The 124,704-nt window shown below is 41.9% G+C and overlaps 1 protein-coding gene and 1 pseudogene across 2 annotated transcripts; both read right to left on the reverse strand.

Annotated features, from left to right (window-relative positions):
* Nucleotides 1–30,115: 30,115 nt before the first annotated feature.
* LOC309642274 (uncharacterized protein) lies at nucleotides 30,116–121,571 on the reverse strand (the record flags this gene model as incomplete). Its single annotated transcript, XM_082423531.1, has 4 exons — nucleotides 30,116–31,848; nucleotides 87,757–87,886; nucleotides 120,994–121,378; nucleotides 121,539–121,571. 4 exons carry the CDS (start codon nucleotides 121,569–121,571, stop codon nucleotides 31,614–31,616), a joined length of 783 nt encoding a protein of 260 aa, XP_082279657.1. The 3' UTR covers nucleotides 30,116–31,613.
* Nucleotides 69,883–77,171, reverse strand: LOC309642552 (eukaryotic translation initiation factor 5 pseudogene; annotated as a pseudogene). The gene has a single exon. The product of its transcript is annotated as a eukaryotic translation initiation factor 5 pseudogene (transcript).
* Nucleotides 121,572–124,704: the final 3,133 nt, after the last annotated feature.

Below are 124,704 nucleotides of genomic sequence, written 5' to 3' on the forward strand. Positions count from 1 at the left end.
TTTAAGCCAAGAGCGTCCCACGCCAAACCAGTTTTCTAAGAGGTCATCAGGGTTTGGGAATGGGTCACTTAAGGCAGAAATCTGATTTTTCATATGGTTCATTAAACATGTTGTGTTAGAGGATTCATCAGGTATGAAAACACAGCATTCAGTTTGAATTATGGCATAGGTGCCTCCCTGAGACGCTGTAAGGATGTCAAGAGCCGTGCAGTTTTGTAACACTGCTTTTCTCATCATAGAGACCTCAGAATTCAGTAGGCTAATAGACTGGTTACTGTCATTGAGTACTGTAAGAGACAACGATCTTATAAAATAGGATATAAGTAATGCAGCTAGTAATATTGACAAAGTCATAGTGCAGCAGGGAGACACAATCATAAACAATTTGGAAACAAAGAACAAATTAAAACAATGCTTAGTATAACTAGTTGTAATCCAGTTGCAATAAACCATCAAGTCCATAGGAGAGCCAGCTGGAAAAGCCAAATTCTGGCAGGATCAGGTAGAGCGAAAAAGATAAATGTTTTATCTTTGTTTACAAGGGTGTACTTTATCAACTCGTAGGTCATAGCATAAGAGAAAAGGTTTTTCTGAAAAACCAAGATTAAAGCTAGTATATTTCCCAGTGTCATAAAGTTATAAATCATATTCATCAGTTCATTCAGTCCCATGTAACTGATTCCTGTTGATCTGGATGAAGTAATCAGGTTTTCCATCATTTGTTACATACTTCAGTGGTATTAGCTAAAGGCCATCAGAAACTTATGTCTGTTAAAAAAAAGTTCTTTTTATGAGTCTTCTTGAAAATCTTCATTCTGTAAAAGCATCAGGACAAAACTTAAAATAACATGGTTAAAGATTTGAGTACAATGCAATTAGTAGGAAACTTGGATATTTCCGTGACATATAACATTTTAGAATAATTAGAATTATGACTGATAACATTGTATCAGGGCATATCAGATGTTAGGAATTCCATATAAATTTTGGAGTATCTATATTAATGACATTTATCCATACACTGTAAGCTAAGGTTCGTCTCCAGTCACTTGACAATGTTTCTGAAGCAATTAAACATACCAAATAAACTTAGTTTAACATTCCTCTCTAAAGGTTCTGAAGAACCTTAGGGGCAGGACAGGAATAAAGATGCAGACGTAGAGAATGGACTTGAGGACACGTGGAGGGGGAAGGGTAAGCTGGGACGAAGTGAGAGACTGGCATGGACTTATGTATACTACCAAATGTAAAATAGCTAGTGGGAGGCAGCCACATAGCACAGGGAGATCAGCGGTGCTTTGTGCTTTGTGACCACCTAGAGGGGTGGGATAGGGAGGGTGGGAGGGAGACGCAAGAGGGAGGAGATATGGGGATATATGTATATATATAGCTGATTCACTTTGTTATAAAGCAGAAACTAACACACCATTGTAAAGCAATTATACTCCAATAAAGATTTAAAAAAAAATAAAAATTCCTCTCTAAGATGTCTCAGAGATGTTCCTTCAAAGCATCCCAGAGTCAGCTGGAGGCTAAAAAAGAGCTTTAGTTGGATTTTAATATTTGGGAAGTTTGTTAAAAATATCAAAAAGGTTTTAAAACACAACAGGTCGGGGCTTCCCTGGTGGCGCAGTGGTTGAGAATCTGCCTGCCAGTGCGGGGGACACGGGTTCGAGCCCTGGCCTGGGAAGATCCCACATGCCCCGGAGCAGCTGGGCCCGTGAGCCACAATTACTGAGCCTGCGCGTCTGGAGCCTGTGTTCCGCAACAAGAGAGGCCACGATAGTGAGAGGCCCGCGCACCGCGATGAAGAGTGGCCCCCGCTTGCCACAAGTAGAGAAAGCCGTCGCACAGAAACAAAGACCCAACACAGCCAAAAATAAATAAATAAATAAATATTAAAAATCAAAAACAAAAAAACAAAAAAAACACAACAGGTCATTGTGAAACAATACTTATTCATTTAACCAAAGTCACAAAAAGATTAGTTAAGGGCATAGAAGCTCACACGATCTGTTAACAAAAAGGGGCACTCTAAGAAACCTTGTTCAAATTCCAGTCTTGTACCAGTTTAGTTAACAAAATCTATTTACTTAGTTAACTTCAATCTAAATTTAGTTAATCCTGACCATGCATAAAACTTTTTTTCCTCAGGGTTTCTTTTCCACAGCCTTTCGTTATCTGTATTCATATCAGCCTGTCCGTTATTTTTTCTGTCCAAATAAACCAACCAGCCCTAAGATATACTTTCTTCCTTTTCCCTCAATAAAATTTAATTCCATTCCTCATATCTTCTTTACTGGAAACACACATTCTACTTTCCTACTGTACACTGAAATATTTCTGTATTATTCCTATCAGTTTTTTTAAAATTTTATTTATTTAATTATTTTATTTTATTTTTGGCTGCATTGGGTCTTCGTTGCTGCACGCAAGCTTTCTCTAATGGCGAGCGGGGGCTACTCTTGTTGCAGTGCGCAGGCTTCTCATTGCGGTGGCTTCTCTTGTTGTGGAGCACGGGCTCTAGGCACGCGGGCTCCGTAGTTGTGGCACGTGGGCTCAGTAGTTGTGGCACGTGGGCTCAGTAGTTGTGGCTTGCGGGCTCTAGAGCGCAGGCGCAGTAGTTGTGGCGCATGGGCTTAGCTGCTCCGCGGCATGTGGGATCTTCCTGGAGCAGGGCTCGAACCCGTGTCCCCTGCATTGGCAGGCGGATTCTTAACCACTGTGCCACCAGGGAAGCCCTCCTATCAGTTTTAATTACATGTTTAAATTAGAATCCTCAACTCTTAAAAACCTTAATTTCTAGTGAAAGTTAAGAAGTAAGCAGTTATGAACTGTCTTTTACATTAGCATTCTGTAGATTGGTGAGCTTAAATACCAGTGATAATTTCTAAAAACATTTGTTTTCTTATAGAGGACATCTCAGGGTGACAGCAAACATTTTCATTAATAGTCCTAAATACCTTTAGTTTCTCTTAGTAATTGATGTCTCAGTATCTTTTTTTTTTTTTTTTTTGGAAATTAGCTATTCAGTGAACTTCCATAACTTAAATTAGCACAACTCTGTAACTTTAAGTTATCAAATATCTGAAGGGATAATTTTAAGTAGACATTTCTAAAATATATTTTTAAAGAGTTTACCCCAAAGCTTTTATTTACATTTAAAGTGTTATCAAACTATTTTTCTTGAAACAGATATAAGGTCTTATTTGAGTTCTATTAAACGTGGGTACAATAAAGTATTACGCTTAATGTTGATGACTCTAACGGCATGTCTATATTAATTAGATCCACAAACAAACTTTAATACCAGATATCAACTTAATATTGAATATTTCCCGGTTCACATGAACCTGAAAGTCATTTTGGCCGGTTTCTTTATTTGTAAGCGCTTTTTAAAAAATTAAATAGAGCTCTTTATTTATAAGTTCAATTTTGATAATACTTTCCAGAGGTAGAGATAATCTCATATGTATAATGTGGACACAGACATAAACAGGCAAAACTAGAGGTCTCATGGCTTCACTTAAAAGAAAAAAAACTTAGTTATGAATTAGGTATTACAATATAAACTTACTGGTTTACAAAGGACAGTTGGAATACATTAAAGTTGCTTGCTTATATGACTAAGGCTTTACTATTTGTAAAGTTTGGCTGAAGGAGCATTCCCAGTGGTTTGAATTTTATAACTGCCACTTTGTCATTTTTTTTTTTTTCCTTTATTTCAGGTCTTGTCTGCGTGAGCTAATTAGGCTCAGTCTCAGGTCCTTGTGGCCTGTATTTACATTTCTGGTTTGTAGAGATTTGCAAGAGAAAGACAGTTGCTTTTAGTTTCCCAAAGAACAGGTCTGTCACCTAAATGATACTAAAAGATTTTATCAGTGACAAGATTTCTAATTAAACTGAAAATTATTTTACGAGTTCTATGTTCTAGAACTTTAATTTATCATGCCTTCAAAGGTTTGTATAAGGCATTCAGCAAAGACCGTCTTTCTGAGTTTACAGGTTAAACCCAGAGCAAAATCACTACTTTTATTTTTCTTAGCCCTTGAATGTTAGTTCCCAGTTTTACCTACTTGTATGGTTCAGGTAACCCTGTTGGTGTCTCTTAGTATGTTCAATTAATATTTCCTGAGGGGCAGATTTATATGCGTTGTCTTATTATGCCATGTAGGGGAAGTATTTCCCAGTGAAACATGACTATTCCACAATATAATTAAACAAAAGAGATGTAGCCATCTTATATAAAGCCCATTTAAATATACCAATTTTATATACTTTCATCTCAATTCCATCAACTTTATACCTTTAACTTTACTTTTCATTAAGAGCCATTCAACAAGCTTACAGGAGGAGTTCTAGAAGTTTTAATTTTTGTTCCCTGTCCATTTAATCTTTTTTTATGTAAAAGGCTTCTGGGATCCCCAGGGTGAGGTTGAGGCAAGAACTTAGACTCTTTGGCCTAACTGTTGTCCCAAGTAATTGCTGGTGAGGTATCTCAGTGTAAAAAAAAATTTTTTTAGGCCGTTAAATATATTTTAAAGCTGAGGTAAAGAGAACAGACATGTTTGGCTTTTAATGTTGGGGACCAGTAGGGGGTCCCTTTTGGCCCATTTAACCTCAGGTAGTGTAATGTCGAAAACCTTGTATTTAAATCACATCAGTGTCCATTTTATTTATCCCATTTTAAATAACCATCTAAACATTTCTTTATTCATTTGAGATAATTCCTTTAAAATTTCTACCTTGTTGGAAATAGTATCTAGACTTTCCTTATAGGATTTTTACTGTTAACATTAATTATTCTGATGATTCTGTTAGCATCTGTGAGACCCATTGAGGGAAGGCAAAGACCACAAACGAAGCTTCCCACACCAGTTTTTCTTACTTGTTTTAAACTAAAGAAGTTCTTAGGTAATCATTAGATATATTTCTTTTTTCCACCTTTAATGTGATTTTTGTTTTTATAGGTACCAATAAAACAGCTGTTTATAATGAGAGCACTCTAGATTGACCAATTTGTTAGTTTCTCCAATTTTAAAAGGATCCATCATTTGGCCATTAATAAAGTATATGTATTTATAGTGATTCAAACCATTAAGACGCAAGAGGCTTCCCCATAAGAGAGTAGGGGAGGATGTAACCTAAGTAAAATCCAGAAAGTTTACTCTCAAAAACAGTATGGCAGAGGTCAAGTTTTCAAAACACAGACATACAGGGAAAGTCCTAGGAAGATCAGGTAGAAGAACATTTACATCTCAAAGACACGGGAAGAGAAATGCAGGTTTTCCCCTAGAAGGCCTTTGTTTAAAGTCAGAATTCTGAAAAGATATTTTTAACCAGCCAGCTTTTTAACCTTAATTTAACTTAACTGCGTATGCAATAAAAGAGCCTCCTCATTTTTAGGGTGTGATTTCCTTTAACTTCCAATTAAGTAAATATTGATTGATATAGAGGCTCATAGGTCTGGATGGTTAACTCAAATTTCTTAGCAAATCCCAATGGATCCCGACTCAGATTGGAAAATTCCTTAGCCAAGGCTCTAAGTTCTGCCAAGGTCCAGGGTGTATACGTAAGCACCCAGGATGGTTCACCCCTCCCTGTAATAGGTTTCTCCTATGGGACCACTGCATGGTACAAGGACTCTGCATCCACCACTCCCATAAGTTTCTCAGTCGACTGAGAAAGCCGTAACCAGCCGGGAGGAGTCTTGTCCCTTTTTTTCAGAGCAGCTCTCTCATGTAATATCTTTACTTTTACCCTGACAAATTCTATTAAGGCAGCCACTGAGGAAAAGCATCAGATCAGCCTCTTACCTAACCACTCAGCCAAGACCACTCAGTCTCCTACAACTGAGCAAACCCTGGTATCTTTCAACCAGGTTCCCCCCCCACCGCCCCGCCCCGGTATCTTTCAACTGGGCGGGGGCAGGTACCTGCTATACACCACCAAATAAAACTCAGATTCATCAACCAACACGGGAGATCCAAGAGCCAGGAGAGACTTACCCAAATTTGTCTGGACTCTCTGAAGAGGCAGATGGGCACAAGGGGCCGCTACTGGTACCAAGGCTCCGTTTCCTCTTAGAGTTCAGGCGAAGGAGAGAAGTCCACTCTGGGTCCCTTATTCGTGGTCGCCATAACTCTCGACTTAAAAAAAATGCACACCATGAGAGTTGGGAGTTAAGTTTTATTTGGGGCAAAATGAGGACTGCAGCCCAGCAGACAGCGTTTCAGTGAACTCTGAGAAACTGCTCCGAGGAGGCAAGGAGGGGAGCCAGGTTATATAGAAGTTTTATAACAAAGGGCAGGTAGTCAGAACGTCAAAAGATTATTGTTAACTAAAGAAAACCAGGTATCTCAAGGAATTTAGCGCTTTGTCTATGACATCATCCTTTGTTTACTAATACGGCAGGAAATATTCCATTTATAAATATTCCATTACATTTATAAATATTCCATTTATCAGTGGACACAGAAAGGCTTTTGTGCCCAGGAGCCCCAGAGGGTCCTGCTCGGTATCATAAGGTCCCAGAGAGATTTTGGAAATAGAAAGGGAACAAGTATAAACATGGAAGACCCAGAAGGTCAAGGATAAGACGTCCTCCATCCTTTTTTTCCCCTTTTTTCCACTCTCCCTCCTTCTTCCTTCTACCCCTTTGTCCGTCTTTCCATCCATCTTTCTTTCCATCCTTTCTTCCATTCTTCTATTCTTCTCTCCTCCTCCTTTTCTCCCTCCATCCTTCCCTCTTTTTCTTTCCCCTCCTCACTTTCTTCCCTTTATCATTTCCTCTAATTTTTCCTCCCTCCCTCCCTTCCTTCCATTCAACAGACATGTTTAGGTGTCTTCTGGATGCTGTTGGTACTTAGTTTGCACAGAATTTTGTTGCCCTTTCTGTCAGGACAGGTCCACCCTTGTGCTACCAGGGAACACTTTAGTACTGTGTTACCTTCCCCTCCTCTTTCTTTCCTTTATCAATTAGCATATATGGAACAGCTGCCTTAGAGAAAGAAGCTAAAATGATCATGGAGTTCTCTTTCAGGAAGGAAGGTTAAAGTCAAGTTTAGAAATCGAGGTATGAGTACGTGAAAACCTGAATAATAGTGGGATACTTACATGATGTCACAAAACAAGGATGTGAGATGCCAGAAGACAGCATGAGCATTATTGTTAGAGTGAAAGGAGACACCGGCTGAGTTTAGAGAATGGAGCAGTTATTGTGGGGTGGATGGGTTTGGGAAAGCCTTATAGAGAAGGAGCGTAAACTGGGGTTCCAAATAGGATTTTCATATTTGGAAAAGAGGGAAAATTTCAGTCCAGGAAAGGGGAATGACGTGGGTAAAAGCTCAGCAGTTTTGGTCTTTTTTGTTGTTGTTGTTGTTTGTCGCCTACATTTTCCAAGGGCAAGTTCCAGTCCAGGGAACCTCTTTCTTTCCCAGGGCTCCTTTGCCGCCACTTCCTCTTCAGTTCTGTGTCTTTCCCCACATTTTAAATTCACCTGTTGATGGGCTCAGGGGAAGCACCCCGTTTCTCTCAGTCCCTGCCTTGATCAGCAGACTGGTCACTTTTTGCTGCACATAAAGAGCTTCTTGGAGGGGACATCTAAACTGAAGAGAGGGTGTTGAAATATTATTCCCAGCTTGGTGGTTGAAATTCCAACTGTAATTTTTATCAGCTCTGGGTGAGCCGGAGCATGGTCTGACATGCTGGAGATCTCAGAGGGCCTGAAGTCAAGGATTTCAGTTGGAATTCCTGGCGTGGCTGGCCCAGTGTGATTGAGTCTAATCCAGGGAATGCTCATTTTTCTTGCACACTGTATGTACATTTAACAGTTGTTCTTGGATGTTTTCATAGTAGATGTGTGTTATATGCTGAAGCCAATCCATATTATTTGGTTCTGACATCCTCAATCCATGAAGGAATGGTTGATTTTCAGATGCCTGCAGAACCTTGATCCTAGCCAGGTGTCTGGGTCTTTCCTGGCAGTGACTTGAGTGAAATCTGACCGATATACTGTGGTGACAGCCAGGCTGTGGAAGTTGAAGATTCTAAGTTTATTCCCTCTGAGGCTGGCATTTCTCTGCGATTGTTCCATTGTATCCGTTCCAAGGCTAGAGAGATATAAGGTGGCCAGGATCCCCCTAGGCTTGTGGCCTCTTGATATTTGCCCTTAAGTAAAAGAAAAAATCCCTCTACCAAATACTTGCTGGTTGCTCAGAATAAAAATTTTCTCATGGGTACATTACAATTGATTATTAAAAAGTTCACATTCAGGCATCCTATATGTTGTTTGTGTGTGTGTGTGTGTGTGTGTTTGTAGGCAGAACAAGGAATTCCTTTTCCTTCCAAGGATAGTGTAGTGATTCTCAGGGTCTATTTGATCTTTCCTTCCCTTCCTTCATCAGGTGAAATCTGGTTAAAAAGGTTACCTTGGAGCAGAAAGGAAGGGGAAAGATGGTCCTGGTGGTAAAGCCTCACTGAAAGCTGTCCTAGAATGATATTCTAGGACAAAAAGACAGTTTTGAAAGTTTTAATTCAACTCTACATGTTATTAAAAAAAGGGAAACCTAGGTCCAGAGATGTCAAGTGATTTGGGCCAAAGTGATGCAGCAGCTTAAAGATAAACCAGGATCTGAGTACAGGTTCTCTGACTCTTGGAAATAATTACATGTACAGAATCTTTGCACCCTGTTATCAAAGTATGTTAGACAAAGAAAGCAATGATAAGTAAATTAAATGTTTGATCAGCAGAATAAATGAAACAGCTTTGTTCCACACTTCATTGGGAGTGATTTAACAGAATTTTTAAGAAAAATTTTAAAAGTGGAGGATAAAATATATTTCAAGAGTACAGAGGTCTTTTACAAAGATATATAGGGTCTGATTGAAAAATATTCTCATAAAAAAAGCGATCAGACTTAATTGCCCACGACATTCTCATAACATGATATAAGGACTTTGGAGTGTAGAATGCTGAGCTAATTAAAAGCTATCCAATTGCTCAAAAACTATTAAATAGCTGTTTTGTGAAAGAAGAAGCCAAGTACACAGTATAGCAAAAGACAGTAGAAGTGCAGTGTTCCCCATATACTATGGGATGCAATCAAAACTGTAATTGGACTACATTTCCTACTCCCAAACGCCAGTGTTAGAGAAGAAAAATAGAGATTAAAATAGCTTCTGAATCAAAAACATTTTAAGAAACAAAGAAAGAAAAAGGAAAGAAAAATCAAACTAATCTCGGTATTGAGAAAGGAAAAACCAAGTGGTCTAATGAACAAAGCTATCATGTCTAGCCCCAGCTTGATAGTGCCTCTTCCCTCTCCTCCTTGTCAGCTGCCCCTCGTCTTCACCTCAATCACTGAGCAATTAGGAAGGCCTGGCCCCTGCATTCCCAGAGTCAGGATCTTGAGGAGATTGGGAGGTGGGGGGATGGGGGCTGCCCTGGGGCTATCTTCTGTACCCTGGCCCCTTAGGGAAGGCTCTGGGAGGGTCAGAGAGAGCACTGATCCCAGCTGTAGGCACATCTCCAGCGCCTCCCAGCTCAGGCAGTTGAAGAAAGGCCTTTAAGAGCTGCAGGCGCGCCTTCTTGCAGCTCCTCCAGTAGCAGCCGCCCTCTCAGAGCCGGGCTCGGGTGCAGAGCCCTCAAGACAGTCCTGTGTTCCCCACCCAGGAGAATGCGCAGAGTGAGCTCACTGGCAATCGTGCACAGTTTGGCTTAGCTTCAACCCAGACCTCCTCCTTTGTTCCCCATCTCTCCAAGTCACTACTGTCATCCACCCCAAAAGCTTACTGATCACCTGTATTGGTTGCATTATTAGAAGCAGTATAGATAGAAGTTAAGAGCACTGTCTCTGGAGCTGGGATCCCTGGGTCCAAATCTGGACTCCACACTTGTAGCTGCATGATTTGGGCCAAGTTACTCAACCTCTTTATCCCCAGTTCTATTATCTGTCGATATGGGATAATAGTGATAAAGGGTCCCAAGGCATGAGTTGTGAGGTTGTTAAATGAGAAGGGCCTTAAAGCACTTTGGTAGTGCCTGGCACAGAATAATTGCTCCTTAAATGTTAGCAATGATTATTACTTTAAGCTATAGGTACACAGGGAAAGGGTGTCATACCGTCCCTGCCCTGGAGGGATTATGCTGTAATCTGGGAAGCTGAACATTCTTCAGTCATGAAGAAGGAAGTTGGTCTTGTGTCTTGTGCATCCAGCAAAGGATCAGTTGTTATGTCTGAGGATGGACCGCCATCCCTCCCCGCACCGTCTAGCATGGATGGGACAGAGGCTTCTTGTTTCCCAACAGGAGCTAAGCCCTCCAGTCATGTTAGTTTTTTCCATATCTCAGACTTCTGAGAAGTCCTGAGTTTCATTCACTCTTTTTCAAAAAAAAAAAAAAAAAAAAGAAAGCAAGCTCCTGGTTACACAGGCATAACTACATGTAATTGCCTGAAGAAATATTAATAGAATACACATGCATTCTTAAATATGCTACTGTTCTCGAGGCCACCTTTTTGGTTGTGTCCCTTTGGAAATGCAGTCTGGGAAAATGCAGAGGAGAGGCCAGTCTGATTTGTGGAATTTTATATGAGTTTATCAAGCTCATAATGCCCAGACACACGCATCTCATAGAATGAAGCTTCCGTGCTCTGGGTAAGTCCCTCCTCTTACTGTGTGGTGCCAGTCTTTTCAGTTTAATCCTCTTCCAAACTCAGTGACGCTCAAGGGTAGGACGGGAGGAAGGATTTCGCACCGTTGCCATCTTGGCTACGAACTTCTGTTTATCCAGGAGCATCACCTCTTGGTGGCTTTCACAGCTCATGTCAGTGAGCTGGGGCTCAGGTTCTGCCCACTTCATGCCTAACACCACCTCGAGCAGAGGTTGGCAAACTGTGGCCAAGGAACCCAATCTAGCCTGCCACCGGTCTTTATAAATAAAGCTTTATTGGGACACAGCCACACCCATGAATTGATATATTGCCTACAGCTGCTTTTGTGTTACGAAGGCAGAGTTGAGTAGTATTAATATACATGGCCCCTGTCTTCCAGGCATATGACACTAGGACTGCCTGGGAGGAAGACTTCAGGTTGTGTGGTCAGAAGGAGAGAGTGTCAAGGAGAAGTGATATTTTTTTAAATAAAAATCAGAAAGTCAGTGTATTAATGGATGTACATGAGAAATGGAAGCATGGGTGGTCTTGGAGCTGTGGTAACCCAAAGCCTCCATCCCCTCCACAAGGGCAGTCCTCTCCCCAAAGATGGGAAAGTCCTGGTCAACCAACATTTCTAAAGCACCTACTATGTGCCTATCACAGGGTTCCGTGCTTTATATGTTTCACCTCCCCCCTGCTGAAAGGGTACCACGACAACAGGACAATGGGGGAAGATTAAAGGGGCTAAAAATTCCACCCAGAGGGGCTCTAACTTCACAGAAAATCCCATGTGCTAATAATTAAACCTCTTAAATCACAGCTGAGAATACTTTTGCCACTAATGGAGTACTTATGTGAAAATAACTATAGTACATTGTGTTTATTCTTTTTTTGAATTTTTAAATTTTATGTTTTTATACAGCAGGTTCTTATTAGTCATCCATTTTATACACATCAGTTTATACATGTCAATCCCAATCTCCCATCACACCACCACCACCACCACCACCACCACCACCACCACCACCACCACCACCCACTGCTGCTTTCCCCCCTTGGTGTCCATACGTTTGTTCTCTATATCTGTGTCTCAATTTCTGCCCTGCAAACCGGTTCATCCGTACCATTTTTCTAGGTTCCACATATATGCGTTAATATGCGATATTTGTTTTTCTCTTCCTGACTTACTTCACTCTGTATGACAGTCTCTAGATTCATTCACGTCTCTACAAATGACCCAATTTTGTTCCTTTTTATGGCTGAGTAATATTCCATTGTATATATGTACCACATCTTCTTTATGCATTCATCTGTCGATGGACATTTAGGTTGCTTCCGTGACCTGGCTATTGTAAATAGTGCTGCAATGAACATTAGAGTGCATGTGTCTTTTTGAATTACGGTTTTCTCTGGGTATGTGCCCAGTAGTGGGATTGCTGGGTCATATGGTAATTCTAGTTTTAGTTTTTTAAGGAACCTCCATACTGTTCTCCATAGTGGCTGTTATCAGTTTACATTCCCACCAACAGTGCATGAGGGTTCCCTTTTCTCCACACCCTCTCCAGCATTTGTTGTTTGTAGATTTTCTGATGATGCCCATTCTCACTGGTGTGAGGTGATACCTCATTGTGGTTTTGATTTGCATTTCTCTAATAATTAATGATGTTGAGCATCTTTTCATGTGCTTCGTGGCCATATGTATGTCTGCTTTGGAGAAATGTCTATTTAGGTCTTCTGCCCATTTTTGGATTGGGGTGTTTGTTTCTTTAATATTGAGCTGAATGAGCTGTTTATATATTTTGGAGATTAATCCTTTGTCCGTTGATTTGTTTGCAAATATTTTCTCCCATTCTGAGGGTTGTCTTTTCCTCTTGTTTATGGTTTCCTTTGCTTTGCAAAGGCTTTTAAGTTTCATTAGGTCCCATTTGTTTATTTTTGTTTTTATTTCCATTACTCTAGGAGGTGGATCAAAAAAGATCTTGCTGTGATTTATGTCAAAGAGTGTTCTTCCTATGTTTTCCTCTAAGAGTTTTATAGTGTCCAGTCTTACATTTAGGTCTCTAATCCATTTTGAGTTTATTTTTGTGTATGGTGTTAGGGAGTGTTCTAATTTCATTCTTTTACATGTAGCTGTCCAGTTTTCCCAGCACCACTTATTGAAGAGACTGTCTTTTCTCCATTGTATATCCTTGCCTCCTTTGTCATAGATTAGTTGACCGTAGGTGCGTGGGTTTATCTCTGGGCTTTCTATCCTGTTCCATTGATCTATATTTCTGTTTTTGTGCCAGTACCATGTTGTCTTGATTACTCTAGCTTTGTAGTATAGTTTGAAGTCAGGGAATCTGATTCCTCCAGCTCCGTTTTTTCCCCTCAAGACCGCTTTGGCTATTCGGGGTCTTTTGTGTCTCTATACAAATTTTAAGATTTTTTGTTCTAGTTCAGTAAAAAATGCCATTGGTAATTTGATAGGGATTGCATTGAATGTTGTAGATTGCTTTGGGTAGTATAGTCATTTTCACAGTATTGATTCTTCCAATTCAAGAACATGGTATATCTCTCCATCTGGTGGTATCATCTTTAACTTCTTTCATCAGTGTCTTATAGTTTTCTGCATACAGGTCTTTTGTCTCCCTTGGTAGGTTTATTCCTAGGTATTTTATTCTTTTTGTTGCAATGGTAAATGGGAGTGTTTCCTTAATTTCTCTTTCAGATATATCATCATTAGTGTATAGGAATGCAAGAGATTTCTGTGCATTAATTTTGTATCCTGCAACCTTACCATATTCACTGATTAGCTATAGTAGTTTTCTGGTGGCATCTTTAGGATTCTGTATGTATAGTATCATGTCATCTGCAAACAGTGACAGTTTTACTTCTTCTTTTTCAGTTTGTATTCCTTTTATTTCTTTTTCTTCTCTGATTGCCATGGCTAGGACTTTCAAAACTATGTTGAATAATAGTGGTGAGAGTGGACCTCCTTGCCTTGTTCCTGATCTTAGAGGAAATGCTTTCAGTTTTTCACCATTGAGAATGATGTTTGCTGTGGGTTTGTCGTATATGGCCTTTATTATGTTGAGGTAGGTTCCGTCTCTGCCCACTTTCTGGAGAGTTTTTATCATAAATGGGTGTTGAATTTTGTCAAAAGCTTTTTCTGCATCTATTGAGATGATCGTATGGTTTTTATTCTTCAATTTGTTAATACGGTGTATCACATTGATTGATTTGTGTATATTGAAGAATCCTTGCATCCCTGGGATAAATCCCACTTGATCATGGTGTATGATCCTTTTAATGTGTTGTTGGATTCTGTTTGCTAGTATTTTGTTGAGGGTTTTGCATCTGTATTCACCAGTGATATTGGTCTGTAATTTTCTTTTTTTATAGCATCTTTGTCTGGTTTTGGTATCAGGGTGCTGGTGGCCTCATAGAATGAGTTTGGGAGTGTTCCTTCCTCTGCAATTTTTGGGGAAGAGTTTGAGAAGGATGGGTGTTAGCTCTTCTCTAAATGTTTGATAGAATTCACCTGTGAAGCCATCCGATCCTGGACTTTTGTTTGTTGGAAGATTTTAGATCACAGTTTCAATTTCATTACTTGTGATTGGTCTGTTCATATTTTCTATTTCTTCCTGGTTCAGTCTTGGAAGGTTATATACCTTTCTAAGAATTTGTCCATTTCTTCCAGGTTGTCCATTTTATTGGCATAGAGTTGTTTGTAGTAGTCCCTTAGGATGCTTTGTATTTCTGCAGTGTCTGTTATAACGTCTCCTTTTTCATTTCTAATATTATTGATTTGAGTCCTCTCCCTCTTGATGAGTCTGGCTAATCGTTTATCAAAATTTTGTTTATCTTCTCAAAGAAGCAGCTTTTAGTTTTATTCATCTTTGCTATTGTTTTCTGTGTTTCTATTTCATTTATTTCTGCTCTGATCTTTATTATTTCTTTCCTTCTGCTAACTTTGGGTTTTGTTCTTCTTTCTCTATTTCCTTTAGGTGCAAGGTTAGATTGTTTATTTGAGATATTTCTTGTTTCTTGAGGTAGGCTTGTATAGCTATAAACTTCCCTCTTAGAACTGCTTTTGCTGCATTCCATAGGTGTTGGATTGTCGTGTTTTCATTGTCATTTGTCTCTAGGTATCTTGTGATTTCCTCTGATTTCTCCAGTGATCTCTTGGTTATTTAGTAACGTATTGTTTAGTCTCCACGTGCTTGTGTATTTTACGTTTTTTTCCCCTGTAATTGATTTCTAATCTCATAGAGTTGTGGTCAGAAAAGATGCTTGATATGATTTCAGTTTTCTTAAATTTACTGAGGTTTGATTTGTGACCCAAGATGTGACCTATCCTGGAGAATGTTCCATGCACACTTGAGAAAAAAGTGTAATCTGCTGTTTTTGGATGGAATGTCCTATAAATATCAATTAAATCTATCTGGTCTGTTGTGTCATTTAAAGCTTGTGTTTCCTTATTAATTTTCTGTTCGGATGATCTGTCCATTGGTGTAAGTGAGGTGTTAAAGTCCCCCACTTTTATTGTGTTACTGTAGATTTTCTCTTTTATAGCTGTTAGCTGCCGCAGACCGGCTGCAGAAAGCTAGAAGTTCCTGGCGGTGAGGGGTAAGGAACTGAAAAGCACCAGTATGGGGTCAGAAGGGCCAAGACAACTGATGGTTGCAAGGCAAGTTTATTCAATGAGCATGAATGTATATATAGGTTTAGTATGGAAGGAATACTAGACAACAAATCAGTCAACCTTGTATTTCCACATAATTCTGTCGCCACTATCTATGCGCCACTATCTATTCGCCACTATCTATGCGTCAGCATGCCTTATGGGCCATTCTTTGGAGATACAGACTTCCCCCTCACGGCAGCACATCCTTCTTCTGGGGAACAACCAGGAGCTCTTAGATTCAGAGCAGGCACCTGGAACGAAACTGGCCGCAAGCCATTTTCCTTTTTTACGCTCAATACCACAGCGTCAGGAGTGCATACCAAGAAAGAGACAAGCAGTTCTCCGGAAAGCAGAAAGCTGAATAAGCTTACAGCTTGGGGGCCACCACATTTCCCCCTTTTTTATTATTTTTTAAAGCTTGATAATGTAGTTTTAAGCTATGAACATCCTGACGCAAGACAGCGAAGCGCCCCGTTACAAATCTAACAACACAAGGTAATAAACCGATCATCAATAAAAGTAGTACACCAATTGATATCAGGCCTGAGAGCCCTCCATGAATCCATTGTATCGGATTTAGCCCTTGTAGTTGATCTAATAATCCTTGAATCAAATTCTGGGTTCCATCTTCGTCCAGGTGGGCCTCTTGAATAGCTTGTATTTCGGCATTTAACTTTTGAATATCAAGGCTAATGTGTCCATCAGTCCATACACTTAATATATGCATTTTTACTTTTTCCCAATCCCATTGTGAATCATTATATAAATGTTGAGTTACACAAATCCAGGTATATTTGGCATGACAAATCAAACGCATTTTTAATTTTAAAGCCATAACTTGATCCCCTATTCCTATTAGAACATTTTTTAATTCATCTACTTCCGTTTTTAGTTGGGTATCAATATGACTTTGTAGAGCTAATGCTACACTAGTATTTTTAGATAACTGATTAACATAATGAGCCTGGTGAATAGTTTGTGAAAGAGCAATCCCAGCAGTGGCCGCAGTAGCAGTTAAAGCTGCTAAGGCTAGGATTGCACATATTAGATCACCTATAAATCTCTTTGGTCGTTTTTAATGCTTCAGTCAATTCCAGCCAGGCTTGCATGCCAGTGTTATGATACCATGGTTCAGACAAATTAACAGGTAACATTATATAAGAAGGTTGCTTCATAATCATAACAGATGTAGATCCTTTAACGGGCAAAACACAACTACTAAAGATACAATTAACACAAGTAATATTATAACCTATAGGATTCATAGTGTTTTCTACAATTAAATCTCCAATCAATAAAGCATAAGGAGGAGCGACGCAAGTAATCACCGGTCTATAAGAAAAGGATAAGGCAAGTTTCCAGAATTTCCATTGCTTGTAAAAAACAAGGCTGTTATTATTAACGGGGACAGAAGAAACTAGTATGGTGCCATTATCATAATCTAAAGTACACCAGACAGAGGCTTTAGTCCATGTATCATTACAAACAGGAAAATCAAACTGCGGGAATTCAGAAGCCATAAAAGCAGGAAATTGTAGTCCTGTGACAGTCTTTACGACCGTAATTTGATGTCCAGCTAATAACGTCCCTTGATTACCTATGGTAGTTTCAATACACAAATAATGTCCAGTATCTTCAATCCTCAAGCGATATATGCATAGAGAATGATCCAACGAAGTATTAGAAGCAAGCTTAGTTACTCTAGCATTCATGTGAATGGGAACGTTATCCTTATACCAAAATACAAAGGTGGATAAATCTTCTCGTCTAGAAACAGTCAAGTAATTTGATTTCGATCTCCCCTCGCCTCCCTGACAAGTTGTCTCCTACTCCGTCGCCGCATTCTTCTCGTCAGCCGGGGGAACCGGTTGGGGTGTGCTGTGGTCGATTGCGAGAGCCTCAGGCGACGCATTCTTCGAGTCAGGGTGTTTATTGGTGATGGCATGATAATGTCGAACCAAGCGCTCCGGGAGCCACCGAGGAGAGTCTGCCTCCCTAGGGAAAACACAAACATGGCCTCGGCCCCATACTAAAACAGGGTCTGGTCCATGCCAAAGGTTAGTCATGGGATCTTTCCATTTAACAAGCGCTTTTTCAGGAGGGGTTCCAGAAAGACCTGTAAACAATCGTTCATAAGGCGTGTGACTAAATGCATCTAAAGTTAAAAAATTTAAAATAAATAAAGCATGATTAAGCATAATCTGAGGAGATCTATCATATTCCCCCTTTTTTATTTTTTGTAATGTAATTTTTAATTGTTGGTTGGCACGTTCTACAATACCTTGACCCTGAGGATTGTAGGGAATGCCTGTTTTATGTGAAATATGGAAAGTTGCACAAAAATTGGCAAAAGCTTTACTCGTATATCCTGGAGCATTATCTGTTTTTAAAGCTTTAGGAATTCCCATAGATGCAAAACAATGAAATAAATGAGTAATTACATATTTAGTAGATTCCCCAGCCAAAGGCGTAGTACATATAAAATTAGAGTAAGTATCAATAGTTACATGAACAAATTGTAATTTACCAAAAAAGGGAATATGAGTAACATCCATTTGCCAAAGATGATGAGGGAGTAAACCCCGAGGATTGACTCCAAATTGTGGAACAGGAAGGTGGGGTAAACATTTAGAGCAGGACTTAACAATATATTGGGCTGTTTCTCTAGAAATAGAGAATTGTTTTTGAAGCATAGCAGCAGATTGATGATGTAAATTATGTGATTGAGTAGCAAGATCCTGAGGTTGAGATAAACTTAAGGCTATAATCTTTGTATTTTCGTCAGCCAATTGATTTCCCAAAGACAGTGGGCCAGGGAGACCTGAATGGGCTCGAATATGTAATATGGCTACAGGAAAGTCATGCTGACGAATAATCTTTTGTAGTTGAAAGAAAGTCTGAAACAATTGAGAATCAACAGTATTGCCAATTATAGCAGTTTCTATGTTACGCAAAATAGTAACCAAATAATGGCTATCCGTATAGAGATTAAAAGAACAATGTGAAAAGATTTGAAAAGCCAAGGAAATCGCATGTAATTCAACTCGTTGGGCAGAGGTATGATCTGTTTGTTCTTTATGAAGTAAGTCATCAGAAATAACCACAGCGATGCCATTGGCAGAACCATCAGTAAAAACATTTGGGGCATTGAGAATAGGAGTTGAACAGATAGTTTTAGGAAAAATAAATAGATGTTGAGTAGCAAAATGAAGGAGCTTATTAGAAGGATAATGATTATCAATAATTCCTGAATATCCAGCAAAAGCAAGAGCTCAAAAATCAGAGACAAATAATAGCCAAGAATATTGATAAGTAGTATAAGGTATAATAATAGAATTTGGTTCATATCCTACCAACTGAATATTTCTTCTACGACCCAATTGAACAAGGGTTGCTATTAACTCATAATAAGGTGTAATGACTTTATTAGGCGTATTTTTCATATGAATCCATTCAAGAATTCCTGTTTCTTGCCATAATAAGGCGGTAGGGGTATGTGACGTAGCACAGATTATTAATAGTATAGGTAAAGAAGGCTCAATTCTAGTTAGCTGAGCAGATTGTATTGCTTTGTTTACAAGCTTGAGTGCTTGTTGAGCTTCAGAAGTTAAAATACGAGGGGAAGAAGGATCAGGACTTCCCTTTAGGATATTAAAAAGAGGCTGTAACTGACCCGTAGTTAATTTTAAAGAAGGTCGCAGCCAATTAATATCTCCTAATAACTTTTGAAAATCATTTAAAGTTTTAAGAACGTCAGTCCGTATCTCTATCTTCTGAGGTATAATATTATAATTTGTGATATACTTACCAAGATATGAGAAAGGTGGGTTCATCTGTACTTTGTCAGCAGCAATGACTAGTCCTGATCGTGACAAATGACTTTGAAGGGAATTATAAGCCTTAAGTAAAATATGTTTATCAGAATAAGCAAGTAATAAGTCATCCATATAATGAATAAAATATATCTGAGGGAACTGTTTACGAACAGGGGCAATAACTTGAGCTACAAACTGTTGACATAAAGTAGGACTATTAGCCATACCCTGAGGCAGCATTTTCCATTGATAACGTTGCATAGGTTCTATAAAATTTAAAGAGGGTAAGCTAAAAGCAAATCGCAACTTATCAGCCGGAAATAGAGGAATAGTAAAAAAGCAATCCTTAAGATCAATAATAATAATCATATAATTTTTAGGTATGGCTGCAGGAGAAGGCAAACCTGGTTGCAGAGCTCCCATAATTACCATAGTCTGATTAACAGCACGTAAATCATGCAATAAACGATATTTTCCCGATTTTTTCTTTATAACAAATATAGGAGTATTCCAAGGGCTATTAGACTTTTCTAGTCTGCCCAAAGCAAGCTGTTCATTAATTATATTATGGGCCGCCATTAATTTCTCCTTAGAAAGGGGCCATTGGTCCACCCAGACAGGATTATCAGAAATCCAAGTTATAGGGTCAGCATGTGGTGGAGGAGAATCCAAGGCCCCTAGAAAAAACCCAAGCCTGTTGTATCCCGTTTATTATCAGTCTGTAAGGGTAATTTATTTTCCTGTTGATTTTTTCCCAAACCATTCCTAGGATCATACCCTTGATTTAACAATATATTAGTTACAGTAGGGTTGGGACTAAGCAATAGGATTCCCATTTGTTGTAATATATCTCTTCCCCAAAGGTTAACTGGCAATCCGGGCAATACGTAGGGTTTGAATATTCCTTGATTACCTTCAGCATCCTGCCAGTGTAGGTATTGCGAACTTTGTTGTGGAGAATTAGATTGGCCAATACCTTGCAACTGTGTAATGGTTTGGTGCACGGGCCAATTTTTTGGCCAATGTATAAACGAAATAACAGAAACATCAGCACCAGTCTCTAATAACCCAGAAAAAGGCCTTCCATTTATTTTTAATACCAATTGTGGTCTTTCCCTACCAATTTGTTGAATCCAGTAAACTGCATCAGAGGAACCGAAAGCCCCAGTTCCTCTTTTGTTATGTTGTAAAATTTTTCCTTCTGGTATGTATGGAATTAATAGAAGCTGAGCTATTCGCATACGGGGCGTGATAAGAAAAGATCCTTTTGATGTTTGAACCATAACCTTTAATTCCCCTTCATAATCAGCATCAATCACCCCAGGAATAATAGTTAAGCCTTTCATAGACATACTACTTCTTCCAAGGATTATACCAACCGTTCCCTGGGGTAAAGGCCCAAAAGTTCCCGTAGGAAGGGCTTGGGGTCCCATATCCGAGGTTAATAAGAATTGGGTGGAGGCACAGAGGTCCAGTCCTGCACTATTTGGCGTGGCCCTTTGAAGGGAGGAGATTCCATTCCCTGAGGAACAAAGGTCTGAGCTGGAGGCGGTGGAGCAGGGTGTGGGGGGATTATTGACATTGCTCCAATTGTTTGATGGGGCCGGAGCAGGCCCCTCCGGAAGTTTCCCGACAAGGGAGTTCCATCTTTATGAGTCACTGATCGACATTCTTTAGCCCAATGCCGTCCTCTTTGGCATCGGGGACAAATTGTGGGAGGAGGAGATTTACCTTGAGGCACAGAATTTACGACAGGCATATTAGGAGTATCAACAGTACAATTTTTTGCAAAATGACCTGGCTTCCCACATTTAAAACAGTTTTTACTTTTAGCATTTGGCCCAAATCCTGCCTTAGTTAGGGCTGCAGCTATAGCTGCTCCCTGTAAGTAAGATGATCCAATATCAGAACAAACTCGAATATAATCCTCTAAATTTCCTTTCCTTTTCCATGGACGTATAGCTGCTTGACAAATATTATTAGCATTTTCGAAAGCCAATTGTTTGACGATAATTGCTCCAGAAGGACCATCAGAAATAATTCTATTAACAGCCTGTAATAATCTAGCCACAAAATCAGCATAAGGTTCATCTGCCCCTTGCCTTATTTTAGCAAGGTCTTCAGTCCTAGTGGAGGCAGGTAAATGTTTCCATGCATGTAGAGCTATATGATTGATCTGAGCATAAGCCACAAAAGGGAAAGCTAATTGATCCTGTAATAACTGATGTTGTCCTTCCCCAATCAACATCTCATAATTTACTAGCACATTATGTGCAGTATTTCTTTCAGCTTGTTCAGCAGCCTTTTCATAATATTCTGATTTCCAAAGTAAATAGTCGCCACCAGTGAGACAAGCACGAGCAATAGATTTCCAGTCTGCTGGAGGCAATGCTTCTGTTGCAATAGTATCCAACATAGTAATAGTGAAAGGGGCTATAGGCCCATATTGTGCACAGGCTGCTTTTAAATCTTTCAAAACCTTAAAGGAGAGAGGCTGATATTCCCAATTATTTTGTTGTGGATTTTGAGGATTGGGTCGTTCCACCACCGGGCAGCAGAATAAAGGATCCTCCCCTCTATTAAGAGCTCCCCGTACTGCTTGTTGTAAAGGACTAAGCTTAGGAGGGATAGGGACAGAGACGTGTAATTGCTGTAACCGCGGAAGAATATTTTCGTCAGGATATTTTTCAGCCTCATATTTGGCTTCTTCACCCGCTAAATCAAAAGAAAAGTCATCATCATCAAGTGAATTAACACTCTTTATCCTCGGTGGCAACGGAGGAGCAGTAGCTACTGCAGCAATATGTTCTACAGATTTAGCTGTTAATTTTGGAACTGAATCATAAATTGGATTAAAACAATCTCTTATTAAATTCCACAAGCTAAAAATGGAAACTGAAACAGAAGATGGTCCATGAGCTTCATGATATTTAGATAATTCATCTCCTACACGAGTCCAAATTGCTAAGTCCACTGATCCTCCTTCAGGGAACCAAGGACAAGCATCATATACTAATTGCAAAACTTCCAGAAGTTGTGAGGTAGTTACCTTAGTTCCACGGGCTTTTAACATTGAAAGCAAAACCTGAGCAAATAAATCACGCTCCTTAGAGCCCTTTTGTCCCATATTATTTTACTTCTGACTCTTTCTCGAGTTACCGTCCTAAAAACGAAATTATTTCTTGTGGCCACACTATCTCACTCGAGAGTTCTACTTACCTGAAATCTTCCGAAATGCCTCACGCACTCAGGTCCCTGTTCGGGCGCCACTTGCCGCAGACCGGCTGCAGAAAGCTAGAAGTTCCTGGCGGTGAGGGGTAAGGAACTGAAAAGCACCAGTATGGGGTCAGAAGGGCCAAGACAACTGATGGTTGCAAGGCAAGTTTATTCAATGAGCATGAATGTATATATAGGTTTAGTATGGAAGGAATACTAGACAACAAATCAGTCAACCTTGTATTTCCACATAATTCTGTCGCCACTATCTATGCGCCACTATCTATGCGTCAGCATGCCTTATGGGCCATTCTTTGGAGATACAGACTTCCTCCTCAGGGCAGCACGTCCTTCTTCTGGGGAACAACCAGGAGCTCTTAGATTCAGAGCAGGCACCTGGAACGAAACTGGCCGCAAGCCATTTTCCTTTTTTACGCTCAATACCACAGCGTCAGGAGTGCATACCAAGAAAGAGACAAGCAGTTCTCCGGAAAGCAGAAAGCTGAATAAGCTTACAGCTTGGGGGCCACCACAGTTAGCAGTTGCCTTATGTATTGAGGTGCTCCTATGTTGGGTGCATATGTATTTATAATTGTTATATTTTCCTCTTGGATTGATCCCTTGATCATTATGTGTAGTGTCCTTCCTTGTCTGTTGTAACGTTCTTTATTTTCAAGTCTATTTTATCTGATATGAGTATTGCTACTCCAGCTTTCTTTTGATTTCCATTTGCATGGAATATCTTTTTCCATCCCCTCACTTTCAGTCTGAATGTGTCCCTAGGTCTGAAGTTGGTCTCTTATGGACAGCATATATATGGGTCTTGTTTTTGTATCCATTCAGCAAGCCTGTGTCTTTTGGTTGGGGCATTTAATCCATTCACGTTTAAGGTAATTATTGATATGTATGTTCCTATTACCATTTTCTTAATTGTTTTGGGTTTGTTTTTGTAGGTCCTTTTCTTCTCTTCTGTTTCCCACTTAGAGAAGTTCCTCTAGCATTTGTTGTAGAGCTGGTTTGGTGGTGCTGAATTCTCTTAGCTTTTGCTTGTCTGTAAAGCTTTTGATTTCTTCATCAAATCTAAATGAGATCCTTGCCAGGTAGAGTAATCTTAGTTGTAGGTTCTTCCCTTTCATCACTTTAAGTGTATCATGCCACTCCCTTCTGGCTTGTAGAGTTTCTGCTGAGAAATCAGCTGTTAACCTTATGGGAGTTCCCTTGTATGTTATTTGTTGTTTTTCCCTTGCTGCTTTCAATAATTTTTCTTTGTCTTTAATTTTTGCCAATTTGATTACTGTGTGTCTCGGCGTGTTTCTCCTTGGGTTTATCCTGTATGGGACTCGCTGCGCTTCCTGGACTTGGGTGGCTATTCCTTTCCCATGTTATGGGAGTTTTCGACTATAATCTCTTCAAATATTTTCTCTGGCCCTTTCTCTCTCTCTTCTCCTTCTGGGACCCCTGTAATGTGAATGTTGTTGCGTTTAATGTTGTCCCAGAGGTCTCTTAGGCTGTTTTCATTTCTTTTCATTCTTTTTTCTTTAGTCTGTTCCACAGCAGAGAATTCCACCATTCTGTCTTCCAGGTCACTTATCCGTTCTTCTGCCTCAGTTATTCTGCTATTGATTCCTTCTAGTGTAGTTTTCATTTCAGTTATTGTATTGGTCATTTCTGTTTGTTTGTTCTTTAATTCTTCTAGGTCTTTGTTAATCATTTCTTGTATCTTCTCAATCTTTGCCTCCATTTTTATTCCGAGGTCCTGGATCATCTTCACTATCATTATTCTGAATTCTTTTTCTGGAAGGTTGCCTATCTCCACTTCATTTAGTTGTTTTTCTGGGGTTTTTTCTTGTTCCTTCATCTGGTATATAGCCCTCTGCCTTTTCATCTTGTCTATCTTTCTGTGAATATGGTTTTTGTTCCACAGGCTGCAGGATTGTAGTTCTTCTTGCTTTTGCTGTCTGCCCTCTGGTGGATGAGGCTGTATAAGAGGCTTTATGGGAGGCTCTGGTGGTGGGTAGAGCTGACTGTTGCTGTGGAGGTCAGAGCTCAGTAAAACTTTAATCCACTTGACCATTGATGGGTGGGGCTGGGTTCCCTCCCTGTTGGTTGTTTTGCCTGAGGCAACCCAACACTGGAGCCTACCTGGGCTCTTTGGTGGGGCTAATGAGAGACTCTGGGAGGGCTCACGCCAAGGAGTACTTCCCAGAACTTCTGCTGCCAGCGTCCTTGTCCCCACAGTGAAACAGAGCCACCCCCCACCTCTGCAGGAGACCTTCCAACACTAGCAGGTAGGTCTGATTCAGTCTCCCCCAGGGTCACTGCTCCTTCCCCTGGGTCCCGATGCGCACACTATTTTGTGTGCGCCCTCCAAGAGTGGGGTCTCTATTTCCCCCAGTCCTGTTGAAGTCCTGCAATCAATTATTCCCACTAGGCTTCAAAGTCTGATTCTCTATGAATTCCTCCTCCCATTGCCGGACCCCCAGGTTGGGAAGCCTGACGTGGGGCTCAGAACCTTCACTCCAGTGGGTGGACTTCTGTGGTATAAGTGTTCACCATTCTGTGAGTCACCCACCCACCAGTTATGGGATTTGATTTTACTCTGATTGCACCCCTCCTACCGTTTCATTGTGTCTTCTCCTTTGTCTTTGGATGTGGGGTATCTTTTCTGGTGAGTTCCAGTGTCTTCCTGTCGATGATTGTCCACCAGCTAGTTGTGATTCTGGTGTTCTCGCCAGAGGGAGTGAGAGCAAGTCCTTCTACTCCGCCATCTTCGAGAGTGTTTTCTTAATTTCACTTTCAGATTTTTCATCATTAGTGTATAGGAATACAAGAGATTTCTGTGCATTAATTTTGTATCCTGCTACTTTACCAGATTCATTGATTACCTCTAGTAGTTTTCTGGTAGCATCTTTAGGATTCTCTATGTGTAGTATCATGTCATCTGCAAATAGTGACAGCTTTACTTCTTCTTTTCTGATGTGGATTCCTTTTATTTCATTTTCTTCTCTGATTGCTGTGGTTTTTAAAGTAATATATAAGTTGAACTAAAATTCCTTTCTGGACAACCAGCTGTCACCAGGCTTGTTAGGCTTGTAACCTCTACTCACACTCTTCTCACTAGTTTGCCATTTAGATGAGTTTGTACTTGTAAACTGTTCATAAGTAGCTTATCTGGTTTCAGGGTATTCAACTTAAGTTCTCTTTCTCAAAGTTTTCTAGTTAAATCATTATTCAAAAGGTAAAAGGGGTAGTAAGTGTTTTTGGTACTTTTCATGCATCTTTCATCATTCCCTAATGGTACTTTATCTATAGCACCAGATTTAGATTTCTATCTTCTATACATTAGATGCTGACTGAATGTTGTATTTAATTTACTTGTGCCAGTTGAATTTGGTGGGAAGTTTGGGCTACTTTTAGTACAGACTGTTCATGCTGTATGAAGTATCCTGGGTGTAAAGTACGTGCTTTTCTTTAAGCTACACTTTGATTCATCCAAGCACACTTTCCAGTCTGCTCACCTCATCACAACTTACCTCCTCTTTTCGGTTTGGTACTTGTTAATAGGTTATGAAAAGTTATCTATATTTAAGGAGAGTGATAGGCAATGTGCCCCTGCTTCATGGCCTGATTCAATTAAGCACTCGTACTCATTTACTACGAAATCCTCCTCTGATTTTTTAATTTCATGAGAACTTTCGTATAAATTGTTTTATGTTCTTGAGGTAGCAAATGGAGCCCGCTTGTTCCCCTCCCATAGGTTACCCTTTGACCTGACATTGTTATGTCTGATAATTGTGCTTAGAGTTGTTCTTTACCAGGGTCTCCTGAGGGGAGCGGTATATATGGCTGGTGAGGTTTGACAGAGTTTATCGCTGATACGACAGGCTCCTCTGGAGGGTGTGAAGCAACACCAAGTTCTTGGACATTCAGGCTGATGCTAGTAGTATTCCGGTGAATGATTCTATTGTTACAATTATTTGGATTTAGGGCCAAGCATAGTGGGACATCTAAACCTAGTGTAGATCTCAGCTGCCATGTAATCAGAAGTATTAAAGTCACTTTCACAGCTTTGTTTTATTTTAGCTGTGGCTTGTTACAGCTTAGCTAGAACTTAACTTTATTTGGGGGTAATCTTTAACATCCTTTACACTGGGTTTCTGTTAATGTGAGTTAATCTTATGACCAAGGTGGCTGATATGAAATTTACCAACCCTAATTAGTTCATATAACTTACTCAAGCTTCCTTTTATGGCTTAATGTTTATCAAACATTTCCCCTGGGGGAGAAATTAAGCAAGGCATTGTGAGCTATGCCTGCTCCTTTTAATTCTTTATGATTTAGAGGGCATTCTTAATGGGATGCAGATACTTGCATGTATAATTTCAGTTAAAAATTAGTAGGCTATGTGTTTATAAAGTTGCCAAAATCAACTAGACATTTACAGAGGCTCACTTCAACTACTACTTATGTGTGATATATTGGTAATTCATTTTCGCAATTTGGGTTGTGCTTAAATGAGTATTGAAATATTAAATATTTTTTCTTTTGGGGATTATTAAAATGTACTTCACTTTTTATTTTCTTTGAGGTACATGGCAGATCTAGGGGGATATCTTTCTATATAAGCCTTCTGTAAGTAGTTGATTGGTATTATTACGAGGCTAGTTTGTAGTTATACTAACTTTGGATTGGTGAAGTAAGGGCAGGCTGTTGGTTAGATGAGTTACCTGACTCTTACGTAGTTATGTGCTTTGCCTTGTTTGGGGGGGTTCGGCAGGGCCACGATGGCCTACAAAACATGCGATTTAGTGTTAGGTAGGAGGGTTTGATTAAGGAAGCTGTTTACCTGATAAACACGTGCATAGGTATGTATGTGTGTAAATGCTCTATGCCTGGTGATCGTCGACTCAGGAACACGTTATGGTTGATTATGTTGGTAAATAATATTCCACTTAAGCTCAGCTGCAAGTTCCTTGGCTGTATTCAGTCCTCTCTGATGGCCATAGCTGAGTCACAACATCCCACAAAATTAAAAAATACCAAATGCATGACACCAGTTATGTGTGAGCATAGGCTGCTTGGATAGTCCATCGAGGTGTCTTATTGAAGGGGAAAGAGTGGGCAATTTTAGGTGAGATGGCCCTGAAGTAAGAACCAGCTGCCTAATATAGTTCCCTTATAGAGAATCCCCATAGTTCGTGGCCCAGAACGAGGAGAGAGGCACTTTTGTGGGCGGGTTGATGGTTCATCGAGGCTTTCTGGTTATCGGTTATGATAAGCATGTTGACGGGAAATGGTCGGAAATAATGTGGTATGTACAATTAATAAACATATGTCCTGTATAAAATCAATCACTCCAATTACCCCTGTGACTATTTCGTAGGGACTGGAATCTAATATGGATTGAACTGTAATATCAATCGACTGATGTACGTGCTTCTACACATGGAGTAGATAATTAATACATGATTATATGAGCATGTATAATGACAAAGCATAGGTATTCTACTTATATATGTAGAAGGGCATGTAATGCACAAAGTCCATAGTAATGTCAGTTTTCATGATGTCATATTTTAATACTTAACGTAGTACTTAACAATAGTGTTCATGTCCAATAAGCAAATTGTTCAGGGAATTCTTTAAGTAGAATTTCAGCTTTGGGAGCTGAAGGTGGAGGTGGAGCTTCTTCCTTGAGTCTCAGGGAGATATGTTGTTCTTTTCCGATTTACAAAACCAGGGTAATAAATACACTGCAAAGACTTTTCCTTTTAGGAGATTATTTTCAATAATGCTTGTTATTGGTATAAGGACAAAAATGAAAAGAAAGTATAGAATTGATGCTAGTTCGGGTTTGTGCAGCCAAAAAAGGAAACCGAAGCTGAGACCGACGCAGCCCAAATTTTATTCTGTGGCCAAGGAGTGGAGAAGCGAGACCTTAGTTCACAGATCAACTTCTCTCCCACAGGGTAAGAGGGATTCGATTGCAAAGAGTGAAGACTAAAGGGAGGAGGAGTGAGGCTAATGACGGGGAGAGAGATGAATTAGTCTACTGGGGAAGGGGCAGGGTTTTCCTGGAAATGGGGTGCCACCCCCTTTTTATCCTTTTTTGGTCCGCATCTTCCAGTCATGGCCACCAGTACGTGTGTCATCCAGTAGCTGATGTGGTAAAATCAGCCTGTGATGGGACTGAGGGTCTCTTGGAGGACAGATTCGTTGCCACCTTGGTTCCAGCTGGTTCTGTTTTTTCTTTTTTTTTTTTTTTGTCTCTTTGTATAGCTTCCTCCTTTTGTCTCCAGATCCTGTGACTTAAAGATACGTGTTTATTCCTGTTCAAGGGGAGGTGGTTGCTGGGTTTTGGGTGAAGACCTGGCACAGCTCTGGCAGCAAAATCCCTCCTTTCCTTGTTACTGTTCTCATGCTTGAGGGGCGCTGAAGGTCAAAGTTCTGCCTTCTGAAGCCACTTCTCGCTGAATATGGGTGCAGTTTTTCCCTGGATTAGAGGAGCAGAACTGTTCCTAAGTAGCCTAAAATATGTCTGCTGGTCACCAGGCTGCAGTCCCAGTTGCTCGTACCCTTGTGTTAGTATCATCTGAAGTTTGATGGCTTCAATCCATTCACTAACGAAGTTGACAAGGCAGTTAAGGAGGCAAGGCCCCAAGATGAGCAGGAGGAGAACAGCAGTCAGTGGGCGGAGAGGTGGAAGAGACCAGGTTAAACTGGGAGCCTCTGTTTGACCATATTCCAGATGGAGCTTGGATCTGGACCTTGTGTGTTATATCTATGCAGCCTTTGAGCTTGCTCATATATCTTTTTAATGTTTATCTCAATCTGACCAGAGTTATTGCCAAAACTGCAGCAGGTTTTCTTCTTAACTGCACATACCGCCCCTTGCTCAGCCAGGAGATAGTCAAGGGATAGCCTATTTTCGAGAACGACATCTGCTAGTGAGTCCAGGTACTTACGGAGTCCTTGTAAGGAATCCCCCCCGATATTTAGACAAGTCATCAAGGGCCTGATACTGAAAGCTTGGCCTCTGTGCACCGGTGCCGGATCTAATTTCGGAGACAGAGTTTAGGGTGAAATAAAAAAGAATAGCTTCATTGCTTTGCCAGGCATAGGGGGACACATCGGGCTCCTGCCCCGAAAAACTGTGTGTCCCTCAACCCGGGGGGATTTGATGACGAGTTTTATAACAACAGTTCAAGGGGATGTGGGTACCTGGGTAGAGACCTGGCCTCAGTCCTGGAGCTTCAGGGGCGATGTGGAGACCAGGGTAGAGACCCAGGCTGGCCTCAGTACTGGGAAGCTCTGTGCTTCTGTCTGAATGCCAGTGCTCAGATGTCTGGGGTCTGGAGCTGAGGTGGGCTTGTCTGGGTAACAGTGCTCCGCTCCGAGCGTGGTTACCTGGCCCTCCCAGGGTCAGTGCTGTCGTGGGGGCCTTAGTCCTTACCCCTCTGAGGTTCACCTTCAATGGGGCTGGTGGAGACTCCTCAGGTGGGCTACCTGGTAATTATTCCAATTCACCAGCACGCAGAGGGCGAGGAGGGAGGCAGGTGTACCTGGTGAGTTGATTGCTGGGCACGTGGATCTGGGCTTAAGGCTGATGGGCAGCAGGTGAGGTTGCTACTGTGCTCGCCTTCCGGTCGGCCATCCCCACTCAGCAGAGTCCGGTCGTGCCGCTCCTCTTTCAGCCCTGCTGCTGCGTGAGTTTTCTCCACACCTCGGTGAGCAAGGAAAGGGCCGAGCCTGCCAGAACCAAGGTACTGTGTTCAACTTTGGCCTGAAAGCTTTAAGAACAATTAAAATAACACAGAACCAAAGTGAAACAGGAAGGGACTGACTCTTCTGGGACAAGTGCCAGGAGTGGAGGTGGAACCTACACTGCTTTCTACAGTCCTAGGAGGTCCCAGGGACCCGGCTTGTCCACACGTTGGGAGCCCACGCAGCACAGCCACGGTGTCCTGACCAAGGTGGATGTGTGACCCCAGGTACAGGATCTGGGGAGGTGGGGTCCCCCTGGTGAGTGTGGACGTGTGACCCCAGGTGCAGGGTCTGGGGATTGTGTGGTCTCACCCCATCTGCATGGGTCAGGATCACATGTAGGGGGAGACCCCATATCTGCTTTTTGCCTGCAGTGTGTCTTGTCCCTTCTGAGATTTCCAGCATCTGAATAGAGCCATGATTAACCTGTGGTGCCTTTTCTTCTCTTAATCTTGTCATGATTATATGAGGACAGGCACCTTGGAACAAGCTGCTGCTCCGTGTTCTGCTGATTGATCAGTAACCCTTGGTGGCATATTATTAATTCACAACATGTCATATATCAGATCTAATTTATAGGGGTCACCACTCTCTGGGTTCCGCGGGTCAGAGCTCAGGTAGCATAGACTAGCCCCCCTAAGAATGGTCCCTCACAAGCCACGGGATGGTACCTTGATGGCCCCTGAGATGGGGGAGGGTGCTTGGGCCTCGCACATTTGTGACAAACAGGAGTCGAACTGGAATCTCAATGAACAAGACATCATTTCAAAATTCATCATCTTTTAAGTGAACTAACAATATGTCACATACCCTTTACCATCATTACCATTTTAGGTGCATGTTTCCGAGGCATCAAGTACATTCACCTTGTCGTGGAGCCATCACACCATCCCTAGAACTTTTCATCTCGTAAAACCAAAATTTCACAACCTTGAAAGTCTCACTACCCACCCCCTCCTGCGGCCCTGGCACCGACGTCCATTCTGCCATGAGTTGTTGACTCCAGGCCCCCCATGTGAGTGGAATCCTGCAGTGTTTGCTGAGGGGTCAGTTTAGAAAAGCTGACTTTCATTCTGAAGGTCTGTCTCTTTGCATCTGAAGAACTTGCATTTAGGTAGAAGCTGTAGGAGGGAAAGCGTGTCCAGGGTGCAGATGAGCCAGGACCTGACCAGACACTTTTGAGACCCTCTGGTCCCGTCTCTTGGGCTGTGCCTCATCTGCATCATCGTGGTCCCTGCTGCTGCCCCTGGGAAGCTGGTGTCTGAGTGAGGTTCCTCTGGTGCCCCTGCTGCCCTCCCCTCTTCCTGCCAGTTGGGGAGGGAGATGGTTGCCGAGTGGTCGTTCCTCCTGAGGCAGGAAGGAGCTTACAGGGCAGACCCTCAGAGTGTGGGGTGTGATCCCAAGAGCACGGGCCCCTCATAGGACACAGTGTCGGGGTGGCGACAAGTGCTCAGGTTGCCTCATCACTAACATGGACTGTTCCCAAGATCCTGCTCAGGAGGGCGTGGTGGTTGGCCTGGGAACCCAGCGGCCCTGTTCCTGTCCTGGAGCTCGGAGAGCAGGTCCACCATGGGCTCCGGATTCACCCCGGGTCTCAGCCGTCTCCTCTGTCCTGTCTTTGAAAGCAGGAAAACGACTTCTACTGATCATCGTCCATAACATAGGCCTGGTCCTGTCGATATTAGGCTTCTTTAACTTAGACGTCCTGGGATAGCAGGTGTTCTTAGGCCTAAAGAAGGAACAGCTCGTGAGTGTAAAAACATTTTCAGATGAAAGTAATATTTGATGACTATCTCTATACTACTTTGCTGTTGACTTCTCTCAGTCATAATTCTCCTGGTTTTAGACCTGATGTGGGGATTATAGGGGAGTCAGAATTTAAATCTTCATAATCTGTGTATTTGTAGCTTCAGTATCATTGATGATCCATAGTTTCTGTGGTTAGGGACGTTATTGATTTCATGTAAAGGATTCACTTTGATGATAGGGCAATTCAGATTAGAATGATGGCTGTAAATTGTTCAAATGTCTCTCTACTTGTGCATCTAGTGTATGCGTCTGAGTCAGTCTAGTTGTCAGTATTAGTGAAATAATATAGAGGACTAGAGAACTTACCCAAAAATATTTATTAATGTGATCATGAAAATGTAAAAGTTTTTCCATAATTGGTGCTGTTGCATCTTGAGAACCTAGATGAAATGGATATGCCTTAGTGATATACAGGATTTTTGCCTATGATTTAACTTTGACAGTTATGTAATTTTTGTTTTTACTGTTATCTCATTTATTGAGAAAGACATAATGATTATGCTGTTGGCTTGACACCGGTTGAAAAGGATTTGATTTCTTCCTTATTTTAAATTAACATAGGTAGGGTCTTCAAACGTAGGATGTGGTGGAGGGCATCCGTGTAACCATTATAGGTTAGTAGTAGTAGTTTCCACTACTGAGACTTCTCGTTTCGATGCAAATCCTTCTCAAATTATGACAATTATTAGCATTACTGCTGATGAGATGAATGAGCCTATAGACGAAATGTTTCATGTTGTATGTGCATCAGGGTAGTCAGAGCAATGCAGCGATATCCCTGAAAGGCCAGGAAAGTGCTGCGCGAAGAAAGTCATATTTACTACTACAGAGATAGTTGTGAAGGGAGTTTTTGCTCATGTTGAGTTAAGTGTATAACCTGAGTACAGTGGAAATCAGTGTAGGAAGCCTCCTGTAATAGTGAAGACTGCTCCCACTGACATTACATAATGGAATGTGCTACTACATGGTCTGTATCATGGAGGACAGTGTCCTGGGGTGAATTAGCTAAGATGATTCCTGTCAAACCACCTACTGTAAGGAGAAAAATAAAGCCTAAAGCTCATAATATAGTGGGAGATCATGTAATATGACCTCCGTGAAGAGTTGCTAATCAGCTAAATACTTTTACTCCTGCAGGAATAGAAATAATTTTGGTGGCTGATGTGAAGTATGCTCAGGGGTCAACATCTTTCCCCATGGTAAACATCTGATGGGCCCACAAGATAAATCCTAAAAAGCCAATGGACATGATTCATGGTATTCCCATATATCTGAAAGGCTCTTTTTGTCCTAAGTAGTATGTAATGATATGTGAGATCATTCCAAACCCTGGTAGGCTACGAATGGAGACTTCTGGGTGACCAAAGAATCAAAATAGGTGTTGATACAGGATTGGGTCTCCTCCTGCAGAGTCAAAGAAAGTAGTGTTTAGGTTTGTATCTGTTAACAGTATGGTAATTTAGGCTGCTAGGACTGAGAGTGACGATTATAGTAATATGGCTATAGTTGGGGCAGATCAAACAAATAATGGTGTTTGGTATGGGGATGTGTCTGCTGGTTTTATATTAAAGACTATAGTAATAAATTTAATAGCACTAAGTATTGAAGAGACACTTGCTAAATGTTAGGAGAAAATGGTTAGGTCGACAGAGGCTCCTGTGTGGGCCTGATTGATGGCTAGAGCTGAATATACGGTTCCACCAGTACCAGCACCAGCTTCTAATATTGATGATATGAGTAGGAGTAAGAATGATGGGGGAAGTAACTAAAAGTTTATATTATTTATTTGGGGGAATGCTATATCAGGTGCCCCAGTTATTAGTGGGACAAATCAGTTTCTGAACCATGCAATCATAACGGGTACACCTCTAAAGAACATTATTACCAATGCAGGGGCTGTTATGACGAGGCTACAGATTTGCTCATCTCCAAGTAGTGCTCCAGGTTAGCATAGCTCAGCATGGACTAATAGACTGAAGGTGCTGCCTACTATTCCAGCTCAAGAAACAAACTGTAAATATAAGGTGCCAATAACTTTGTGATTTGTTGAAAATAATCATCAGTTTATGAACAGAGGTAAAATGACTGAGCTAGCATTAGATTGTAAATCTAAAGAAAGAGATTGAGCCCTTTTTTTGCCAAACCCTGTGGTGAATCAACAAATTGAATTACAAATTGAAAGAAGCAGCTTCAATCCTGCTGGTGCTTTTCCCGCCTTTTTTTTTCTTAAAGGCTGGAGAAGTAGATTGAAGCCAGTTGACTAGGGTATTTACCTGTTAACTAAAATTTCCTGGGGTGTAAGCCCATCAATCTAGTAAGAATTTAGCTTAATTAAAATGTTTTATTTGCATTTAATTGATGTAGGATTGAGTCTTGCTTCCTTATTTTCAGGAATTAAGTAAATTGCACTTGCTTAGGGTTTTGAAAGCTCTTGGTCTACACTAATCTATATTCCTAGTCCAGCACTGATAAGAGTGGGTGTTAAGGGTAGTAACAGTGTAGATATTATGATTAGTAAGGATAGGAAGGTTATTTGTTTTTTTTAATGTTATTGAAGTATAGTTGATTTACAATGTTCTGTACAGCAAAGTGACTCAGTTATAGATATATATATCTATATATTCTTTTTCATATTCTTTTCCATGACGCTTTATCCCAGGATATTGAATACAGTTCCCTGTGCTATACAGTAGGACCTTGTTGTTTATCCATCCTCTCTATATATTAGCTTTCATCTGCTAATTCCAAACTCCCAATCCATCCCTCCCACGCCCACCCCCTTGTCAACCACAAGTCTGTTCTCTATGTCTGTCTGTTTCTGTTTAGTAGGTATGTTCATTTATGTCGTATTTTAGAGTCCACATATAAGTGATATCATATGGTATTTGTCTTTCTCTTTCTGACTTTGCTTAGTATGATAATCTCTAGGTCTATCCATGTTGCTGCAAGTGGCATTATTTCATTCTTTTCATGGCTGAGTAATATCCCATTGTGTATATATACCACAGCTCCTTTATCTATTCATCTGTCAAAGGACATTTAGGTTGTTTCCATGTCTTGGCTATTGTAAATAGAGCTGCTATGAACCTAGGGGTGCATGTATCTTTTTGAAATATAGTTTTGTCTGGGTACATGCCCAGATGGGGGATTGCTGGGTCATATGGCAACTCTATTTTTAGTCTTTTGAGGAAACTCCATACTATTTTCCATAAGGGCTGCACCAAGAAGGTTATTTGTTTTGTATATTCTAATTGTTTTATTTTTATGTTGTTTATTGAAGGGAATATAGTTAGTGATGTGGAGTATGTTAGCTGCAAGTAGAAATATATGCTGAGGACTGCTCTGATGGCTATTAGTGTGGTAGAATGATGTTCTCATTTTTGTGATCTCTTGGATAATTATTCATTTGGGTAAAAACCCTGATAGTGGTGGGAGACCTCCTAATGGTGAGGACCAGTATTGTGATGGGAGGTGTTTTATTTCATGTGTGTGATAATGATCCTGTTGTACATAAGCTGGGCATAAATAGTAAGAAGACAGAAAGTGTTATTGTGATATAAATTAGCATGCTTAGGATTGTTATGATTAGATTATACATTATAATAGCTGTTATTCATCCCATATGGGCAATTGACAAGGAGGCTATAATTTTTCCTAGGTGATTATGGTTAAGTCTGCCTCAGCCTCCAATTATGATTCATAATATAGCTATGATTAATAGTTTGTTTAGGTTGATGGATGGTGAGATTTGGTATAAAACTGAGAAGGGTGCACGTTTGTTCTGTTAATAGCATTGGGCTTCCTGTTCATGGAGTGACTTGTGTTACTTCAGGGACTGAGATGTGAAATGGGGAAAGACCTAATTTTATGACAAGGGCTATTGTTATGATGGTAGATGCTGTTGGATTAAAGATGTTTGTAATTCATTGTGTTCATTGACCAGAGTATATTAGATTAACAGTATAGCCATTACAAGTAGTATTGATTTGGTAGATTGTTTTAGAAAATATTTGTTGGATGCTTCTATAGTTTATGGGTTAATGTTTTTATTAGAATGGGGATAACATTAACCAGTGTGAGCTTGTTACAATTATGGTTCCTGATATAATTGTCAGTAGAATGATAATAAAAACAATATGGTTTATTAGTCCAGGAAGGATATAAAACAACATTTTGGGGGTATGGGCCTAATATCTTACTTTTGGTCCTTACTGTAGCATGTGGTGTAATGTGGTGGCATGGAGAATGTAAAACTCTTAAGAGTAGGTTCAATTCCTACTATTCTAGGAATAAGAGGGTTTAAACCTATATTATTTATTCTATCAAAGTAACTATTTTGTCAGACATATTTGTTTGTGGCGAGATGCCTGATGTGATGACAGATTGTGAAACCTCTCAGATACACAGAGCTAATGTTAGTGGTAAAAAAAAACTTTTTTATATAGAGATGTGTAAGTTGATTATATCAAAATTGTGGGTAGGATGCTGGAATTCCTAGAAAGCAGATTGTGAGGAGGAGTGTTTAATGATGACACTGGCTATATATAATTCTGGCATGTAGTGGTTGTAAAATGCTCCTAAAGGTAGGATTGTCGTGAACATGTTTATTATAATGACATTGACATATTCTCTAGGAAGAACAGGGTGAATGTACCTGTGTTTTCTCCATTGAAGCCAAATTCAGGTTTTGATTGTACTTTTGCAAAATCAAATGGCACTTCATTGGATTTCTGCTAGAATAATCAAATTCTGGGTAGGGGTCAGGATGGGAAAATTAGTCATAGGTGTTTTTTGTGTAATTACTGTTGAAAGTGTAAATGATCCATTTATCAGCAGGACTGATAAAAGAATAATTGCTAATGTTACTTCATATGAGATTGTCTGTGCTACTGCCTGTAGAGCTCCAATTAGTTCATATTTTGAATCTGAAGCTCATCCAGATCAGAGGATGGAATAAATGGCTAGGCTTGATATAGCTAATATAAATAGTATGCTTAGGTTTATACTAATTGGTGGAGAAGTTATGGGAAGAGGAATTCATATTGTGAGAGCCAGGGTTAAGGCTAGCACTGGTGCAATAATAAATACATAAACTGATGATCTTGACGGTCATAGTGGAGCTTTAATGAAGAATTTGACTGCATCAGCTATGGGTTGCAATAATCCACAGGGGCTGACCATGCTTGGCGCTTTCTGGATTTGCATATAGCCTAGGATTTTCCATTCAGTTAATGTAAGGAATGCTACAGCCAGTAAAATTGGGTAATTAGTGAAAGAACGTTGATTATAAACATATTCTTAGGAAGAGGACTTGAACCTCTGTGGATAAAGGTTTAAGTTTCATGCAGTTGCCGGGCTCTGCAAACCCTGACAAACCTTGCTTACAGTAGGGTATGTATAAATTAATTGAATGTAGATTATATCATCATTTAGTTCGAATACATTTTGTAAAGTAGGCCTTATTTCTCTGGTCCTTTCTTATTGGGAGAAATCTAGTAGATAGAAACCGACCAGGATTATTCCAGTCTGAACTCAGATCATGTAGGACTTTAATTGTTGAACAAAGAGACCATTAATAGCAGTTATACCATTGCAATGTCCTGATCCAGCACCAAGGTCGTAAACCCTGTGGTTGATATGAACTCTAGAATAGGATTGCACTCTTATCCCCAGGATAACTTATTCCATTGATCAGTGTTTTAGAACAACAGGCAATAAAGCATTCTGACTAGTTGGTCTAAATTTTAATCACTAGGAGGTTGTTTTATTCTCCAGGGTCACCTCAACCAAAATTGCTAATCAATTAAAAGCTATGTTATCCTTTAAAAGGTCAGTTGTTTATGTTTTTGGATTAATGAATTAATTTAAGCTCAGTAGAGTCCTCCCGTCTTATATTATTCCCGTCTGTTCACAGGAAGGTTAATTTCACTGATTAAGAGAGACAGTAAAAGCCTTGTGTGACCAGTCATGCAAGTCCTTATTTCCAGAACAAATGACTATGCTACATTTCCACACTCAGGATACCACAGCCCTTATTAAACAGATGTCACTGGGCAGGAAGTGCCTCTAATACCAGAAGTGCTAGAGGTAATGTTTTTTATAAGCAGGCAGGGTTTGTGATTCCCAAGATCCTTTTACTTTTTTCTTTTTTAATAAATTTATTTTATTTATTTATTATTTTTGGCTACGTTGGGTCTTCCTTGCTGCGTGCGGGCTTTCTCTAGTTGCAGTGAGTGGGGCCTACTCTTTGTTGCGGTGCATGGGCTTCTCATTGCAGTGGCTTCTCTTCTTTTGGAGCATGGGCTCTAGGTGCGTGGGCTTCAGTAGTTGCAGCACGTGGTCTCAGTAGTTGTGGCTTGCGAGCTTTAGAGCGCAGGCTCAGTAGTTGTGGTGCACGGGCTTAGCTGCTCCGCGGCATGTGGGATCTTCCCGGGCCAGGGCTCGAACCCGTGTCCCCTGCATTGGCAGGTGGATTCTTAACCACTGCGCCACCAGGGAAGCCCTCCTTTTACTTTAAAAAATCTTTTCGTAAATGCATACTTGTGTTGGGTTAACAATGTTTGAATAGGTTAAGTATTAGTTTAGGTTTACTTTATTGTTAACTATCAGTGGGTTATCTGTTCTGATATAAGCTTATGCAAGGAGAAATATTTCTTGTTACATTAAGAGTATTGCTTCTATTAATGAATAGATTAGTCCAGTATAAAACTAGTTGCTTTATTTACTATTAAGATGAATGTGTGTGTGATTGACCTTGAATGCTTTCTGAATTGGTGGCTGCTTTTAAGCTAACTATGGTATTGTTTATGCTTATTGTCTAGAGAAGGTTGTATCCTTTATCTAGAAAGCTGCAGTGTTTTAGAATGACACTTAAAATTACAGTAAAAGTCTTTTTTTAAAAAAATATTTAAAGTTGAACTAAAATTCCTTTCTGGACAACCAGCTGTCACCAGGCTTGTTAGGCTTGTCACCTCTACTCACATGTCTTCTCACTAGTTTGCCATTTAGATGAGTTTCTTCTTGTAAACTGTTCCTAAGTAGCTCATCTGGTATCAGGGAATTTAACTTAAGTTCTCTTTAAAGTTTTCTAGTTAAATCAGTATGCAAAAACTAAAAGGGGTAAGCTTTTGGTACTTTTCATGCTTCTTTCATCATTCCCTTACAGTACTTTATTTATAGCAACAGATTTAAATTTCTATCTATATACATTAGATGTTGACTGAATGTTAATTTAGTTTACTTATGATAGTTGAATTTGGCAGGAAGTTTGGACTAGTTTTAGTAAAAAGTGTTCATGCAGTATGAAATGTCCTGGGTGTAAACTAGGTGCTTTTCTTTAAGCTGCACTTTGATTCATCCAAGCACTTTCCAGTCTGCTCACCTTCCAGTATGCTTACAGTTTATCTCCTGTTTTATGTTTGGTACTTGTTAATAGGTTATGAAAAGTTACCTATATTTGAGGAGAGTGATGGGCAATGTGTGTGTGCTTCATGGCCTGGCCTGATTCAATTAAGCACTGTTCTTAATTTACTACTAAGTCCTCCATTGGTTTTTTTATTTCATAGAAACTTTTGTATAAATTATTTTGTTCTTGAGGTAGCAAATGGAGCCCACTTGTTCCCCTCCCATAGGTTACCCTTTGACCTGACATTGTTATGTCTGATAATTGTGCTTAGAGTTGTTCTTCACCAGGGTCTCCTGAGGGGGGCGGTACACATGGCTGGTGAGGTTAGTCAGAGTTTATCGCTTATACAACAGGCTCCTCTGGAGGGGTGTGAAGCACCACCAAGTTCTTGGACTTTTAGGCTGATGCTAGTAATATTGCGGTGAGTAATTTTGTTACAATTATTTTGATATAGGGCTAAGCATTGTGGGACATCTAATTCCAGTTTGGATCTTGGCTGTCATGTAATCACAAATGTTAAAGCACTTTCCTAGCTTATTTTTATTTTAGCTGTGGCTTTGTACAGCCTAGGGCTTTATTTGAGGGTAATTTTTAACATGCTTTATGCTGGATTTCTTAATTAATATGGGTTAATCTTATGACCAGGGTGGCTGATGCAAAATTTACCAACCCTAATTCTTTTTTAATATAAATGTATTCATTTTATTCACTTTTGGCTGCGTTGGGTCTTAGCTGCTGCACGCGGGCTTCCTCTAGTTGTGGCAAGAGGGGGCTACTCTTCGTTGCGGTGCGTGGGCTTCTCATCGCAGTGGCTTCTCTTGTTGCGGAGCATGGGCTCTAGGCGCGTGGGCTTCAGTAGCTGTGGCTCACTGGCTCTAGAGCGCAGGCTCAGTAGTTGTGGCGCACCGACTCAGTTGCTCTCTGGCATGCGGGATCTTCCCGGACCAGGGCTCGAACCCAAGTCCCCTGCATTGGCAGGCGGATTAACCACTGCGCCACCAGGGAAGCCCCCTAATTCTTAATAGAACTTAAGCTTTCTTTTATGGCTTAATTTTTATCACTGCCATTTCCCATGGGGGTGAAGTTAAGCAAGGTGTGAGCTACTTTTTAGTGTGCTTGATGCCTGCTCCCTTTAATCTTTTGATTTAGAGGGCATTCTCAATGGATACAGACCTGCATGTGTAATTTTATTAGAAATTGGTAGGCTGGGACCACACCTATGAATTTATGGAGTTAGCAAATTCATCTAGGCATTTACAGAGCCTGACTTTACTTATTAAGCTACATCAGCAGGTTGAGTAGGACTTTGTACGTATAAGATTTATGTATTTATGTGATATATTGGCATTCAGTGTAGTAGTTTGGGTTGTGTTAAAATTAGTGTTGAAATATTTAATATTTTTTCTTTTAAAGATTATTAAATGTACTTTTATTTTTTTTAAGGTACATGGTGGAACTAGGGGGGTGTCTTTCTATATAAGACTACTATAAGTAATTGATTGGTATTATTAGGAGGCTAGTTTGTAGTTAACACTAACTTTGGATTGGTGAAGGGCAGTCTGTTTGTTAGATGAGTTACCTCTTATGTAGTTATGTGCTTCGCCTTGTTTGTGGGGTTCAGCAGGGCCACGATGGCCTACAAAATATGAGATTTAGTGTTAGGTAGGAGGGTTTGATTAAGGAAGCTATTTACCTGATAAACATGTGCATATGTATGTGTCTAAATGCTCTATGTCTGATGATTGTTGACTCAAGAACACATTATAGTTGATTATGTTGGTAAATAATATTCAACTTAAGCTCAGTTACAAGTTGCTTGACTGTGTTAAGGCCTCTGATGGCCACAGCTGAGTCACAGCATCCCCCAGAATTAAATAATAACCAAATGCATGAAACCAGTTATGTGTGAGCATAAGCTGATTTGATAGTCCATCCAGATGTCTTATTTAAGGGGAAAAAGTGGGCAATTTTAGGTGAGATGGCCCCAACGTAAGAACCAGATGCCAGATATAATTCATTTCTAGAAATCCCCATGGTTCTTGGGCCCAGAACGAGGAGAGAGGCATGTTTGGGTGGATTGATGGTGTATCGAGGCTTTCTGGTTAAGCTCTGGTTATTGGTTATGATAAGCATGTTGACTGGAAGTGTTTGGACATAATGTGGTATGTACAATTAATAAACATATGTCTTATATAATACCAATCACTTCAATTACCCCTTTGAATATTTCATAGGGACTGGAATCTAATATGGATTGAACTGTTTAATGTGTCCTATAGTATCAGTAGGCTGATGTACATGCTTATAGACATGGGGTAGATAATTAATACATGATTATAGGGTCATGTATTATGGTAAGGTATATGTATCAAACTTAATTATGTGGAAGGGCATGTATGTACAAAGTACACAGTAATGTCAGTTTTTATGATTTTAATACTTACACAGTACTTAAAGATAGTGTTAATGTCCCATAAGCAAATGTTCAGGGAATTCTTTAAAGAATTTCAGCTTTGGGAGTCGAAGGTGGAGCTGGAGCTTCTTTCTTCTTTGCTCTCTGGCATGTGGGATCTTCCCGGACCAGGGCTCAAACCCAAGTCCCATGCATTGGCAGGCGGATTAACCACTGTGCCACCAGGGAAGCCCCCTAATTCTTTTTTTTTTTTTTTAATTATTTATTTATTTATTTATTTATGGCTGTGTTGGGTCTTCGTTTCTGTGCGAGGGCTTTCCCTAGTTGCGGCGAGCAGGGGCCACTCCTCATCGCGGTGCGCGGGCCTCTCACTATCGTGGCCTCTCTTGTTGCAGAGCACAGGCTCCAGACGCGCAGGCTCAGTAGTTGTGACTCACGGGCCCAGTTGCTCCGCGGCATGTGGGATCCTCCCAGACCAGGGCTCGAACCCGTGTCCCCTGCATTGGCAGGCGGATTCTCAACCACTGCGCCACCAGGGAAGCCCCTAATTCTTAATAGAACCTTAGGTGGATAAGTTGTTCTCCTTTTCTGATTTACAAAACCAGGGTAATAAATACACTGCAAAGACTTTTCTTTTTAGGAGATTATTTTCAATAATGGTTGTTATTGGTATAAGGACAAAAATGAAAAGAAAGTATATAGAATAGATGCTAGTTCGGGTTTGTGCAGCCAAAAAAAGAAACCGAAGCTGAGATCGACGCAGCCCAAGTTTTATTCTGTGGCCAAGGAATGGAGAAGCAAGACCTTAGTTCATAGATCAAGTTCTCACCCACGGGGTGAGAGGGATTCGATTTTAAAGAGTGAAGACTAGAGGGAGGAGGAGTGAGGCTAATGACGGGGAGACAGATGCATTAGTCTACTGGGGAAGGGGCAGGGTTTTCCTGGAAATGGGGTGGCACCCCCTTTCTGTCCTTTTTTGGTCCCCATCTTCCAGTCATGGCCACCAGTACGTGTGTCATCCAGTAGCCGATGTGGTAAAATCAGCGTGTGATGAGACTGAGGGTCTCTTGGAGGTCAGATTCGTTGCCACCTTGGTTCCAGCTGGTTCTGTTTTTTTGTGGGGTTTTTTTGTCTCTGTATAGCTTCCTCCTTTTGTCTCCAGATCCTGTGACTTAAAGATACATGTTTATTCCTGTTCTGGGGGGAGCGGGGGGGGGGGGGTTGGTGGGTTTTGGGTAGAGACCTGGCACAGCTCTGGCAACAAAATCCTTCCTTTCCTTGTTACTGTTCCTCATGCTTGAGGGGCGCTGAAAGTCAAAGTTCTGCCTTCTGAAGCCACTTCTGGCTGAATATGGGTGCAGTTTTTCCCTGGATTAGAGGAGCAGAACTGTTCCTAAGTAGCCTAAAATATGTCTGCTGGTCACCAGGCTGCAGTCCCAGTTGCTCGTACCCTTGTGTTAGTATCATCTGAAGTCTGATGGCTTCAATCCATTCACTAACGAAGTTGACAAGGCAGCTAAGGAGGCAAGGCCCCAAGATGAGCAGGAGAAGAACAGCAGTTAGTGGGCCGAGAGGTGGAAGAGACCAGGTTAAACCGGGAGGCTCTGTTTGATCATATTCCAGATGCAGCTTGGATCTGGACCTTGTGTGTTATATCTATATAGCCTTTGAGCTTGCTCATATATCTCTTTAATGTTTACCTCAATCCGACCAGAGTTATTGACATACCTGCAACAGGCTTCATTTGTAACTGCACATACTCCCCTTTTCTCAGTCAGGAGATAATTAAGCACTTTCCTGTTGTCAAGAATAACATCTGCTAGTGAGTCTAGGGAAGTATGGAGGCCTTGTAAGTCATCCCCCATATTTTTAGATAAGTCCCTAAGGGCCTGCGTTGAGATTTTGTAGAGTGGTTTCATGCTATGTGAAACATCCACAGGAAGCAGCCAGTGTGAGGGCAATCTGTACTTCTGCCAGAATGAGATCTATTGCCCTTTTTTCTCAGGGTTGGGCGATATCATGAATGGTTATACCTAGGTTCTTGGAACACAGCTGGCCTAGCATGCATTGTGCACAAATTGGGGACTACCTAAACAAGGGTAGCCTAGAGCCCACCCTGGAGAAGGGTGGGAGTTAGGGTTGTTCTTATGGGGCAATTGGTTTACTCTCAGGCCACAAAGGAACCAGGTACCCAGGGGGACTGCATGCCTGGTGCACTTCTGAGGAGTTGAACCACCTCCATAAGTGGCTAGCCCAAGAGGGGGTGCCCTTGCAGTGTGGGGAGAGAGGCCCACCTGCATAGCAGGGGTCACTGGGGTATTCTTGACTAGTGGCTTTCCCCCAGGCCTCAGGAGGGCCATATACTAAACACCAGACAACCAGTGTCTTCCTTCCCCAGTAAGTACATCTCCCATCTGGTCCCTGTGTGTATGCATGGAGTCAGTGTGGAGGGCACCAGTAGGAGAAATTTCCACATAAATCAGTCCCGGGGCACTTAATTGTGGGGCAGTGGAAGCAGCATTGATCAGAGTCCAGATCAGCCACACGGTGTTACTGCAAGTTCCTCCCTTTGGTAGAGGCTGTTGATAGGGGCAGTGGCAGCAAGACTGTTAGAGAGATGGCACTGCAGTGTGAGTGCTTTGTACTCCTTAGGGGTGTTAATGCGAGGAGTGAGCTCCAAGCAGGAAAGCTGTGTTAGGGAAGAGATATGAACTTCAAGAGGCGTAGGATTAGCAGACCTGTTAAGCAAGGTGAGAGTGAGGCTGTCATTCTTAGGAGTAAAATGTGCTAGCTTTAATCCATAGGCATCACTTTGTGGGTGGGGGTGACAGACCAGCACTGGGATGGATTTTGTCCGTGGACTATAATCCTCAAGAAATTTACTACTGCATTGAATTCGCATTCTGCGTGGATAGTTATGAGACAGAGGAGAGAAGGAAAGGAAGAACAGACAATAATGGCCACTCATGCTGCCACCTGTATTAATATCCCCTATATCCAGCATGGACAGAGATGTTTGCCAGAGGAAGGGGTTTCGCAGAACAGCAGAAGCCAAGTAAGGCAACAGCAATGACAAGGGCAGCTACTCAGCCTGTCTGCCACATTACTTATTGGTAAGTTCATCCTTTTGAAAAGTAACTTAAGGTCTGTGACAGGTTCACAGGTGCATTGAACCGGTGCCCCAGTAACTTCCTCAGGCACAGGTCTTATCTTCACTCTGGTATGGTGGGCCCATGGAGTTATGCCCTGTAATTGTAAGGCAGAGTAAGTGGTCAGTGTTACTAGATAAGGTCCTATCCACTTGGGGTCTAACTGGTCTTGTGGATTTCCAGCCTTCCAGGTTTTCAAATAAACCCAATCCCCAGGGGAGAAAGGATGTAAAACCATGTCAGAAAGGGAAGGCAGTTCTGGATTCCTGCAGGCACATAAATCTGATTACTTCCCTTCCCTGTAAGGTATATTTCCATCGGTCCATAGCCCTAAGTTTGGCCTTGGAGCTGGGTCCTTCAGGAATGGGCCTCCCCTACATAAGCTCCTAAGGACTCAACCTGAGCTTTCCTTTAGGGGCTACTTGCATTCTCAAAAGTGCTACAGGGAGAAGCGAGATCCAGGGTTGATGAGTGTCTTGACAAAGTTTGGCTAAGTTTCTTTTGAGGATTTGATTTGTTCTGCTTTTCCTAGGGACTGTGGTCTCCAAGTGGAGTATAAACCCCATGTAATTCCTAGAGCTTAGACTCCCTTAGTAATTCGGGAAAGGCAGGCCCACTGTCACTCTGGATGGATTTATGGAGCCCAAACCGAGGGATTATTTCCTTAACTAGGGTCTTAAAGACCTCCAAGGCAGCCTCAGTTTGGGGGCGGGGGGAATGCCTCCATCCACCCGGAGGTGTCACTCAAAACCAGCAAATGTCTAGAAGTTCCTTGTGCCCAGGGCATGACTGTAAAATCAGTTTGCCAGTCTTGACCTGGATATGTGCCTCTAAACTGGGTGGGGGTCACTCCATTGACCTTGGGGTTGGGGGCAGGGGAGTGTTGGGCTTATTCCAGAGGCAGATAGGGCCAGCTTCAACCACCTGTTTAAGGAGATTGTGGAAATTAGGAGTAGTCATGGATTTGATGAGCCATTGATATAGGGCCTCCTGCCTGTAATGTGTGCTCTGGTGAGCTTCCCTGGTGGCCTGCAGGGCAACAGCTGATGGGAGGAACCGCTGCCTATGACCATTAACCATCCATCGCAGATATTCTGGGCTTTTAAAATAGCCCCATCTCAAAGCCTTTTCCCTTTCTTCTGGGGTATATATGGGAGTGTAGGAGTTAAGGTCTGGGTGAGGCGGTAGGAGTGGCATTTGAAGTCCGTCCCCATCCTCTGCTACTTGTTTAGCTGCCATGTCTGCTCTGTTAACTCCTCTTTTAATTTCTGCTTCTCCCTTTTGTTGGCCTCTGCAGTGAATAACTGCTACCTCCTTTGGCAGGAGTATAGCCTCCGACAGCTGCATAATTTCCCTCCATTCTTTTTTTAAATTTTTATTGGAGTATAATTGCTTTACAATGTTGTGCTAGTTTCTGCTATACAATGATGTGAATCATCTATATGTATACATATATCCCCTTCCTCTTGGACCTCCCAATCCCACACTTCTAGGTCATCACAGAGAACCGAGCTGAGCTTCCTGTGCTTTATAGCAGGTTCACACTAGCTAGCTATTTTACAGGTAATGTATAATGTCAATCCTAATCTCCCAATTCATCCCACCCTCCTCTTCCCCCCCATGTCCACATTATCCGTTCTCTACGTCTGTGTCTCTATTCCAACCCCGGAAATAGGTTCATCTGTACACTTTTGCTAGATCCCACATATATGCGTTAATATACGGTATTTGTTTTTGTCTTTCTGACTTACTTCACTCTGTATGACAGATTCTAGGTCCATCCGCCTCACTACAAATAACTCAATTTCGTTCCATTTTATGGCTGAGTAATATTCCATTGTAGATATATACCACATCTTTATCCATTCATCTGCTGTTGGACATTCAGGTTGTTTCCATGTGCTGGCTGTTGTAAATAGTGCTGCACTGAACACTGGGGTACACGTGTCCTTTTGAATTACAGTCTTCTCAGTATATATGCCCAGTAGTGGGATTGCTAGGTCATGTCATAGTTCTATTTTTAGTTTTTTAAGGAATCTCCATACTCTTTCTCTATAGTGGTGGTCTCAATTTATATTCGCACCAACAGTGCAAGAGGGTTCCCTTTTCTCCACACCCTGTCCAGCATTTACTGTTTGTAGATTTTTTGATGATGGCCATTTTGACTGGTGTGAGGTGATACCTCACTGTAGTTTTGATTTTCATTTCTCTAATGATTAGTGATGTTGAGCATCTTTTCATGTGCCTGTTGGCCACCTGTATGTCTTCTTTGGTGAAATGTCTATTTAGATCTTCCACCCATTTTTTGATTGGGTTGTTTTTTTGATATTGAGCTGCATGAGCTGTTTGTATATTTTGGAGATTAATCCCTTGTCAGTTGCTTCATTTGCATATATTTTCTCCCATTCTGAGGGCTGTTTTTTGTTTTGTTTATAAATTCCTTTGCTGTGCAAAAGCTTTGAAGTTTAATTAGGTAACCCATTTGTTTATTTTTGTTTTTATTTTCATTACTCTAGGAGGTGGGTCAAAAAGGATCCTGCTGTGATTTCCTCTAAGAGTTTTATAGTGTCTGGTCTTACATTTAGGTCTCTAATCCACTTTGAGTTTATTTTTGTGTATGGTGTTAGGGAGTGTTCTAATTTCATTCTTTTCCATGTGGCTGTCTTTTCCCCATTGTATATTCTTGCCTTTATCATAGATCAGGTGACCACAGGTGCTTGGGTTTATCACTGGGCTTTCTCTCCTGTACCACTGATCTATATTTCTGTTTTTGTGCCAGTACCGTACTGTCTTCACTACTGTAGCTTTGTAGTATAGTCTGAAGTCAGGGAGCCTGATTCCTCCAGCTCCGTTTTTCTTTCTCAAGATTGCTCTGGCTATTCGGGGTCTTTTCTGTTTCCATACAAAATTTAATAGGGATTGCACTGAATCTGTAGATTGCTTTTGGTAGTCATTTTCACAGTATTGATTCTTCCAATCCAAGAACATGGTGTATCTGTTCCAATCCAAGAACATGGTGTATCTGTCCATCTGTTGGTGTCATCTTTTATTTCTTTCATCAGTGTTTTATAGTTTTCTGAGTACAGGTCTTTTGCCTCCTTAGGTAGGTTTATTCCTAGGTATTTTATTCTTCTTGTTGCAATGGTAAATGGGATTGTTTCCTTAATTTCTCTTTCTGATCTTTTGTTCTTAGTGTACAGGAATGCAAGAGATTTCTGTGCATTAATTTTGTATCCTGCAACCTTACCAAATTCATTAGTAGTTTTCTGGTAGCGTCTTTAGGATTCTCTATAGTATAGTATCATGTCATCTGCAAACAGTGACAGTTTTACTTCTTTTCCAATTTGGATTCCTTTTATTTCTTTTTCTTCTCTGATTGCCATGGCTAGGACGTCCAGAACTATGTTGAATAATCATGGTGAGAGTGGACATCCTTGTCTTGTTCCTCATCTTAGAGGAAATGCTTTCAGTTTTTCACCATTGAGAATGATGTTTGCTGTGGGTTTGTCATATATGGCCTGTATTATGTTGAGGTAGGTTCCCTCTCTGCCCACTTTCTGGAGAGTTTTTATCATAAATGGGTGTTGAATTTTCTCAAAAGCTTTTTCTCCATCTATTGATATGATCATGTGGTTTTTATTCTTTAATGTGTTAATATGGTGTATCACATTGATTTGTGTATATTGAAGAATCCTTGCATCTCTGGGATAAATCCCACTTGATCATGGTGTATGATCCTTTTAATGTGCTGTTGGATTCTGTTTGGTAGTATTTTGTTGAGGATTTTTGTGCCTACATTCATCAGTGATAATGGTCTGTAATTTTCTTTTTTTATGGTATCTTTGGTTTTGGTATGAGGGTGATGGTGGCCTTGTAGAACGAGTTTGGGAGTGTTACTCCCTCTGCAATTTTTGGGAAGAGTTTGAGAAGGATAGGTGTTAGCTTTTCTCTAAATGTTTGATAGAATTCACCTCTGAAGCCATCTGGTCCTGGACTTTTGTTTGTTGGAAGATTTATTTTTTAAATTTATTTTTATTTATTTGTGGCTGTGTTGGGTCTTTGTTTCTGTGCGAGGGCTTTCTCTAGTTGTGGCAAGCGGGGGCCACTCTTCATCACGGTGCGCGGGCCTCTCACTATCGCGGCCTCTCTTGTTGCAGAGCACAGTCTCCAGACGCGCAGGCTCAGTAATTGTGGCTCACGGGCCCAGTTGCTCCGCGGCATGTGGGATCTTCCCAGACCAGGGCTCGAACCCGTGTCTCCTGCATTGGCAGGCAGATTCTCAACCACTGCGCCACTAGGGAAGCCCTGTTGGAAGATTTTTAATTACACTTTCAATTCTATTACTTGTGATTTGTCTGTTTATATTTTCTATTTCTTCCTGGCTCGGTCTTAGAAAGTTGTACCTTCCCAAGAATTTGTCCATTTTTTCCACGTTGTCCATTTTATTGGCATATAGTTCCTTGTAGTAGTCTCTTATGATTCTTGTATTTCTGCAGTGTCAGTTGTAATTTCTCCTTTTTCATTTCTAATTTTATTCGAGTCCTCTGCCTTTTCTTCTTGATGAGGCTGGCTAAAAGTTTATCAATTTTGTTTACCTTCCTAAAGAACCAACTTTTAGTTTTTTTGATCTTTGCTATTGTTTTCTTCCTTTCTATTTCATTTATTTCTGGTCTGATCTTTATGATCTCTTTCCTCCTTCTACTGACTTTGGGTTTTCTTCTTTTCTGGTTGCTTTAGGTGTAAGGTTAGATTGTTTGAGATTTTTCTCGTTTCCTGAGGTGAGACTAAATTGCTATAAACTTCCCTCCTAGAACTGCTTTTGCTGTGTCCTATAGGTTTTGGGTTCTCATACTTTTATTGTCATTTATTTCTATGTATTTCTTTTTTATTCAAACAAAGTCACAAAAATTATAATCATCCTCATCAGTTCACTCAGTCCCATGTAATTAATTTTTTTCATCTTGATCTTTTGTTAGCACTTTTATGAATTCATCAGTTTTCCATTAGAGTTCTGAAAATGCTTATTCATTCAGTTCAGCAGTATAGTCAGTTACCAGAAACCTGTACTTGTCAGTCTTTTCCATGAATTCCTTGAAGATAAAACCCTTTTATAGGAACATTTTTGCAAAAGCATCAGAGTACACCCAGAACTGTCTGTAAATGACAAAAGACTTAAATTTGATGAAAGTTCATAATAATGCAATTGACAAGGAAATTTAGTTATTTCTGAGATATACATTTTAAAGTAACAACTAGAATTATGACTTATAACATTATACCAGAACATATATAAGATTTTTAGAAATTTCATGTAACATTTGAAACATTTATATTAACATATTTCCATACAAATAACCCAAAGAAAGTTTAGTATTAGTTTGTTTTTTTATACTGCAGGTTCTTATTAATCAATTTTATACACATCAGTGTATACATGTCAATCCCAGTTGCCCAATTCAGCATCTATGTATTTTTTATTTCCTCTTTGATTTCTTCAGTGATCTCTTGGTTATTTAGCAGTGTGCACTGTTTAGCCTCCATGTGTCTGTTTTTCAGTTTTTTTCCTGTAATTGATTTCTAATCTCATAGTGTTGTGGTTGGAAAATATACTTGATACAATTTCAGTTTTCTTAAATTTACCAAGGCTTGATTTGTGACCCAAGATGTGATCTATCCTGGAGAACATTCTGTGTGTACTTGAGAAAAAAGTGTATTTCCACTTTTGGGTGGAATGTCCTATAAATATCAAATCTATCTGGTCTGTTGTGTCATTTAAAGCTTGTGTTTCCTTATTTTCTGTATGGATGATCTGTCCATTGGTATAAGTGGGGTGTTAAAGTCCCCCACTATTATTGTGGTACTGTCAATTTCCCCTTTTATGGCTGTAAGCATTTGCCTTATGTATTAAGGTGCTCCTATGTTGGATGCATAAATATTTATAATCGCTTTATTTTCCTCTTGGATTGATCCCTTGAGCATTATGTAGTGTCCTTCCTTTTAAAATCTATTTTATCTGATATGAGTACTGCTACTCCAGCTTTCTTGTGATTTCCATTTGCATGGAATATCTTTTTCCATCCCCTCAACTTTCAGTCTGCATGTGTCCCTAGGTGTGAGGTGGGTTTATTGTAGACAGCATATATATGGGTCCTGTTTTTGTATCCATTCAGCCAGTCTGTGTCTTTTGGTTAGAGCATTTAATCTATTTACATTTAAGGTAATTATTGATAAGTATGTTCGTATTACCATTTTCTTAATTGTTTTGGATTTTTGTGGGTCTTTTTCTTCTTTTGTGTTTCCTGCCTAGAGATGATCCTTTAGCATTTGTTGTAAAGCTGGTTTGGTGGTGGTGAATTCTCGTAGCTTTTGCTTGTCTGTAAAGCTTTGATTTCTCTGTGGAATCTGGATGAGAGCCTTGCTGGGTAGCAATCTTGGTTGTAGGTTTTTCCCTTTCATTGCTTTAAATACATCCTGCCACTCCCTTCTGGCCTGCAGAGTTTCTGCTGAGAAATCAGCTGATAACCTTATGGGAATTCCCTTGTATGTTATTTTTTTCTTTTCCCTTGCTGCTTTTAATATTTTTTCTTTGAATTTAATTTTTGTTAGTTTGATTAATATGTGTCTTGGTGTGTTTCTCCTAGGGTTTGTCCTGTAGGCGACTCTCTATGCTTCCTGGACTTGGGTGGCTATTTCCTTTTCCATGTTATGGAAGGTTTTGACTACAATCTTCAAATATTTTCTCAGACCCTTTCTCTTCTTCTTCTGGGACCCCTATTATTCGAATGTTGGTGCGTTTAGCGTTGTCCCAGAGGTCTCTGAGACTGTCCTCAATTCTTTTCATTCTTTTTTATTCTGCTTCTTGGCAGTTATTTCAACCATTCTATGTTCCAGCTCACTTATTCGTTCTTCTGCCTCAGTTATTCTGCTATAGACTCCTTCTAGCATAATTTTATTTCAGTTATTGTGTTGTTTATGTTTGTTTGTTCTTTAGTTCTTCTAGGTCTTTGTTAAAGACCTTGATTTGTGCCTCCATTCTATTTCCGAGATTTTGGATCATCTTTACTATCATTATAATTCTTTTTTAGGTAGGTTACCTTGCTCCTTCATCTGTAACAGTTGTTTGTTGTCTCTTTTTTGGATGGGTGGGACTGTGTTCCTGTCTTACTGTTTGTTCGGCCTGAGGCTTCCAGCACTGGAGTTTGCAGGCAGTTGGGTAGAGCTGGGTCTTGCTGCTGAGATGAGGAACTCTGGGAGACCTCACTCTGATTAATATTCCCTGGGGTCTGAGGTTCTCTGTTAGTCAAGCAGTTTGGACTCTGTGCTCCTACCACAGCAGCTCAGGCCCAACTTCCGGCCTGGGAACCAAGATCTCACAAGCTGCACGGCACAGCAAAAGAAAAGAAAAAGGTGCAGTACAATAACAAAGAATAAAAATAAAATAGAAAGATAAAAAAAAAATTAGGAAAAATAAAAATTATAATTGAAACAACTACAACAAGGCAGAACACAACCACAACATAAAAAAAGAAAGAAAAAAAGGGGGGGGGACAAGCCTAAAGGAGCAGAATAACAAAGTATAAAGATTAAAATGCAATTAGAAAAATAAAAAATTAGAAAAAATAAAAATATAAATGAATCAACAAGAAGGTAAAATAACCACAAACTGAAAGAAAAAAAGAAAAATTAAAAAAAGGCTAGACAAGGCCTTGGCTGTGGAGGGCAGAGCTTAGGCAGCAGTGGGCTTTAGCGGGGGCAGCAGGGCCTAGGCTCAGGTCCTTGTAGCTGGAAAAAGCCTTGGGGGTGGGACCTAGGCTTAGGACCAGCACAGCCTGAGGGGTGCCTCCCAGTGTGGAGTTCTGGAGGTAAAGGGGTGTGTGGGCAGGGTTTAGGCCCAGCAGGGTTGGAGGGGGTCTCAGGGTGCTGTGGGTAGTTAGGGTGTAGGGGCAGGGCTTAGGCTTTGCAAAGCAGGAAGGAGACTGAGGGTGGAGCATTAGTCCTGGGAGCCCAACAGGCTCCCTGGTGCCCAAGTGGGCAGGGGAAGCACTCGTTGCTCCCTTCCATTCCTCTGCTCTCCTGAGGGTCTCCCCTGTCACTGCTGAACCCCTAATGTGGGTGGGCCCCACTGGGTGTGGAAACTCCTCCCCTTCCCCAGCTGCCCCTCAGGGGCACCTGTCCCATCAGTCTGGTCTTTACTTTTGCTCCCCCTTCCCTCCCTCAGGACCCACATGGCTGAAGGGGGCCTTGGTGGGCAGACGGTCAGGCCTGGGCTCTCAGCAGGCTCCCTGGGGCCCAAGTGGGTAGGGGAAATGCTGGCCCTGCTCCCTTCTGATCCTCTGCCCTCCCAACAGTGCCCCCTCGTCCCCCTCAGGGCGTGGGAGCCCTTCCCAGCTGCCTCTCAGGGGTGCTGGTCCTGCTCCCCACCACTTCTCCCCACAAATCCTAACCAGTCGCTGGGGGTTCCTCCCGTCCCCTTAAGTGTCTGTGGTCCCCCACCAGTGCCTGGTAGGTGCCCTCCTAGTCTGCCATCTTCACTCCACCCTGTCTTTTATGTTTGCGACCGGCAAGGATGGGCCGGGACACGGAGGTCCCCTTAGCTTCCTTCTGGGATGTTTGGGGTCTCCCCCTTCTGGTGGCCCTCCTCCAGGCAGTCTGCACACTGACTGGCTTTGAGCCCTTCCCTCCACTGTGGTCATAGCCTTCGAAACCTGGGTCAACTCATCAATGTCACAGGGTCCCTTTGAGGGGGCCCCATTGTCACTGGGAGGTTGACAGACCCTGAATCACTGAAGGCAGATTACTGGCAGTTTGTTGTGCTCATCTATCTTCCTTGGCATCTGCCTCTAGATGCCAGTTGTTGAACATCTGAAATGCTGACTCCACCCCTGAGAAGTGGGCATGGTGGCCCCTATCTCCAACTTATATAATTTTCTACTAATGTCTGGGGCACTCTGGGAAGTGAAACGGAACTTAAGACTGGCCTGCCCTTCCCCCAGCTCCACATTCGTGTACATGCAAAGGCACTCCCTTAGGCATTTCAGGACATCCGAGGGGGTTTTCCTTCAGTCCCTGGATGACTCCTTGAACCCTATTCTAATTTATGGGTTTATTCCCAGCCTACTGAATGCCCTTAAGTATGCCCTTAAGTATCAAGTCCCTGAAATATGTGAGGTGCTGCTGACCGTTTTCCACTTAATGGTTCCACCCCCAGAGTCCATGTCAGGAATGGCCTGGATTCAAGTCTGGTATAGAGTGTGCCCTGCATTATTTTGATTGGTCTTACCAGCTTCCTCCTTTGCATCAGTTATAATCAGTGCCTTTTCTTCCCCAGAGAATAAGATGTTCAGGAGGGTTTGGACACCCACCCAAGTGGGGAAAGGAGTGTGGAATATTCCTCAAACTAAATTGGGCAGGGAGGCCAAATGCCCATTTGGCATGTGTCCAGTTCTCTATTTGCTCAGCTACAAGGACCCAAGCAAGGACTTTGGGGGTCCTTTTCTTCTTTTCCCAGCAGGCAGTGATTTTCCTGAAATCTGGCAGAAACAACATTTGTAAAGAGTTCGTGTCTGAGAAGGGATCCCTAGGGATCTGCAGTGGAGGATAGTGGGGAGAGACCTGTCCAACAGAGATATATATACCCTGCCCCGGGATGGCAACTTGGGATACAACAGACCAACACAAAGGATGTGCTCTTGGGTTTTTGACTACATCCTGAAGGTGGGAATGCAGCAGGGGTTCTGGGGGCTGTGAGCATTTTACAGTTGCCTACTTACATTTGCTTCAGTCAGCATCTACCCTATTTTGTGACGGACTTATCCTTTCATGGAAGTCTTCCAGTGGTGAGTGCCCTAGTGGCCTTTAAAAATGCTCAACCTGTGCCCACATTTGCAGCAAGGGTTTTCAAGAGCATTAGGACAGACAACATAGAACAGAGACTGAAGCTTCAATCGTATCAAGAACAGAGACTAGGACTTACAACACACACAGAAAACAAAGAGATGTTCTTACCATGTGGTGGCCTCTGGAGGGCTTCTCGTCCAGTCCCCTTTTGGGGAACCAGTTCAACTAGACAGCCAATTGTTCAATCTCACTCACTAGTAGAGGAGCGGCTATATTTAGACAACAACCTAGTTGTTGTATGGATCCCAAGGAGGGGTCCATACGACTTAATTCAGCAAAAAAAACAGTGTACACATTCAATGTAATTCCTCCAATATTCAAACTGCATTTTTCATGGGAACAGAACAAACAATCCTACCACTTGTATGGAACAACAAAGAACCCTGAATAGCCTAAGTGATCCTAAGAAAGAAGAACACAGCTGGAAGCATCTCCCTCCCTGACTTCATACTACCCTACGAAGCTATAGTAACCAAAACAGTGTAGCTCTGGCACAAAAACAGGTGCATGGGCCAGAGGAACAGAATAAAGAGCACAGAAATAAACCCATTTGTACGTCATCAGTTAATTCATAACAAAGGAGCCAAGAACACAAAACAGGGAAAGGACAGTCCCCTCAATAAATGGTTCCAAGAAAACTCTACACCAAACATCAGACACTGTCAACACCACACACAAAACTAATATCCACAGTTTTCCACATCAAGCCCTTCCTCTGCTGGGTCCTCTGAAAATGGACCCCCCCTTAGCGGTAAACCACACACAGGAGGTTTCTCCCCGCCTTTTCCTCACCTTTTACTCCCATGGTGGTGCCTCCTGGCAGTTCCTGAAGACATCTGGTTCCTGCCTGCATGGACTCAACCGAGTGTTGTCCCAAAGCTGAAACCATGGCCGGTCCTGAAGAGACCGAACTTCAATCAGCAGCATGAGAAGCCAAGTTCCTTAACAAGCTAAGTTCATCAGTGGAGTACATATGCACCTCAAGGATCAGCAAGGTGGACGTACCACCTCCTGCTGGCCAACTGGGAAGTGCAGGCCACAACCTCTCAGTTCAGTGGAGCCCATGCTCCCAGCTGGCAAGCCTGCAGAAACCACTAAATTCGGAAATTCAAACTGAAATGGAGCCAAATAGCCCATGACTTCTCCAAAAAGAGTTACAGAATAATTAATTGGAAACCATATGCAATCAAAAGAATGTAGACACAAACTTTACAGCCTACACCAAAATTCACTCAAAATTGTCCACAGACAAATTTAAAATGCAAAACTATAAAAACTGTAGATGAAAACACAGAAGCAAATCTACATTACCTTGGATTTGGTGATGGATTTTAACACAAAACCTCAAAGCCTATCCACAAAAGAAATAAAATTTTGAACATGGACTTTAAAAATTTAAAACATTAAACTCTACGAAATATCTTATTCAGAAAACCAAAAGACAAGCCACAAAGAAAAATATTTGCAAAATACATATCTGATAAAAGATTTGTACTCAAATTACACTAAGAACTCTAGAACAAACCTCCTTCCTTAAAAATGGGTAAAGATTAGAACAGATACCTGGCCAAAGAAGACTATACAGATAGTAAATAAGCATACAAGAATATGCCCAACATCATATACCATTAGGGAATTACAAATGAAAACAATGAGATAGCACTGCACACCTATTAGAATTAATAAACTCCAAAAAAAATGACACTACTGATTGATGAGAGGTGAACAGGAACTCTCCTTTACTGCTGGTGAAATGCATATACAGCTACTTTAAAAGATATTTTGGAAGTTTTTTCCAAAGCTAAATAAGACTCACCTGAGGATCCAACATCCTGCCTCCAGTATTTAGACAACTGCTTTTCAGAACTATGTCCAAACACAAACAAGGATGTAATTAAGCACAGCACTTCTACTCATAATGGCTATAAACGTAAAGAAACCAGGATGTTCTTCAGTAGAAGAATGTATAAGCAAATTGGGGTACCTCCATTTCAAGGGGAGCAGAATATGCCACCCCAATATGCCTGTTGGCATAAGGGTTATTTTGAGCTGATTATTTTTTGTTTTCTTTAAAGAAGACAACATGAGAATCTCTGAAAACCAAGTCAAGATTGCCCTTTTGTGAGGGAAATTTATATTTATAAGGGAAATCTCCATTTGAAAGGTTATCTCCCTCTCCATTACCAGGAATGGAAGGGGAATGGAAGGATGACTAAATCTCAAAAAAAACTATCAATGGAGAAAGCTACTACTTAAATCTGCACAACACCCATACCCTTCCTTTCTTTTGTCTTCAGATGAAGATGGTATTTAAGGTGATGGCTTGGACCATTTCAGGGCGTTACTCAGTGTTCCTGAGTATCTCCCTTGCATATAGGAGGTACATATGTTATTAAACTTCTGATTATTTTTCTCCAGTTCATCTGCCTTTCATTTTTTATGGGGGGTAAGGGGGGGGGACCTCAATGAAGAACAAAGAAGGGTAGAGGGAAAATTATTTTTCCTTCCATAGACATGCAATGGTGTAGCATTCAGAAATACAAAGGAGTGAACCATCAACCCATGCAGAAAACTTGGATGAACCTTACATGTATATTGCTAAGTAAAAGAATCCAGTCTGAAGTGCTACACACTGTAATGACCCCATTTATGACATTCTGAAACAGGTAAAACAGAGATGGTAAACAGGTTATGGGTGGGGGATTGAAATATTCCATACAATACTTTAGTAATGAATACCTGCCACTATGCATTTGTCTAAACCCATAAATTTTTACAGCCCAACAAATAAATCATAATATATTCAATTTGTTATTTAGCATATGGGAGTACCACAGGATGCATTACAGAATTTAACAAAAACTGATTTAGTAATGTATGAGAAAACCTCACTGTTGGTAGTGGGACAGAAGGTGCTGACCTTAGTAATTCTGGAAGTAAATGGAATCTCTAGACTAAACGCAAAATGTACTGTACCTAAACAGTGGACTCAAAGTTCCCTGCAGGCAGGAGCTAAGAATGTTGAATGATGAATTCAACAAGCGATGAATTCAAAAAATGACAGATGGTGGAAGCCAGGTTTCTCACCATTGGAATAGGAAGTTACAGATAAGCAAAGGGAGAAGGTTACAATATCCATGTAATAATAGATCAGGGTGATGACATCTATATAAATTCATCTTTAGTTTAACATGGATACAGACAGTTCCACATAGAAATCTCTATAATTAGGTGTATATGCACAGGTTGGAATACATGCATATGTTTCAGTGCATTACCAGCTGAGTACATTTAGCTTTCAAATGTAAGTTGTTAATACCATCCTCTAATTAAAGGAATCAGGGCTCTTTGAAGAAATGGCTGCTACTAGGACTCAGTAAATATATGAGCCAGGATAATCTTGAAATATCAAAGTAAAGAAGTACCGGCAGGGGGTGGGGGGGACGGACGACTCACAAGATGTTTTCATTTGACATAATTCCATGAGACAATGGAAAAAGCTCTCAACAGTCAAAGCAAGAATGAACTAAGCACCCAAATACTATACTGTACTGCTGAATTATAACCACAAGTATAAAATAACTATTCAGGTGTCCACACTAGTAAAATAAATGACTACAAACACTTTTTGTGAACTGGGTTGAATAGAAATGTCCTATGCAGAAGAATTCCAAATAACTGACGTAGACACCCAGCCACCCATCCATCAAGGAGGGTAACCCTAACCCTCTTCTGAAGTGTGGGTTCTTCCTAAATAAGACACACAGTATGGACATGGGAAAAATAACTTCACAGCAGGGAAAACTGACAAACAGGACCTCAGCCACGTGACTAAAGTTAACATGAATGGTGGTAAGTTGCCTTGAGAGCCTGTTCCTTTGACATAAAATGATGAGAACGCACTTGACCTCTGTGATCTGCTTCCTCAAAACCCATAAACCCAGTCTAATCATGACAGAAAAACACCACATAAATCCCAACATGGGACAGTCTACAAAATACCTGACCAGTCCTCCTCCGCAAAGAGAAACAAGGAGAGTCTGAGAAACTGTCAAAGGCCAGAAGAACCTAGACAGACATGATGACTACATGTCATGTGGTGCCCTGGATGGGATCTGGGACAGAAAAAGGAAAAACAAAGGGAACCAGAATAAAATATGGACTTCAGTTAATATATAAAAAGGTATCAATATGTGTTCATTCATTGTGACAATTCTGTAGGAAGCTAGAAGAAAGGAAAAGTTAAAAGTCAAATAAGAGAAACCTATTGTATCAAACTGGAAATGTAGAGAAAATGGATGATTTTGTAATAAAAACACTAACAAAATGCCCCTAAAATAAGGCAAATACAAACACACCAATTAGCCACCCAGGGACCTCTTTTCCCTGCTGGTTCTCCTCTCATTACTCTGGGGTTTTCCTCTTCTGGACAGGGAAGGAACAAGAACAAAGATGCCCAGCAGCTCCCCTAAGATCTGACCCCACCCAGTGTTTCCACCTCTGCCCACCATGACCCCCCCGAATGAGGACACCCTGCCAAAGGGAGTCTCAGGGATTATTGGTTCTGATGTGTCAGCAAGGAATTTTTTGATTCCAAGGGACTGGACACACTTACTGATATAGAAAATAAGTTAATAAATTTAATAATAGAAAGAAAATAATATACTTGCAAAAGGCAGTTACAGGAGTGGTTTTGAGCTTGGTGAGACAATCTCACACTCTCACAGTGTGACCTGGTCCCTTTGGCCCCATCCACAAGCACAGTCTCTCTCTCTGCATCAGGGGCCTTCAGCAACTCCAGGCTAGCACCCACTCATGTCCATCCTACTGGGAAGGGTCTCTCCTCCTTTAGGTTCCATGAAAAGTCATGGCTTTAAATACCTTTGCTCTGGCTTGGGTCATGGTCTCATGCTTGAAGCCACCAGAGCACCAAGAGGATGGAACATGGGATTGGCTAGAGGAGGATCATATGCCCATCTTCGAGGGGAGTGGAACATGGGATCAATCCTCTGCAAATGTGTGGATCCAAAGCAGGTAAGATGTAATTCCCAAAAGCTGAGATGTTGAGAATAGATGCTGGGTTGGGGAAAGCAGCAGATGCCACATTACTGACAGCCTACTGCATAGCTGTGTATCTGAAGCCCAAGGAAGGAAGGGATTCACTTTGGGTCAGGGGCTGTGTGGCCACCCATCCAGTGCTGTCCTCCCAGTTTGGCAAGAAGCTCTTCCACTTGCTGAAAAAGCAACTTTGTTGCTGGTGGTAAACTCAGGGTTCCTGGCTTGGGCACTGGGTCCTCACATTTTAAAGACTGGCCAAGAATAGCCTGTGTGCCCTCAGAAGGCACACAGACCTCATTCCTGGCCCTGGGAGGTGGGAGCCACGCCTGCCCCTTGGCCACATTACTCACTCACCCACAAGGAACAAATTTGCTCATTTTCCAGTCTCCTCTCTACGAAGAGCTGAGACCAAATACTAGAGTTGCAGATAAATACTTATTCAATGAAACAGAGGGAGTCTCATGGATTATTTTATACCATGATAACACAGTTGGTGGCTTTCCAGAGACCACAGGGTATGGGCCAGGGATGCACATATCTATCTCCCCAAGGCCATATGGCCACAACATAAAACTGCCTGTTAGGAGGCCCAGAGCTTCCATACCTTTGATTCTCAATGAATACGAATGTCAATCTTTGTTACAACCAGAAGGTCAAAGAATTGCAGGGCCACGGTCTGTGCATTATTGTCATGACCAGGGAGGGCCACACTCAACATTTGGAGGGTTATTACTTGTCTTGGCAGGCTAAGAGGCTGTAAGGGAAGAGACATTTGTCTCAATGACATGGATGTTGGGAACTGAAACATCCTAAGGAACTGTCTAGGCTGCCCAGGTAGTTGTTCAATTACCCAGCAGCACAATCAGTATTGGCCACAGGGGCTTGAGGGGCCAGGGCAGACCTGAGCTGCAAGACCATGGATGTCTGCCTGGATGCTCAGAGGCCAAGGGCTGTTCTGAGACAAGTTTCTACTCCCATGCAGATGGAACAAAGGATACATCAGTCCCAGGAGGGCCCCACCAGCCCTCAAGAAGGCAGCACCTGGGGGCTGGCAGCTCAATGCACCCAGTCCTGTATAAAATCCACACATGTTGGGGCTTCCCTGGTGGTTGGGAATCTGCCTGCCAATGCAGGGGACATGGGTTCAAGCCCTGGTCTGGGAAGATCCCACATGCCGCGGAGCAACTGAGCCCGTGCGCCACAACTACCGAGCCTGCGTTCTAGAGCCCGCGTGCCACAACTACTGAGCCTGCATGCCACAACTACTGAAGCCCACGTGCCTAGAGCCCATGCTCCACAACAAGAGAAGCCACCACAATGAGAAGCCCGCACACTGCAACAAAGAGTAGCTCCCGCTTGCTGCAACTACAGAAAGCCCGTGTGCAGCAACAAAGACCCAACACAGCCAAAAAAAAAAAAAAAAAAGAAAGTCCACACGTCTACTGAGTACCCTGCATGTCAGGGCTCTGCTGGACATTGGGCTGCCCTGACAGAGTGGGGCTTGCATCACCCTTCCCAGGTGGGAGTGTGGAGGGAAACCCTGCATGACCTCTGACATCCTAAGAACACTTGACTAAGGTTGAGTTCAATTTGGAACAGTGAATGGCCAGAGCAGACATTTCATTCATCTTCTATCAGAGCGCAGGACAGGAGAAGGAGAAAAACAATGGCCTAGCTCAACCTTGACCCCTAATCCTGACACTGATCCTAACCCTAAACCCTGACCTTAATCCCTGACCTAACCTTAGCTCTAGCCTATACCCTAAACCTGTACCTTACCCTAACCCATATTCATACGCATATCCTACCTGTACCCTAATTCTAACCCATACCCTAACACCCATACTCTAACACAGAACCCTAAGACCAAAGACTCTGAGACCAAAACCATAAATCTTAACCAATAAAACCATAACCAAACCATAATGCATATTAATTAACCATATGCATAAATAAGTCATAACCATAAAAGTTAGATCACAATGGCAAACATAAACCATAACCCACCCCAGCCCCCACACCAGTCTCAGCCCTAATGCTAACCCTCCAAACCACTAACACCAAGCCAAATGAATAAAAATCACACAAATACATCATAAAAAAGAAAACGACATCAGTATACCTTATAAATAGGAATGTAATAATCCTCCACAAAATAAGAGCAACATGAAACCAACTGAACATTAAACAGATGATGCCACAAGCAAATGTCTCTACACCAGAAATGTCAGATTGTTCAACACTAAAACTAAGCAATGTATTAAACCACAATAAAGGTGTGAAGTAAAAACACATAATCATATCAATTATTACAGAAAAAGGTATAGTCAAAATCCAGTGCTATTTCATGATACAAACACTCAAGAAAGTAGGAATAAAAGGAAATTTGTTCAATATGGAAAAGAGTAGTATACAAAGCCACAGGAAACATGTTCAAGTTAAAGATTTATTCTTGAAATCAGGAACAAGGCCAGGAAGCTGGCCTTCACCACTGTTACTCAATAGTGTACTACAGGTTCTACCCAATCTTGAGGAAACAAGTAAGAGGCACCCATGTGTCAATGGAAAAATTAAAACTGTGTCTATGCACAGAACACAGACCACATCATCTTATATATAAAACTTCCTTTATCAACAAAAAATTATTTGAGCTAGTCAACTAATTCAGCAAGATTATAGGAAAAATATCAGGCTCGGAGTCTGACGTGGCCGACTGTAGGGAGCTCCACGACCCATTGGAACCAAACCACTCCCCTCGAAAATGATACAATTGATGATCAAATTGACAGGCTCCTGGATTAGAACTAACCTTTAAATGGTAGCAATAAAAAAAGAAGCTTGGTGGGGAGTTGACCTAAACCCAATCCTAACTTGCAAGAGAAGGAAAGCTGAAGTTGAAGGTTTGAAGCCATCAATCTTGTGGCATATCTTAGATGAAAAACATCAGCAAATTAGCCAAGAAAAGGATTACTGACCAACACTGAAGGAAAACAGCTAACAGGACTTACGTGAGATTGATTCATTATAAGGAATTGGCTGACTGGCTCATGCAACTGCAGAAGCTAACAAATCCCAAGATCTGTAAGAACTAGCAATCTAGGATTGGTTCAAGATGGCAGAGTAGAAGGATGTGCTCTCACTTCCTCTTGCGAGAGCAGCGGAATCACAACTAACTGCTGAACAATCATCAACAGGAAGACACTGGAACTCACCAGAAAAGATACCCCACATCCAAAGACAAAAGAGAAGCCACAATGAGACGATAGGAGGGGCGCAATCACAATAAAATCAAATCCCGTAACTGCTGGGTGGGTGACTCACAAACTGGAGAACACTTATACCACAGAAGTCCACCCACTGGAGTGAAGGTCCTGAACCACACGTCAGGCTTCCCAACCTGGGGGTCTGGCAAGGGGAGGAATTCCTAGAGAATCAGACTTTGAAGGCTACCGGGATTTGATTGCAGGGCTTCGACAGGACTGGGGGAAACAAAGACTCCACTCTTGGAGGGTACACACAAAAGTAGTGTGCGCATCAGGACACAGGGGAAAGAGGAGTGACCCCGTAGGAGACTGAACCAGACCTACCTACTAGTGTTGGAGGGTCTCCTGCAGAGGCGGGGGGTGGCTGTGGCTCACCGTGAGGACAAGAACACTGGCAGCAAAAGTTCTGGGAAGTACTCCTTGTTGTGAGCCCTCCCAGAGTCCGCCATTAGCCCCACCAAAGAGCCTGTAGGCTCCAGTGCTGGGTCACCTCAGGCCAAACAAGCAACAGGGAAGGAACCCAGCCCCACCCATCAGCAGGCAAGCAGATTAAAGTTATACTGAGCTCTGCCCACCAGAGCAACACTCAGCTCTACCTACCACCAGTCCCTCCCATCAGGAAACTTGCACAAGCCCCTTAGATAGCCTCATCCACCAGAGGGCAGACAGCAGAAGCAAGAAGAACTACAATCCTGCAGCCTGTGGAACAAAAACCACATTCACAGAAAGATAGACAAGATGAAAAGGCAGAGGGCTATGCACCAGATGAAGGAACAAGATAAAACCCCAGAAAAACAACTAAATGAAGTGGAGAAAGGCAACTTTCCAGAAAAAGAATTCAGAATAATGATAGTGAAGATGATCCAGGACCTTGGAAAAAGAATGGAGGCAAAGATCGAGAAGATGCAAGAAGTGTTTAACAAAGATCTAGAAAAATTAAAGAACAAACAGAGATAAACAACACAGTAACTGAAATGAAAACTACACTAGAAGGAATCAATAGCAGAATAACTGAGGCAGAAGAACGGATAAGTGACCTGGGAGACAGAATGGTGGAATTCACTGCTGCAGAACAGACTAAAGAAAAAAGAATGAAAAGAAATGAAGACAGCCTAAGAGACCTCTGGGACAACATTAAACGCAACAACATTCGCATTACAGGGGTCCCAGAAGGAGAAGAGAGAGAGAAAGGATCAGCGAAAATATTTGAAGAGATTATAGTTAAAAATTTCCCTAACATGGGAAAGGAAATAGTTAATCAAGTCCAGGAAGTGCAGAGTCCCAGGCGGGATAAACCCAAGGAGAAACATGCAGAGACACATAGTAATCAAATTGACAAAAATTAAAGGCAAAGAAAAATTATTGAAAGCAGCAAGGGAAAAACGGCAACATACAAGGGAACTCCCATAAGGTTAACAGCTGATTTCTTAGCAGAAATGCTACAAGCCAGAAGGGAGTGGCATGACATATGTAAAGTGATGAAAGGGAAGAACCTACAACCAAGATTACTCTACCCAGCAAGGATCTCATTCAGATTCGATGGAGAAATCAAAAGCTTTACAGACAAGCAAAAGCTAAGAGAATTCACCACCACCAAACCAGCTCTACAACAAACGCTAAAGGAACTTCTCTAAGTTGGGAACACAAGAGATGAAAAGGACCTAGAAAAACAAACCCATAACAATTAAGAAAATGGTAATAGGAACATACATATCGATAATGACCTTAAACGTGAATGGATCAAATGCTCCAACCAAAAGACACATTCTTGCAAAATCAAGACCCATATATATGCTGTCTACAAGAGACCCACTTCAGACCTAGGGACACATACAGACTGAAAGTGAGGGGATGGAAAAAGATATTCCATGCAAATGGAAATAAAAAGAAAGCTGGAGTAGCAATTCTCATATCAGACAAAATAGACTTTAAAATAAAGAATGTTACAAGAGACAAGTAAGGACACTACATAATGATCAAGGGATCAATCCAAGAAGATACAACAGTTATATATGCACCCAACGTAGGACCACCTCAATACATAAGGCAACTGCTAACAGCTATAAAAGGGGAAATTGACAGTAACACAATAACAGTGGGGGACTTTTAACATCTCACTTACACCAATGGACAGATCATCCAAACAGAAAATTAATAAGGAAACACAAGCTTTAAATGACACTATAGACCAGATAGATTTAATTGATAATTATAGGACATTCCATCCAAAAACAGCAGATTACACGTTCTTCTCAAGTGCGCACGGAACATTCTCCAGGATAGATCACATCTTGGGTCACAAATCAAGCCTCAGTAAATTTAAGAAAATTGAAATCATATCAAGCATCTTTTCTGACCACAATGCTATGAGTTTACAAATCAATTACAGGGAAAAAACCATAAAAAACCCAAACACATGGAGGCTAAACAATACATTACTAAATGACCGAGAGATCACTGAAGAAATCAAAGAGGAAATCAAAAGATACCTAGAGACAAATGATAATGAAAACACGACAATCCAAAACCTATGGGATGCAGCAAAAGCAGTTCTAAGATGGAAGTTTATAGCAATACAAGCCTACCTCGAGAAACAAGAAAAATCTAAAATAAACAACCTACACTTACACCTAAAGGAACTAGAGAAAGAAGAGCAAACAAAACCCAAAGTTAGCAGAAGGAAAGAAGTCATAAAGATCAGAGCAGAAATAAATGAAATAGAAAAAAGAATATAGCAAAGATCAATAAAACTAAAAGCTGGTTCTTTGAGAACATAAACAAAATTGAGAAACCATTAGCCAGACTCATCAAGAAAAAGAGGGAGAGGATTCAAATCAGTAAAATGAAAAAGGAGAAGTTACAACAGACACTGCAGAAATACAAAGCATCCTAAGAGACTACTACACGCAACTCTATGCCAATAAAATGGACAACCTGGAAGAAACGGACAAATTCTTAGAAAGGTATAACCTTCCAAGACTGAACCCGGAAGAAATAGAAAACATGAACAGACAAATCACAAGTAACGAAATTGAAACTGTGATCTAAAATCTTCCAACAAACAAAAGTCCAGGACCAGATGGCTTCACATGTGAATTCTATCAAACATTTAGAGAAGAGCTAACACCCATCCTTCTCAAACTCTTCCAAAAAAATTGCAGAGGAAGGAACACTCCCAAACTCATTCTATGAGGCCACCATCACCCTGATACCAAAACCAGACAAAGATACTACAAAAAAATAAAATTACAGACCAATATCACTGGTGAATATAGATGCAAAAATCCTCAACAAAATACTAGCAAACAGAATCCAACAACACATTAAAAGGATCATACACCATGATCAAGTGGGATTTATCCCAGGGATGCAAGGATTCTTCAATATACGCAAATCAATCAATGTGATACACTATATTAACAAATTAAGAAGAAAAACCATACGATCATCTCAATAGATGCAGAAAGAGCTTTTGACAAAATTCAACACCCATTTATGATAAAAACGCTCCAGAAAGTGGGCACAGAGGGAACCTACCTCAACATAATAAAGGCCATATACGACAAACCCACAGCAAACATCATTCTTAACGGTGAAAAACTGAAAGCATTTCCTCTAAGATGAGGAACAAGACAAAGATGTCCACTCTCACCACTGTTATTCAACATAGTTCTGGAAGTCCTAGCCACGGCAATCAGAGAAGAAAAAGAAATAAAAGGAATACAAATTGGAAAAGAAGTAAAACTGTCACTGTTTGCAGATGCTATGATGCTGTACATAGAGAATCCTAAAGATGCCACCAGAAAACTACTAGAGCTAATCAATGAATTTGGTAAAGTTGCAGGATACAAAATTAATGCACAGAAATCTCTTGCATTCCTATACACTAATGATGAAAAATCTGAAAGAGAAATTAAGATGAATTCTATCAAACACTCCCATTTACCACTGCAACAAAAAGAATAAAATACCTAGGAATAAACCTACCTAGGGAGACAAAAGACCTCTATGCAGAAAACTGTAAGACAGTGATGAAAGAAATTAAAGATGATACAAACAGATGGAGAGATATACCATGTTCTTGGATTGGAAGAATCAATACTGTGAAAATGACTATACTACTCAAAGCAATCTACAGATTCAATGCAATCCCTACCAAATTACCAATGGCATTTTTTACTGAACTAGAACAAAAAATCTTAAAATTTGTATGGAGACACAAAAGACCCCAAATAGCCAAAGCGGTCTTGAGGGAAAAAAACGGAGCTGGAGGAATCAGACTCCCTGACTTCAGACTATACTACAAAGCTACAGTAATCAAGACAATATGGTACTGGCACAAAAACAGAAATATAGATCAATGGAACAGGATAGAAAGCCCAGAGATAAACCCACGCACCTATGGTCAACTAATCTATGACAAAGGACACAAGGATATACAATGGAGAAAAGACAGTCTCTTCAATAAGTGGTGCTGGGAAAACTGGACAGCTACATGTAAAAGAATGAAATTAGAACACCCACTAACACCATACACAAAAATAATCTCAAAATGGATTACAGACCTAAATGTAAGACCGGACACTATAAAACTCTTAGAGGAAAACATAGGAAGAACACTCTTTGACATAAATCACAGCAAGATATTCTTTGATCCACCTCCCAGAGTAATGGAAATAAAAACAAAAATAAACAAATGGGACCTAATGAATCTTAAAAGCTTTTGCAAAGCAAAGGAAACTACAAACAAGACGAAAAGACAACCCTCAGAATGGGAAAAAATATTTGCAAATGAATCATCGGACAAAGGATTAATCTCCAAAATATATAAACAGCTCATGCAGCTCAATATTAAAAAAACAAACAACCCAATCTAAAATGGGCAGAAGACCTAATAGACATTTCTCCAAAGAGGACATACAGATGGCCAAGAAGCACATGAAAAGCTGCTCAACATCACTAATTATTAGAGAAATGCAAATCAAACCTACAATGAGGTATCACCTCACACCAGTTTGAATGGGCATCATCAGAAAATCTACAAACAACAAATGCTGGAGAGGGTGTGGAGAAAAGGGAACCCTCTTGCACTGTTGGTGGGACTGTAAATTGATACAGCCACTATGGAGAAAGCATGGAGGTTCCTTAAAAAACTAAAAATAGAATTACCATATGACCCAGCAATCCCACTACTGGGCATATACCCAGACAAAACCATAATTCAAAAAGACACATGCACCCCAATGTTCACTGCAGCAGTATTTACAATAGCCAGGTCATGGAAGCAACCTAAATGCCCATCGACAGACGAATGGATAAAGAAGATGTGGTACATATAGACAATGGAATATTACTCAGCCATAAAAAGGAATAAAATTGGGTCACTTGTAGAGACGTGGATGAATCCAGGGACTGTCATAAAGAATGAAGTAAGTCAGAAAGAGAAAAACAAATATCGCATATTAACGCATATATGTGTAACCTAGAAAAATGGTACAGATGAACCGGTTTGCAGGGCAGAAATTGAGACACAGATGTAGAGAACAAACGTATGGACACCAGGGGGGGAAAGCAGCAGCGGGTGGGGGTGGTGGTGTGATGAATTGGAAGATTGGGATTGACATGTATACACTGATGTGTGTAGAATGGATGACTAATAAGAACCTGCTGTATAAAAAAAGAAAATTCAAAAAAAAGAGAAATGTATCAATTCATGAAAATCTATCTTATATGTATACACTAGCAATAAATAATCTGAAAAAAATTATGAAAACAATTCCATTTTAAATGTCAACATTAATATTTAGGAATATATTTAATCAAGATACAAGACTTGTTTTTATGTATGCACAGTTGTCTGTATGTTCAAAATTACTGGAAAGTAAATTACTTTTCAAAACACCATGTCAATACCATGCCGGAAAAGCAGAGAAAACATCAAACTTCATATAGTAGCCAGCCTTACCCAGATCCAGTTCACCCAAAGTCCACACGTAATTTAGAGGCACTGTGGGAAGATTATATTAGGAGCCACTTTCCTCCGTGTTGTGGATGACCTGGATGTGGTAGAAACAGTAGGATTTTTGAATTCCAGTTTTCCACATCATTCCACCAACAAATTATTAGAAATAATGCATTCAGTAAAGTAACGAAATCAATACACAAAAATCAGTTGCAGTTCTAAACACTAATGATGAACCATCAGAAAGAGAAAGAAAAACCCTATTTACAATTCCATCAAAAAGAATGAAATGGTATTCATTTAATTTTTTTTTTTAACATTGTTTTAATCACGTAACATAGCTGTTTCAAACAGGAAGTTTTAAGACAGTTGAATACAGCAAAGTGAAAGATCACTCTATTAGGAGAGCCGCTATGAATAAACTCCTTACTGTGTGGATTTGAATTCCACTTAAAGTTTGGCACTAGACTGAACAGTGGTGTAAGCCAAAATTTTCTCGTTAGTGTTTAGAAGCCTTGAAAGTTTTCCTTCAGATTTAAAGCGGGGGTGGGGGGGAGAAAACCCTCTATAACAGAACCTCATTAGCTTGATAATGGGTATGCTGAATGCAACTTGGTCCCCCCTAAACAATTTCAGATAATGGCAAAAAATTTAAAACCTAGGTGAGATATGAATTTGCAAAAACCTCTTCTCTTTGGTAGACAAAGCACATTCCCTCCAGGTACGTATATGGCTCTCCTTTTCAATCTCATCAAAATCTATCAAGAAAGGCATCTGGAGACCAATCTGTACCTCTCCAGTTAAGACTGCCAGGGTTTAATTTCTTAAAATATCAAGCTGACCAGGTTTTATTATACCAAATGTTTATATAATTTCAATGTGAAAAAAACTTACATACATTTGTTAAGGTCTCATTACAATCTGTGAGATGGGTCACAAACAAAGAGGTGAATGATATAAGCCAGTGCTCCAAAAAAAATTCACTCCATGCATTTTGATTCCCACAGTGTACTTTTTGTGTAAATTTGTATCTTCAAGATAATTTCTCAGATGTAGTCATAAGCCCTTCTATCAAGTGAGTTTACATCAGCAAATTGGGCAAGCAAATCACAAGGGAGTTATTTCCAAATCTAAAGCCCAGGATGGGCTGGGTCAGGCCCTAGTCACCTGCTTTCAGTTGCCATCATCACAGACTTCCTGGGTATCTATCTCACAATATTCATTGTGAAAATAAAAAACACCCCATGTCTTACACCAAAATATAGGCTCTTAGAAGTATGCTTTTAGCTTTTTTAAAAAATAAGACATTTTGGGGGGCGGTGGGTGGGGGAATCTGAGATATAGTTAACACTTATTTTGGCAAGATAGCAACAAAAACCAAAAAAGTATAAGCTATGTGTCCAAATGCAGAAGTCATCAAAGAACCAGTTTATCAGGGGAAAAATCCACACTGAACAAAACATACAGTATGTCTAAATATTTTGAAATTGTAATTTGAATCAAGAGTAAATGCTGAAAAATTATGCTCAGTTTTTGCTAGAGATTAAGTGTACCTTTTCCTTCTTCCCCCAAATAAAATCGTAGAGCTTACTAATCACTCCCCAAAGTTTCAGTTTTCTCTCAGTATAAAGCAAGAGCTACATACACATAATAAAATGTTTATATGTTAATGTAATAATTCCTCTGGCTCATCCAATGTGCAATGCACATGACTTCAAAGACTACAATGTGGGGCAAGTATAGAAGAAATGAAAAAAAACAATTCAAGTTTCAAAACCTGTTCTTAAAATTATTTATAGGACACTCAGGTCATTTTAACTTCTCAGTAAGATAAAGGTGTTGCACTGTCATTTGATTATCCATCCACCTTCGCATGGGAAGAATGTATATTACCACATGCCAATCTGAGGGACTAGAAATAAGACTTAAAAGTACTACATTTCTTAATGATTAAGGTATTGATAAGTTTATGTTCATGTTCTGCTGAGACCTCTTTATAGTCTCAGCACCTAACAATATCTAACAGGCTCCAGTAATCCTATCAGATTAAATGATGGTGCAACATTTTTTAAAGGAGCCAATTATTTCAGCTTACTTAAATCATTCAGAGCCAAAAATCTGAAGAACGACCAAAATCAAATCTTTATAACTGTATAAGTGTGATCCGAATGTGTCCACCACTAAATTTTCAAAAAGAAACATGCTGTAAATAAGCAAACTGCATCTGCTCACTGATATGTGTATGGACTCCCTAGATGTCCTGTTGGGTTTAAATACAGACCACTCACAGCAATACATTTTTAGTAGAAAGTATAGCATGACGTTAAGCCATTTTAGCTTTTGCACATACATGTTGCACTTTTGGCTGATGATGCAGAAAGATTCTCAGCATTACACTGTTAAGCTGGGCTGCACCCACCCCTTTAAATGGCATCAATATCAATGTCATCGTCCTTGTTGTCAGACTTTACAGCTTCAACTTTCGGTACAATGGCAGTCTTTGAATATACACCACCTCAATATTCTCATCTTCATCATCATCTTCACCATTGGAAGATTCTTCCTCTGCTTCCTTCAACCATTTTATAAAAGGTTCCGCCTTGACATGAATCTCTTTGGCAAGTTCTTTTGAGACATATTTCTTAGAGGCCTTTTCTGACCAGCTAATGATGACTTCTTCCTCCAAAAGGTCTGCATCATACATCTCCTTCAAGATATGTGGAATCTTGGAGATGAGGTGAGCTTGATGCATTGCTACCACACACTCCAAGCCATGAAGAAGGTACCGTTGAGCTTTTTTGTTGTTGTGACAAAATCGTAAGAAATGGCGCCTGTATTTCTTAATTTGTTCTGATTTTCTCATTAAAAAGAACTTCAGTCAAAACAAGAGGGCCCATGGCTTTTACATCCAGTCTTTCTGCTTCAGCTACAATTTGTCAGATGAGTCAATAACACCCTCTTCTTTCTTTTTCTTAACAAAATCAAACAGGATATTGACCCGCTCTTCAGCAGTCCTTTCCAAATCATCACTGAGGGTTAAAACTTTCACATGGTCACTGATTTCATCCATTCTTCGCCTTTGAGCTTGTATCCTCCCCCCAATCATCATCTTCCTCTTCTTCCACAGCATGCGGAGGACTGATTTCATTGATGGGGTGGGGGGGGGGGGGTGGTGTCTCACTGCTGGACACGGAGCCATTTTCCTTGTCTTTGCCCTTTCTATTTTTCTTTTCCTTCTCTTTCTTTCCTGTACCACTGTCACTATTCTCAGGTGGGTTTTTGAGAATGAATGTGCAGAGTTTATGATGTGTGTCAAGCATGCCTCGATAGCCACAGGCTTTACAAGAATTACCTATTGTTTGTTTCTTTGGATTGACGTGCAGATCTGTTTCAGGATTCTCACACTCAGGACAGAGAACAAATTTTTTAATGAATCCATCCAACATGTCTTGCAGCTTATTCGCCTCATGAGATCCACTGACAATGTAACGGTCATTCTTAACATCAAACTGGGTCTGTGCTCCTACTTCACAACCAAAATATTTGGTGGAATACATTGGAGGCCGATTAAGCACTTTGGCTACGTCAACCATGTTGACTATAACTGTCTTGATTCCATTTCCTTTGCTCTCAACCTTGGCAATCAGACGGGGCATCTTGTAGCAATAGAACTGGTCTGACATGCTATGGTTGACGATGACAGACATTTTGGCTTATTAGTGGCTTTATCAATAACATGAAGAGATCTTTGATTGCAACTTTTTGGTATCCTCTGTCTGGAGAAGAAGGGATGACATAAACGACTGCAAGAGTTCTTGGTCTCTGACATGAAAAATTTTTCGCCACTGAGGCTGTAAGCTTCTTGCTTGTATGCTGTGTTTCCCCAGTACAGGTACCAGTGGCTGCGCAACAGCTCGTTTTCGTCAAATAAAGACATAAACCCAACGCTGCTCGCCCGGGACTGGGATGAAGTGAGCACGCGCGAACCCGAGTCCAAGGAGCGGCGGCAGCGCCGTGAGCAGCGGGGAGGGGCTGTCCCAGCGACGTCCGGGGTCCACACCCTTCAGTGCCTGGGGCCTGGCGACCTGGCGCGGAGAGAAGGCGCAGTGAGCCACGGGTGTCGGGGCGCCTTCCCCGCCAGCCAGTGGCCCGCAGGGGTTGAGGAGGTGGGGAGAATGGGGGACGGGGCACGGGGCTCCCGCCCCTCCACCGGACTCCTAGTCATTTAAATTTATGAATAAATTTAACCAAGGACGTGAAAGACCTGCACTTGGAAAACTTCAAGACATTGATGAAGAAATTGAAAAAGACACAAATAAATGGAAAGATACCCTGTTCTCATGGAATAGAAGAATTACCGTTAAGATTTCCATTCTACCCAAAGCAATGTACATAGTGAATGCAATCCCTACCAAATTCCAATGGTACTTTTTACAGAAACAGAGCAAATCATCCTAATATTTGTATGGAACCACAAAGGACCCCAATTAGCCAAAGCGATCCTCAGAAAGGAGAACAGGCCGGAGGCATCTCGCTCCTTGACGTCACACTACAGCACGAAGCCACAGTCACCAAAAGTGTGGACCTGGCACAAAAACAGGCACGTGGGCAACAGGAACAGAACAGAGGGCCCAGAATTAAACCCACGCAGATGGGGTCAGTTACTTTATGACAAACGGGCCAAGGACACACCAAGGGGAAGGACAGTCCCCACAATAAGCAGTGCTGGGAAAAATGGACACCACATAAGTCATGCCGGTTACACTGCCCACAAAACTGATGAAAACCCAGTTTTCAACATGAAGCCCTTCCTGGGTCGTATGAAGACGGACCGCACCTCAGAAGTCAGTCGCACACAGGAAGCTTCTCCTCATTGTTCTCTCACCTTTTCCTCCCCGGTCGCCAGGGAACCCAGCTCCGGTCTGCATGGATGCAGTCCTGTGTTGTTCTGAAGCCAAAAGCCAGCGAGCCCTAAGGAGACTGAGCTCCTGTTGGCAGAGACGCTGACCCGAGGCATCCCAGGCCCAAGCGGTGCCTGAGGAAACAGAATTCCTTTCAGCAGCGCAGAGCCAAGTACCAGGTGGAATGCGCATGCGCCGTGGGTCAGCGAGGCGGGCTTGGCCCCCCTGTGGACAGTCCCGGAACTGCAGGCCACGCCTCACTCACAGTTCACTGGTGACAGCGCTCCCTGCAGGCAGAACCGCTGAATCCATTAAACTGTGGAAATTCAAACTGAAATGGAGATAACACCCCACAACTTTCTTAAAAATAGTTAAGGAACAATTAATTGGAAACCGCATGGAATGAAATGCATGTAGATGCAAACTTAACAACTTTCACAAAATTCACTCAAAATTATTAATAGAAAAATTTTAAATACAAAACTATTCAAAATTATAGAAGAAAACACAGAAGAAAACTGACAGGAGCTTGGGTTTGGTCACGTAGATCATGAGCTCCAAGTTTTAACAAAAAAACACAAAAAGGCAATCTACAAAGAAAAACAAGGAATATTATGGACTTCGTAAAATTAAAGATTTCTACTCTGTGAAAGGCCTTATTCAGAAAATCAGAAGACAAGCCACAGACCGAGAAAAATATCTGTAAACACATATCTAACAAAGGATTTGTTTCAAAATATACAAAGAACTCTAACACAGACAACCCCATTAAAAATAGGGAAAGCTCTGAATAAACACCTGATCAAAGAATTACACAGATGGTACACAAAACCATGCCCATGACCAGGGGCAGAGAAACAATGGTCCAGCTCAAGTCCCTAAGTCATGTGTGACCCTAGACTAGTCCTGTCCTTCCTGGAGGCCTCAGAGAGATGGAGAGGGAGGAAGGGAAAGAGGGCCAGTTACGCTTAAACCTAACTCTAACCCTGAACACTCTCGCCACTTTCGTTCGAAGGTCTAGGAAGTCCTAGCCATACTAATTAGATGAGAAAAAGAAATAAAAGGAATCTAATGGCAGAGGAAAAAGTAAAACTGTCACTGTTTGTAGATGACATGATACTCTGTAGAACAGCCTGAAGAAGACACCCCAAAACAGATAGGACCCATTGGAAAATTCAGTTAAGTTGCAGGATAGAAAATTAATCTACAGAAATCGGTTGCATTTCTATACACTCACAACAAACTATCAGAATGAGAAATTAAGAAAACAACTCCACTGACAATAACATTAACAAAAATAAAATGCCTAAGGGTTACATCTAAACCAGGCGGTAAAAGACCTGTAGTCAGAAAACTGGAAGACCTTGATGAAAGAAATTGAAGACCACACAAACAAATGGAAAAATATGCTGTGCTAATGGATTTGAACAATTCGTATTGTTAAAATGATTCCACACCTCACAGCAATCTGAAGATTCAATACCATTCCTATCCTATCAAAATACCAATGGGATCATTTGGAGAACTAAAACAAAGAATTCTTAAATGTGTATGGAAACACAAAAGAACCTGAAAAGTCAGTACAACCTTAAGAGAAGCACAAACCTGGACATGTTACGCTCCCTGATTTCAAACTATACTACAAACCTAGAATCATCAGAACAATATGGTATTGGCACCAAAGAAACACACATAGATCCATGGAACAGAACTGAGAGCACAGAAATAAACCCACACTTTATGGTCAGTTCATCTATGACAGAGGAGGTGAGAATATACAATGGGGAAAAGATAGCCTCTTCAATAACAGTGTTGGGAAAACTGGACAGCTACATGCATGAGAATCAAACTGGAATCCTTTCTCATACCATCTATAAAAACCTCAAAATGAATCAAATACTTCAATGTAAGACCTGAAGCCATAAGACTCCTAGAAGAAAACATATGCAGTATGCTCTCTGACATCAGACTTAGCAATATTTTTGGGATCTGTCTCCTTAAGCAAGGGAAACAAAAGCAAAAGAAGCCAATGGGACTCCATCCAACTGAAAAGCTTTCCAACGGCAAAGGAAACCATCCACAAAATGAAAAGGCAGCTTACTGAATGTGAGAAAATATTTGCAAACAATATATCTGGTAAGGGGTTCATATCCAAAATAGACCAAAAACACACAACTCAACCTCCAAAAAACAAAAACCAATTAAAAAATTGGCAGAATGTCAAGCATTTTTCCAAAGAATATATACAGATGGCCAACAGACACATGAAAGGATAAACAATATCACTTATCATCACGGAAATGCACACCCAAACCACAATGAGATTATCACCTCACACCTGAAAGAATGGCTATCATCCAAAAGACAACAAATAACAAGTACTGGCAAAGATGTGGAGAAAAGGGAACCCTCATGCATTTTGTTGGGAATGTTCATTGGTACAGCCACTATGGAAAACAGTATGGAGGTTCCTCAAAAAATTAAAAGTAGCACTACCATATGATGCAGGAATTACACCAGGCCACCACTCTGATTCCACCCAGGTAACCCTATGTCCCCTCCTTGTATGTGTGGACATAGGGGGTTTATGTGGAGTGGGTCTACTTCAAGCAAGAGCAGGTCAGAAGCCTGGTGGGCTGGTCATATCCACACCCCAGGTCAAAGCTGGCTGTGTGGGATGTGGAGAGCTGGGGCAGCGCCCTTTTGCCTGAGGTTTATCCCAAGCCCTCTAGAGGCATCTCTTTCCTCCCAGGTGGATATCTGAGCAGACACAGGTCTGTGCCTGATCTGGAAGCAGGTCTAGTGGGCAGAAGAAACAGCAATAAGATAAAGGCCTGGCAGGGCTCTGATACATCCAGGCCAGGCTGGCTGCTGGTCACTGTCATTGCAGAGCCCCACCCCACAGAGCCACGAGGAGCTTGTTGATGGTGATACTTAATCCATCTCCCCAAGTGAGAGGCCACTGCACCACACTGCCAAAGAGGGCCAACGCAGCCTCCTGGTGAGTGTGTCCACGGAGGGTTCTCCAGAACCAGGACCCAGAGGTGAATGGGAAAGGCCTCCTGCCCGCATACCACCCAAGCCATTCTCCAATGTCCCATCTTGGGCTTACGTGCAGCTCAGCACATCCAGCTCTGACCTGGAACACTATGACAACCTTCCCCTGAGTCAGCTGGAGGACCTGGAGCCCACCAAGGCAGAGACCAAAGGTGAGAAGGCCGGGGGTGGGTGCATGTGAGTGTGTGGGAGGGGTGAGTTCTGGGCCACACAGGAAGGAGTACCCAGAGGCTGGTGTTGGGCCAGGAGCAAAGACTGGCCCCAGACCACCCATCTGGTGGACTGCAGTCTGAGAAGTTCCTGGGCTGGGACTTCTCTGGAAGGCTCTGGGAAGATATCTGTCCTTGGAAAAGGACATGGAAAGGCAGGCATGTGGGTAATCTTTTCTTCTCTCACAGCTCCAGCCGGAGACCCAGAGCCAGGTCAAAATTCACCACCCCTGCAGGGAGAGCATGCACCAGCTCTTGCAGGAGACCCAAAGCCATTTCAGAAACCACCACACACCCAGGCAGAGCTGGCTCTGCAACCACCACTGCTGTCAACTCCTGATCTACACCATCAACCCACTCTCCCACCCAAAATTTACTTTCCTTCCCCTGTACTCATTTGTGTTTGTGTGTTTTGTAATTTTATTTTTTTCCCCACATTTATGGCATCCCATCCTTTGTTTTACGTGTGAAATGATAAAATTTAAACTTTTTCTATTTTAAATTGTGCAATTAAGTATTCACAACGCTGTGCAAATATCACCACTGAATAGTTTCAGACTAATTCCCCCCAAATAAAACCCTGTATCCAAAGCACACACTCCCCATTCTTCCCTTCCCCAGCCTCTCACGACCCCTAATCCTCTTCCTTTACCTGTTTCTTTACCTATTCTGGATGTTTCCTATAAATGAAACTATACAAAAGGTGACTTTTTGTGTCTGCCCACATATTTTAAGAGGGGACTAGTGAATTTTTATTTTTTTTAAATTTGAAATAGCATTTTTGTTATTTGAAAGGGAAATCCAGATGGATTAAAGATGAGAGGTATAAAATGAAGCCCTTTTAGTAAATATATGCAGAATCTTGGGGTAGACACTGTTCTAAGTGTGACACCTAAGCCGGAAGACAGAAGGGAAATGCTTAGCTCCTCCTGTGGCATTAGTCTAAAACCATGGATTTTTACGACCCAACAAGTAAATCATGACATATTCAAATACAGTTATTTACGATATGGGAATGTCATAGGGTGGAATAGAGAATGTGACAAATAATCTGATTTAGAAATGTGTGAAAAAAAACTCACTGTTAGTGGTGGGGCAAAAGGTACTTGACCTAGTTAACTATGGAAAAGAATGGAATCTGTAGAACAAAGGCAAACTGTGCCATACGTAAATACTGGACTCTATAAGTTCTTTCCATGGTGTTAGTAGCTAACAATACTGAAACTACTATATCTGTACTAAGCTGGAATGGAGCAAGCAATAAATTCAATGAATGACGAATGTTGGAAGCCAGGTTTCTTACCATTGGAGTGGGAAGTTACAGATAAGCAAAGGCAGATGGTTACAATACTCATGTAATAATGGACAGATTACATTTCCTCAACTTTAAAACATTTTGTGCATCAAAAGGTGCTATCAGAAAGTGAAAACACAACCCACAGAACGGAAGAAAATATGTGCACATGATATATCTGACAGGAGTCTGTCCTTCAGAATACATCAAGAACTTTTACAAATCTTCCACAAAAAGACAACCCAAATTTTAAAATGGAAAAGGACTTGAACACACCTTTCTCCAGACAAGAAACATAGATGGTCAACAAGCACATAAAAACATGTGTACAAAGATAAAAAGAAACCCACAAGATGGAATTATGTCAGAGGAAAGCAGGAGCCAATAGAAAGAGCTCTCAATAGCCAAAGCAGGAATGAATTGAGCAGCCAAATACTGCACTGCTGGATTATGACCAAAAGCTTAAAATAATTTTCTGGGTAGGGTGTCCACGCTGGTAAAAAGAAATGATTAGATAGTGTTTTGTTGTTTTTTAATGAGTACTGTTGAATAGAAATCTCCTACGTTTAAGTATTCCAAATAGCTGATGTAGATATTCAGCCATTCATTAAGGAGGTGGGGCTAACTCCCCTCTCCTGAAGTGTGAGTGCCACATAGTGACTTCATCCTGAAGAATACGCAAAGTATGGACTTGGGGAAAAAGTAACTTCACAGTGCAGAAGATATGACAAAAACTACCTCAGCCAGGAGGGCAAAGTTAACATGAACAGTGTTGCTTTGATGTATGTTCCTATGATATAAAGTAATGAGAAAGCACTTTACCTCTGTGATACGCTTCCTTAAAACCCATGACCCCATTCTAATCACAAGAAAAACGTCAAGTAAATCCCAGTGCAGGACAGTCTACAAAATACCTGACTAGTCCTCCTCAACACTACCTAGGTCACTGAGAGAAGGATAGTGTGAGAAAATGTCAAAGCCAGAAAGATCCTAAAGTGACATGATGACTCAATGCCATGTGATACCCTGGATGGGATCCTAGGACAGAAAAAAGGGAGAACGAAGGGAACCCGAATAAAATATGGATTTTAGTTAGTAGTAAGGTATCCATATTTGTTCATTAACTGTGACAATTCTGTAGAAAACGAATGAAAGGTGAAATTAAAGGTCAAATACAACAAGCTATTGCATCAAACTATAAATCTAGGATAAAACAGTGATTTCCTAACACTATACAAACAAAATGAACCGTAAAATATGGAAAATACAAGCAGACCAATTAACCATGCTATGACCCTTTCTCCCTGCTAGTTCTCCTCTCGTTGTTCTGGGGTTTTCCTCTCCTGGGGCATGGAAGAACAGGGAGAGAGTTGTTTGGCAGCTCCCCTTAGATCTGACCCCACTCAGTGTCTTCATCTTCCCCAGACATGCCCCATCCAATGAGGACACCATGCCAGAAGGAGTCTCAGGAATCACTGATCCTGATGAGTCAGGACTTTTTGGATTACAAGGGACTAGACGTACTTACTCAAGTAAAATAAATTAACATTATTTTAAATGATAGAAATAAATTAATACAAGAGACAAGTTGAAGAGTGGGTTTGGAGATGTCAAGTCCAATGGCTCACGTTCTTGTAGTATGACCTGGTCCCTCTCCAAACATCAGTCCTGCTGAATGCCTTGGGGTGGTCCCATTCACGGGCACAGTCTCTCTCACTGCATCCAGGGCCACCAGCAACTCCAAGATGACACCCACACAACACCCATTCTACCAGGAGGGGTTTCTCCTTCCCTAGGGTTCTATGAAAACTCATGACTTTGAATGCCTTTGGCCTGGCTTGGGTCACATTCTCACCTTTGAACCGATCACAGCAAGCAGAGGATGAAAAATGGGATTGGCTAGATGTGGATCATATACCCATCTTCTAGGTGAGTGGAATATAAGGTCAGCCCCCTGAAACTGTTTGGACTGGAAGCAGGTGAGATGTAGTTCCAAAAGGAAAGCTGAGGTGCTGCAGTTGGACATGAGGACAGATGCTGGCTCAGCAAAAGCGGCAGATTCCATATCACTGACAGTCCACTGCATGGCACAGAATCGGAAGCAAAAAGTAGTAAGGGATTCACTTAGGGTCAGGGGCTGTAGCCACCCATCCCTGCTCCCGCTATCCTCCCATGACAGCAAAAAGTTCTTCCATTTGCTGAAAAGCAAGGTTGATGATGATGGTAAACACAAGGATCCTGCCTTGGTCACCGGGTCCTTGCATCACAGAGACTGGCCCAGAATAGCCTATGTGCTCTCAGAAGGCACACGGACCTCATTCTTGTTCCCGAGAGGTGGTTGCCCAGGATGCATATGCCTGCCCCCGGCCACATTAATCACCCATCCCCGAAGAACAATATTGCTCACTTTTCCAGTCTCTTCTCCTGCCTTTACAAAGAGCAGGTTCCAAATGCTAGGGTGGTAAAGAAATTATTGCTCAATGAAGTACTGGGAGGCTCAAGGATTATTCAATACCATGGAATTCATAATCAGCAGGCTTTCCAAAGGCCACATGGGTGTGTATATGACTCTCTAATAACATGCAGTCCCTGTGAAACTGCCTCTTGGGAGGCCCAGCTGCTCCCATAGCTTTGATTCTTAACAAGTATGAAAGTCAAAAGTTTGTAACAACTGGAAGGCCAAAGGACTGCAGGGCCACGGTCTTTTGTATGGTTTTTGTGGCCAGGGCCACATTCAACATTTGAAGGGTTATGACCTCTCTCGGCAGGCTAAGAGGCTGTGAGGGAGAGGGCCCTTTTCTCAACCACATGGATGTTGGGAACATAAACATGCCAAGGGGCTGTCTATGCTGCCCAGGTGGTTGTTCAATTGCCCAGCGGCAGGTGCAGCTCAGTAACTGGCCACAGGGGCTTGACAGAGCCCAGGCTGGGCTGAGCTGGAGAACCACAGATGCCTGCCTGGATGGTCAGAGGTCAAGGGTTATCCTGTCTGAGACTTGATTTTCTACTGATGCCCGCTCAGATGGGACAAAGGATTCATGAAGTCCCAGAAGGGCCCCAGCTGCCCTCAAGAAGGCAGCACCTGAGGGTCAGCTGGTCACTGCACCCAGTCCTGTGTAAATCTGCACGTCTTCAGAGTGCCCTCGTGTCAGAGCTGTGCTGGAACCTGGGACTGCCCAGGCAGAGTGGGGCTGGCACCACCCCTTTCAGGCAGGAGGGAGGGAAGAGAGAAACCCTACATGACTTCTGATGGCCTCCACAGCCCCTGACTGAGATTGAGGTCGATTTGAAACAGAGACAGTACAGACATTTCATTCGTCTCCCAAGAGCCCAGGACTGAGGGGAAGACAAACAATGATACAGCTCACCTACCTGACTCATTTGTGACCTTGGGAGAATTCTGTCCATCCTGGAGGCTTCAGAGAGATGGAGAGGGACAAGGAGGGTGAGAACAGGTTATCCTTTAACCTAACTCTAACCCTCACCCTAACCCTAACATCCTAACCTATAACCCTAACCCTTTACCCTATTACCCTAAACCTAACAATCCTAACCTTGGATCCTAGACCCTCGATCCTGACACCTCAACTCTAATCCCTGACCCTGACCCTTTAACCATCACCCTAAACCCTGACACTGACTCTAAGCACAGACCTTAACCCTAGCAAAGTAGATGCCAAGGGATGACTCTATAATCTCTAAAATAAACCAAGGGAATAAATCCTCATGACCTTGCATTTAGCAGTGGTTTCTTCGATCTGACATCAAAGCTTAAGCAATGAATAAAATATAGATACACTGGGTTTCCTCAAAGTTAATAATTTTATCACATCAAAACTGCTATCCAGAAAGTAAGACAGTCCACAGAATGGAAGAAAATATTTGCACATGATATATCTACTAAGAGTCTGTTATCCAGAACATATCAAGAAACTCATCAACAGAAACACAAAGAACTCAATTTTTAAAATGCACAAAGGACTTGATCAGACTCTTCTCCAGACAAGACATGCAAATGGTCAACAGGACATGAAAAGATGTCAAACATCAGTAGTCATGATGGAAATGCAAATTCGTACCATAATGCAATACCCCTTCAAACACACAATTGTTATAGTCAAGAAAAATTAAAAATAATGAATATTGGCAACAATGTAGAGCAAATGGAACTTTTAAACACTGTGGAAATGTAAAATGGTGCAGCCTACGTGAACAATACTTTGACATTTCTTCAAAAAGATAAATGTACTGGGTTGGCCAAAGAGTGCCTTTGGTTTTTAAGTAAAAATAAAAGACACATTTTTCATTTTCACCAAGAACTTTATTGAACAACATATTTACCCTTTCGTTTCACTAGCTTCTGCCCTTTTTCAGGCAACCTCATAATTCTGTCTTCCCAAAACTTTTTATCTTTTTGAGCAAAGAACTGTTCCTGGTGCCTTTTACAGTCTTCCACGGAACTGAAATTTTTTCCATCAAGAGAATTTTGTAAAGACCAAAATAAATGGAAATCTGAAGGTGCAATGTCTGGTGAATATGGCAGATGAATCAGAACTTCCCAGCCAAGCTGTAACAGTTTTTGCCTGGTCATCAAAGAAACATGAGGTCTTGCATTATCTTGATGGAAGATTATACATTTTCTATTGACTAATTCCGGACGCTTTTCGTCCAGTGCTGCTTTCAGTTGGTCTAACTGGGAGCAGTACTTGTTGGAATTAATCATTTGGTTTTCCGGAAGGAGCTCATAATCGAGGACTCCCTTCCAATCCCACCATATACACAACATCACCTTCTTTGGATGACGACCGGCCTTTGGTGTGGTTGGTGGTGGTTCATTTCGCTTGCCCCACAATCTCTTCCATTCCACATTATTGTACAGTATTCACTTTTCATCACCTGTCACTATCTGTTCAAAATGGAACGTTTTCATTGCATTTAAGTAGAGAATCGCATGCGGAAATTCACTTAACTTATGTGGAACCCAAACATCAAAGCAATTAATAAAATCAAGCTGGTGCAAATGATTTTCAGTGCTTGATTTAGATATTTTGAGTATGTTGGCTATCTCCCATGTGGTATAATGTTGACTGTTCTCAATTAATTTCTCCATTTGATCGCTGTCAACTTCAGCTGGTCTACCCGACCATGGAGCATCGTCCAGCGAGAAATCTTCAGCATGAAACTTTGCAAACCACTTTTGACACATTCAATCAGTCACAGCACAAATCCATACACTGCACAAACCTTTTTTTTGCATTTCGGTTGCCTTTTTACCTTTCTTGAAATAATAAAGCATAATATGCCAAAAATGTCGCCTTTTTTTCATCTTCAATATTACAATGGCTATACAAAAATTCACCAACTTTGATAAGTCTTTTGCTAAATGCACGCTGATATGACAGCCGTCACAAAGAATCTCACAAAATTGTTTTGAATGAAGTTAAAGACAACTAAGGGCTACTTAGAGCCATCTTACGGAAAGAGCCGAACAAACTTTTTGGCCAACCCAATTATTACGATAGGGTTCAACAACTCCACTCCTAGGTACAGACACCAAAGAATTGAAAACAAGTGTTCAAACAAAAACTTGTACACAAATATTCATAGCAGCACTGTTCATAATAGCCAAAAGGTAGAAACAATTAAAATGTCCATCAATAGGTGAATAAACAAAATGTGGTACATCCATAAACTACCATATTATTCTGCCATATAAATGAATAGAGTAAAATGGTGCAGCCACTGTGAAAATAATATGGCAGCTCCTTAAAAAGTTACACTCCGAGTTAACATATGATCCATCAGTTCCACCTTGGGGCATTTACTCAAAATATTTGAAAGCAGGGACTGGAACAGGTATTTGTACATTCATATTCATAGCACCATCATTCACAATAACAAAAGGTGGAAGCAACCCAGGTGTCCACTGATGGATGAATGGATAAACAGAATGTGGTATATACACAAAGGAATATTACTTAGCCTTGAAAACTAAGGAAATTCTGACACATGCTACAATGTGGATGAACCTTGAACTTACTATGCTAAATGAAATAAGTCAGTCACGGAAGAACAAATTCTATGGTTCCACTTACATAAGGTATCTAGGGGAGTCAAATTCAAAGACAGAAGGAATGTGGTTGCAGGAGCTGAGAGGAGTCAGTGTTCAATGGATACAGTTTCACTTGGGGAAAATGAGAAAGTTCAGGAAATAAGTGGTGAGGATATTTTTATAACGATGTAGATGCAGTGAGTGCCACAGAACTGTACACACCAAATGGCTTAAATGGTAAATGTTATATGTTTTTATTCGCAGTGGAAAAAATGAAGTACTGATACATGCTACAACATGGAGGAATGCTGACAACACCCTAAGTGAAAGAAGCCATACAGATATCATACTCATCCTGTGCTTTAAAGCCATCAAGGTTTTGAACATGAGGGAAAGTCACAGTCAAGGTTTCAGAAAAAAAAAGAAAACTGGGTCACAATGAAAAAGATATTTCCATAGAGTTGGGGCAGGTGGTGAAAGTTGAAGTGGACCTATGGATCAGATTATTATAAGAAATTATAATCCTCCTCATTTGGTGGTTAAAAGTGCTTGTTCCCTGGGAGTGTATCCATGTTTTGGGTAAAACACACTGAAGTGTTTTGTGTGAAGTGGCAAATGTGAGTACTTTGTACTGCTATGGAAAATTTTCTGTACATTTGAAATTACTGTAAAATAAACTACTTTTCAAAGCAACTGTGTCAATAAAAGGACAGAAATGTAGAGAAGATAACGATCTTTGTAGAGGCCAAGCCCTACCCAGATCCTGCTCACCCAAAGTGATGATGTAATTAGCCACTGTAAAATTTCACATGTTTTTAAGGGGCAGTGTGGGAAGATTATAATAGTAACCACCCTATCTTGGGTGTTGTAGCTGAGCTGGATGTGGTATAAACAGTGGGATTTCTAATTCCAGTTTCCTGTATTAAATCACCAAAAAACTGTCAGAACCAATAAATGAATTCAGTAAAGCTGCAGGATACAAAATCAATACACTAAAAACACTTGTGTTTCTATACACTAATAATGAACCATCAGAGACAGAAATTAAGAAAACAATCCCATTTCCAATAACAACAAAAGAACCAAATACCTAGGAATGAATTTAACCCAAGATGTGAAACAGCTGCACGCTGAAAACCTTACAACATCAATGAAGAAATTGAAGATGCAAAGAAATGGAAAGATATCCTGTGCTTATGGATGGAAAGACTTAGTAGTGCTAAAATGTTCATTCTACCCAAAACAGCATACACATTTAATGCACATCCTACCAAAATTCCAATGGAATTTTTCACAGAAGCTGAACAAACAATCCTGACATTTGTATGGAACTACAAAGGACCCTGAACAGCCAAGGGGACCCTGAGAAAGGAGAACAGCAGCTGGAGGAAACTCACTCACTGACTTGAAACCATATCACAAAGCTACAGTAACCAAACAGTGTAGAAATAGCACAAAAAGAGGCATGGGCCACAGGAATAGAATAGAGCCTGGGAAAGAAATCCACACATATGTGGTCAGTTTATGACAAAGCCGCCAAGGACATACACCAGGAAAAGGACAGTCCCCTCAAATTGTGTGTGATAGAGAGGAGAGAATTACTGTGTTGGTTTCTTGGGAACACTTGGAGGACTTTCTGACAGTGGGGATGCAATCTGTTTGTCTTTTCCCTCCTTGGTAAGAAATCTCCGTATGACATGAGCCTCTCTAAGAATCCTCCCTGAACTGAGGCCTGAAGAAATCAGAGCTGAGATTCAAGTTGTCTTCACAGACAATATCTCAAGGTTAAGTATAAGTATCACTTCAACAAGGTAATTTAAAGTGCCATTATTGCCCTCCATTCCAAATGTGTAAGAGGAGAAGTGTTGGCAGAGGCCTAGCATTTAAAGCTATCTGGTTTGACTGGACATGCTCATTCATCCCCAACTGGCCTCACACGCATTTGAGTTACTGGCGATGACCAAGCTGAATGCAGAGGCTCGTCAGCGGGAAGGACACTGACGGAAACTCTGTTACCTGTCCTGTTGGTTTCTCTGTACCTTCTGGTCACTAGGTTGTGTCACTTGCTATGGTGCCTGGGCATCAGGTTTTTAATACAGTTATCACCAGTTGTGAGACTAGGACGAACAGAAATCAGGCCATTCCATGAAATCTGAAACTGGAGGACAGGGTCACTTTCTTCATTTTCCTGGTTTAACAGGCCAATTAATTGCTGCTCATGACTAACTAGCCCTGTTTTATTATCACACTGGGCAGTCAACTGAGATTTACCCATATATATACTTACACTAGTTCTACCTCAAAGAGCCTTCTTGATCAAACATGTCAACAACTTCACCTCAATCTGGAAATACTGGAAAGGCAGAATAAATTCAGTTTAAGGTGATTTATGTAAATCATTTATTATAGAGAATTCTCTTGGTGGGAAAGGTCAATATTTACCACCCAGTAAAAATAAATACTGATCTGATCTCAAAATCGTGTCTTCTACACACACACACACACACTGGCGTGGGCACACACTCACATGCACACGGGCAGACACAGACCCTCTGCTGAAGTTACCAATAGCTTTTGAGGTCAGTGAAACCCCATGATTACGAGCTTACGCCGTGCAGTGAGCTGGCTCTGGGTTTAAATCCTGCCCCTGGCTGTGGGACAGGGCACAGCTCACTTCAGCTCCCTGCACAGTTTTCCTCTTCTGTTAAACAACACCCACTACAGAAGGGTTAATGTGAGAATCAGATAGAAAGTACCTAATAAACTGGTGCTTCTCAAACTCCAAAGTTCACACAAATCATCTGGGAATCTCGTTACAATGCAGATGCTGATTCAGATGCTCAAGCGGGGCTTGATGTTCTAAGTTCCTAGGTGATGTTACGTTGCCAGTCCACGGACCAGACTTTGCGTAGCAAGGTACATACTGAAACCAAAATCGCTATCCTGTGGTCCTGCCAGCCAAGTAAGAGAAGAAAGCTGAGAAAGGATTTTTTGGTGCCCAGTGTGACCTTGGCATGAACTCAGTTTCTCTAGGTATGGAGAGAATAACACATTTGGGGCCAGGCTTTATTCTGTCCCCTCATGAGCCTCAGCATGACTTAATTTCCATTCTTCTGCCCAGAGTCAGCCAGGGGCCACGGGAACCCACAAAGATGGGGAGTCTCATACCTGCCATAGTCCTGGCAAATCTCCCCCACGGCCACCAAGGCCTTCAGGTACTCGCTGGGCTGGCAGGGCTGGATACAGCACAGGGAACAGCTGTTACTGGGGTCCCCGGTGGAGGCAGTGGAATCTATAGCTACCTAGAAGAGAAGAGAGGCAAATGAGTGAATTTAAAGTGAACGCATCTTGTAAGAATTGAAATCTGCCATGAGAGAGACACGGCCTGAGGCGGGAAAAGCAGCATATTACACACCCTGCCGATAAGCAGAGTTAGAGAAGAACCTCATTAGCTTTAAAAACTAATTATTAATTTGGTTGAGGCCATTTCTGTAGTCTCCACTCTCCCTCTCCCCGGATGCCCTCTCTTCTCTGTGTCCAAAACGGAACTTGAGATTGACGTACAGGTCAGAAAGCCCAGCCACCGCTGATCCACGACATCACCAGGCACCAAGGGCAATGGTGGAATATCATAATTCACTAAGAAAAGTCTTCTGTGCTCTCCCAGCTGGACGATTCCATCTCCGAAGCCTAGGTAGGCCCCCTTAAAACTAAACTCTGTCTTAAAGATGCGTTCTGTATAACAAAGCCAGTGTTACTTTCATGAGTGGCCGGCTGCAGAGAGATGTGCTGAAGTGGTTATAATAAAATTTCTGCCAGAAGCAGAAAGGCTCTGCTTCTGTGTAAGGCTCCACTCATGTGAAAATTCCTGCCCACACCAGAGAAGATGCATGAATCTAGGGCACTGTCAGTGGCAAGTGGAGAGAAACCTCTCTTTTGCCACCACGTCATCATTATCCTTGAACTTCTAAAATTTTTTGACCTCCAACATCATCATGATCTAAATCATGGTTGACTCATCCAACACTTAACAACAGCAACTACAAAATGCTTAAGGCTGGGGGGTGCTCAAACGGGAAGGAGGATTTCTTCTGATTTTTTAACATCATCACCATTTGAATGAAAGTTAACCTAGTAAAACCCTAGTCATGAACTGTGTGAAAAGCTAGTAGTGGGGGCGGGGGGGGGGAGTAGGGTGGGGAACCTACATGCGTTTTGTGAACAAAAAGGAGGTGTAAAGCACTCCAGGATCCACCCATGAGGGCCCAACCAGACAGAGGTCTGGATACATGCAGACAATCCTGGAAAACTCCTCCAAGGAGAACACGTGAGAGGTACTTGAGAGACAGTGGTTTGGAGAAAGCAAACATCTCAGGGCCTCCTGGATTTACCAAGCTCTAATACACACCCACCATTCTCTGACTTTTTGTCCTAAGGAGAGACACTTAAGAGATCATGGCACCTCACACATGTGTGCATAGTGTTTAAAAGGTAAAAATAGTGCTGGGAAGGCTAGAAGTAAAGCCACCTCTTTCTCTCCTACTGAGGAAAGCACTTGAGAACTCTAGAGAATTCTAGAGAATGCAAGGATGTTATTATGGAAATAACCTTGATTCTGCTCTGATTTATTATTATCATTGCAAGCACTGCAAATCATTGGCAGGTGTTGATACTTAATTATTAATAACGAGTACCTGTGGCTCCCCTCACTTCTGTTTATGATGGCTCTCATCGTGGCGCATCCCCCCCACCTGTGCTTCTTAATACTGCAGCTGACACCCTGTCCTATGTGTTGATTACCTGATTGTCAAGGGTATCCTGTGATGACAAAAATATGCTGGTGTCTTGATTTAAAACCAGAGAATGAAATCAGATAATATAAAGAGCAGAGGGAAAAACTTCCATAAAGAAAAATGGCAGCTCAAGAAACATAATTGAATATTTTATCCTCCCCAGGCAGGGGCAAGATCTCCAAGCATGCAGGCACCAAGTGGCAGCATCTGAGCCCAGGTGTATCACCTGGATGAGTACCTGTGGTATGGGGAGAAGTGGATGTAACATCTGGATGAGTGTTAATAGATTCTGGCAATAATTTATACTAAAATTAAAGAAAAAAATCATAGGGCTGGGATTAGGGTAAGACAAGAGAGGTGACTAGGGCATAAACTCAGGAAGGCACTCATCTGAGCTGACCCTACACTTGCTCAATCCTGAGAGTGATGCCTCCTTAAATTTTGCATCCTAGGTGCCTTTCTTCACTCTTGTCCTGGTACATCATTTCATTTCTATCAACTCTTCATCCTCAGGCTTGGAATAATTCCCTTATGCTTAACAAACTAGGGCTGGGCAGAGATGATGGTGAGAAGAGGATTGTGATTGAAGATATTAAGGACAGAAAATAAATAGGATTTGATGACTGTCTGTGAAGTTGGATGCCAGGTAGGGAAAGGGAGCGGCCAGATCTCCTTGGGGATGGAGGAAATTACATAGTGTGACAACTTGAGCTGCCTGTTCCTGGTGGTGGCGCAGCGACATACAAACATGCCTGATGGAGGCTGTGCTTTTCTTCTGCAGGCAGGCCTCTGGGGTTTCCACTCTTCCTGTGGGGATGGCCCCTGTGGTCTGTGACCACAGAGCCTATTCCGACTCAGGAGACGCTGATATAACTTTGGCGAAGGGTATGAACTTAAAAATTATCTGATGAAAAAGGAAATAAACCAATGATCCTTATCACTCACTGTTTTCTCTAGTTCCCATTGCTTATAAAAATATTTTTTCATTTGACTAGACAGCAAATGGACAGCCTCAAGTACATGGCAGCTAAAAGATTTTTTTTTTTTCCTGGCAAGTGATGGTTTCTGAAGTCTCCCAGATGAGGCTGGAGATAAAATCTCTGTCTTCAGGAGGTGGCCTTCTACCAAGAATTCTCTGTGTTCTTTAAGTTAGCATTAGTGCAAAGCGAATAGAGCAAAAGGTTAGGTTTATCTTAAAAAGCAACAGGGAGGCCATGAAAGATGAGATTAAATTGAAAATAAAAGCAAACAATGGGGCTTCCCTGGTGGCGCAGTGGTTAAGAATCCGCCTGCCAATGCAGGGGACACGGGTTCGAGCCCTGGTCCCAGAAGATCCCACATGCCGCGGAGCGGCTGGGCCCGTGAGCCACAACTACTGAGCCTGCGCGTCTGGAGCCTGTGCTCCGCAGCAGGAGAGGCTGCGATAGTGAGAGGCCCGTGCACTGCGATGAAGAGTGGCCCCCACTTGCCACAACTGGAGAAAGTCCTCGCACAGAAACGAAGACCCAGCACAGCCATAAATAAATAAATAAATAAAATTTAAAAAAAGCAAACAATGACTGAAAAATGCCAGTTTGTGGAGGAGGCTTCCGACTCCTGGTTTCCTGAATGGGGTACGCTTGCAGAGCCACTGTTTTCATCTTCTGCTACGAAGTATTTAGGAAAACCTGTGGTCTGGTGTGTGCTCCAATCTGCCCAGCAGGCAGCCCTGGAACAGGCCTCCTTTGCCTCCCCTTCTGGCCAGGAGGCCTTGCTCTTCATTAAGCAGAGCCTTGGAACAGTTTTGCAAAACTTTGTAAAGTAAGAAAGCAAAATGCTTGCTCCCTCCATGTCACCAGATCTCCAGTATGGGGAGCTGCTTCCAGAAAAGGCTGGATGCTATCGATGAGTATCCTTCCTTGGACATTTTTAGCTTCTTACGTGAAATGAGCCCACGCCTCGCATCCCTTCCCTGCCTGTGACAAACAGGCCATTTGAGAACCTCCCGGAAGTTTTCTGAGGAAAGCTGCTGTGAACCCATCTCTGGTTAGCTGCCTGATCTCTCTGCCATCAACCTTTGTGATATCACCTGCTACAGGACAGCTTTTAAAGACTTGTATACAATTTGGACCTATACAACGTGCCTTGTAGGTTGAGATGCTGTTTAGTCTGGACCACTTCTTAAATAATAGGTCTAATTCTAGGTCTTTCCTGTTTCCTCAAAACTCCACAGCAGGCAAAGAAATAGGACCCTAGGCAAGGTAGAAAAGACCCTGGAGGTCGCCTGGTTCATTTCCTGGGAAGGGCAAAGCATTCTCTTCTTCAGCCCAGGACTCATCCTTATTTCTCAGAGGTCTACACCAGAGTCCATCAGTGTTTAATCTGGGATATAAAACCAGGATTTAAAACTTAAACTGAGACACAGCATGGGCATAGGATGTCCTAAATGTGTTAGGGTCAGAAAAGATTATGTGAGAGAACTTTAACAGGTGGTCTTTTCTTAGGCTTGAAAGTTAATCTGGGAGAAGCCACATTCAACTTATTATATTATTAAATTATAGCCAGTAAAATCAGAGACAAAAGAAAGCAATACCATCTTTAATTTTAAATACAAATAATAAAAAGGGCCATTTGAATATAATAAGAAAAAAATGATGACTCAGGATTCTACTAGCCTGGTAAGTTGTACGCATATATATAAACAAAATATTTTAAAAATGTATACATAAAATATAGTTATATATAATATATATAAATATTTAACATAGCTGTAATCATAGGGTAACTGCTTTATATTCTTTTTTTTCTCCACTTAACACTATGTCATAAACACATCCTGTTATTACCAATCATTATAATTATCACTTCAAATGGCTTTATCATAGTCCACTTAAATGAGTGCACTGCAATTTACGTAGCCATTACCTTACTGTTGGACATTTATGTTGCTTACAACCTGTCTCTGTGAAAATCCATTTCACAGTGAACATTTTTTTGCAACTGGAAAGAAACATTTAATTCTGCTACCATTTTCTTTCCAAATACCTTATGAAGTCTGTCTGGTCTATGCTGTCTATACTTGTGTATTTTGTATGTGAAATTCCAGTATCTGGCTTTCCTTTTAGCTGCTGTGCCATGTGCCAAACACATGGAACCCCATCTCTCTCCCTGAAGTCTCTGCTTCACCTCTGCCCAGCTCCTCCAAGACCACAACGTGATGTTGCCCCAGAGTGCTTACGATTCAAGGATTCACACGAGGAACAAAGGTTGTTCTCGGGGCACCTTGGACCTCCCGAAATTGTGTGCGCAATTGGGTGTATGCACTTTCCAGTGAGGGACATAGATCTTGTATCAGATTTCAAGTGGTCCATGTGACCAAAAAAGAGGAAGAATCATTGACAGGGGTCCTTTTAGCATCCTTTATCTCCTTCCCTCCTCAGGGTCTTCGCTGCTTATTTGATAGCCTAAAACCCCCCTCTTCTCATCCTCAGGTTGCCACCTACTTTCCACCTCTTGCCTTTCCTTCACTGTTGGCCTTCTTGAACGAGTAGTTATGCCCACTGTGTTCACCTCCTCGCCGTCTGTTACACCCCAACTCCTAGGTCTCCCATCTCATTCTGCTGAAGTTGCTCTTCTGCAGATGATTTATGCCTACTCATCACACGGCCCAGTCACTGGTTTTCATTCTTCATCTTGTGTCTTCTCTTTAGCATATGGGATATTGTCCTTGACCTTGTAACATTTCCTCCTGATCATCTGAGTTACTGCCTCCTCCAGGACCTTTTCCTCTGGCATCTCTTCTCTTATTGTTTGCCCCTCTTTCCTCTGCTGCCAATGGAGGTCTTCTACAATTTTATGTCATCAGGTCCCATTTCTGTATTTTTCTCTTTGGCCATCTCATCCAGATCCATGTATGTGCAGCTTCTACCTCTCTCCTGAAACTGAGATCCGTATTTATAAATGCCATCTCCACCGAGATACCTGAAAGTACCTCTGCTACGTCCAGTAGGAAGTTCATCCTGTTGTCTGGCAGCTCCTCTTGATTTCCATATTTCTGTGAACAGGACTGCCATGCTTTGTCTTTAGGCACCAGAGATTTGAGTTATCCTGGGCTCATTATTCTCCCGTGCTTTCCGTCTCCTCATGTATCATAAGTCAAGGCTAATTGACTCTTTCCACAGTGCCCCTTCCTACTGCTGCCCCTACATGTTACCTCTTATTACCTGTCACCAGGATGGTTGCAGTGGGCTTTAATCTCTTCTTTCAGAGTCTTTTCACCACCACCGATGCCTTTCACCAAATGCCCCCAGATTTACTTCCCTAAAGCATGTGCCTGATTGCTCCAGGGTCTTGCCCAAGACTCCCCTGAATGTTCCCTTATCCACCAAATTACCTCAAAATTCAAAGCCCTTCAAGTTCTCAATCCCAATCATTTCCCCAACAATCCCCTAAATATATCCTGTATAGTCACATTAACCCAAGTAAGGAAACGTATTTTTCATTAGAATATATGGATGCATAAATATTTAAGTTCATAGGGGTGCTTTTTAAAGCAAAAATCTAGTATCACATTTATCAGTCCAAGTTCTTCTTTTCCCTAAACCTTATCTCTTTTTGAAGATTTAGGCTTCAGTCCATCATCATTCAACAGAAGTATTTTGAACACCTTATATACATCAGCCTGGGACCCGAAGGGAAAGATGCTCTACTCTTTTTTTTTTTTTTTTTAATAGTGCTGCTTTTTTTTTTTTTAAATAGGAATTATTTATTTATTTATTTATTTATTTAATTTTGGCTGTGTTGGGTCTTCGTTTCTGTGTGAGGGCTTTCCCTAGTTGTGGCAAGCGGGGGCCACTCCTCATCGTGGTGCGCGGGCCTCTCACCATCGTGGGCTCTCTTGTTGCGGAGCACAGGCTCCAGACGCGCAGGCTCAGTAATTGTGGCTCACGGGCCCAGTTGCTCCGCAGCATGTGGGATCTTCCCAGACCAGGGCTCGAACCCGTGTCCCCTGCATTGGCAGGCAGATTCTCAACCACTGCGCCACCAGGGAAGCCCCCAATGCTCTACTCTTGATAGTCTTAAGAATATCAAGGAGCCCCGGGCACCTGTGGAAGGTGCAAAAGCTTTTTCCTCACTCGTTTGTAGTGTGTACTAGTCAGTCTTGACAGGAAGCAAATGGTCCACTCAAAAGGGTTGACTGAGGAGAAGTTAATAAAAGGACAATTCAAAAAAGGTTAAAGGAGGCTGACTAGAAAGGGTCGAGAGGGGCAGTTAGCAGAACCGAGTGAGAGTAGTGTCTGCGGAGCAGGACACCCGATGGGAACTGTGTCCTTCTGTAGAGGAACGTGGTCGCTGCCAAACAGCAGCCTGGCAAGCAGAGAGTTGGGAAGAAGCGCCCCAACTTCATTCTCCTCCAATTGTTTGACCTCTGGCTGCTGACCCCAAAGAGGAAGGCCTCCTGGGGCACAGGGGAGGGGCTGAGAAGGGTGAGGAAACGTGCAGAACTATATTCCACTGCTGGCTCCTGAAGGTCTGTCTCCAGGGAGACGGAGGCTCATCCTGGCTGAAGCTCCTGGGCCTGCTCAGAAATCTCAGGTCATCCTGTGCCAGCGGGAGATTTCGACTCTGGAGTACTCAGGGGTTGGGTGACTGCAACGCATCCTCGTTCCTCCCCCCCTCTGCTCTGCCCGTCTGCACGCCAGGAAGCCCTCCTCTCATTTCTCATCCCTCTGCCACTTTCCCTTCATTTTGCCAGATGGGTTCAATAAAATTATTGGGCAGATAATAAATAGTTAGAGGCCAAGTTAAATAAGACATGTTAATTGTTACTAATAGGTTGCATTACAGCTTATCATTTACAGTAGATGGTACTGCTTGAGTAATAAGAAATTAATAATGAGAAAGTTGACTTTATTTTAGAGGGAAATGACAATGAAGTGGCTGGTATGTTTTCTTTAGTAGAAAGCTCAAAACAGAACACCTAGCAACCGTCTCCTGCGACCCGGGCCTGAAGCCCTCCAGGAGGAAGGGCTTTGTTGCAGGCACTGCTGATGGTCTGGCGGCTCCTCCTCGGCATTTATCTGTATGTGCTCCCCCTCTTCTCATGCCTTGCTCCAGACTCACTCCAGACCTCCTACAGGTCCATCATTGGACCCTGGAGGGCTGAGAAGCTGGGGCTGGGAAGCTGGTGGGGAGAACAAAGCCAGGAGGGCAATCCTCCTGTTTCAGGCAGTCCAGATGACCTCCCCTCCCCTCCATGAGTCAGGGTGTGGAGCTGGGAACCCTGTGGGGTCAAACTTCCAGTTTTTACTTGGACTGATTCTTTGCAGCCCAACTCCAAGGGCAGAGTAAGCCCTTGGAGTCTCTCTGTCCAAACCTAGGAGGATTTGAACATGAAGGTTGAATAAAGAGTTGTTCAAAAGCATGGGATCTCTAGACTAACACAGACCCAAATCAATAGAGCTTTCCTTTGAAAACCTATAATAGTTGCCTAAGATTGTAGGACACTATCTCCTCCGTGACACTGCTGGCTCCTCCACCTCCATTTGCCCAGGACAGCTGGAGTTAGGTGTGTGTGTGCCCACAATGCACATGTTTGCTACCTTCTAAACGTGCCAGTATATATATGGGAGGGCTGGGTGGGTGTGTCTTTAAAGAACCTTAGACTTTAAAGAGATGACCGAAATCTATAATTAACTCCTGTAAGTATTCAGGGGCAAATGAACAATGCCCTGAGTTTAGGCAGGACATAGGTAGACCCCTCTGAGGTTACAGTAGAGGACCTGCCTCTATCTCGGGAGATGCCTTATCCCATCCCCCTCTAGTCCTTTGGGTACCACTATCCCTAGTCCCAGTAATACAATGGTCCTGTCTATTCTCTTGGGCTCAAACCGAGACAAAAAAGTTAAACCCATTTTCCTTGCCTTCCCCACATGACTGAGCCAGTCCAGGAAGCTGATAAGCAGGGCTGAGTTTCACAAGTACACTTCTGTAAGATGAGGAACAAATGCTGCACAAATTGCATTCCTCTTGTTTACATCCATGTTGCTTTCCCATAGGTTTTAGCAGATCTCTCTCTTGCCATCTGGGTATTCTCTTTCTGGAGGTCATGTCTGTCAAAACCTAGGAGGATTCTGAACATGAAGCCACTGAAAGCAAACGGTTCCAGTGCAGATGGACTCACAAGCTTGACCTACCCAGGCACTTTAGAAAGATCCAGTCCACCCACCCAAATACGTATTAGGAGTGTGTAAATCCCATGGGCTCAGATTCCATGTAGGAGATGATACTCAATCCACCATCTCATTCTATTTCTCCATCTTGAAAGACTGGTTATCCAATCTTTTGGAATTTACCTTTTCATTGCCTGATGAACCATTTGGATGGCTTACTCTTTTTTCACCCCCCCTTTCCACTCAAACACTCGATAACTTTATTTGCCTATGGCTGGTTTCTTGGGAAGTGAAGGACGGGGCTGGCAGCAACCTGGGCTTCATGCGCCCTCTGGTGGGCTTCAGAGGCAAGGAGCAGAATTGTGACCAACCCGAAAGGACCTGCCAGTCTGGAGGGCACAGTCAGTACAGTCTAGGGGAGGGTTGCAGTGTTCCTCATGACTGCTGGACGACCACATGTTCTGCCGAGACTTCATCTGCTTCAAACGGTCCTTGTCCACGTCCCACTTGGTGAGGATAAAGAGGAGGATACCACAGGGGAAGCTGATGGCCCAGGCTAGTCCCACAGCTTTCATGGGGTTCTTGCCGCTCTTTCTGGGAACGTATTCCAGCGCAGGGGATGGGGCCTAGGCTCCTCCTTGCACTCCGTGGAGCTGTGGCTTTGCAGTGCCTGGGTCCTGTTCTGGGAAGCCTTGTTAGCTGTGGCTCCTGACAGAATCCCTTTGAAAGCCACTTCCACATCACTGAGGGCTCATCACCCTGGTGCCAGGAGAGTGAGCTTCACTGTTATCTCCTCAGACACACGACGTGAAGGACTGTAGTAGGGCTCACGTGAGGCACGTGAAGGAAATCTGAGAAAAGGTTTTCAAACCTGGAGGACACAGGCATTTCTTGCCCCCTGGCCCTTCAGTGCCATAGCAGCTACCACCGCCACCATGTTCAGATCCCACCCGCCTTCCTGGATGGCTTACTCTTGGCACTGACCATTGGGCATGACATGGATGCTTGTGTTCTGGCCACATGAACACAACCAAGATGTCTGCAGTGGTGCAGTGGGACATCCTAGGACGGTTCACTTCCTTCCCATCCTTCTCACCAGGTGATGGGATCTGGCAACCCTCCCACTGCTCATGTCTCATGCAGTTACTGAAAGAACGGAAAGCACTAGGCTGGTTCCCCAAACCACCTGAGGTTGAATGGCATGAATTTCCTGATATGATGTGGAAAACCATATTCACTGGGGAAAACAGAAGTATGAATTCATTTTAAAAAAACATGTTACTGTACGATATTTCAGCGGTGAGACTGGAGCAAAGCTGACCCAGGGTCTTTAAAGACTTTTGTCTCCTCATGCCCCACTCCCCGACCTCGCTCCCTGAATAAGAACAAACATGAAAACAATTCACTGTAAGCTGGATTTGGCAGCCACCCATGGTGTGGTCCAAGAAAGAATGCATCTTGTGGATCTGCACAGGAGGAAGAGAGGAAACTGTATTAGAAACAGTATGATCTGTGCTGTTATAGATCAGAGACCTAGACTTTGGGTGCTGACCTAGAGGGAAGAGCAGAGAAAGATCTGTGGGAAAAAGAGGGGTCAGCTGATTTTGTTCCATGAAAGGAGAGAAAGAAAGCAATGCTGAATTCAGATGGGCCTGTGAGGGCTGCAACCACCCATCCCCTGCTACCCTCTCTTTTGGTTTATGCATGATTTTAATCAGCCTCTGCCTCTGGGGTGGGACTAACACTATGTTTTCAAGGGTCATCACTGGTTTGAAAAGAATAAAGTCTCACACTTGGCTTCAGTCTTTCTGCCCATGTCTAAGTCCCAGTTCTGGTAACGTTCCTAACACCATAGTAATTTAGATGGGCAGCTTCAAGATCACAATGACCTGAGAAGGTCTTTACTACCAGCTAGTCAGATTCCTCCCATGCCATGAACAACAGGGATTAACATTTATTGAGCACTAACTGTATGCCAGGCACTTAACATCCATTACCTAATTTAATTCTTAGAACAAGCCTGTGAAGGTGATGCTATTATTATCATGCCCATTTTATAGATAAGGAAATTGAGGCTAAGATCACCTACCTAGTGGGGGTGGGGCTCAAGTGATGGTAGCCTGACTGCACAGTCCATCCTTTTGACCTCTAGGCTGGAAGTCAGCACATACCCTGCTTTCTGACCAACTCCCAGCACCTGTGTTCTCACACGACTTACTGATTTCTAGTCTCAATTTCTGCTTCATTATGATTCTGCTGCTTGACTCTTGGTGACATTCATCTATTCATTTATTCAACAAAGATTTATTGAGCCCTTACCATGCACTGGATGCTATGGATACAGGGATGAGAAAAACAGGCATGGTACTTGCAGTCACGGAGCTCACAATCTGGATCCTTTTACCAGGACAGCCACTAGCTGATTTTTGACCCTCACTTCTCAGACTCCATCTGACACTCAGGGCAGCGTCTCAGAGACTGACCCACAAAACCCTGTGGGTGTGTTTCCAGGTACCACTTCCAGGAGGCACACATCTATCAGCAGATTTGTCTCAGGGCTGATGCTTACTGGGACCTCTGAATAGTTCCTGCTCCTGGCTTCCTTATAGTGATGCTTTGCCTGATAGTTGGGATACCTTACTACTGTCTGTATACCAAGAAGATGAGTTCAACAACCAAGGCCTCTGAGTGCCGAACTCTTAGATCAAAACAGATTTATGCCCAGTCACCTTACAGAGATGGACAGTTGAACTGGTTCATCTATATCTTCCTTTCTCTTGCTTCTATGGTCACAGGACTATTCTGAATGTACTAGGATTTGGTCTGTGCAGGTAGGTAAGATGACGAGAAACAACTGCCTTTGAAAGAAGAGTTTATCACTCACAGCTCCCCAAGGGACAGGAGGTATGTCCTGCCACACAAGGGGGTCACATGGAGAAGCACTAGGGTCAGTCAGGAGACAGGAGGAGTGAGGGGAAAGCACGGGCAAAAGTCTTTATTGTGGTTTTTGTGGGAAGGAATGCGTGAAGCAAGGTAAGCAGTTAAGCACGTTTAAGGTTGAATAGTCTGGGACTTCCCTGGTGGTGCGGTCATTAAGAATCCGCCTACCAATGCAGGGGACACGGGTTTGATCCCTGGTCCGGGAAGATCCCACATGCCGCGGAGCAACTAAGCCCGTGCACCACAACTACTGAGCCTGCACTCAAGAGCCCGTGAGCCGCAACTACTGAGCCCACATGCTGCAACTACTGAAGCCCGCGTGAATAGAGCCCATGCTTCGCAACAAGAGAAGCCACCACAATGAGAAGCCCATGCACCGCAATGAGGAGTAGCCCCCGCTTGCTGTGCGTAGCAACAAAGACCGAATGCAGCCAAAAATAAATAATAAATTTTAAAAAAAAAGATTGAATAGTCTGAGTAACTTAGGAGGCTCTGGGAGATAGGGATGGTCTCTAACTGTCTGAAACCTGGCTCTGGGGTGATACAGGGCAGGGGGAATATTGGCTTGGTGTGTGTGAGTACAGGAAAGGAGGTGGCTAGGGGTATAGGCTCTGGATGGGTTGGTCTGCATGTCAAAGGCAGGCTCACAGGCAAGTTGGTTGCTATCTCTAGGAATTAGCTAGCCCTGGAAGGAGCAGTTCCTCCTCAGTATGCAGGGCCCCAAGATGTCAAAGCATCATAAAATACAGAAAAAAGAGACACTATTAAAAAAATGACCCCAGATGGCCAATCATAAGCATTATCTCCTAGTTCCAGTGGTTGGTTCAAGGGGTGGGCATGTGACCTAAGCCAGACCCATCAGTCTTTTCCTTTACTCTCTTGTCATGTAAGCATGTGCGTCTGCAGCTCCTGGGATCCAGGAAAGGCCAACTCTGAGCGAAGGAACCTGACATATGTAGAGAGAAACTGGAGGGCACTTAAGTCTTATTATGGTGGAGTCAGACAGACCTAAACTAAAATCTCAGCTCTTAAACTTCCCACTCATGAGCTAGGTACAAAAGCTCATATGAAAGTAGAAATCTCAGAGCTGTGATAAGAAAAAACACAATGGACTCCCACTTGCAAGAACACCGGAATCACAACAAACTGCTGAACAATCATCCACTGGAAGACACTGGAACTCACCAAAAAAGATACCCCACATCCAAAGACAAAGGAGAAGCCACAATGAGACGGTAGGAGGGGCGCAATCACAATCAAATCAAATCCCGTAACTGCTGGGTGGGTGAATCACAAACTGGAGAACACTTATACCACAGAAGTCCACCCACTGGAGTGAAGGTTCTGAGCCCCACATCAGTTTTCCCAACCTGGGTCTGGCAACGGGAGGAGGAATTCCTAGAGAATCAGACTTTGAAGGCTAGTGGGATTTGACTGCAGGACTGCAACACGACTGGGGGAAACAGAGAGGCCACGCTTGGAGAGCACACACAAAGTAGTGTGTGCATTGGGACCCAGGGGAAGGAGCAGTGACCTCATAAGAGACTAAACAAGACCTACCTGCTAGTGTTGGAGGGTCTCCTGCAGATGCGGGGGGTGGCTGTGGCTCACAGCGGGGACAAGGACACTGGCAGCAGAAGTTCTGGGAAGTACTCCTTGGCATAAGCCCTCCCAGAGTCCGCCATTAGCCCCACCAAAGAGCCTGTAGGCTCCAGTGCTGGGTCACCTCAGGCCAAACAAGCAACAGGGAAGGAACCCAGCCCCATCCATCAGCAGACAAGCGGATTAAAGTTTTACTGAGCTCTGCCCACCAAAGCAACAGCCAGCTCTGCCCACGACCAGTCCCTCCCATCAGGAAACTTGCACAAGCCTCTTAGATAACCTCATCCACCAGAGAGCAGACAGCAGAAGCAAGAAGAACTACAATCCTGCAGCCTGTGGAACAAAAACCACATTCACAGAAAGACAGACAAGATGAAAAGGCAGAGGGCTATGCATCAGATGAAGGAACAAGATAAAACGCCAGAAAAACAACTAAATGAAGTGGGGATAGGCAACCTCCCAGAAAAAGATTTCAGAATAATGATAGTGAAGATGATCCAGGACCTCGGAAAAAGAATGGAGGCAAAGATCGAGAAGACCTTAAACAAATGTTAAAGATCTTCAAGAAATGTTTAACAAAGACCTAGAAGAATTAAAGAAGAAACAAACAGAGATGAACAATACAATAATTGAAATGAAAAATACACTAGAAGGAATCAATAGCAGAATAACTGAGGCAGAAGAACGGATAAGTGACCTGGAAGACATAATGGTGGAATTCTCTGCTGTGGAACAGACTAAAGACAAAAGAATGAAAAGAAATGAAGACAGCCTAAGAGACCTCTGGGACAACATTAAACACAACAACATTCGCATTATAGGGGTCCCAGAAGGAGAAGAGAGAGAGAAAGGACCAGAGAAAATATTTCAAGAGATTATAGTTGAAAACTTCCCTAACATGGGAAAGGAAATAGCCACCCAAGTCCAGGAAGCGCAGAAAGTCCCATACAGGATAAACCCAAGGAGAAACACGCCAAGACACAGAGTAATCAAATTGGCAAAAATTGAAGACAAAGAAAAATTAATGAAAGCAACAGGGAAAAGCAACAAATAACATACAAGGGAACTCCCATAAGGTTAACAGCTGATTTCTCAGCAGAAACTCTACAAGTCAAAAGGGAGTGGCATGACATATTTAAAGTGATGAAAGGGAAGAACCTACAACCAAGATTACTCTACCCGGCAAGGATCTCATTCAGGTTCAATGGAGAAATCAAAAGCTTTACAGACAAGCAAAAGCTAAGAGAATTCAGCACCACCAAACCAGCTCTACAACAAATGCTAGAGGAACTTCTCTAAGTGGGAAGCACAAGAGAAGAAAAGGACCTACAAAAACAAACACAAAACAATTAAGAAAATGGTAATAGGAACATATAAATCAATAATTACCTTAAACGTGAATGGATTAAATACCCCAACCAAAAGACACAGGCTTGCTGAATGGATACAAAAACAAGACCCATATATATGCTGTCTATAAGAGACCCAATTCAGACCTAGGGACACATTCAGACTGAAACTGAGGGGATGGAAAAAGATATCCCATGCAAATGGAAATCAAAAGAAAGCTGGAGTAGCAATACTCATATCAGATAAAATAGACTTGAAAATAAAGAACGTTACAACAGACAAGGAAGGACACTACACATAATGATCAAGGGATCAATCCAAGAAGAAGATATAACAATTATAAATACATAGGCACCCAACATAGGAGCACCTCAATACATAAGGCAACTGCTAACAGCTATAAAAGAGAAAATCTACAGTAACACAATAAAAGTGGGGGACTTTAACACCTCACTTACACCAATGGACAGATCATACAAACAGAAAATTAATAAGGAAACACAAGCTTTAAATGACACAATAGACCAGATAGATTTAATTGATATTTATAGGACATTCCATCCAAAAACAGCTGATTACACTTTTTTCTCAAGTATGCACAGAACATTCTCCAGGATAGGTCACACCTTGGGTCACAAATCAAACCTCAGTAAATTTAAGAAAACTGAAATCATATCAAGAATCTTTTCTGACCACAACTCTATGAGATTAGAAATCAATTACAGGGGGAAAAAACGTAAAATACACAAGCACGTGGAGGCTGAACAATACGTTACTAAATAACCAAGAGATCATTGAAGAAATCAGAGGAAATCAAAAGATACCTAGAGACAAATGACAATGAAAACACGACAATCCAACACCTATGGGATGCAGCAAAAGCAGTTCTAAGAGGGAAGTTTATAGCTATACAAGCCTACCTCAAGAAACAAGAAAAATCTCAAATAAACAATCTAACCTTGCACCTAAAGGAACTAGAGAAAGAAGAACAAACAAAACCCAAAGTTAGCAGAAGGAAAGAAATCATAAAGATCAGAGCAGAAATAAATGAAATAGAAACAAAGAAAACAATAGCAAAGATGAATAAAACTAAAAGCTGGTTCTTTGAGAAGATAAACAAAATTGATAAACCAGTAGCCAGACTCATCAAGAAAAATAGGGAGAGGATTCAAATCACTAATATTAGAAATGAAAAAGGAGACATTATAACAGACACTGCAGAAATACAAAGCATCCTAAGAGACTACTACAAACAACTCTATGCCAATAAAATGGACAACCTGGAAGAAATGGACAAATTCTTAGAAAGGTATAACCTTCCAAGACTGAACCAGGAAGAAATAGAAAATATGAACAGACCAATCACAAGTAATGAATTTGAAACTGTGATTTAAAATCTTCCAACAAACAAAAGTCCAGGACCAGATGGGTTCACAGGTGAATTCTATCAAACATTTAGAGAAGAGCTAACACCCATCCTTCTCAAACTCTTCCAAAAAACTGCAGAGGAAGGAACACTCCCAAACTCATTCTATGAGGCCACCAGCACCCTGATACCAAAACCAGACAAAGATGCTACAAAAAAAGAAAATTACAGACCAATATCACTGGTGAATACAGATGCAAAAACCCTCAACAAAATACTAGCAAACAGAATCCAACAACACATTAAAAGGATCATACACCACGATCAAGTGGGATTTATCCCAGTGATGCAAGGATTCTTCAATATACGCAAATCAATCAATGTGATACACCATATTAACAAATTGAAGAATAAAAACCATACGATCCTCTCAATAGATGCAGAAAAAGCTTTTGACAAAATTCAACACCCATTTATGATAAAAACGCTCCAGAAAGTGGGCAGAGAGGGAACCTACCTCAACATAATAAAGGCCATATACGACAAACCCACAGCAAACATCATTCTCAATGGTGAAAAACTGAAACCATTTCCTCTAAGATCAGGAAGAAGACAAGGAGGTCCACTCTCACCACTATTATTCAACATAGTTTTGAAAAGTCCTAGCCACGGCAATCAGAGAAGAAAAAGAAATAAAAGGAATACAAACTGGAAAAGAAGAAGTAAAACTGTCACTGTTTGCAGATGCTATGATGCTGTACATAGAGAATCCTAAAGATGCCACCAGAAAACTACTAGAGCTAATCAATGAATTTGGTAAAGTTGCAGGATACAAAATTAATGCACAGAAATCTCTTGCATTCCTATACACTAATGAAGATAAATCTGAAACAGAAATTAAGGAAACACTCCCATTTACCATTGCAACAAAAAGAATAAAATACCTAGGAATAAACCTACCAAGGGAGACAAAACACCTGTATGCAGAAAACTATAAGACACTGATGAAAGAAGTTAAAGATGATACCAACAGATGGAGAGATATACCATGTTCTTGGATTGGAAGAATCAATACTGTGAAAATGACTATACTACCCAAAGCAATCTACAGATTCAATGCAATCCCTACCAAATTACCAATGGCATTTTTTACTGAACTAGAACAAAAAATCTTAAAATTTGTATACAGACACAAAAGACCCCGAATAGCCAAAGCAGTCTTGAGGGAAAAAAACGGAGCTGGAGGAATCAGACTCCCTGACTTCACACTATACTACAAAGCTACAGTAATCAAGGCAACATGGTACTGGCACAAAAACAGAAATATAGATCAATGGAACAGGATAGAAAGCCCAGAGATAAACCCACACATCTATGGTCAATTAATCTATGACAAAGGAGGCAAGGATATACAGTGGAGGAAAGACAGTCTCTTCAATAAGTGGTGCTGGGAAAACTGGACAGCTACATGTAAAAGAATGAAATTAGAATACTCCTTAACACCATACACAAAAATAAACTCAAAATGGAGTAGAGCCCTAAATTAAGACCGGACACTATAAAACTCTTAGAGGAAAACATAAGAACACTCTTTGACATAAATCACAGCAAGATCTTTTGTGATCCACCTCCTAGAGGAATAGAAATAAAAACAAAAATAAACAAATGGGACCTAATGAAACTTAAAAGCTTTTGCAAAGCAAAGGAAACTACAAACAAGAGGAAAAGACAACCTTCAGAATGGGAGAAAATATTTGCGAATGAATCAACAGGCAAAGGATTAATCTCCAAAATATATAAACAGCTCATGCAGTTCAGTATTAAAAAAAACAAACAACCCTGTCTAAAAATGGGCAGAAGACCTAAATAGACATTTCTCCAAAGAGGACACACAGATAGCCAAGAAGCACATGAAAAGCTGCTCAACATCACTAATTATTAGAGAAATGCAAATCAAAACTACAATGAGGTATCACCTCACACCAGTTAGAATGCGTATCATCAGCAAATGTACAAACAACAAATGCTGGAGAGGGTGTGGAGAAAAGGGAACCCTCTTGCACTGTTGGTGGGAATGTAAACTGATACAGCCACTATGGAGAACAGTATGGAGGTTCCTTAAAAAACTAAAAATAGTATTACCATATGACCCAGCAATCCCACTACCGGGCATATACCCAGAGAAAACCGTAATTCAAAAAGACACATGCACCCGAATGTTCATTGCAGCACTATTTACAATAGCCAGGTCATGGAAGCAACCTAAATGTCCATCGACAGATGAATGAATAAAGAAGATGTGGTATATTTATACAATGGAATATTACTCAGCCATAAAAAGGAACGAAATTGGGTCATTTGTAGAGACGTGAATGAATCTAGAGACTGTCATACAGAGTGAAGTAAGTCAGAAAGACAAAAACAAATATCGCATATTAACGCATATATGTGGAACCTAGAAAAATGGTACGGATGAACCGGTTTGCAGGGCATAAATTGAGACACAGATATAGAGAACAAACGTATGGACACCAAGGGGGGAAAGAAGCAGTGGGTGGTGGTGGTGGTGGTGTGATGGGAGATTGGGATTGACATGTATAAACTGATGTGTATAAAATGGATGACTAATAAGAATCTGCTGTATAAAAAAATAAAATTCAAAAATTCAAAAAAAGAATAAACACAATGTACTATAGTTATTTTCACATAAGTACTCCATTAGGGGCAAAAGTATTCTCCGTTGTGATTTAAGAGGTTTAATTATTAGCACATGGGATTTTCTGTGAAGTTAGAGCCCCTCTGGGTGGAATTTTTAGCCCCTTTAATCTTCCCCCATTGTCCTGTTGTCGTGGTACCCTTTCAGCAGGGGGGAGGTGACACATATAAAGCACCGAACCCTGTGATAGGGTTAGTAAAGCATAGTAGGTGCTTTAGAAATGTTGGTTGACCAGCACTTTCCTATCTTTGGGGAGAGGACTGTCCTTGTGGAGGAGATGGAGGCTTTGGGTTACCACAGCTCCAAGACCACCCATGCTTCCATTTCTCATGTACATCCATTAATACACTGACTTTCTGATTTTTATTTAAAAAAATATCACTTCTCCTTGACACTCTCTCCTTCTGACCACACGACCTGAAGTCTTCCTCCCAGGCAGTCCTAGCTTCATACTCCTGGAAGACAGGGGCCATGTATATTAATACTACTCAACTCTGCCTTCGTAACACAAAAGCAGCTGTAGGCAATATATCAATTCATGGGTGTGGCTGTGTCCCAATAAAGCTTTATTTATAAAGACCGGTGGCAGGCTAGATTGGGTTCCTTGGCCACAGTTTGCCAACCTCTGCTCGAGGTGGTGTTAGGCATGAAGTGGGCAGAACCTGAGCCCCAGCTCACTGACATGAGCTGTGAAACCCACCAAGAGGTGATGCTCCTGGATAAACAGAAGTTCGTAGCCAAGATGGCAACGGTGCGAAATCCTTCCTCCCGTCCTACCCTTGAGTGTCACTGAGTTTGGAAGAGGATTAAACTGAAAAGACTGGCACCACACAGTAAGAGGAGGGACTTACCCAGAGCACGGAAGCTTCATTCTAAGAGATGCATGTGTCTGGGCATTATGAGCTTGATAAACTCATATAAAATTCCGCAAATCAGACTGGTCTCTCCTCTGCATTTTGCCAGACTGCATTTCCAAAGGGACACACCAAAAAGGTGGCCTCGAGAACAGCAGCATACTTAAGAATGCATGTCTATTCTATTGATATTTCTTCAGGCAATTACATGTAGTTATGCCTGTGTAACCAGGCGCTTGCTTTTTTTTTTTTTTTTTCTGAAAAAGAGTGAATGAATCTCGGGACTTCTCAGAAGTCTGAGATATGGAAGAAACTAACATGACTGGAGGGCTTAGCTCTTGTTGGGAAACAAGAAGCCTCTGTCCCATCCATGCTAGACGGTGCGGGGAGGGATGGCGGTCCATCCTCAGACATAACAACTGATCCTTTGCTGGATGCACAAGACACAAGACCAACTTCCTTCTTCATGACTGAAGAATGTTCAGCTTCCCAGATTACAGCATAATCCCTCCAGGGCAGGGACGGTATGACACCCTTTCCCTGTGTCCCTAGAGGTTAAAGTAATAATCATTGCTAACATTTAAGGAGCAATTATTCTGTGCCAGGCACTACCAAAGTGCTTTAAGGCCCTTCTCATTTAACAACCTCACAACTCATGCCTTGGGACCCTTTATCATTATTATTCCATATCGATAGATAATAGAACTGGGGATAAAGAGATTGAGTAACTTGGCCCAAGTTACATGCAGCTACAAGTGTGGAGTCCAGATTTGGACCCAGGGATCCCAGCTCCAGAGACAGTGCTCTTAACTTCTATCTATACTGCTTCTAATAATGCAACCAATACAGGTGATCAGTAAGCTTTTGGGGTGGATGACAGTAGTGACTTGGAGAGATGGGGAACAAAGGAGGAGGTCTGGGTTGAAGCTAAGCCAAACTGTGCACGATTGCCAGTGAGCTCACTCTGCGCATTCTCCTGGGTGGGGAACACAGGACTGTCTTGAGGGCTCTGCACCCGAGCCCGGCTCTAAGAGGGTGGCTGCTACTGGAGGAGCTGCAAGGAGGCACGTCTGCAGCTCTTAAAGGCCTTTCTTCAACCGCCTGAGCTGGGAGGCGCTGGAGATGTGCCTACAGCTGGGATCAGTGCTCTCTCTGACCCTCCCAGAGCCTTCCCTAAGGGGCCAGGGTAGAGAAGATAGCCCCAGGGCAGCCCCCATCCCCCCACCCCCCAATCTCCTCAAGATCCTGACTCTGGGAATGCAGGGGCCAGGCCTTCTTAATTGCTCAGTGATTGAGGTGAAGACGAGGGGCAGCTGACAAGGAGGAGAGGGAAGAGGCACTATCAAGCTGGGGCTAGACATGATAGCTTTGTTCATTAGACCACTTGGTTTTTCCTTTCTCAATACCCAGATTACTTTGATTTTTCTTTCCTTTTTCTTTCTTTTTTTCTTAAAATGTTTTTGATTCAGAAGCTATTTTAATCTCTATTTACCTTCTCTAACACTGGCGTTTGGGAGTAGGAAATGTAGTCCAATTACAGTTTTCATTGCATCCCATGGTATACGGGAAAGACTGCACTTCTACTGTCTTTTGATATATTGTGTACTTGGCTTCTTCTTTCACAAAACAGCTATTTAATAGTTTTTGAACAATTGGATAGCTTTTAATTAGCTCAGCATTCTACACCTCCAAAGTCCTTATATCATGTTATGAAAATGTCGTGGGCAATTAAGTCTGATTGCTTTTTTTATGAGAATATTTTCAGACACTATATATCTTTGTAAAAGACCTCTGTACTCTTGAAATATATTTTATCCTCCACTTTTAAAATTATTCTTAAAAATTCTGTTAAATCACTCCCAATGAAGTGTGCAACAAAGCTGTTTCATTTATTCTGCTGATCAAACATTTAATTTACTTATCATCGCTTTCTTTGTCTAATATACTTTGATAACAGGGTGCAAAGATTCTGTACATGTAATTATTTCCAAGAGTCAGAGAACCTGTACTCAGATCCTGGTTTATCTTTAAGCTGCTGCATCACTTTGGCCCAAATCACTTGACATCTCTGGACCTAGGTTTCCCTTTTTTTAATAACATGTAGAGTTGAATTAAAACTTTCAAAACTGTCTTTTGACAATATCATTCTAGGACAGCTTTTAGTGAGGCTTTACCACCAGGACCATCTTTCCCCTTCCTTTCTGCTCCAAGGTAACCTTTTTAACCAGATTTCACCTGATGAAGGAAGGGAAGGAAAGATCAAATAGACCCTGAGAATCACTACACTATCCTTGGAAGGAAAAGGAATTCCTTGTTCTGCACACACACACACACACACACACACACACAACATATAGGATGCCTGAATGTGAACTTTTTAATAATCAATTGTAATGTACCCATGAGAAAATTTTTATTCTGAGCAACCAGCAAGTATTTGGTAAAGGGATTTTTTCTTTTACTTAAGGGCAAATATCAAGAGGCCACAAGCCTAGGGGGACCCTGGCCACCTTATATCTCCCTAGCCTTGGAACAGATACGATGGAACAATCGCAGAGAAATGCCAGCCTCAGAGGGAATAAACGTAGAATCTTCAACTTCCACAGCCTGGCTGTCACCACAGTATATCGGTCAGATTTCACTCAAGTCACTGCCAGGAAAGACCCAGACACCTGGCTAGGATCAAGGTTCTGCAGGCATCTGAAAATCAACCATTCCTTCATGGATTGAGGATGTCAGAACCAAATAATATGGATTGGCTTCAGCATATAACACACATCTACTATGAAAACATCCAAGAACAACTGTTAAATGTACATACAGTGTGCAAGAAAAATGAGCATTCCCTGGATTGGACTCAATCACACTGGGCCAGCCACGCCAGGAATTCCAACTGAAATCCTTGACTTCAGGCCCTCTGAGATCTCCAGCATGTCAGACCATGCTCCGGCTCACCCAGAGCTGATAAAAACTACAGTTGGAATTTCAACCACCAAGCTGGGAATAACATTTCAACACCCTCTCTTTAGTTTAGATGTCCCCTCCAAGAAGCTCTTTATGTACAGCAAAAAGTGACCAGTCTGCTGATCAAGGCAGGGACTGAGAGAAACGGGGTGCTTCCCCTGAGCCCATCAACAGGTGAATTTAAAATGTGGGGAAAGACACAGAACTGAAGAGGAAGTGGCGGCAAAGGAGCCCTGGGAAAGAAAGAGGTTCCCTGGACTGGAACTTGCCCTTGGAAAATGTAGGCGACAAACAAAAACAACAACAACAACAAAAAAGACCAAAACTGCTGAGCTTTTACCCACGTCATTCCCCTTTCCTGGACTGAAATTTTCCCTCTTTTCCAAATATGAAAATCCTATTTGGAACCCCAGTTTACGCTCCTTCTCTATAAGGCTTTCCCAAACCCATCCACCCCACAATAACTGCTCCATTCTCTAAACTCAGCCGGTGTCTCCTTTCACTCTAATAATAATGCTCATGCTGTCTTCTGGCATCTCACATCCTTGTTTTGTGACATCATGTAATTATTCCACTATTATTCAGCTTTTCACATACTCATACCTCGATTTCTAAACTTGATTTTAACCTTCCTTCCTGAAAGTGAACTCCATGATCATTTTAGCTTTTTTCTCTAAGGCAGCTGTTCCATATATGCTAATTGATTAAGGAAAGAAAGAGGAGGGGAAGGTAACACAGTACAAAAGTGTTCCCTGGTAGCACAAGGGTGGACCTGTCCTGACAGAAAGGGCAACAAAATTCCGTGCAAACTAAGTACCAACAGCACCCAGAAGACACCTAAACATGTCTGTTGAATGGAAGGAAGGGAGGGAGGGAGGAAAAATTAGAGGAAATGATAAAGGGAAGAGAGTGAGGAGGGGAAAGAAAAAGAGGGAAGGATGGAGGGAGAAAGGAAGGAGAGAAGAATAGAAGAATGGAAGAAAGGATGGAAAGAAAGATGGATGGAAAGACGGACAAAGGAGTAGAAGGAAGGAGGAGGGAGAGTGGAAAAAAGGGGAAAGAAAAGGATGGAGGACGTCTTATCCTTGACCTTCTGGGTCTTCCATGTTTATACTTGCTCCCTTTCTATTTCCAAAATCTCTCTGGGACTTTATGATACCGAGCAGGACCCTCTGGGGCTCCTGGGCACAAAAGCCTTTCTGTGTCCACTGATAAATGGAATATTTATAAATGTAATGGAATATTTATAAATGGAATATTTCCTGCCATATTAGTAAACAAAGGATGATGTCATAGACATCCATGACTGCAGCCCTCCAATGTGAGCCAGTGAGCCCTAAGGGAACTCAGGGCTGAAAAGAATACTAGCCAACTAGCAGCCAACAGACTGCAGCCACTCCCTATGGTGAGCCCTGAGGAAACTCAGGATGTGAAAACACAGGATACTGGCCCCAGATGGCTGAGGTGCATATCAAAGGAATGATTTCAGTGAGCCCAGACTCTTGCATCTTCCCATACATAGAAAAGCGCTAAATTCCTTGAGATACCTGGTTTTCTTTAGTTAACAATAATCTTTTGACGTTCTGACTACCTGCCCTTTGTTATAAAACTTCTATATAACCTGGCTCCCCTCCTCGCCTCCTCGGAGCAGTTTCTCAGAGTTCACTGAAACGCTGTCTGCTGGGCTGCAGTCCTCATTTTGCCCCAAATAAAACTTAACTCCCGACTCTCATGTTGTGCATTTTTTTAAAGAGGTATAGCGACCACGAATAAGGGACCCAGAGTGGACTTCTCTCCTTCGCCTGAACTCTAAGAGGAAACGGAGCCTTGGTACCAGTAGCGGCCCCTTGTGTCCATCTGCCTCCTCGGAGAGTCCAGACAAATTTGGGTAAGTCTCTCCTGGCTCTTGGATCTCCCGTGTTGGTTGATGAATCTGAGTTTTATTTGGTGGTGTATAGCAGGTACCTGCCCCCGCCCAGCTGAAAGATACTGGGGCGGGGGGGTGGGGTGGGGTGCGGGGACGGACCCAGTTGAAAGATACCAGGGTTTGCTCAGTTGTAGGAGACTGAGTGGTCTTGGCTGAGTGGTTAGGTGAGAGGCTGATCTGATGCTTTTCCTCAATGGCTGCCTTAATAGAATTTGTCAGGGTAAAAGTAAAGATATTACATGAGAGCGCTGCTCTGAAAAAAAGGGACAAGACTCCTCCCGGCTGGTTACGGCTTTCTCAGTCGACTGAGAAACTTATGGGAGTGGTGGATGCAGAGTCCTTGTACCATGCAGTGGTCCCATAGGAGAAACCTATTACAGGGAGGGGTGAACCATCCTGGGTGCTTACGTATACACCCTGCAGAACTTAAGAGCCTTGGCTAAGGAATTTTCCGATCTGAGTCGGGATCCATTGGGATTTGCTAAGAAATCTGAGTTAACCATCCAGACCTTTGAGCCTCTATATCAATCAGTATTTACTTAATTGGAAGTTAAAGGAAATCACACCCTAAAAATGAGGAGGCTCTTTTATTGCATAGGCAGTTAAATTAAATTAAGGTTAAAAAGCTGGCTGGATAAAAATATCTTTTCAGAATTCTGACTTTAAACAAAGGTCTTCTAGGGGGAAACCTGCATTTCTCTTCCCATGTCTTTGAGATGTAAATGTTCTACCTGATCTTCCTAGGACTTTCCTTGTATGTCTGTGTTTTGAAAACTTGACCTCCGCCATACTATTTTTGAGAGTAAACTTTCTGGATTTTACTTAGGTTACATCCTCCCCTACTCTCTTATGGGGAAGCCTCTTGCGTCTTAATGGTTTGAATCACTATAAATACATATACTTTATTAATGGCCAAATGATGGATCCTTTTAAAATTGGAGAAACTAACAAATTGGTCAATCTAGAATGCTCTCATTATAAACAGCTGTTTTATTGGTACCTATAAAAACAAAAATCACATTAAAGGTGGAAAAAAGAAATATATCTAATGATTACCTAAGAACTTCTTTAGTTTAAAACAAGTAAGAAAAACTGGTGTGGGAAGCTTCATTTGTGGTCTTTGCCTTCCCTCAGTGGGTCTCACAGATGCTAATAGAATCATTAGAATAATTAATGCTAACAGTAAAAATCCTATAAGGAAAGTCTAGATACTATTTCCAACAAGGTAGAAATTTTAAAGGAATTATCTCAAATGAATAAAGCAATCTTTAGATGGTTATTTAAAATGGGATAAATAAAATGGACACTGATGTGATTTAAACACAAGGTTTTGATATTACACTACCTAAGGTTAAATGGGCCAAAAGGGACCCCCTAGTGGTCCCCAACATTAAAAGCCAAACATGTCTGTTCTCTTTAACCCAGCTTTAAAATATATTTAACGGGCTAAAAAAAATTTTTTTTACACTGAGACACCTGACCAGCAATTACTTGGGACAACAGTTAGGCCAAAGGGTCTAAGTTCCTTGCCTCAACCTCACTCTGGGGATCCCAGAAGCCTTTTATATAAAAAAAGATAAAATGGACAGGGAACAAAAATAAAAACTTCTAGAACTCCTCCTGTAAGCTTGTTGATTGGCTCTTAATGAAAAGTAAAGTTAAAGGTATAAAGTTGATGGAATTGAGATGAAAGTATATAAAATTGGTATATTTAAATGGGCTTTATATAAGATGGCTACATCTCTTTTGTTTAATTATACTGTGGAATAGTCATGTTTCACTGGGAAATACTTCCCCTGCATGGTATTATAAGACAACGCATATAAATCTGCCCCTCAGGAAATATTAATTGAACATACTAAAAGACACCAACAGGGTTACCTGAACCATACAAATAGGTAAACTGGGAACTAACATTCAAGGGCTAAGAAAAATAAAAATAGTGATTTTGCTCTGGGTTTAACCTGTAAACTGAGAAAGACGGTCTTTGCTGAATGCCTTATACAAACCTTTGAAGGCATGATAAATTAAAGTTCTAGAACATAGAACTCGTAAAATAATTTTCAGTTTAATTAGAAATCTTGTCATTGATAAAATCTTTTAAGTATCATTTAGGTGACAGACCTGTTCTTTGGGAAACTAAAAGCAACTGTCTTTCTCTTGCAAATCTCTACAAACCAGAAATGTAAATACAGGCCACAAGGACCTGAGACTGAGCCTAATTAAGCTCAATCAGACAAGACCTGAAATAAAGGAAAAAAAAAAATGACAAAGTGGCAGTTATAAAATTCAAACCACTGCGAATGCTCCCTCAGCCAAACTTTACAAATAGTAAAGCCTTAGTCATATAAGCAGGCAACTTTAATGTATTCCAACTGTCCTTTGTAAATTAGTAAGTTTATATTGTAATACCTAATTCATAACTAAGTTTTTTTTCTTTTAAATGAAGCCATGAGACCTCTAGTTTTGCCTGTTTATGTCTGTGTCCACATTATACATATGAGATTATCTCTACCTCTGGAAAGTATTATCAAAATTGAACTTATAAATTAAGAGCTCTATTTAATTTTTTAAAAAGCGCTTACAAATAAAGAAACCGGCCAAAATGACTTTCAGGTTCACGTGAACCGGGAAATATTCAATATTAAGTTGATATCTGGTATTAAAGTTTGTTTGTGGATCTAATTAATATAGACATGCCGTTAGAGTCATCAACATCGAGCGTAATACTTTATTGTACCTAGGTTTAATAGAAGTCAAATAAGACCTTATCATATCTGTTGCAAGAAAAATAGTTTGATAACACTTTAAATGTAAATAAAAGCTTTGGGGTAAACTCTTTAAAAATATATTTTAGACATGTCTACTTAAAATTATCCCGTCAGATATTTGATAACTTAAAGTTATAAGTTGTGCTAATTTAAGTTATGGAAGTTCACTGAATAGCTAATTTCCAAAAAAAAAAAAAAGATACTGAGACATCAATTACTAAGTAGAGAAACTAAAGGTATTTAGGACTATTAATGAAAATGTTTGCTGTCACCCTGAGATGTCCTCTATAAGAAAACAAATGTTTTTAGAAATTATCACTGGTATTTATGCTCACCAATCTACAGAATGCTAATGTAAAAGACAGTTCATAACTGCTTACTTCTTAACTTTCACTAGAAATTAAGGTTTTTAAGAGTTGAGGATTCTAATTTAAACATGTAATTAAAACTGATAGGAGGGCTTCCCTGGTGGCACAGTGGTTAAGAATCCGCCTGCTAATGCAGGGGACACGGGTTCGAGCCCTGGTCCAGGAAGATCCCACATGCCGCGGAGCAGCTAAACCCATGCGCCACAACTACTGAGCCCACGTGCCACAACTACTGAGCCCGCGTGCCTAGAGCCCATGCTCCACAACAAGAGAAACCACCGCAATGAGAAGCCTGCGCACTGCAACAAGAGTAGCCCCCGCTCGCCATTAGAGAAAGCTCATGTGCAGCAACAAAGATCCAATGCAGCCAAAAATAAAATAAAATAATTAAATAAATAAAATTGTTTAAAAAAACTGATAGGAATAATACAGAAATATTTCAGTGTAGAGTAGGAAAGTAGAATGTGTGTTTCCAGTAAAGAAGATATGAGGAATGGAATTAAATTTTATTGAGGGAAAAGGAAGAAAGTATATCTTAGGGCTGGTTGGTTTATTTGGACAGAAAAAATAAGGGACAGGCTGATATGAATACAGATAATGAAAGGCTGTGGAAAAGAAACCCTGAGGAAAAAAAGTTTTATGCATGGTCAGGATTAACTAAATTTAGATTGAAGTTTACTAAGTAAATAGATTTTGTTAAGTAAACTGGTACAAGACTGGAATTTGAACAAGGTTTCTTAGAGTGCCCCTTTTTGTTAACAGATCCTGTGAGTTTCTATGCCCTTAACTAATCTTTTTGTGACTTTGGTTAAATGAATAAGTATTGTTTCACAATGACCTGCTGTGTTTTAAAACCTTTTTGATATTTTTAACAAACTTCCCAAATATTAAAATCCAACTAAAGCTCTTTTTTAGCCTCCAGCTGACTCTGGGATGCTTTGAAGGAACATCTCTGAGACATCTTAGAGAGGAATTTTTTTTTTTAAAAATCTTTATTGGAGTATAATTGCTTTACAATGGTGTGTTAGTTTCTGCTTTATAACAAAGTGAATCAGCTATATATATACATATATCCTCCCTCTTGCGTCTCCCTCCCACCCTCCCTATCCCACCCCTCTAGGTGGTCACAAAGCACAAAGCACCGCTGATCTCCCTGTGCTAAGTGGCTGCTTCCCACTAGCTATTTTACATTTGGTAGTATACATAAGTCCATGCCAGTCTCTCACTTCATCCCAGCTTACCCTTCCCCCTCACGTGTCCTCAAGTCCATTCTCTACGTCTGCATCTTTATTCCTGTCCTGCCCCTAAGGTTCTTCAGAACCTTTAGAGAGGAATGTTAAACTAAGTTTATTTGGTATGTTTAATTACTTCAGAAACATTGTCAAGTGATTGGAGACGAACCTTAGGTTACAGTGTATGGATAAATGTCATTAATATAGATACTCCAAAATTTATATGGAATTCCTAACATCTGATATGCCCTGAAACAATGTTATCAGTCATAATTCTAATTATTCTAAAATGTTATATGTCACGGAAATATCCAAGTTTCCTACTAATTGCATTGTACTCAAATCTTTAACCATGTTATTTTAAGTTTTGTCCTGATGCTTTTACAGAATGAAGATTTTCAAGAAGACTCATAAAAAGAACTTTTTTTTTTTTTTAACAGACATAAGTTTCTGATGGCCTTTAGATAATACCACTGAACTATGTAACAAATGATGGAAAACCTGATTACTTCATCCAGATCAACAGGAATCAATTACATGGGACTGAATGAACTGATGAATATGATTTATAACTTTATGACATTGGGAAATATATGAGCTTTAATCTTGGTGTTTCAGAAAAACCTTTTCTCTTATGCTACGACCTACGAGTTGATAAAGTACACCCTTGTAAACAAAGATAAAACATTTATCTTTTTCGCTCTACCTGATCCTGCCAGAATTTGGCTTTTCCAGCTGGCTCTCCTATGGACTTGATGGTTTATTGCAACTGGATTACAACTAGTTATACTAAGCATTGTTTTGTTTCTTTGTTTCCAAATTGTTTATGATTGTGTCTCCCTGCTGCACTATGACTTTGTCAATATTACTAGCTGCATTACTTATATCCTATTTTATAAGATCGTTGTCTCTTACAGTACTCAATGACAGTAACCAGTCTATCAGCCTACTGAATTCTGAGGTCTCTATGATGAGAAAAGCAGTGTTACAAAACTGCACGGCTCTTGACATCCTTACAGCGTCTCAGGGAGGCACCTGTGCCATCATTCAAACTGAATGCTGTGTTTTCATACCTGATGAATCCTCTAATACAACATGTTTAATGAACCATATGAAAAATCAGATTTCTGCCTTATGTGACCCATTCCCAAACCCTGACGACCTCTTAGAAAACTGGTTTGGCGTGGGACGCTCTTGGCTTAAATATTTACTCATAACTCTATTAATATTATTAGCTATATTATTTGTATTTTGCCTGTTTTACAAGATTATTCTTTTCTATATTACCAAATGTGTGACTGAGCCTCCAACAAAAATAATGATGACTAGGCGGCTTGAAAGAGTTGATCAAATATATAGTTATGTATGCGATCAGTGATTGTAATAGTGCAACTCTAGATATGGGAAGATTCAACAAGGGAAAACATTTCCAGGATCATAATAGATTAGTAAAACAAAGGATCCAGAAAATCTTTAATCTGATGATTAAACAGGGCCTAATCTGAAAATTAACACCTGGAGTGGCATATCAACAAGAATTTTCACCTGATCTGGGATGAACCTCCCAGCGCTGTGGGACAAAATTTGGTCATGAAATGTCTCCCAAACATTGGTCTAATTTCCGACCAAGAGGAGGGACTGATAAATGGAATATTTATAAATGTAATGGAATATTTCCTGCCATATCAGTAAACAAAGGCTGTCATAGTCATCAAGGATTGCAGCCCTCCAACGTGAGCCAGTGAGCCCTGAGGGAACTCAGGGCTGAAAAGAATACCTGCCATCTAGCAGCCAACAGACTGCAGCCACTCCCTATGGTGAACCCTGAGGAAACTCAGGATCTGAAAACACAGGATACCAGCGCCAGATGGCTGAGGTGCATATCAAAGGAATGATTTCAGTGAGCCCAGACTCTTGCACCTTCCCATACATAGAAAAGCACTAAATTCCTTAACTTGTGACACCTGGTTTTCTTTAATTAACAATAATCTTTTGGGGCTTCCCGGGTGGCGCAGTGGTTGAGAATCTGCCTGCCAATGCAGGGGACACGGGTTCGAGCCCTGGTCTGGGAAGATCCCACATGCCGCGGAGCAAGTGGGCCCGTGAGCCACAACTACTGAGCCTGCGCGTCTGGAGCCTGTTCTCTGCAACAACAGAGGCCGCGATGGTGAGAGGCTCGCGCACCGCGATGAAGAGTGGCCCCTGCTCGCCGCAACTAGAGAAAGCCCTCACACAGAAACGAAGACCCAACACAGCAAAAATAAATAAATAAATAAATTTATAACGTTCCTACCAAAATTCTTTAAAAAAAAAACAACAACAAAAAAACAATAATCTTCTGACGTTCTGACTACCTGCCCTTTGTTATAAAACTTCTACATAACCTGGCTCTGCTCCTCGCCTCCTCGGAGCAGTTTCTCAGAGTTCACTGAAACGCTGTCTACTGGGCTGCAGTCCTCATTTTGCCCCAAATAAAACTTAACTCGCAACGCTTATGTTGTGCTTTGTTTTTTGGTTTTTTTTTTAAGTCAACACCGCCATTTCTTGATTACAGATAATAGGCTTCATTCAGCCTCCATTACTTTCCCTGAGTTCCAACCAGCAGGTTCAAACAGTTGCTAATTAGAGAAGGGAGGGGGATGCGGAGACTAGGGAGGAACTGCCAAAAGAAACAATAGTGCAGCCTTGGGGGAGGGTCCTGGTTCCCCCTCAAGGGGCACGCAAAACAATACCTTTGAGCTGTTTTGCAGATACTGAAACCCCAACCAGGTGGGAGAAGTTAACTGTAAGCTGCCCACAAGCACGTAGACCTCAGGCCACCAGGTGGAACCAGAAGGTTGATGATGCTGACTCCCACTTACCTCACCACCAACCCAATCAGAAAAATGTCCACAAGCTGATCACGTCCTCTTCGAACCATTACTATAAAACTCTTCACTACCCCCTCCCTGTTGGGACGCACAGTTTTTGAGGGCATTAGGCGGCTCTGGCCCCCTTTGCCTGGCAAAGCAATAAAGCTATTCTTTTGTACTTCACCCAAAACTTTGTCTCCAACATTTAATTCGGTGTCGGGGTACAGAGGCCAGATTCAGCTTCACTTCCAGGGCACCCAGCACCTAGTTCCAGGCTGCCTGATTCACCTGCATAAAGATGTGCGTGAACCACCTCCAAGGCCAGTTTGCTTCACTGGTCAGCACCCACCATCTCCTTCGAGTGCCCCTGGTCCAGGGACGCCGGCTCCCACAAAGCTACGCCTCATGACCCAGGGCTTGGAGCTCTGGGGGACGTCTGGGCAAAAGCCTGGGCACTCCTGGAGCAGCGGGAGGCCATCACCTCTTACTTGTGACAAGGCAGCACATGACGCAGCCCACTGGCTTCCTGGGCAGCCCATTAGGGAATCAGGGATCCTGGGCTCCGAGGGGTCGGGGCGGGACACGCACTGGCGCGCATGCAATGCCTCCCTCACTGCCAACCACCGACCCCCCTGCAGCCCTCGCCCCTCCTGCACCCCCTCCTCCATGCACCCCCAAGGACCTGGAAGGCGGGAGCAAGGGGTGGGGGGAACTAGAGCCTTAAAGCCCACCCACGTCCTTCAAGGGGAGGGAGGAACACATCTTCCTAACAGTACTTCTCTCAGGGATCAGCCTGAAAGCAAGGACCCTGTGGGGCCCTCCTGGACACAAAAGCCTTTCTGTGTCCCCCGTTTCTGGTTTGTAGGAAATAGGCGTCATTCAGCCTCCAAGACCTTGCCTGAGTTCCAAACAGCAGGTTCAAACCTTTGCAAATCAGGGAAGGGAGGCGGGGGGATGCGCAAACAAGGGAGAGGCAATCCAGAAACAATGTGCAGCCTTGGGGCAGGGTCCAGGTTCCTCCTCAAGGAAAATACAAACCAAGATCTTTGAGCTCTTCAAGGGACCTACGAGCCAATGGATGAGTTTCGAGCCCGTGGATGAGTTGTAAACCCGAGAGCCCAAGACTCAATTAAATACTGGAACCTACTGTAAGAGTGGGGGGATGGTTAGGAGGCTGAGTCCCACTGCACCGGCTCCAGCTCTGGGACACCGCACATCCCCTCGCTCAGGAGGTGGGGCGCTCCGACTGCAGCTGGGACGCTGAGACTCTGCGCCTCCTCCTCCCCATTCCCCTCAGGAGGCGCAGCTTGGACCTCTCCCCACTCCCGCCGGCCCCGGTGAACCGGGTGGAAGGCAGGAGCTAGACGGCGCACCAAAGTTCCCCTGGACCAAGACGCTGCTCGCAGCTAGCTCTTCCTAAACAGCAGGGGCGGCTCGGAGCGAACGCGAACACGTGGGACTCAAAAGTTGGTCTCCCGCAGCAGCCCGGGGACGCGGTACTGGGTCCGCCCCTACTTACCAGGCGCGGGGCCCCGAGGGCGGACTGGGCTTCGGCTGGCGGGGTCCAGCCCGAGTGCGGCGGCGGTGCGGCCGTGGGCGAGGTCGAGGGTCGCGCCGCCCTCCCCTCGGGCTCCGGGGCAGCGCAGCGGCCGCAGAGAGAAGAGACGCCAAGCCGGGAGTTCGGGCTCCGCGGGGACCCGGGCTCCACTCCAGGCGTCGGGGGTGGGTCCGCTCGGCCCTAAGTCTCTAGGGGAGGGGGGCGGAGGCGGCGGAGAGTATGGGGAGCTGGAGGGAGGAAGCGGGGCCCGAGCGGGCGGCGAGGCACCAAGCCTCCGCAAAGCCTTTCCACCTTCTGAAGATCCGCTGGCCACGCAGCGCACGCGTCGCCCACGCGCTGCCTGCTCCTATGCCTTGGCGCGAGCGCCCCCTGGGGGCCGGGAGGAGGGCGGGCCGGGAGCGGAGTGCACCGCCCGGCCCCTCCGTGCCCCGCCCCGCCGGCTGTCCGGACTGGGGAAGGCCCGCCCTGGCAGCAGCCCTGGCTCCTGGCTAGGCTCCATCGCTCACCTCAGCTCCTGGGAACACGTCTCCTCTCCACATCGGGGTAAAGCGGGGATATCTGGAAGCGGGTAGGAGTGATGCTTCTTTTCGCACGCATTCCGGGAAACTTCTTGGATGGATGTTCAACTGCCACAAAAAACGGTGAGGACATCGCTCACCTCTGCATCCTCAAGGTCTACAAGAGCGCCTGGCCTATGGTAGGAGCCTGGTAATTATTTTTTAGTAAATAAGTGCATGAATAAATGAATGGACCATGAGGCTTTTTTTCATCCCATAACGTCTTCTGGAATACATCCACTTCACAAATAAGTAGAAGATAAAGAAATGCTTGGGGAGCACCAATGTTTAAAAATAAATATAAACAGGCTGTCTTATGTAAGGGGTAACCACTGCCACATGTTCTGAAGCACTTTAGAAAGGAAATGTGGCTTTCCTGTTCCAAACTTATTAAAAGTTGAATTCAGACAAATGAGCGCTGGAGGTGTATACTGTGCCTTACGTCTGATCCTTTCTGCAACAACAGATAAACTAGACAGCTACAGTAATCAAAGAGGATTATTCCACATCCAGAAACGGAGCCAGCTGTCAGGTGGAGGAACACACAAGCCCAAGGAGGCCTGTTGGCGTTTTTGAGAGTGTCTGCTTCCAGCATAAGGTTTACTTTATTTATTTACATTTTGTTTTATTTTTTTAAATTTTATTTGAAAAAATCCATTATTTATGAAACCGTTCTCTTTGGTCAGATATATACTGCTGTTGAAAACAGTTAAAACATGTAATGGTTATCTACAAAAATATCATTTCTGATTGTTGTATTCCCTCAATAGCATATGCATCTACACAGGTGCAAGGATATTATATTCCCCAAATATTTTATATTCAGAATTAAATTTTAAAGGACCATGTTTTCCATAGTTTTGGTCTGGTGAACAGGTTATTAAAAAAAACCCATTAAAAGGGGCACAAGTCATCAGAATAGGCACCCAATATCACAATAGGCACCAACCATCAGAATAGGTGCCAACTGTCAGAACAAGGCATCAGCCATCAGAACAAGCACCAGTGACCAGAAGAGGCATCAACCATCAGAATGCGTGACATACTGTGGATTCCCCGTTGAACTTTCACTTCACTTATTCATTTATTTATATTGGAAAGGACTCAGAGCTTTCTGTTTGATTCAGTGGGTTATTATGCATTACTCTCATTGTTTATTTTAATCCTCACATTGTCCCAGGTTTGACCAGTGAGGACCTCTTCAAACTGGATTCTGGGTCTTTTTAACACGCTCCATCATTCTTAGAGCACTTTGTTACTTCGTGGCCCCAAAGATCTTACAGGCTCATCTCGTATCTTCCCTGGCCCTTGCATTCTTTTAGTGGAGAAGGGCTTTGAGAAGTCACATATGGGTGCTAGCTGTGCTCATTGCTACTGGGGTTCTCACTGCTCCCAGGCTGTCTCAGTGGACAGAACAAAAAGTGCGTGTGTGTGTGTGTGTGTGTGTCTCACTATTACATTAATATTTATCTCTATATATTGAAAACCATTAATTTACATAATACCTCTAACTCTAATTCAAAGCCACAGGGCTCATTCTGGTTTTCTCCCCTTCTGTATTTGTAACTGCCTTCTTAATCAGTGAGAAAACTGGCTCCCATCATTCTTAATATATTTGCTTTGCTTGGTTGATCCCCCTGCATGGAGCCAACTTCCCATAGTAGGACACCCTCCCACCAGCACCTCATTCTGCTTGGGCTTTGGCATTCCACCTTGGCGGTTCCCTTTTCTTGTGTGGACACCCTCTTCATTGTATTTGGGCTCTGATACTGTGCATTGGGCTACTAAATCCCTGCTCCCCTGTATGCATACTCTCTTTGTTCTGTTCTGGCTCTGACATCCCATGCCAGACCCTCCCCACCATGGGGTGCTCTGCTCTCACAGTGCTGGGCTGCTCCAGTAGCTGCCCTACCCTGTGCAGATGTACTCCTCCCTACTCAGCTCCAACACCCACCTGATCTGCCCCTTATGGGGACATCCTCTCATTCCACTTGGGCTCCAACTCCCTGCTCTTAGCCTCTGAGACTCCCTAACCCTGGCCCATCCTCATGAATGCTGAGTCTCTGGTGATGGTGCCATGCCTCTAGACTATAGCAGCTAATCAGGTAGCCCTTCCTCCACAGTCCCCTGGTTCTGTGACTCAATTGTCTCCCCTGATTCCATGAGCTGTAGGGTGGTAACTTCTTTTGCTAGTCTTTGACTGCCTCACCATATCCTGTATTTTCCCTTAACTCTGCCCACACCTCTCTGTTACCTTCCCATTAAGATCTCTTCATGTGACTATCTGGGGGTGAACTCTCCTGCTTAGAGCACGACTGATATGCTACCTTTCATTTTCTTGGTTCTCCCTTCCTGGAAATTTTATTAATTGGATAATGGATCATTTGCATTGATCATCTGTGCCTCTTATTTTTGCATAGGGTTTCCTACAACAAATCATCTTAAAATTTGTATGGAGACACAAAAGATCCCGAATAGCCAAAGCAGTCTTGAGGGAACAAAATGGAGCTGGAGGAATCAGACTCCCTGCCTTCAGACTATATTACAAAGCTACAGTAATCAAGACAATATGGTACTGGCACAAAAACAGAAACATAGATCAATGGAACAAGATAGAAAGCCCAGATATAAACCCACACACCTATGGTCAACTAATCTATGACAAAGGAGGCAAAGATATACAATGGAGAAAAGACAGTCTCTTCAATAAGTGGTGCTGGGAAAACTGGACAGCTACATGTAAAAGAATGAAATTAGAATACTCCCTAACACCATACACAAAAATAAACTCAAAATGGATTAGAGACCTAAATGTAAGACCAGACACTATAAAACTCTCAGAGGAAAACATAAGAAGAACACTCTTTGACATAAATCACAGCAAGATCTTTTTTGATCCACCTCCTAGAGTAATGGAAATAAAAACAAAAATAAACAAATGGGACCTAATGAAACTTCAAAGCTTTTGCACAGCAAAGGAAACCATAAACAAGACGAAAAGACAACCCTCAGAATGGGAGAAAATATTTGCAAATGAATCAACGGACAAAGGATTAATCTCCAAAATACATAAACAGCTCATGCAGCTCAATATTAAAAGAACAAACAACCCAAT

Source organism: Balaenoptera physalus (assembly GCF_965194825.1).
Source record: "Balaenoptera physalus genome assembly, chromosome: 14".
Lineage (NCBI taxonomy): Eukaryota > Metazoa > Chordata > Mammalia > Artiodactyla > Balaenopteridae > Balaenoptera > Balaenoptera physalus.